This window comes from Staurois parvus, unplaced genomic scaffold (assembly GCF_062004578.1).
Source record: "Staurois parvus isolate SC_StPar_1 unplaced genomic scaffold, SC_StPar_1.0 ptg000980l, whole genome shotgun sequence".
NCBI lineage: Eukaryota > Metazoa > Chordata > Amphibia > Anura > Ranidae > Staurois > Staurois parvus.
The window spans coordinates 1,138,884-1,283,062 of NW_028318776.1; the positions used below are offsets into that span (position 1 = coordinate 1,138,884).

Sequence of the window (144,179 nt, forward strand, 5' to 3'; positions counted from 1 at the left end):
CTCTGTTCAGAGGAGCTTTAGGAGCTGTGCTGATAGGCTTTGACCTTGTACTGATGGCATCAGTTTGACATCATTTTTGGAATCCTCTGAGATCATGCAGAATTCTATGACAGGTGCCTTTGACTGGCAGATGACCACTTTCTGAACTGCATTTCCATGGAATTGTAAAGGAACGCAATACCTGCTTATTATGGGCAGCACAGTGGCTAAATGGTTAGTACTTCCACCTGGCAGTACTAGGGTTGTTGGTTCAAATCCCAGCCACGGCACCTCCTGCCTGGAGTTTGCATGTTCTCCCTGTGCCTGCATGGGTTTCCTCCGGGTACTCCAGTTTCCTCCCACAATCCAAAGACATGCTGGTAGGTTAATTGGATCCTGACTAAATTGGCCCTTGTATATGAATGTGAGTTGGGGACCTTAGATTGTACACCCCTTGAGGGTTAGGGACTGATGTGAATGTTCAATATGTAAAGTGCTGCGTAAATTGATGGCGCTATATACAGTGGGGCAAAAAAGTATTTAGTCAGCCACCAATTGTGCAAGTTCTCCCACTTAAAAAGATGAGAGAGGCCTGTAATTGGCATCATAGGTAGACCTCAACTATAAGAGACAAAATGAGAAAAAAAATCCAGACAATCCCATTGGCTGATTTGGAAAGAATTTATTTGCAAATTATGGTGGAAAATAAGTATTTGGTCAATATCAAAAGTTCATCTCAATACTTTGTTATATATCCTTTGTTGGCAATGACAGAGGTCAAACGTTTCCTGTAAGTCTTCACAAGGTTGGCACACACTGTTGCTGGTATGTTGGCCCATTCCTCCATGCAGATCTCCTCTAGAGCAGTGATGTTTTGGGGCTGTGGCTGAGCAACACGGACTTTCAACTCCCTCCAATGGTTTTCTATGGGGTTGAGATTTGGAGACTGGGTAGGCCACTCCAGGACCTTGAAATGCTTCTTACAATATATATGTAGAGCGCTGCGTAAATTGACGGCGCTATATAAGTACCTGAAATAAATGTATCAGTTCACACTATTACGGTGCGGGAAACCGCATGTAATTAGGACAGGAATCACACCACATTCCTGTTCAAGTCACATGTGATTCTTTGCAGTGCAATTTAAGCCATTAATTTTGCATGGTTCAAATTGCATTGCTTTTTTTTTTTGCACTGGAATCGGTTCACATGGGAGTTCGCACCCATGCGATCCAATCGACTCAATCACACTGTGAACCTTTTTGGGGTGTCGTTAACTTAACATAGACACCCACGGCGGTTCACATGAACACAGTGTGATTCTGATGTGGTGCAGGAAACGCACAGAATTCCTTGTGAATCCCGCACAACATCAGTGTGAACTGTCACTTAAGAGAGCAAAAATCCCTTTAACACAGGCCATTAAAAGGGTATTAAATTCCAAAACAAAATTGTAATATATTTCAGCTTACCAATCATTTGATGTGGTGGCTGCATTAGTTTTCTTTTTTTAGGCTTTATCCTTTATTTCACCCAGTGATCCAACCAGTAACACACTTCCTGTCTTATGCCCCCTACGCACTATAAGAAAATCGTATGAACATTTTTTTAATATTCTTTGTAGTCTACCCATAGATGCAAATCACTTAATAAAATGGCTTCATCTGTTGCAAGGAGAAACAACATCTTTTCAAACATAAGATGCAAATGTTTTTAGGTCAACTAACTCATGAATGAAGTAGCACGACAAAAGCAAGCAAAAGTACAGGCACAGAAATATTTTTTTAAAACAGTGGATTGGTGAGTCACAAGAAAATCAATAAAGTTCCATGAAAGTTTGTTGAGAAAACACAGTGAATTATTTATATAGAGAAAGTTTGTCAGGTTGGGACTTGCCAGCTATCTGTCTTCTAGCTTGCTCCACAATAAATTAATAAAATACAAACACATGAAAGTAATGAAAGGAAGTCTGATTGAAAGAGCATGTGTTATTGGCAACAATGGCAAATAATTAATTGAAGACGCTTCACAGAGTTTGCTGAACATTTTCAGCTGTGTTATTAATTGCTTGTCAACATGTCATTTATTCTATTAGAAAAAAGTAAGATCTAGATTGACAAAATCTCAAACTGCAACCACAAAAACCGCTTGTAATCGCTTGTAATCCTTTGTTGTATTCAGTTCCCTGCCAGATTAACCCAAGCACTCCAATGAACATTTCAAAGTTGGTCTCCAGTAAGAAAAAAACAATTCAGCTATGTATTCATTCAAAATCACAAAGGCCTCATTCAGATCTTATTTAGCACAGTAATGTGTGTTGCATTAAGGCAATCCATTAAGTTGAATGGGTTGCCAATGTACCACGATGGACCAGAAAACATGCACTATTTCCTGACGCAGCACATTATAACACAAATTAGTCTGTTACCATGTACTGCGCTGAAATACAGGTTCACTCCTTAAAGTGGTTGTAAAGGCTCAAGGTTTTTTACCATTATGCATTCTATGTATGAAGGGTGAAAACCTTCTGTATGCAGCAGCCCCCCTAATACTTACCTGAACCCCGCAGTGTGCATAAAAGTCTCAATTCTCCAGGGATTCTCCCTTCTCATTGACTAAGAGACAACAGGAGCCATTGGCTCCCGCTGCTGTCAATCATAGCCAGGGAACCAATGAGGAGAGAGAGGGGGCAAGGCCAAGCCACAGCTCTGTCTGTGAATGGACACAGGAGCAAGCCTTCTTATGTGCCCCCTCAGCAAGCTGCCTGCTCTGAGGGCACTCAGTAGGAGGGAGGGTCCATGGGCACCAGAAGGGGACCCAAGAAGAGGAGGATAGGTATAACATATTTGTTATGTTTTAATTGCCTTTAATTTCACTCTAAGGGCATTGAGATGCTATTCAAAATGAAGGGTGCTAGAAAGCATGCATGGTGTGTTACGGTAATGTTTTTTACAATGAAGCCAACTTAAAGGCCTGGAGCATAAATTGTAGGTATTTGGTAAGCATTTGGAAATAATTTCCAATGCTTCCCGAATTCTTTGTATAAAAGCCCAACTCTATGCAGTTTTTTTTCCATTGTGATATGGCTTCCCAGCTAATTAATATGCACCTTAAATCTGGAGCTGTTGTCAGGAATGGACTCAGCACTGGTGGTGGGACTCACCTGCCGTGTGGGCTGCAGTACCAGAGCTGACCAGCGGGTGCTCTCAGCAGCCAGAAGCTCACACGTGCAATCAGCCAAACCTGGGGCTGATTGCAGAAAGGTGTATTTAAGGCATGACCAGGCCTGTGCTCTGGGCCTTGGTGTATGTTTTCCCATGAGCCTCTGTACCTGGTATCCTGTGTTCCTGCTTCGTTGCTGACCCGGCTTGATCCTGACCTCTGCTGACCGTCTCCTGTTGAACCCCTGGCTTGCCTGACCATCCTTCTGCCTGATCCCCTGTACCGCGCTGCCCGTGAGTTACTGAACCTGGCTTGTGACCTTGACCATTATCTTCCTGCTCCTTTGGTACCTTGCTGCCCGCACGTTGCTGACTTGGCCCGTCTGACCACGCTAACTACTCTGCCATCCATCCATCCTGCACGGATCCAGCCGTACCTGCACATACCTCTGGCGGATCCCTCTACCACTAGCAGGTGTACTCAGGGGCCGCGACCTGGTTCCTGTCTGCTCCAAGTCCATCCCCACCATCAGGGGCCCTGGTGAATAAGCAGACTGGGACGTAGACTACCCTGGTCACATTAGGTGCGACTTGGCATGCGATTTTTTTAATTTTAAAATACTGTATTTGAAGCCCATCCTCTCACTTACTCCCCATTACTGGTCAATGCATTAAAAAAAATTCTAAATGCCCTTTCACTTACAAAAGCCATGGAACCTGATCTTCAAGAACTACGTCCTCCTCCTCTTTGATTACTTCCTGTTAAGGTTCTTCTTCCAGATGTCAATGATACTGTGGACTATCTTTCATGTGGACTATTCTTTTTGACTATCCAGCACAGGGGTTCTCTCCAGATCCAGAAGATGACTAATGTCATCCAGAAGGGAATGAAAGGCACTGGCTTTTTTTTTTGCACTGCTGGAGTAGTAGCCACTGCATGTGGAAACATCATCAGTACGTGACCTGGTTGGGGGGATTGGGTGAATATAATTTGCTTCTCAAATGAGAAAAAAAGAAACATCTTGTGAGATGGATTAGAGTGGGGTTTCTGCTCGGAATTTGGCTTCAAATTGCAGCAACCCAAAAGCTTTTGCAGAGAATACATTGATAAAAACTGTATAAATGAACACAGGGTGTTTCCCACTTTCTGAATGACCACACTCTGGATTGTGTCACATCTCACTTACTCCTCCATTTTCAAGCCTCGTACACAGGGGCCGAATATTGGATGAAATCAGACATTACAGTCTCCCAGTCCCTCTCATACTCTCCCGTGAGCCTCCCTTCCTTTCGCTGTGCCGGACTCTCCCAGTCCTTCTCACTCTCTCCCCTGAGCCTCCCTTCCTTTTTGCTGTACTAGACTCTCCCAGTCCCTCTCACTCTCTCCCCTGAGCCTCCCTTCCTTTTTGCTGTACTAGACTCTCCCAGTCCCTCTCACTCTCTCCTCTGAGCCTCCCTTCCTTTTTGCTGTACTAGACTCTCCCAGTCCCTCTCACTCTCTCCCCTGAGCCTTCCTTCCTTCCTGTTCTGCCACCCTCTCCCAGTCCTTCTCACATGTGGCTGGTAAAATTAGGGCAAGGCTCTGCTAGGGGTTGATCATTTGTGGCCCCCTCCCTGCTAGTCCTGCAGCAAAGAGGTGCCTAGGGTGGTGGTTCTGCCTTTGTATTTTGGTGCCACTGAGCAGAACGTCCTGTACAGCTGCTAAGCCTGTCACACAAGTGCTGTGCTCAGTGACATTGAACCTGCATGTTAATTGAAAGAATGACATTCTACTTGAAGCACTGCAGAAGGAAGGTTAGCTGAGAAGCCTTCAGCTTGCCCTTGTTTAACTGAGACCTGACCTACTGAGTTTCCCTCGCTGTGTATTGCTTGCCTTCTAGACTCTACCACCACCTTCTTCCTTGTATCCTGTTTTCCCAGATTTTACTGACCACAACTTGTTTCCTGGACTCTTTCTTTGCCTGCTGATCCAGTACCATGTTGTGCCTGGGCCTGGTTCTTGCTCGGTGATCTTCAGCTCCCAGTTCTACACATCTGATTGCAACACAAATCCGACTCAGCCTGCATGTTGGGCAGAAAATGCAAGAGGAGCCCCTTCATCAGCTTAGTCTCTACCAGATACATGATACAAAAGTTGGTTGCAACAATTCTGGTTACAGGGCTTGAATCTCCTGCACTTTGGCTGAATAATATGAATGACATTACCATCACTTTCTGAAGTCACAACAGGTGCCAAGATACTATGCAGAATTGCACAGTGGTTCTGGGATGCTATGCATACCAGCACTGGGTACTACCATTAGAATGCCACCCGAGATGCACAACATTGACCCTCTGGCTGGTGGGAAGGGGATATTTACTAATAGGTAGTAGCGCTATAAAAAAAGAAAACAGAAACAAAACCAGGTATTAAAGACAAACTTAATATATTGTCACTCAATATGGTTGGTACCTAGGTAAGAATAAAATGGATTAACAATGGTTTTAATTCAATTTAGCATATAAACTGACTAACAATAAGGATTCAACATATGATGACATTTGGCGTTTAGATCAACATAAACAGCAGCAAATCCACCTCAAGTGCAGCAATGAGTAGTAGTAAAGTTTAATCTACTGAGTGCTGGAATTGTACTGTCAGAGCTCATTTATGGTGGTGATGCTAGTCCTAGACAGACTGGGTTTGCACTGTCCAAAAGAAAAGTAGGATGGTAGTGGAGGGGGCAAAGGAACAAAGGGGCTTGCAGAATAATTATTACAGGAGAGGTTGTCCTTTGAGATGTTCTTCTGCCAGCTATTGTTGGGGCCCTTTATTGGTGCGACATTCCCAATTAGCCTGGATGAAGTATAGGTGTAATATAATCTTGGCATAGGAGCAAGGTAGACGTGCTTAGGATGTGGTAATGGTATAATGTGGTATAAGGTTGAAATAGGTTGAACCTAGGTTTGGAATAAGTGCAGTACAACATGCAGTATGGATGCAGTATGAACTGGGTACACTTGATGTCCTGCTCTGTGGCTTAGTCCCTCCTATCCCTCTCACCAGTCCCGGGGATGCTGCAGTGATCCCTCGCTGTAGGTCACCCCAAAATGATTGTAAAGATTCTGAATGTTTTCCTTTTTTTAAAAATAAACACGTTATACTTACCTATTCTGTGCAATTGTTTTGCACAGAGCAGCCCTGATCCTCCTCTTTTGGGGGTTCCCCACCAGCACCTATGGCCTCAACCCCTTGCTGAGTGCCCCCATAGCAGGTGGCTTGCTTTGGGGTTACTTGTGTGGGCTCACTCCTTAGCAGGCTCTGTGTGTTCATTGACACACAGAGCACTACTCAGCCCTGCCCCTTCCCCTCCCCGCTCTCTCCTCACTGGCCATTGCAGAGATTTCTCTTCACTTCCTGCCCCATAGCCAAACAGGAAGTGAGAGGAAATCCCTGCAAATAAGAGGAATTCCTTGGGGACCCCCAGGTCACCTGAACTAGTGTCCCCATTGAAAGATTTCCCCTCTATTATTTTTCAAGGGAGAGCCCAAAATGTGGGATACTCTTTTACTTTCACTTTCAGTGATAATGATAAACAGGACAAATAAAGAGGGAGAATTTCACTAACGGGGGCCAGACAGCAATAAAAACTGGGAGGCTCTAACCCCTCTCTACTCTGTCCAAAACTTAAGAAAAAAAAGTTTGCCTTTATTTCAGGTACTTATATAGCACTGTCAATGCTCACATATATATTGTACATTCACATCAGTCCCTAACCCTCAAGGGGCATACAATCTAAAGTCCCTAACACATATTCATACATGGGACAATTTTAGACAGGAGCCAGTTAACCTACCAGCATGTCTTTGGAGTGTAGGAGGAAACCAGAGTATACAGAAGAAACCACGCAGTCACAGGGAGAACATGCAAACTCCAGGCAGGTGGTGCCATGGCTGGGATTTGAACCAACAGCCCAAGTATTGCTAGGTGGAAATGCTAACCATTTAGCCATTGTGCTGCCCTTTAGTTATACTTCATGCTTGCTATGTTACATCTTTGCAACATTTCCTGTATCTTTTTTGTTATAACATTTACCTGTACAAAAAAATAAAAATAAATAGTTTGGAAAAAAATAATAATATAATTATTAGTGTTACAAATATACTTGATGTTGTTTTGTTTTTTTCATAACATTCCTGTAGCATGAGGCTGCAGTTACAGATGTCACCGCACGATGGCGACATATGACAACGCTTGCCTATATTGTAGCCATCACTTCCGCCAACCACTGTACAACCAAGTGACGTCGGACGTGGTGCTGACGTCAGAGCACGCTGAGCGTAGAGTGACAGGCAGAGCTGGGAAAGGGGAGGTCATGTGACAGCTGTCAGGTGACCCGGTGGCGAAGAGTGTGCAGGTATTGGGGGAGCTGAGCCGGGTGCCCTGTGTGGGTCTGTCTGTGTGATGTTAGTTCCCGGTGGAGATGCCTCTTGTCTGGGTGGGGGAGGGCAATTTGTACACACAGGGAGCACACTGAGAGCTCTGCTATTCCAATGAGGGGTGAGGAGAGATGTGGGTTCAGTGAATGGGGCCCCCAGGTGAGGATGGTGGTGGAAAGTCCAGGCCTGGAGAGCACACCTTGTTCCCTTTAGTAGTGCTGGGACCTCCAATGTATGGTTGGGCGGGGGATGGCATCCAGAGGGACCCAGAACCCTCGTCGTGGGGAAAGCACCCCCCGGCTGAGTCTGTGATGTGGATGGAAGGCGGAGGATGATCTTGACAGGGAACGGCTCAGCAGAGTCTGGGTGTGTAGCCCTCATCTCAGGGTTCCGGTCCATTTACACCCCAGTCACACCAGGAATCAGTGCGGATCCGACCAAGTCGGAACTACACCGATATGACCACTCAAATCGCATGCCAAGTCGCACCCTATTGAAGTGAATAGGGCCACGCCACAATGGTGTTCATTTTACATGGTCTCAATGCTGTGATACAGGCTTTCAGGGTTAAAATTGGCAGTGGGGAGGTTACATTTAGCCTACCAAGCCACCGCACAACACCCCCTGGAAAATGTTCCACTGCAGATTGACTCGCAGAGGGGCAGCAAGTGCTACCGCATGTGTAAATGAATCCCCTAGGGTCACCATACATGTTACAATCTCACCAGACAATCTTTGTACAGTACAATCAAAGTCAGCTTCACCAAAACCGTATATTATAAGCAACTACCTACATCCCTGGTGCTTAACCTGTGGCCCTTTGGTATGGGATGTGCAGACCTCAGCAGGTTGTAGTGGTAACATTGATTAGGGTAATAGTATTGAATTCCTTTTTTTTTTTTTTCTTTATGGTTGACTTTTGTTTTTTTTCAGCCAGACTAACTATGTAAATGTAGCATGTTCCTAGTTTCATATTGTCCCAGCCAAAGGTGTATCCTTCTGTCCACACTCTCTGACCCTCATTTCCTCTATGAGGTCTGCAGTTTCTGACAGTTCTCAGGAGGAGTACGTATACTGAACATTATGTGTATCCTTTGGTGATGTCAGGGGCTGCATTGGAGGCTAATAAGTTGACAACCAATGACCTACAGTATCCAAAGCACTACATAGTTGTTGGTAGATCTAGTAGATTGCACAGCAAGATGGTAACCTGTGTGGTGCTCTTAACCAGTTGCAGGCTCTGGGTGTGTTAAACATGCCCAAAAAACACTCTGTAAGTAGGCTCCTATTGACAAGCTCTGCAATTGAAGATATTAGACTGTTGTGGTTGGGTTTATTTGTTTTGTTTGTTTGTTTTGTTTTCCTTAACCACCTCCCGCCCGCAATATAGTAATATCATGGACGCAAAGTGGTTCTCTCGTTCTGGGAGGACGTCCTATGACGTCCTCCCATTCTCACCGCGCATGCGCGGCTCAGGGAGTGCGCGGCAATCGACGGTGCAGATCACCGATCACGGAAAGAGCCACGGAAAGATCACATGTAAACAGGGAAATGCCAGTTATCAGCATTTCTCTCCTCTCCAGCTGTCACGCTGACAGCTCGAGAGGAGAGCTGGTAATCGGCTTTCTGCGGAGGGACCATGTATACTGATGATCAGTGTGTCCCGATGATCAGTGTAGCCCCAGCAGTGCCACCTGTCGGTGTCCCATCAGTGCCTTGTGTCAGTGTCCCATCAGTGCCTTGTGTCAGTGCTCATCAGTGCCTCGTGCCAGTGCCTACCAGTGAGCATCAATGCCACATAGTGCCCATCTGAGCTGCCTTTCAGTGCCGTCTATCAGTGCCATGTATCAGTGCTGCCTATCAGTGATGCCTGTCAATGCCCATCAGTGCCACCTATCAGTGTCCATCAGTGCAGCCTATCAGTGCCCATCACTGCAGTCTCAGCGCACATCAGTGAAGGAGAAAAATCACTTATTTACAAAATTTTATAACAAAAACTAAGAAAAAACATTTTTTTTCAAAATATTCAGTGTTTTTTGGTTTAAGAAAAAGTAAAAAACCCAGAGGTAATTAAATACCACCAAAATAAAGCTCTATCTGTCACAAACAAATTATAACAATTTCATATGGGTACAGTGTTGCATGATTGCGCAATTGTCACTCAAAGTGTGATAGCGCTGAAAGCTGGAAATTGGCCTGGGCAGGAAGGGGGTATAAGTGCCCTGTAGGTAAGTGGTTAAAGTGGTTGTAAAGGTTGAATGTTTTTTACCTTCATGTATTCTATGCATCAGGGTAAAAAACCTTGTGTGCAGCTCCCCTCCACAGACCCCCTCAATACTTGCCTGAGCCTGATCTCAATCCAGCGCTGTGCACAAGAGCATTGACTCTCCCGGGTCTCTCTCTCTCCTCATTGGCTGAGACACAGCAGCAGGAGCCACTGCTGCTGCCAATCACAGCTAGTGAGGGGGGAAGGGTGGGACCGAGCCACATCCTGTGTGTCTCGGCCAGGGGCACTAGTGGGGGACCCGAGGAGAAGAGGATCAGGACTGCTCTGTGCAAGACCATTACACAATGCAGGTAAGTATGATGTGTTTATTATTTTATATATAAAAAAAATTTACTTTTAGAATCATATTAGGCAAGCATTAAAAAAAGGTGCATCTCTGTCCACAGAAGACAGAACCAAATGGAGCTGATATATGAAAATGAGGCTGACAGTGCAGCTGTTGCTTATAGCCAGCAGTCGGGTATCATCTTTGTAATTATAACAAAGAATTTGGTTGCTCCGGTTCTTAAGAAAAGAACAGCTCCAGTGTATTTTCCCAAAAAAATGGAATTTGTCTATCTAGCAAGCAATTCTGTATACAAAAGTAGAAAAGTGCAGCGCTGAGTTAAATGATAAATGATTCCAATTAATAATAGAACAGATACTCGCATGCATATAAACATATAAACAGTGCGATTGATCACACGTAAGGTAATTATTATATATTAATAAAATAGATATCCACATATGTGATTAAAAAGGATAAACTAGGATTAAAGTAAGAAACAATCCCACAGCTTCGAGCCGGTGCCAGTGCTTCGTAATAATAGTAGAAATGCGCACTCACCGGATGTGCACAATAATAGTGCATAATACAGGATATCCTGGTATTAATGAGTAGTCATCAGGGCCACAGGATGGAACAAGCTCCCTCTCAGGATGGATGGAATCCAAGGGACTTTAGTGTAGATATCCAGGGGTGTCCAGAGTTCCCCTTTAGGGATGGATGGGTGCAGCTCTCACAAAATAGGCAGGAGGCTCCCTCTCTGGTTACACAGGGTACTGGGCGTCTATGGAAAATAATACTCCCCGCACGGGGTCAGAACAGAAAGATGCCCATAGTGTAGTAGTCCTAGGAGGAGGAGCCTACACACGCCATGATGTCACGCTGTCGGAGCATCGTGGAGCTCCGGTGCCCATTTCTCTATAGGGACGGTTAGTCCTTTATCTACTGTACTTGCACTTTGTTTGCACTGTGCTTTTACACCTCTTGGATGCATCCTGTTTTTATACCATTAAATTTATTCTACTCTACTACACTATGGGCATCTTTCTGTTCTGACCCCGTGCGGGGAGTATTATTTTCCATAGACGCCCAGTACCCTGTGTAACCAGAGAGGGTGCCTCCTGCCTATTTTGTGAGAGCTGCACCCATCCATCCCTAAAGGGGAACTCTGGACACCCCTGGATATCTACACTAAAGTCCCTTGGATTCCATCCATCCTGAGAGGGAGCTTGTTCCATCCTGTGGCCCTGATGACTACTCATTAATACCAGGATATCCTGTATTATGCACTATTATTGTGCACGTCCGGTGAGTGCGCATTTCTACTATTATTACGAAGCACTGGCACCGGCTTGAAGCTGTGGGACTATTTTTCTTACTTTAATCCTAGTTTATCCTTTTTAATCACATATGTGGATATCTATTTTATTAATATATATTAATTACCTTACGTGTGATCAATCGCACTGTTTATATGCATGTGAGTATCTGTTCTGTTATTTAATTGGAATCATTTATCATTTAACTCAGCGCTGCACCTTTCTACTTTTATATGAATAAGGACTTTTTATTGGTTACCTTGAGTGTACAGCTGCTTATGGGAAAAGCACTCACTTTTTATCCGTTTATATAATTCTGTATACAAATTCCCTTGTTTATAGCTTTTTTCTGATTGCAGATTGGGAGCTGTATGCTGTGGAGACAGAGCTACTTTTCACAAACATGAGACTAGTAATTCTTGATGACTATTCCCTGGCGAGCGAGTGGGCAGCGAAGTACATATGTAATCGTATCATCCAGTTCAATCCGGGACCAGATAAATATTTCACTCTCGGATTACCCACAGGTTATACTCTGTCAGTTTAATTTGTTGTTTTTTTGTTTTGTTTTTTTTTTAAATTTTGTTCTGATTTGCCGTTTTCACAGATTTACTGTTTAGGTTCGTTCTCACGTGCAGCAGCCCATGCTGTCCCTCTGTCTGCAGTGGATCACTTTTCAGAGAGTGTTCGACAGGCAGTGAAGGGGCAATGTCATTTATCCCTAAAAAGGCTAAAACACCGAGCTACCACTAAATGTGATACGAAGTTTAATTTTTGCCATTGCTGTGAAGCAAAGCATTGTGTGTGGCCAAGGCATGTGTACACTGAGTGGCTGCATGCCCTACTTTAGGTGGGCGGTCAGGAAGGGCAGGGCAGTAAAACTGTAGCCCATTTGTCTGCTTTTACTGCCCCTGGCTGCTTGTGTGAAAAATCTTCTCTAGAATTTAAAATCACTTTAATGATATATTTTTTTTTTTTTTTTGGAAGTACAAAGGGTATTTACCTTCATGCATTCTTTGCATTTAGGTAAAAAAACCTTCCAATGTCTGTTTCCCCTTCTTCCCTTCAACACTTACCTAACTTTTCTATCAATCCAGCGCTGTACCAGCTGCAGGTCCTCTCTTCTGTCTTCCTGCTCTCATAGACTTTGCTGAGAGCAGTGGGGGCCATTAGTTCCTGCACCTCTCATAGGCTTGGCTGACAGCAGCAGGAGCCATTGGTTCCTGCTGCTGTGTCAAATTGTGTGAAGTAGGGCAGCACAGTAGCTAAATGGTTGGCACTTCCGCCTGGCAGTACTAGGGTCGTGGGTTCAAATCCCAACCACGGCACCACCTGTCTGAAGTTTGCATGTTCTCTCTGTGCCTGCATGGGTTTCCTCCAGATACTCCAGTTTCCTCTCGCACTCCAAAGACATGCTGGAAGGTTAATTGGCTGCTGTCTAAATTGGCCCTAGTATGTGTATGTATGAATGTGAGTTAGGGACCTTAGATTGTACTTGAAGGTTAGCGACTGATGTGAATGTACAATATATATGTAAAGGCTACGTAAATAAATGGCGCTATTTAAGTACCTATATACAAGCCCAGCTGCTTGTGCACCCCCCCAAAACCAAAAATAAATACATTTGTTTTACAAACGGTAGAAAGTATTAAATCAACAAAACCTGAAACTGCTAAATTTCTTTTCATTTGCAGAAATAAGTGCCATAAGATGCCACCAGCACCACTATTAAAGACAAAATATATATTAAACAAATATAAACTAACTGTATTAATCAGACAGAGGAACAAAAACTCCACAGTGATCAGCAGCTGCCAGCCGGCTTGCATTAAGGGACTGAGTCTGAGAGGAACACTGGAAGGAGCTGCAGATCAGCAGCTACACTGACCCCAGACACCCGGCATCTTCCTCTGTCCTTTCTTCCTCCCCACTGCAGCCCCTCTCCTCTGTAGGATCATTCATGACGTGGTGGCCTCCCACACAATCAATCAGCATCCGCTCCCTTCACCCCAACCATTGTCCGCCCCCCTCCTCCTCCTGTCACCTCCATGACCATCTTCCTCCTAGGTGCAGCTCGGGGACCTGGGCTAATGTCATCGCTTCCCATCCTAAGTGAAGCCAACACTTCACTGCTACATGGAATACTGTCATGCATTCAGACTTGGAAAACAAAAACACTGTGCCTCATTTCCTTTACCCACTTGCCCTCCAGAGGATTTACATCCAACCTCCCCCTTCCTGATTCCTTACCAGGCCATTTTTTGTGATATGGCGCTGCGTTACTTTGACAATTGCGCGGTCATGCAACGCTATACATAAAAAATTAAATGTATGTCCTTTTTTCCCCACAAATAGAGCTTTCTTTCAGTCGTATTTGATCGCCTGTGCATTTTTTTTTTTTTTGCACTATTAAAAAAAAAGTGACAATTTTTAACAAAAAACAATATGTTTAACTTTTTGTTATAAAACCTATCCAGTAAGAAAATCTAATTCCATCATAAATTTAGGCCAAAATGTATTTTGCTACATGTCTTAAAAAAAAAAAAATCCCAATTCATATAAGTTAATTGGTTTATGTGAAAGTTATAGTGTCTACAAATGGCTGTATATATACTGGAATTTTTTTTTAATCTTATTTATATTAGCGCGGCTTGATAGCGGGACTGCGGCGGGCATTCTGACATTGGGGGGGGGGGGGGACTAACTGCGACTGACATCCCAGTGACTCTAATACAGTGATCAGTGCTAATAAAAAAAACACTGACACTGGGCAGGAAGGGGTTAACATCTGGGCTGATCAAAGGGTTAACTGCGTGCTGTTTTACGGTGTGTGTTTTACTAGGGAAACATGCTGCTGTGTATTACTCTGCTGAAATACACAGCAGCATGTTACTGCTGGCAGGTTTTTCCCTGTCGGTGATACTTGGCGATCACTCGGTGCTGGTGGGGAATCTCCAGCCAGGACTCGGTGATCAACATCTCTAGCCACCAATGGCGGCGCGGGTAGGGCGGCTCATATATATATATATATATATATATATATATATATATATATATATATATATATATATATATATATATATATATATATATATATATATATATATATATTAATTAGTGTGTGTGTGTGTGTGATTTTTTTTTTTTTTTTTTTTTGTAGTTCTGCCACCCTGTAGCAGTACTTTTGCTGTAGGGCGGTCAGGAAGCTGATAAGTTCACCTTTTAGGACCATGTTTCATGTTCCAGTTTTTACCTGCAAACAAATGCGCATTTATTATTTTTGTCCAAAAGGTGAACTTATCCTTTAAAGATAGTTTATTATCTTTATCGATGATATATAGTGCATTCATAAAGTATTCAGACCCCCTTCGCTTTTTTCAATTTTTGTTTTATGCAGCCTTATACTACATTTGTTTGTTTTTTCCTCCTACATCTACACTCAGTACCCCATAGTAACAATGTGAAAACAGAATTTTAGAAATGCTTCCAAATGTATGAAAAGGGAAAAACTGAAATATCACATTGTCATAAGTATTCAAACCGTTTCCAACAATACTTGAGATTCAGCTCAGGTGCATCCAATTTCTCTTGATCATTGCTGAATTGTTTCTAAACCTTGCTTGGAGTCCACCTGTGGTAAACTAAATTGATTGAACATGTTTTGCAAAGGCACGCTCATCTCTTTAAAAGGCCTTACAGCTGAAAATGCATACTGTATCAGAGAAAAAGCCATGAGGTCAAGGGAACTGCCTGCAAAGCTCAGAGACAGAATTATTGCAAGGCACAGATTTGGGGAAGGCTACAAAAAAATTCTGCTGCACTAAAAGTTCCCAAGAGCACAGTGGCCTCCATAATTCTCAAATGGAAGAAGTTTGGCACAACAATAAATTGTCTGAGAGATGGTCGCCTGGCCAAACTGAGCAATCTGGGGAGAAAGAAGGGCCTTAGTAAGAAAGGTGACCAAGAATCCGATAGTCACTCTGACTGAGTTCCAGAGATCTTGTGTAGAGATGGGACAAAGTTCCAGAAGGGCAACCATCACTGCAGCCCTCCACCGATTTGGGCTTTATGGCAGAAGCCTTCCCTCAATGCAAAACACATGACCGTTCACTTGGACTTTGCAAAAAAAGCACCTGAAGGACTGTCAGACTGTGAGGAACAAGATTCTCTTGTCTGATCAAACCAAAATTGAACTGTTTAGCCTCAATTCTAAACTTTGTCTGAAGGAAACCAGGCACCACTCATCACCTGCTCAATACTATCCCAACAGTGAAGTATGGTGGTGGCAACATTATGCTGTTGGGGTGTTTTCCAGCAGCAGGGACTGGGAGACTGGTCAGAGTTGAAGGAAAGCTGAATAGAGCAAAGTACAGAGATATGAAAATATGCTCCACAGAACTCAGAACCAGACTGGGCCGAAGGTTCAGCTTCCAACATAACAATCCTAAGCACACAGCCAAGACAACACAGAAGTGGCTTAGGGACAACTCTGTGAATGTCCTAGAGTGGCCCAGCCAGAGTCCTGACTTGAGCCCTGTTGAAAATCTCTGGATAGACCTGAAAATGGCTTCCCACCAACGGTCCCCATCTAACCTGACTAGGCTTGAGAAGACTTGCAAAGAAGAATGGCAGAAAATCCCCCAATCCCAGGTATGCAATCTTGTCGTATTATACCAAAACAACTTGAGGCTGTAACTGCTGCCAAATGTGCTTCAACAAAGTATTGAGTGAAGGGTTTGAATACTTACGGTAAGTACATGTGATATTAGTTTTTAATTTTTAATAAATTCAGACATTTGTAAAATTCTGTATCACTTTGTCATTATGGGGTACTGAGAAAAAAAATTAATTTTAAATGTCTGTAGTATAAGGATGCAACATAAAATTGAAAAATGTGAAGGTGGTCTGAATACTTCAAATACGCACTTAATGTAAAAGAGATCAGTGACATCGATATGGGGGTGCAGGTAGTGTGAACTGTAACCAGTCCCGCCATTTACGAGCTGCCACTGTCATTCTCTGAGAGTCATCTGTGGGTGTTAGGACAGCTCTGGATAGAGGACTATAGGCATGAAGCTGGAGACCTTTATAGTAGCTTTTAAAGGGAGGGGCTATTCACATCTTACCTTAAGAGATGCTAAAAAGAAGGCCAGTGCTCAGGAAAGACATAACTTGATAAAATCTAGGGAGGCCTCTAAGAGTAAAGCTACTACTGACAGCCCAGTAAGAATTACTGTATTGCCCAGTTTGGGACACAGTGGAATGATGTACGAGAGATTCTTGACAGACATTGGCACATACTGACACGTTCACAAAATCTGCAGGCTATTGTAGGCCCCAGACCTGCTATGGTTACCAAGACGACTAAAAATCTAAATGATATCCTTCTACAATCGGAGTTCATTAGAACCACTGGTCGAACCTGGTTGACAGATCTTCCGGAGTTGAAGAGAATGTTTCCATGTGGGCATTGCAATATCTGCAGATTTGTAGACAGAACAGAGATGTTTACTGACTCTGAAAGGAAAAGACGTTCTCAGATAAGATAGTTTATAAACTGTGCTACCATTAAAGTTCTCTAGATTACTGAATGCCCCTCTAAAAAATACTTTGTAGGTAAAACTAAATGCCAACTTTGGATCAGGGTGGATGAACATCTAAAAAGTATAAGGCTGAATGAAGATACACCATTGGCTTAACACTTTGTTGAAATCCATGGAGGTCAAACAGGTCTGAGAGTAAAGGGTTTCTATGCTCTTAAATTATCCCTTGGAGAGGTGACTTTAACACTGTGCTACCAAAGAAAGAAAAGAGTTGGATTTTTAAACTTAAGACTTTGGTGCCCTTGGGGCTCAATAATGAAATGAGCTTAAAAGTGTTCCTTGAACCATGATATTCACCATACTGCTCAGCTCCTCCCTTGTCTTTTCCCTTCAATTCTTTCTAATTTCCCTTCTCCCTTACTGCTTTATTTCTTTGCTCCTACTCTCCTTTGTAGTTAACACTACATCTAATATCCATTGAGCCACATGAGTACCATGATTAATCACCCTTGTGAATGCCATTGGTCAACATGTCCAGATAATGCTATATAGAATGGATTGTGTCTCTGGTTTGTGTATTGAATTTATGAACATTAATAGCGCTACCATTGAATTCTGAATCCGCCTGTCTTTGATTGATTGTACCTTTTCCTATCTTTTAAATGTAACGATTGATTTGTGCAATCAATATGCTGTCCTTTTAACTATGGGACTGCCCCTGGCCATTGTCATTGGTTGAGTCGGACATCCGTCCCTTCAAAATGCCGGGGGTACGCATGTCCCGATGTCCTGACGAAGCTCACGGTCACGTGGGTGAAATGCGTTGACGTAGGCAGCATTAGCTAGTCCCGGGCCACGCCCACACTGGTGGTGATGCTTGTACTCGCCTAATGCTGGATCATGAATGCGACAACTTCAACACAACCTTAGCTCAACTACCTAAGACTGCCGCCTTGCACATCCTTAACCAGAGGAATATTCACATGACCTGGCTGGGCATCGTAGACTGAAATTGGACGAGATCCAAGATATTTCACTCTACTCTGCAATTTTAAGTGGAGATTGTAATATCACCAAGGAGATCCTCCATATTGTATGGAGTGGTGAGAGCCTGCAGGCAGTCTATGCAGTGGTTGCCGCTCCTTGTGCAACAAGTCTTTTGTGCCTTTACTTATGGCCATCAGCCTCACCTTTTATGAAACTAATGTGAGCTGGCAGTGCCTGGTCATATTCAAGCTAATCAGCAGAAAGTAGTATTCAATATGCTCAAGCTGTGAGCCTTCTGAACCTGCCTGCACCAGTGCACCAATGCTTTAGTTATGGAGATGTGTTTTTTGCAGTGGTTATAGACCTGGACTTGAACCGCCGCTATAAACCCGTACAGGGTACCTACGTAGCCTCCCTTGACTTGTGTATACATATATAATGATTTTTATCACTGTGCCGGCTACTGGGTATATGCAGTGAGTCTGATCCCCAGAGCCCCGTTATTGCCTACTTGGCTGACAGCGGGTCTACCCGTTATATGAGGCTCTGGATATTACTGACTCATTTACCGTGCTCAATTAAGATGGATGGTAGTTGGAAAGCGCTTTTGTATGATTATGTGTGTGGCCCAGGCTTGACTTTAAGGCGATAACATAATCTAACCTCATTTTAAAGTGAATGGAGGATTTTTGGCCTACTGGCCTTATTACCTATTTGGAATCTTATTTACTCCGCTGTTGGTTATTTTTTAAACTTCTTATCTGAGGGGGTCCCATTGATCTCCGAACTGTTTTTTAAAGGGTGGGGCTGTCAGAGTTAACAGCAGGCGATTGGTTGTTAGGGTGGTCCTAACACCTAATCACCAGCTTACAGCTCCCGCCCTCTGTCCAGATCCGCTGTGTCTCCAGCCCTCTGCACTGTCTGTGTAAGGTAAGACTGGAGGAGGGGCGATGTGGAGCGAAGTTGAGGACTGTAATGGGGCGCTGTTGTGGTGGGGGGGGGTGACTGAGGACAGTCATGGGGTTCTGTGGGGGAATGAGGATAGTAATGGAGTGCTGTGGGGGGAGGGACTGAGGACAGGAATTGGCTCACCGAGGACACTAACGGGGGCGGAGCCACACCGTTGTGCTAGCCTGCTCAGTTCCCTACTGCCTGTCCTGCTGGAAAAGGGGGAGGGGGCTTTTGACACCATGTTTTACTGTACCAGGTGATACCAACCCTAGTGATCCCACTGAAAGGGTTTCATTTGTTTAAATGATTGTATTGTATCAATGTTTTAAAAATCAACTTTGAGTATAATATGAATTATATGTTTGGGGCAGCCATATTTGCTCATTACATATGTATGTGTTTGCTCCTTCATATAAGGCAAGGCTAAGTGATTGAAGACAATGACCTTTCTGATTGATACTTATTAGATAAAGTATATATAAAATCCACACCAAAACGTAACATGTGTTAGCTTACCAGTCCTAAGATGTAGTGGCTGCATTAGTTTTTTTTTCCAGGCCTTTTTTTCTCCTTTATTTTCACCTGGTATACCAGTAAATCACTCCCCTCCAGTCCCTGGGTGGCTGTTTATTCCTACAGTGAATCTATAGAAGGACCCAGGAGTGCCACTTAGCCTGAACCTCAAACATGTCTATATTTGTTCTTCTCTAATACATAAAAATTTATTTGATTAGTAATTTACAGAAGAAGACAAATTACATCAACAGATATTATCTGTACGTGAGATAAATGAGTGCAACCACCACATCCTAGGACTGGTAAGCTGCAGTATGTGCCTTTTTAAAAGGAAGGCAGATTGATTGTAAATTGTTTGCTTCCTCTACTGGCTAATCTACAAATCTCTGGAAAGACCAATCTTGTCAAAATGTGAAATTCACATTAACCGCTTCCCAACCGCCCTATTGCAGAAATACTGCTACAGAATGGCAAGGGTGCGCAAAATCACGTATATATGTGATTTTGCATTTCCAGACGGGGCGTGCGCCCTACCCGTGCTGTTATTCGCGCCCACAGCTGTCAATCACCGAGTCCCGGCTGGTGATTACGTGCCGGCGCTTGGTGACTATCGAGCATCTCTGACAGGGAGCAGGACTGTTTTGTTTTCTAACAGTTCTCCTCCCTGTCAGCTCGGGCACACTGCTTTGGATGGCTGTGCACAGCACAGCCATCCAATCAGTGTGCTTACAGTGAAGCACACTGGCACGGCCCCCTAGTAAAAAAACTCCTTGAACACAGTTAACCCTTTGCTCGCCCCTCATGTTAACCCCTTCCTGCCCTGTGCCATTAGTAAAGTGTCAGTGCTTTTTTTTTTGCGCTGATCACTGTATTGGTATCATTGGGGATGTCAGTGACAACAAGTCAGTTTCTCCCAGTGTCAGAATGTCCGTCGCAGTCCCGCTATAAGTCGCTGATCACCGCCATTACTAGTAAAAAAAAACAATAACACTTCAGTATCTGTACCACCATTTGTAAACACTATAACTTTCACGTAAACCAATTAATTTACATGTATTGGGATTTTTTTTAGCAGGCATTTATGATGAAATTTGATTTTTAAATTTTTTTACTGGACATGTTTAATAGCAAAAAGTCAAAAATATAGTTTTTTTTTTTTTTTCCTCAAAATTGTCGGTCTTTTTTTTTTTTTATAGCACAAAAAAATTAAAAACACACAGGCAATCAAATGCCACTGAAGGAAACTCAATTCATGGGAAAAAAAGGGCGTACATTTCATTTGGGTGCAGCGTTGCATGACTGCGCAATTGTTAAAGTAACGCAGCGCTGTAATGTAAAAAATGGCCTGGTCGGGAATCCTCAGAAGGGCAAGTGGTTAAATACTGAAATAATGTGTTCACTAAAAAATGATACTGTCGCTTTAAAAGGCATGGTGTCTTGCTTTTTTTTGTTTTTCAATTTGTGGAAGTGCTTCGTACTAAATAATGAGCACTTCACGATGTTTTGTTTCATGTTATTCCGGTAACAATAAAGAAAACATTAAAAATGATTTTTAGTTATAAAATTCAGCTTCGCTGAAACTGTTTCTCTTTTTGCAACAGAGTAGGGAATGGCTAGTGCTTCTTCTTTTTTTTTTTTTTTTTTTTTTTTTTTTTTCTTTTTTTTTTTTTGATGTCTGTGTCCCTATTGGTGAGATTTCCCCCATAATCCCTGCTTTTGTGACTGGTGATTGGATGGACAGGAAGGGATGGGAGCATTTATTTTAGTAGAATGGAGAAAGTTCAGAACCCTTGTTAGATTATTATTATTATTGATCGGTGTACAGCATTTTTGTGTACGTATAACTTTATACTTACTGCTGTCTCCCACATCACTGGGCGTAAAATGTCATTATCTTTTCAGGAAGACTGCTGCGTGATGTAGAGCAGACAAAATTTCATAAGACGTTACGCCAGTCTATTACGAAAGTGTCTTCTCACAAGATTTCACTTGCTCTGAATTCCCTAGGATTTAGCTGAAAGCAGTACAATATTATCCTTGCCTAGGCGCCGTGGTAGAAAATGGAGTGAAGTGTAAACTCAATCTTTTTCTTTATAGATACAATTATATTTACTAATAGGTTATTTGTAATGGGGTAGGAGCCCACAAAAAGTAAGGTAGAAAAGTGGACTCTGGTTCCCTTCAGGTAGACTTTGCTCCATGTTCTGTATTTCATTGTTATGGAAGACTATTTGTCCATGCCAATGTAAAAACATACATGATATGCTACATCACACTGTTACTGCATCCTAGATCTGCCATGTGTTGATAGGCAATGTTTGTGAAATAAGGTTATCATGTATTAGAATTTATTGCGGTATGTGGGTCTATGAAAAATTCTAAGTTTTATTCAAGATTTCAAATACTAGGTGCATGTTTTAAAATTGTTTTATATGTGGATTAATTTTATAGACTGTGTATTTTTCTACAGGTAGCACACCATTGGGATGTTACAAAAAACTTATTGAATACCACAAAAGTGGGGACTTATCCTTTAAATATGTGAAGACTTTTAATATGGATGAATATGTAGGTGAGTTGATTAAATGAACAGTAGAAATATATTTTTTTACTTGGTGGTTTGATATCTGCCCTTCTTTGCAGTGAAATTACTGCATCTGGATACATGTGACTACTGACCGTATGCAAGGGAGAGGGTCAGAAAATATTCCCAAAATATAATTCATTATTGAGTAATGTGCCATGGTAGTGATCTATTATGATTTTAAATTGCAAATAACAAGGAACAGCATTATGGATTACTGTAGATTTTGAATAGTTCTGTTTTTTTTTAAAGGTGTTGATAGAAGAACAGAATACAAATGCTGCCTTGAGTACATGTACTACAGTATTTACAAAATAAAAAGTTTCTTTTTTAGAGCGAAGTTAGTACGAAGTAAGTTAGTACAAAACATTGTGTGTTTTTTACATGCATCTGGCATATGTACCTGAGTCTGGCTTGTTTCAGGTTCCTGTTAACTCCATAAGCAGGGAGAGTGAAAGCCAGCGGTGTAAGCCAATCTAGACTTTGTACAGTGCCTTGCAGTCTAAAGCAGATAACATGCTTCTAGGAAGGGAGAGCAAAGGGAAAACCTAAACCTTGTGCTGCCATGCCCTTCATTGTCCAATCATGCGCTGGGTGGATGAGAATTGACTAAAGAAGCAGAAATGTAACAGCCATTTTCCAAGTCATCTTCCGGGACAGCTTACATGAGAGAGAGGCTCCTCTTCCCACCAGGAAACACCTGATCCACTTTTTCCTTTAATATATAGCCTCTCCACCCCTTGGTCCTCAGTATTGGTGTTTCCTCCAGCCAGGACAGACACTACCTGTCTTTGCAGGCTGTCTGGCAGGGTACATAGGCCCCCTGGACACGGCTGCCTTGTGGGCAGACTACATCCAGGGAATTCCCTAGGGACTCTTTCCTTGGCAAGACTGGGGGGGCGGGCGGCACCCTTCTCTTGCATAGAACCAGGCAGGCACACCAGGGGTGTTGAAGGCCTGTGCACTGAACCTTGGGGGCCTCAACCCTGTGGGTGCACCTTACCTGCTGGTGAAGCAGGACGCCGACATGTCTTGTTCGGCATGGTCATGGGCAATTAAGTCACTATTGAGTGCCGGGATGGACATCACTTCCGGGTCGTCTGCCTACATGTGACGTCACTTCTGGGCACGCCCGAGCCCCGGCAACAGGAAGCGGCTGCCACCATCTTGGTAATGGTGAGGCGGAAAGAACGCTTGCCCCAAACCACAGCCACTCAGGATCCACGGCAGCTGTGAGGGGAGGTCGGCGCCACTGGACCAGGAAAGAGGGTGGGGCCCCACTACCCCATATGAAAAGTCGCCGCTGAGGGCGGTGGTCAACTGCAATGGAGTCAGATCTGTCGAAGTAGGGGAGGCTAGCAATAAGATATGAGCCATACGACTGGTTAAATCCTCTTCCGCTGGTACAGCATGCTTTTTCTCCTCCATGTTGTCTCACGCTACAACAGTCGCACCTTAAGGTGGCATTCCTGGGTGGCAAACGCAAGAGTACCCCGGTTAACTAGGAGATGCTATCCCTTTATCTCTCTCTGTTTGGTGGCCTCTCGGGAGGAAGAAATGAAGGGAAAAGAGGCCCCAACGGGGAATGATGTGGAAACGGGTCAATCCCTTGAAGATCACAACAGATGCAAGCACCTGGGGCTGGGGAGCTCATACAGATGAGTATCTGGCCCAAGGCAAATGGGATCCAGAGACAGCAAGAAACTCCTCAAACTTCAGAGATCTGATGGCGGTCTTCAAACTGCTCAAGTTTGTCAAGGGAAAGGTAAAGGGGAAGGAAGTGCAAGTCCTGTCAGACAACATAACAGTCACTTATCTAAACCGGCAAGGAGGCACAAGATCACCAAAGCTGATGCTGCCAGCCAGAACTTTTTTTTTTAGTTTGGACGGAAGAAAAGTATGTCAATTATGGCGGTTCATCTGAGAGGCATTTAAACTTGCTGGCAGGCAAGCTATGTCGAGAAGAAATCAACCAGAGTGGTGCCTCAGCCAGCCTTCAGGCTGCTACCAAGAGTCTTACAGAAAATACAGTTGTCTCACACCAAGGTCATCCTAACAGCCCCCTTCTGGCCGAAGAGGTCATGGTTTTCCCTCTTGAAGAAACAAAGTCTGACGAATCCCTGGATAATACCACCTAAGGCAGACCTCCTTGTACAGGGGTAGGTATTCCACCTGCACCCAGAGAAACTAGCACTGGCAGCGTGGCTTTTGAGTGGCAAATACTAGCCAGGAAAGGTGTATCAGAAAAGGTAATCACCACTATCCTAAGTGGGAGGGAAAAGTCCACTAGCACCATTTATGACAAAATCTGGAAAAGATTTGCCTTCTGGAAGTTGGAATACAGCCTATCCTGAATACAGTGCTGGAATTCCTTCAAGCGGGAGCAGAAAAGAACCTCTCAGTTAGCGCACTGAAAGTTCAGTGGCGGCTTTATCCAACTTTCTGGAACAAAAATTAGCAGATGATCCCCTGGTGATCAGATTTCTAAGAGCTATCTCCAAACTGAGGAACCCTTTGAAGCCCAGATCCCCCTCTTGGGACCTCTTGAGCCTCTAGAAGAATGTACCCTCAAGTATTTAATTTAATTCTGAAAACCATTTTTTTTTTTAGTAGCAGTAGTTTTGGCATGCAGAATTGGCAAATTACATGCACTATCAGTATTGGAACCCTATTGCACAATCCTTTTGGGTAAGATTATCCTAAATCCTGACCCGGCGTTCCTGCCTAAAGTGGCCTTACACTTTCAAAGGACAGAAGACGGCTGTTTATATACAACGGCTGGACGGGAGGTGGTTAAAGGTTCAAAAAGGGATCCCAAGCCTCTAAAAATACCATCGTAAGATGGCTAAAGGAAGCTATCTAAAAAGGTTATAAAGTTGCAGGCCTAACCCCACCATCTTAAGTTACACTCAACGAGACCCACGGCAGCCTCATGGGCAGAAAAACCTGGAGCCTCCCCTGGACAGATCTGCAAGGCCGCAACATGGTCCAGCTTCAGCATGTTTGCCAGGCATTACCGATAGACCTAACCGCCAATAAAGAACAAGTATTCAGTAGGAAAGTCTTGCAAGCAGCAGTGCCACACTAATGTACGTATTTCTATTTGATCCTCTCATGTAAGCTGTCCTGGAAGATGTATTCAGTTTATATAAACTTCCAGGTGGGTATGTCGCTTTATCAGGCGCACAAATGAGAAGTGATAGTGTACAGTCTGAGTAAGAAGTGTTCAGAAGTGGTGCAGGCTTGACTTGGTCAGGTCAGCAATAAAGTGCTTAACTTTCAATTTCATAGGTGCTTCCCATAAAGAAATCCGTGCAGCAATATATAAAATGCGCATTCACCAGATGCACATAGATTATGTGCATTAAACCAATATGACTCTCTGCAGGGGCCCCTTTAAATGGAACAGTCAGCCCTGGAGCAACCCCTTTTGAGACCGTGCTCTTGCACGAAACACGTCGAGAAGGCCTAATGTCGTGACGTCAGGCCGCTGAAGCTGAAGGAGGCCCGGCGGCCATTTTGGAAATTGGCTGACACGTGTTTTACCTATCGCTATTTCTACAAATTTTAACTTTTTGGAATGCTTTTTACTGGATGATGATCATTACTTACATAAATGACTTAATTTTAAAAATACTACACTATACAGTTTTTATATATCATTTTGGCTCTAAGCTAATTGCTTACAGAGACCCCCAGAGGAAGCGTGGCTGCACGTGAAGCTGTTGTCCAGATGAGGCTGCTCCAGGCTGGCTGGCTGTTCCATTTAAAGGGGCCCCTACATAGTCATATTGGTTTAATGCACATAATCTATCTGCATCTGGTGAGTGTGCATTTTATATATTGCTGCACAGATTCTTATCACAAGGATTTCTTTATGGGAAGCACCTATGAAGTTGAAAGTTAAGCACTTTATCGCTGACCTGACCAAGTCAAGCATGCACCACTTCTGAACACTTCTTACTCATTAGACTGCAATATCACTTCTCATTTGTGCGACATACCCACCTGGAAGTTTATATATACTGAATATTGTTTTATACCATTTTATTAATATATCAAGTTACTTTGCATATATTAGCGCTGCACGTTTTTATATTTATGAATTTTTACTAGGTTTTAGGATTCCTATGTCAGTGCAATTGCAGCTGGTTATATAATTATTGTATTTACATATTTTTACATCTATTATTGAGCGCTTGCTGTTCAAATTTTATTCTGTCCTGGAAGATGACTTGGGAAAACGCAGTTGTTACCTGTTAACTGTATTGCCAGAAATCTTCCAGGACAGCATAGTTCCTGCCCGATTGATGAAGGGTTATGAGTGGTCATGCTGTCATGTGAAGGACTTTTTATATATACATACATACAGATAGATACTGTTATGCTTATGATCACTCCTAGACCTTCAATTATATTCCTATACTGAGGACTCAGGGGTGGAGAGGCTATTTATTAAGGAAAAAGTAGATCAGGTGTTTCTTGGTGGGAGAAGGAGCCTATCTCTCATGTAAGCTGTCCTGGAAATAGTTAACAGGCAATAACTGCATTATCTTCTATAAACAGATGCTTACATGGAAGAGAGGGTGTTGAATTGTGCACACAGGGGATGCTACAAGTTAAAACATTTAACGTGAACCTAATCTTTAATGTGAATCTACCTCTAAACCCCCTCTTAACAACAAGAAAACTGATCCAAACTTTCTCCTGAGTCCCAGCCTGTAAAGTGTATGTTTGAGAGTAGCAGATTGTGAGCTGCCATTGCTCTTTGCGGAGAGTTGGCTTCTTTCTATGTCCTCATTATCACTAGGAAGTGAAAGGAAATACAAACATTCAAGTTCCTGATCTATAAATCTAATGAAATCTAAATTGGGGATGTGTTATAGGACTTCCCAGGAACCACCCAGAGAGCTACCATTCCTACATGTGGAACAACTTCTTCAAACACATTGATATTGATCCTAACAATGCACACATCCTGGATGGGAATGCAGAGGATTTGCAGGCCGAATGTGATGAGCTTGAGAGGAAGATCAAAGAAGCTGGTGGCATTGAGCTGTTTGTTGGAGGTATTTCATGAACCAGTGTCATCATTGTTGTCTTTACACATACTTTTTGTCAGGATTTTTATTTTTTGCACTGGAGGGCTGCATGTTTTTGCAACCTAATTACATAGGCTTTGCTTACTGCTTTTAAGATGAACTATATTGCCAAAAGTATTGGGACGTCTACCTTTACATGCACATGAACTTTAGTGGCATCCCGGTCTTAGTCCGTAGGGTTCAATATTGACTTGGCCCATCCATTGCAGCTATAACAGGTTCAATTTTTCTGGGAAGGCTGTCCACAAGGTTCAGGAATGTGTCTATGGGAATGTTTGACCATTCTTCCAGAAGAGCATTTGTGAGGTCAGGCACTGATGTCAGATGCAAAGGCCTGGCTCACAATCTCTGCTCTAATTCATCCCAAAGGCGTTCTATCGGGTTGAAGTCAGGACTCTGTGCAGGCCAGTTAAGTTCCTCTACCCCAAACTCGCTCATCCATGTCTTTATGGACCTTGCTTTGTGCACTGGTGTGCAGTCATGTTGGAACAGGAAGAGGCTATCTCCAAACTGTTCCCACAAAGTTGGGAGCATGAAATTGTCCAAAATGTCTTGGTATTCTGATGCCTTAAGAATTCCTTTCACTGGAACTAAGGGGCCAAGCCCAACCTCTATAAAACAACCCCACACAATAATCCCCCCCCCCGCAAACTTTACACTTGACACAATGCAGTCAGGCATGTACTGTTCTCCTGGCAACCGCCAAACCCAGACATGTCAATTGGATTGCCAGACAGAGAAGCATGATTTGTCACTCCAGCGAACATGTTTCCCACTGTTCTAGAATCCAGTGGCAGCGTGCTTTGCACCACTGCATCCAAAGCTTTGCACAGCACTTAGTGGTGTAAAGCTTGGATGTAGCTGCTTGGCCATGGAACCCCTTTCCATCAAGCTCTCTACACACTGTTGTTGTGCTAATCCTGAAAGCCACATGAAGTTTGGAGGTCTTTAGCTATTGACTCTGCAGACAGTTGTCGACTTCTCTGCACTTCAGCATGCGCTAATCCCGCTCTGTCATTTTACGTGACCTACCACTTCATGGCTGAGTTGCTGCTGTTCCTAGTTGTTTCTACTTTTGTTATAATATCACTAACAGTTGACCGTGGAATATTTAGTAGCACAGAAATTTCATGGATGGATTTATTGCACAGGTGGCAACCTAGCATGGTACCACGCTTGAATTCACTGAGCTCTGCATGCCTAGGTGCTTGATTTTATACACTTATGGCCATGGAGGTGATTGGAACACCTGAATCCAATGATTTGGAGGGGTGTCCCAATACTCTTGGCAATATATTGTAGCATATACTGTATTTTAAAATGATATTTCCTACTGCTTGTATCTGCAGGGTTTTTTTGTTTAACATTGATGTAGTTTGTAGAACAAAGGCATGAAATCTACCCTGCAACTACTGGGTTTCCTTTGTTGCTGTACACCCTTACTTCCCACCACCCCCATCCTTTTTAAGAGCCATAAAACACCTACCTAAATGGCTCTTTTTAACTTGCGTTAAACCATAGTCATGTGACACCGAAGGCCCGATCCTGTTCTATTCCCGTCTTGGAAGAGTGCTTCTTCAGGTGTTCATGTTAGTGCTTGTATGATGTGGATAAAGCACATGTATGCCCAGTGGTGAAAAATACTTTTAATAAACAGCCACTCACCATTCCCAGAATCCAGCATCTTCCTCACCCGACCAGTTTCTTTACTGGTCTTCGTCCATGGCGTCGGTATCTTAACTATGGCCAGCTAGCTGTGACCACTTGAAGCATTACAACCGGGAGCCCACAGTGTTTGCTGCCTTGTAAATGGTCCTGCAGCCTTCTGGGACCTGTGATGTGTCCTAGAGGACTGCGGGGAGGGGGGAAGGAAGGAGGTAATCAACCAACGCTCCCCCCCAAAAGAAAAAATAAATGCCAAATATGGCACAGCAAGCAAGAGGAGGAGAAACAGTGAAACTTTTTGGGTGGAGTTCCCCTATAATGCAGCAGAGAATACTCCATGATTGTAGAAGAGGCCGGTTCCATGACTTTGACAGGTCTTATGACTGATCTTTCCTGGCTTTGGAATCCTGAGGCCATAAAAGCGCTAAGCACATTTTTTTTTCTCTCTCTAAAGCAGTATGGCCATATAAACTAGATAATCATTGACATGACCCTTAAAGGAACCCTTCAGCAGTTTTCTCATATATATTGTGAGTTTTATGTTAAGTTTTCACTTAGTGATGCACCGATATATCGGCTGAAAATAGAGTTAGCAGCGTTTTGCCGATAGAAAAAAAGTGCAGAAAATGATAATTGACTTCAATGCAAAAACGCCCCCTGTTGACTTTTTTTTTTATATATATATATATATATATATATATTTCATTTTATTTTCTTCCCAATTTTTGTGTTACTTTCAATAAAATTTATTTTACTGAATTGTATTATTTAAATTCATGATATTAATGAAAAAGGCAAATATAATACAATTGTATATAAAAATATATATATTTTTAAAAACTGTCTGTTTCGGTCCAGAATTTTCATTTCGGTCCACCACTACTTTCACTACCAAATTTTTGTCTTACCACCCTAGGTATTGGGCCGGATGGCCATATTGCCTTTAATGAGCCTGGGTCCAGTCTACTATCTAGGACAAGATTAAAGACATTGGCAATGGACACTATTTTGGCAAATGCTAAATATTTTGATGGAGATCTTTCTAAGGTTCCGACGATGGCCTTGACAGTTGGTGTGGGTACAGTGATGGATTCCAGAGAGGTATTTGTGTTTATTATGTTATTTTTAAATGCATTATATTGTACTGTAATATTGTGGAAATGGTGTTTCAGTTTGGTGGAATATTTATTTTTAAATGAAAAGTCTTAGCCCACATTTTATCACAAGGCTTTTCAGCATTTTTTTTCTATTTGTAAATTCTACTAGGGAACTAAGTGCACCATTTTGTAATCTGCTTATATCGTGCATTGTCTTGCTCAAATTTCACCAGCGAACCATCTGCATTAAATTTGCATGTCATTCCTTTAGGTCTCCAGCTTCAACCACCTTACACCTTACTTACCATGCATCTATAGGCATGTCAAGATTCTCATCAATGTGAACCAGGGCTTAAAGAGAACATGGTTGATTTAAGTTAAGTTTTGCCCTTAAAAAGAAACATACATTTCACATTAATAATTATGCTACCAAAATTAGTGTGTGCTGTAAATTGCCTCCAGCATTGTTACTGTTAATTAGTGCTGGAAGGTGCCATTTTGCTGAAGCCCAGAGGCCATGGACAGCAGGAAATCTTTTTTTTTTTTTTTTTTTTTTTTTTTTCTGGTGGCCATAATTATGAAGAGAGAAAATTATGGGAAATCCAAAATTGTACATGTTTCACTGGCACAGTGGGAGATTTTCTGTTCTGGAGACAAACCTCTGAGATAATTTCTTGTCACTTGCTGTTTTTTTTTTTTCTCTCTGAGACAGTAAGAGAAGGGACATTTCTCTAATGTATTATAGACAGCAAAAAAAAAAAAAGTTTAGAAGTACATAGACTAGGATTATGGCATTCTAACAGTTTAGGGGATATCACTATCCTTTTCAAACTTTACTGTGAAAAGCACAGCATCAAGGTACAATTCAGTGCTGGGTGGCCCCAAATAAAAATAGCAAAATCAGTATTTTCTGAATTTTTCATTTTGGTTGGTATAAGACATCTTTTGTTTTCTATTGGCAGGTGATGATCCTTATTACAGGTGCACATAAAGCTTTTGCCTTGTATAAGGCTATAGAAGAAGGTGTAAATCACATGTGGACAGTATCCGCTTTCCAGCAGCATCCTCGCACTATATTTGTTTGTGATGAAGATGCTACGTTAGAACTTAGAGTTAAAACAGTTAAATATTTTAAAGGTATGTATGGCCTAAATGAGGTTTCCTTTATATCCCAGCTGCATATACCCTTGGCTATTGAATTTCATTAAAAACACCCAGAGGTGCTGGATAAAAGAGAACGTACTTAAGGGTATAAGAGAACACAGCACTCCTGAGTGGCTATTTGTCAGCTATCTGTACTGTCATGTAAACCTTATAGTGCAGACTGTGTACTAAAATGTAGAAGTATGTCAGATGTGTATTTCCAGCATATAAGATACTCTGTGAGGTATAGTTGTAGCAAGTTGGGGAAACTTAAAGTCTGTGCCAATGTAGATTTCTTAATTGTACAGTACAGAACCAGACACAGGTGCTTTTTATCAGGACATCTTTCTGCTTTCTTTGTATTACTCCGAAGCACTCCACATCTCTACATGGTGTAGATGCAGTACAGGTTTATCTCTCATTGCTGCCATTGGCACTTCAGATCTCTGTTTTATCCTGTCTGCACGCTCTCACATTGGCTGTTCTAAATCTCCTTCACAATCTCTAGGTGGATTAGGCAGGTTATCACTAAGGCTTATGCCTAGTGAAGGATATAAATCTTCCTCTAAGACTCGTTTAGTTTGTGCCTCTTGGGCTTGGTCCCCTGTTCACACATTTGTAAAGCCTTTTTTCCAGGTGGATTTAAAGGCTTCTACTGAGAGTCAGCTGAGAGGTGCTTTAAGCCAGTTTTTAAGTTAGGAACTGGGGATTCCCTTGTTTTGGTTCTGTTGGCTTTGTCATGATGCTCACCCCTTAGTTGTATTTGCTTGGGGATGTCTGAAGGTCAAGACATAAGGGAGCCCGTGTCCTGTATTGTACAGAAATGAGGATTTTTATTTTTACTTAATTGTAAAAGACTTTGTTTGCCAGTATGCTCATCTGAAGGTGGTAGTATATAACCCTGAGCCTTGTTCTGTGACTCTTATGGACACACAAAGCAGGGCTCAGGAGCAAGCAAGCATGAGTTCCCCCAGAGCAAGCAGTTTAAATAAATTGGATCCACCAATCTTTCACTGTAAGCATAAACAGTGGAATTCCGTATCTATGCATCCACATCCTGTCAGTGCAGCCACAATCCCAGAAGCATTTACTTTTAGCTCCTAGTCAAAGACCAAAAGTCCTTCAGCTGTAATTATTGCAAGTGGAATCAAAGCACAAATAAGCTATAGAAACTAAATTTAAAAATATTCACATTGTGTTTACCACTAAAAACATCACATCTATATCCTGACTAATTTTTTGTTTGGGGGGCGCTTCTTCCGGGCATGATCCCTATTCCTTTTTCATACTCAAGGTTGATATTGTAGAATCCTAGAGTACCACAATGACAAAGTGACTGTCTGTGCAAAATAGGTAATACTTGTTACAAACAGATCTGAGGAAGAGAGTGCAATGTGCTTTATATTTTTTTTTAGTTTGGCTTTACTCTTTACACCTGCTGTTAGTAACATTGTGTTGCTCCATACATATTAAGGATTAAACTATATTTGGTATCTTGAATTGTGCATGCCAATGGCATCAATTTAAAATGGTTCTCTCTTCTCTTCCAAGGTTTAATGCATGTACATAATAAACTAGTGGAGCCACTGCTTAGCATGAAGAAGAACTGACACATCCTAGATGGGAGTGGAGCTATGGAAATGCAGCTCTCGGACAAGTGGCTATGCAATCTGGTCTCCAAAAGTGAAAAAGTACTGTATTGCAAAGGTCCAGTCTCTGCTTTAGTCATTCCATATTACATGAAATATTTTGGGTGTAAGGCTGCACACATGTGCTTGTTTACTCTATACAATAATTGACCTTCCATCAGAATTGGTGTTAAAGGTCATCAAATGTTGCCTTTTATTATATAATGTAAATATATTGCTGCCTCCTAGTATACCAGTTAAAAGCTGCTATACAAAATACTTTTACATAGAGCTTTTGCCTCTACAGACATATGAGCTTTTTATAGAATGTCTGTGCTTAGCTGTAGCTAACCACATTGCTATACATCTTAAGCAAGTTCTGCACACTTCCTGAGCAGTCTTGCTTGCTGCCATGGTTTTTCCTTTTGTTGATGACTGAAGAAGCGGTTACCATTTTTGTTAAAATATATTATGTTTTACAGACAGGTTAAAATTTCCAGAATACTGTTGTTCTAAGAATATGATCTGAAATGGTCTTAATAAACAGGTTGACTAATAAAATGTTTGTGTCGTGTAAGGTTATTGCCAGACCTAATCCACAAGATCTATTATTCAAAAAGTGAAACATTTAAATAGGTGAATATATGTATGTTTGCTGTGTACCTGCCAGACAGGTGATCTGTACTGAAGTTCCTGATTAAATCATTCTATTTCATATGTTACCTCTCCTCAATGAGTTGGCATTATCAACTCTGTCCAGTGAATTGGGACCTAGAAAGCAATTTTGCTAAATCAGGAGGTAGAAGGGTGATCTTAGGGCCCTTTCACACAGGCAATCCGATCAGGTCTGCTTATGTGTTTTTCAGGTGGAACCTATCGGATGGTCCATGCATTTCTATGGATTGGCAGGTGTAAACGGACTTGTGTCCATTTACACCCAACTACCTCTGGGTCTGATCAGGCATGCTAAAACAAATGGAGGAAGACTGCATCCTTTTCCGTTTGGGCAGACCAGATTAGAGGTAGCTGGGTGTCAATGGCCACCCATAGAGCAGGGTGCAGTCTGTTGTGTCTGCTTTGCATAAACAGAGCAGACACAGACCTGTCATATTGCCCCTCTTTGCTCAGATCAGCAGGGGATCTATGAGTGGATCCACTGTTGATCGGAACGCAAACCACCTGTGCAAAAGGGGCCTTACTGACCAGCAAAGGTCTGTATCACAAGAATGGTTGGCCAGGGTGAAAATCCTTTGGCAGGAAATGTAATAAAGGATAAATGTATTTCAACTGTGTATTTAAAGTTGAACTCCAAACAACACTGCTAATCTAAATCATGGAAACAGTATCAGATATTGATTAAAAAAATGAGGTAAGGGATTGCTTAACAAAGGTTATCGTTGCTTAGATTAAAGAAATGTCACGGCGAGATGCTGAATTAATTTTCTAACACAGACAGCTAGTTTTCTTGCCTGATAGCATACTGGTGGAACCCCATGGTCCGTATGGTCAAATGGGGGAAAAAAGGCTGCTTGCAGGTATAAAGCGCAGGTACCCAGTAGTCTTAAAGCTGCGAAATCTAATTCTGTAAACATGCCATGTGACATCCAAACCCTCCTGTAGACTTTTTTTTTTTTTTTTAACCCAAATAGCATATACATACCGTATTTAGAGTGTCAGGCTGCCTCCATCTATCAAACACTGCAGTTATTCCTCCCTTGGCCTTCACTGTAAATTTATACACTCCTCTTCCAGCCCCAGTTGCTTTTTTTTTTTTTTTTTTTTCCTTTTATGGTGTTTTGACTAAACCATACCAAGACACAGATACAGACATCAGGCTTGAGTATGGAAAAACAACCCTCTTAAATGAGAGTTCCTAAGTTTTATTTGTACAAAATCTTCAAGAAAATACAGCTCATAAAACATACCCACTTGGGGCCATTCACTGTTGTCTGTTCCCACAACATATGACTATGTGCAGTGTGATGTAGTGGTATTTGTTGTGAACAGCACCCCAAGAACTGTAACACACTAGAAGGACCACCATAGTGTTAACTGGCCCTATTATTCTTTCATTTCAAATATGAGTTATAAAGCTGATAAACACTGAAGGAACCATGAACTGATTCTTTCTAGACTGTTAGAAATATAGACAATTCATTGTGTCATTTGTCCGAGTGTCTTTTTAACACATTGATAAATACATCCTTTGGTACTTCCACATTACCAATTTTCCTCATTTTCTTCTTTCCTTCAGCTTGCTTCTTAAGGAGCTTCATTTTTCTTGAGATATCACCCCCATACTGTCAAGAGATATAAAACAATTCAGTTACTGCTATAATCCTAAGTAATTTGACAATTTCTGAAACTCCCTATGTTTTCATTGGCCCTGGTGGGGTTTCTCTGCATTTTTCTGGCTGCATGCTTTAGTGAACTAACTCCTTCCTCTCAGCTTTCCAGGAAGAGCTCCTGCATACCTTGAATGGTTATCAACCTCCTTCCAATCTATGACCATTGGCAACCCCAAAAAAAGTTACACTGGCAGTGTTAAAACAAACAAACAAACTAACCACACTGAATTGGTACCTATTATGTTACACAATTTCTGAATTATACAATTTGGAAGGTGTGTGAATACAGAACTCCTGAGAAAACTTGACTCTGTAAGCTGAGCGGTCACCAGTATTACTTGTAGTCTCCTTGCAGCTGATAATACTGACCTACCATGCCTTGTTCTGCACATGGTCTGTGTGGAAGCAACTATCTTTATAGTGGCAGGCCTTTTCTTCCACATGTCAGAACCTCCAACAATGAAAATAGTGAGAAGCACATTAGTAACAATAAATCTCAGTCAGGGGCAGCATTGCCTTAGATTTCACACTGCTGATATACAGCTACGGGGCTGTAGGCACCTTCAAATACCATATAAGTGCACTGTTCTTTTTCAGGAGGAATTTCAGACAAAAGGTACCTTGGTTCAGGATACTGCTACAATTAATATTTCTAGATGTTCCTTAAAACATAGCAAATCCTAACTTTTTTTTTTTTTAGGTTTGGTCAAACCAGCCCTGATATGTTAATGTGTGTTGGATTCCAGAGTTAAAGCGGTAATAAACCCAAAACCAAACATGTCAAATATTGCTCCTTACTAGTCAATAGATGTTGTGGTTGCATTAGTTTTCTTTTTTCCCCTCTGTTTTCACCTGCTAATCTGGCCAGTAACACGTCTTCTGTATTAGAGTGCTGCCACTCTGGATGAGGGGGCACATTTGGATAGCAGCAATGTCAGTCTATGGGAGGAGAACATTAGATGTACTAGTAGATTTAAACAGACTAACAAATTGAAGGCAAAATCCAACTCACACTTTATAAGCAGTTACAGCATTTTTTTTCTTTTACATTTGGAACAAACGTTTTACATAAATGCTGATTGTTGCAAGCATCCCTGCCAGTGCTAAATAGTTTGTCTCATCCCTGTAACTGCTACATCTGCAAGAGATTGTTCTTTTGAAAAACAGACTTGTTGGATCACTAGGTAAAAGAGGAAGGAAAACCAATGCAGCCACAACATCTAACAAATGGTAAGCTGCAATATAATGAGGGATTCTATTGGGTTTAATACATCTGAAGGTTTCTTGTATTTTTTTTAATTTGATAAAAAAGCAATTCAATAAAATACAAGAGGAAGATCTGGCACATACAAAAATAGGCAGGGGACAGAGGAATTATTGTGAGAAGATCTTGCTTTTGGAATTTCGGACTAAATCTGGCACATACAAAAATGGGCAGGGGACAGAGGAATTATGGTGAGAAGATCTTGTTTTTGGAATTTCGGACTAAGGCATAAAAGAGACAGTAGATGATCTTCAGACCAAATATCACTTTTGGGTGAAATTACTAATCGTACGACTATGGGGTAAATTTACTAGAGGCAAATAGATTGTGCAGTTGCTCCAAAGCTTAGTAAATGAGTTAAAGCTTCAAGTGGTTCTAAAGCCTAAACATTTTTATCTTAATGCATTTCTTGCATTTAAGGTAAAGACTGTTTAGGCATCCATTTTGGCTCCCCACCCCCCATATTTACTTACCTGAGCCCCCATTCGATACAGCACTGTGCACAACTGCAGCTCTTCTCTCCCCTCACTGGCTTTGCTGGGGCACCGGGAACCATTGGCTCCCACTGCTGTCGATCAAAGCCAGTGATGGGGGCGGGGTGATGTTCCGCTGTCTGTGTCAATGGACACAGAAGCAGCGCTCGGGAGCAAGTGTGCTCAAGTGCCCCCATGGGGAACCATTGGCTCCCACTGCTGTCGATCAAAGCCAGTGATGGGGGCGGGGTGATGTTCTGCTGTCTGTGTCAATGGACACAGAAGCAGCGCTCGGGAGCAAGCGTGCTCAAGTGCCCCCATGGGGAAGCCACTTTTCATGGGAGCACTGGACAGAAAGCAGGACACTAGCACCGCAGGGGGACCTGAGAAGAGGAGGTGGTTCAGGGTTGCTCTGTGTAATTCCCCTCATTTACTAAGCTCTGGAGCAACTGCACAATCTAGTTGCCTTTAGTAAATCAACCCCCTTGGGAAGAAGACAGCTCAACCAATAACAAGATGGCCTAGGTACTGTATATATTGTAGTTCAGATTGTTTGTTTTATGTGATACAATTTCTACCCAATGCCACTGCCAAAAAGTTACTAGTGCTACATTCTTATTGGTTTGGTTTTTATTTAATGAAAAACTAAAGTTTTGTTTGTTTTTTCTTTTTTTTTTTAAACTTTTGTTGGCGTGTGTTGGTTAGTGCTAAAATTGTGTTTTTTGTTAGTTACATCAAAGCCCAAGAGGTGTGAATGGAAAATGTTGAAGGTTTGTTAAAATCTAGAAACCTTTCTGCAACTGAGCCATGTTTTGTAACATGCAGTGCTTTAATATTTAATGGGCTCAGAGACACTTATTGAAGAAAAGCGTCAAGCTTCTCACAAACTTCTGAGAGAGTGTTAAACAGATGCCAACTAGATTCCCAAACTGTAATTCCAAACTACCAAAACAATGAAAGAAACACTTGAAACACTTTGATCACTGTAAGAACAGGAATACATTAGTTTAAAAATCTGAAATCTTTATTCTGAATATACAGATAGGGTATGTGTTCTTTGTGTATCAACAAATCTTACAGAGAAAGCTTTGCGGTTGATTTACTAAAGGAAAATACACTGTGCACTTTGCAGGAGCAGTTGCTCCAGAGCTTCGTAAATGAGCAGAATATCTGCTGCCTTTCCACCATCCAATTATGTGCAAGAAAAAAAAAAGCAGGTTTTTTTTTTTTTTATCGTCCTTGCACATGATTGGGTACTCTTTGCAGTGAAGCCTTACCTCATTTACTGAGCTCTGGAGCAACTGCACTTTCCCCATTCTCTTTGACTTATGGGATACAGGGAGCACAGTGCAGAAAACAAGAGCAGCTGAAGTTGAAATCTGCATACAGTATAGCAAGGGTCTGAGTTTGATGCCCCTGTGGAGCACATAAATGGTTTTGTAATAAAAGAAAAATGTACCCTTGAAAAAAAAAACACTAGATTTTAATATATGCGGTGATAGATGGTTATTGCAAATTCTTGAACCTTTTTGGTTAAATTGATATTAAAGGCAATTTAAAAAAAAAGTCATACTTGTCTGCTCTGAGCAGTGGGTTTTTCAGCCCCGATCCTCCTCTTCTTGGGAACCTCACTGGTGCTCCAGGCCCCTCCCTGAAGAGCAAGCAGCTTGCTATGGGGGCACCCAAGCAGGCTCACTCCCAAGCTGTTGCTGCTCTGCATGTCCATTCACACACAGCCACGGCTCTGCTCTGACCCCTCTCTCTTCTTATTGGCTCACTGACTGTAATTGACAGCACAGGGAGCCAATGGCTACCACTGCTATCTCAGCCAATAAGGAGGGAGAGTCACCAGAGAGCTGAGGCTCTCTTGCACATTGCTGGATTGTGATGGGGCTCAGGTATTAGGGGGGCTGGAGGGACTGTTGCACACAGAAGAGTTTTTTACCTTCATGCATAGAAAAAAACTTGAGCCTTTACAACCACTTTAATTATGTAGACATACCAAAATTACAGAGAAAACTAATTTTAAATGTCTAATAGTTCTGTTTAATAAAATAACATTTCAGATTTGCTTTCTATGTGGAAGCAGTGGTCTCTAAGCACAGATCGTTATTTTCTTTTAATTTTTGGTGTAATTAAAGAAGCCTAACAGATCCTTCCGCTCTAAGCAGTCTGGATGAACGAATCTCCAGTGCTGGCTCTTGCACGGGCAAGGCCATGACTGTCACAACACTCTAACAGTGACTGGCTGAAGGCACTGTTTGTCTAACAAGTTTCAGGCTGCTCCTTTAAGTTTGGCGAGCCAGGTGGTGCCAGCAGGACCACCCCAAAGAATTGAATTTCAAACGATTCAGCATGAAAACTGTCTAGGGGAATTGAGTAGTATCCCTTGTTCAGGTCATGGGGCTGCATGGGAGAGATCTTGAAGTGGTTCTAAAGGCTGATGGTTTTTTACCTTCAGTGTGCAGCTACCCTAATTGGAGGGTTTCTCCCTTTTTGGCTAAGACACAGCAGTGGGAGCTGTTGGTTTCTGCTGCTGTCAGTCACAGCCAGTGAGAAGGGGTGGGACCAAGCCATGCTCTGTATATCTCATATATAGGGCCAGCTTGGGAGCAAGCAGCTTGCTCTGGGGGCACTGGGGAGGGGCCAGGAGTGCCAGCAGGAAACTCAAGAAGAGGACGATCGGGGTTGCTCTGTACTGTATGACATGCTTGTTATTTTAATTTAAAAAAAAATAAAAAATTTACAGTCACTTTACCATGTATGATGAGCTTAACATGCAACAAAACATATGTGCTGTTAATGCAATCCACAAAAACAAAAAAAATGCATAAATGTTGCTGTATTCTGTAAAATGTCAGGAATATGTTCATACAGAATTGTTGAAAAGCTCTACTTTAGTTTTCCAAACATGTTACAGAGTCTTGTGATATATCACTGAACATGTTGGTGCTATCTAGATAACGATTGCGGAAAACATAGAAGAAACAAGAATTACCAATAGGCAGTTCAACAAAAATATAGGCTCATTATTAAATTCTCTACAATAACCAACTAAATATTACTTACACATTTTGCCAAAACATTCTTTCTGTAGGCTTTAATTCTGCAAAATTAAGTTTATTTTTGTAAATATATCAGATGCTTGTAATGACATCATAAAATAAACTACATCAAAAGAAAGATCAATATACAAGGGCCTAACCTACAGTGGGGATCGAAAGTTTGGGCACCCCAGCTAACAATTTGTATTAATGTGCATAAAGAAGCCAAGGAAAGATGGAAAAATCTCCAAAAGGCATCAAATTACAGATTAGACATTCTTATAATATGTCAACAAAAGTTAGATTTTATTTCCATCATTTACACTTTCAAAATAACAGAAAACAAAAAAATGGGGTCTGCAAAAGTTTGGGCACCCTGCAGAATTTATAGCATGCACTGCCCCCTTTGCCAAGCTGAGACCTGCCAGTGTCATGGATTGTTCTCAATCATCGTCTGGGAAGACCAGGTTATGTCAATCTCAAAGATTTTAAATGCCCGGACTCATCTGACCTTGCCCCAACAATCAGCACCATGGGTTCTTCTAAGCAGTTGTCTAGAAAACTGAAACTGAAAATAGTTGACGCTCACAAAGCTGGAGAAGGCTATAAGAAGATAGCAAAGCGTTTTCAGATGTCAATATCCTCTGTTCGGAATGTAATTAAGAAATGGCAGTCATCAGGAACAGTGGAAGTTAAAGCAAGATCTGGAAGACCAAGAAAAATATCAGACAGAACAGCTCGCAGGATTGTGAGAAAAACAATTCAAAACCCACGTTTGACTGCACGATCCCTCCAGAAAGATCTGGCAGACACTGGAGTTGTGGTACACTATTCCACTATAAAGAGATACTTGTACAAATATGGTCTTCATGGAAGAGTCATCAGAAGAAAACCTCTTCTACATCCTCACCACAATAATCATCGTTTGAACTTTGCAAATGAACATATAGACAAGCCTGATGCATTTTGGAAACAAGTTCTGTGGACCGATGAGGTTAAAATTGAACTTTTTGGCCGGAATGAGCAAAGGTACGTTTGGAGAAGAAGGGGCACAGAATTTAATGAAAAGAACCTCTGTCCAACTGTTAAGCATGGGGTTGGGTCAATCATGCTTTGGGGTTGTGTTGCAGCCAGTGGCACAGGGAACATCTCACGAGTAGAAGGAAAAATGGATTCAATAAAATGTCAGCAAATTTTGGATGGTAACTTGATGCCATCTGTGAAAAAGCTGAAGTTAAAGAGAGGATGGCTTCTACAAATGGATAATGATCCTAAACACACCTCGAAATCCACGGGGGATTACATCAAGAGGCGTAAACTGAAGGTTTTGCCATGGCCTTCCCAATCTCCTGACCTCAACATAATTGAAAATCTATGGATAGACCTTAAAAGAGCAGTGCGTGACAGACAGCCCAGAAATCTCAAAGAACTGGAAGACTTTTGAAAGGAAGAATGGGCAAAGATACCTCAAACAAGAATTGAAAGACTCTTGGCTGGCTACAAAAAGCGTTTACAAGCTGTGATACTTGCCAAAGGGGGCAGTGCATGCTATAAATTCTGCAGGGTGCCCAAACTTTTGCAGACGCCATTTTTTTGTTTTCTGTTATTTTGAAAGTGTAAATGATGGAAATAAAATCTAACTTTTGTTGACATATTATAAGAATGTCTAATCTGTAATTTGATGCCTTTTGGAGATTTTTCCATCTTTCCTTGGCTTCTTTATGCACATTAATACAAATTTTTAGCTGGGGTGCCCAAACTTTCGATCCCCACTGTAGCTCCAGCCCTATAGAAAGCATTTATCTCCTTGAAGTTTACAATGAAAAAATATAAAAACTTTTTGCAGAAGTCTACACCCCCTTGAAGTTAGTATTTAGTAGATGCATTTTGTCAAATTATAGCTTTTAGTCAGTGTGGATAGATATCCATCCTCTTTGTATATCTGGACATGCATCAAGTCTTTTTCATGATTTTCCACTAATTCTCTATTGGACTGAAATCAGAACTTAAAATGGCCTTTCCAGGACATTAATATTATTGATTTTCAGCAATAATTGTGCAGCTTTTTAAGCCAGTTTTGTATTTTATTTTAAATACAATGACAAATCACATTTCAAATGAACCTGAATCTAAAAACAGGAAACAAATCAAGTACAAACCTTAGGTTCCTGACATGCTTCCTGTGAGTATTTAGTACTCTGTGTGGTCCTGTGTCCCAAAATTGGCTTTTGATTTTTAAGGCAATCAAAAGGTAGGGAGGAACCAGAAAAAGGTGGAGTTGACAGAGGGACTGGAAAGAGGATAGTGGGGCTGGCAGTAAAAGGTTGCCAGACTTGCTACACAGTGTAAAATCCACCTGCTGTTGTGGTGCCCTCATTTTATGACACAGCATCCACCACTGGTACTGGGCCTTTCACTACTATTTGTATATCATGTATGCAAAGAAGTAAAAAAAAGGGATATTGGAGATGTCCAGATGATGAACATACATGATGTGCAAACAGTAGTAAAGGTCCAGCAACAGTGGTGGATGCGGTCTCTTGATGAGGGCGCCACCATAGCAGGTGAATTTACTCTGTGTGGCTGTGTATATTAGCCCTTAAACTGAAGAATCAGACACTGTAGTATGTAAGACTAAACCTGCACAGTTATAATACTTTAAGGGAGGGGTGCTCAACCAGTGGCCTCCAAGCCCTCTGATGTGGCCATTGACCTGGAGTGCAAACTGAATGCAGGAGTTTTGATGACTTTCAAAAAGTGAACCACACCCAAAAGATATCATAGATGTCTATTGCAAAGTGCAGCTAACCCACAGGAAAGTCACAGATGCACTGCACTGAACTTGTAGGAAAACCACAGCACATCAGTTTATAAGCAGACTTAAAGGGGGCTCGGAACAGTAAGGGCTTGTTTACATTTGTGGTTTAGGGGGCAGGTGGTTTTTACCAGATACCCCCAAACCAATGGTGTAGTGTCAGGGGTCCCACCCCATGCTCCAGGGGGCCCGTGTGGCCTCCCTGTCACATTCTGTTTTACACTTGGACAGCAGGGGAGGCATATACAGGAACCAATCCTCTCCATTTTCCTCCTACAACTTTTGAACTTCTGCTCCTCTTCCTCCCACTGGAAGTCAGCGGCTGCAGGAGGAAAGTGTTCATTATGCTATTCGGAATGAAAAAATGTGAAATTATGAACCCTTTCATTTCATTGTGGCCCACGACAGGTTACCAAATCACTTAAGTGGTCTTCACTCTTCAAAAGGTTGAGCACCCTTGCTTTAAGGCCTAATTTATGATTCTTAAAGTGTTTCTCTAGCTAATTTTTTAAACTTTGGATAGGGTAGGGAACAATGAACTATTGTGTATAGTTTATTTTCCCATTTGTGTCCACTTTCAGGTATTTTAGCCTTGCTTCCTATCTTGGTCACAACACTGTCACCAGGGCAATAAAACACATTGGTAGTCTGGGGGAAGGTCAGGACCTCCATTACCTTGTTACTGCTGTATGTGTCCCCAGTGAAGATTTCTTCTTCCTTCCTGTCACAGTGAGAACTATGTCAGCGGAACAGGATGTAAGAGGACATCCTCTGATGGAGGTTCTAGCCCCCTTGCTTCCTCTCTGTGTTTATAACAGTTTCCTATTCTATCCAAAATAATGGAAAAAGGAAAAAATATCGTTCTGACTAGAGACACAATTTAAGCTCAGTTATGACTTTTGTTTTTTTACACATATGTTGTAATTGCTGACAGACTGAATATGGGGACATAAAGTAGAGAATATCCGTTTTACTCTCTACTGACTTACGTTTCTCTTGCGAGGATCTTACTTCCAATAGCTGCTTGTACTGCAATTTCAAACAGTTGTCTGGGAATAGCTTCTTGTAACTTTTCACAGATTGCTTTACCAGCTGAATAGGCCTTTTGCCTAAATGACAGAAGATACATATTTCTTATACTCATTTTTCATCATATCCAGTAGCAATAAAAATGTGCTCATACAGAAATCAGTTACCTGACAACCCAGTAACTGTTGTTCTAACAGAATAAACCTAACATCACACTAGCCTGCATGGTAAAAAAAAAAAAACACAGTTTTTTTTTACCATGTAGGCTAGTGTTCATGTCAGTTGTTAGTAGGGAGTGGTGTGATGACCATTGAGCACATAGCTTTGTTTTTTCCCTTTTTTGTTTTACTGTATTTGAGTCTCACATAGTGACATTTCATTCATGTCACTACACAGCAGCAGTATGCATTGCGCTGTTGTGTGATGATATGCAGTGCCATCCAGTGCGCTGAACTGCACACCAGCACCATGCAAATGGAGCACATAGAAATAAATTGTTTTCTATGTGCCCTAGCAGAAAAACACAGATCACCACACACAGTGTTCACACCAGGGCTGTTGAGTGGCAATGATCTGCATGGATCAACGCAGGCTCAACACAAGGGCACAGAAAATAATTGTTTTCTATGTGTCATGTTGAACCATACCTGTGTGGTTCTGTGCGATGCATAAAAATGCAGAATATAGGCATCTTACGCAATGTAAAACACATCACCCCAGTGTGCTGCAACACTCTACAGTGCATAGAGTTTAATGAAATGCCATTTTGTGACATTTCAACAGAATTTAAATGAAAAGTAAACAGCGTGTAGTAAGATTCATAATGATTGCAGACTGGTGTGAACTGGCTAATAACAGTGGAACAACATTGGAAGACTATTCTCTTTAGCTCAACTTTTGCACCCGCAGAGTGGTAGACATTTCACCCAGCTAACTCCAGAACAAAGTTTTTAAGCAACTGTTCCTAGATCTGGTAAAGTTAACTTCCACATAGTGTAACAGATCTAGGAACAGTTGCTTAATAATTATATATTTGTGCAGACAGGGTCATTAAGTAAGCAACCAGACTAAATTACACACGAAAGTGTAATGATTAGTTGGAGGAATATACAGTGCTCAGCAGAAAAGAGTATACTCCTTTTGAAAAGTAAGATTTTAATCAATATTTCAATGAACACAAGAACAATTTCTAAAATTCTGACAAAACTGCATTTTATAGAACATTTGTTTAGCTCATTACATGAAAGTAAGACTAATAATACAACTTAAATAACAAAACCTTCCGTTTTACACACAACAAAAACTACTCCTTCTTGTATTTTGTATGACCTGCATGATTTGTAAGGACAGCAATAAGTGTTCTAGGCATAGAATGAACAATTTGGCAAAATATTGCAACATCTATCTTTTTTCATTCTTCAAGAACGACCTCTTTTAGAACCTGGATGGAGAGTGATGCTCAACTTGTCTGTTCAGAATTCCCCAAAGGTGTTCAACTGGGTTCAGATCATACTCTCCACTGAATCACTTTCACCCTGTTCTTCTTCCAAAATGCAACAGTGGACTTATGTGTGTTTTGGATCATTGTCATGTTGGAAAAGTGCATGACGACCAAGGGCATGGAGTGATGGTAGTATCTTCTCCTTCAATATAGAGCAGTACTGTGAATTCATGATACTATCAATGAAATGCAGCTCCCCCACACCAGCAGCACTAATACAGCCCCACAGAAGGACACTGCCACCACCATGTTTCACTCTAGGCACCATGCATTTTTCTTTGTACTCCTCACCTTTGCCATGCCATACAGTTTTGAAGTCATCAGTTCCAAAAACATGTATCTTGGTCTAATCACTCCAGAGTACAGAGTCTTCTTTTTCAGCATGGGCTCTGGAAAAATTCTAGGCGGGCTTTTTTGTGCATGAGCTTTAAGAGAGGCTTCCTTTGTGGATGACACCCATGCATACCATTCCTCTGCAGTGTATGCCATATTGTGTCATGGGAAACAGTCAGCCCAGTTTGGCTAATTTTTTTAGCTAACTGCTGTGAACTTGCATGGCGATTTTCTTAAACCCTTATCAGAAGATTCTCCTGCCGATTTGTTAACTTCTGTAGATAGCCTGGACATCTCTTTAAAATGGTTGCAGTTCCATCTTTGTTCATTTTTTTTTTATCACTTTTACTACAGTATTCTGACTGATAAATAAAGCTTTGCTGATCTTCTTGTAGCCTTCACCTTTCTTGTGTAAAGAAATTATTTTCTTTCTCATGCCTTGTTACATTTCTCTTCCATGTAGTGCCATTGCTGACAGCATGAAATGGGAATGGGTTTTCTTTGTTAAGTAACGCCCTGTTATAAGCAACTGTCTGCTAGACACCTGTTTAATGAATAATTAAGACTCACCTGGAGGTGGATTCTTGTTACTTAGGATTTTGTTGTCTAAAATTTAGCTTTGCTGCCAAGGCTTTCATTGGGGTGTGTTCATTTTTTCAACATGGTCTTGAAATAATTTGTTGGGAAAAATACTTTTTTGTGTGTGCAAATTAACACATCTTATTTGCAATCAATGGTTGGCATTTGTGGGAGTATTCTGTAGTATAGTGTCCCATAGAAAATGTTGATTCTGAAAGGACAGTAAAGGTTTTCTGACAAACCTGTTGGGGTGTACTTATTTATGTTGAGCACTGTATATTTTTCATGCATTTTTCAATTAATACAAAATTAGGCCCTACATGGCCAAAGCCGACCAATACCTGGACAGTGTTTGGGGGCCTTAATAGAAACAAGACAGTGCTGGAAATACAGCATATTTGAATTTACACAGCATACATGCCTTAGTCTGTTCTGGTGCCATTCAACAAACAGTGTGGAGTCTGCAATACTGCATTATAAATGGGTCCCTTAATGTCTGTTTATACTGTTGTACTAGTACACTTCTTACCTATGTACTATAGTTACCAGTTCTTCCACAGGACGCCCATTCAATAAAATATCCATTTTGACCAGGTCAGATGCTTGGTAACCAGCATCCTCATAATCAAAACTGAAAGGACAGAAAAAATGCACAGAGTGGAATCATCAGTGTCAAGGTAAAATTTTACACGCCCTACTTGGTGAACATCGTTACTGCAATCCAACATTTCACACACACACACAAAAAAATTATAAACCTAGCGCAGATTGCAAAATCAAAATTGTGTATTTTATGTAAATCGCTGCAATTTCTGTTACTTTATCCCAAAATACAATACACAGTGTGTATCCACATATTACTGAATAATTTGTCCCGTGAAACCATAATTTCAGTGAATAATTCCTTTGGTAAAAAACAAAGCCAATGCACAAATTGCTTACTCTTCAGCTTGCAAAAGTCTAAAAAATTCTTTATACTCCTGGAAACCTAAAAGCATATCTAAAGCCAAAACTTTTTATTTTCACTTTGGATGGAGCAAAGAAGAGTTAAATCCCTTTAGGTTTTTTTTTTTTTGGTCATCCGTATGCCAATCAAAAAATTTTCCCTAAACTTCTGTCCGGTAGACTAAACAGGAAGTGTAAAGAATGCTCTCCAAAGTAATAAAGTCCCCTCTTAGCTGTCGTGAGAACACGTGTTCCCATTTTAAGTACACCAATGTAGTGCAGACATACTTTCTAAGTCGAACCAATTTGAACAGGTGCCATTGAAACGAATGGGCTGCAACCTCTCATGTGACATTGATGTCCAAAGTCGCATGACAAGTCGCACAAGTGTGAATGGAGTCTTAGGGAGATTCACCCTCTATATTAGTCGTCTGGACACCTGATGTTCAATACATCTCACTGGGTAGTGAAAGAAGCTTAACAATGACAGTTCTGCAACATGTTCCTTCAAAAACAAATCTGCAATGGCAGCTCCCATATTTCTGTATTTTCGGGTTTCTTTTAAAGTGTAAATTTTTATAACAACACCCCTTTCACCCAACCCCCAATCCTAAGATAAACATACATTATACATCTGATTATACAATCACCTCTCGATAACTATGTAGTGTGGGGGATTGCCTGACTAGATACAATTTGAATAGATTGTTTAGGTTTGGGCTCATATTACATAGTTTTGGTCATTCTAAAAGGAGATTGTACAATCAGACTATATTGTGTACTGTCAGCTGTATACTCACCCTAGAAATCCAAAGCAATGAATAGGGAGTGCAGAATACATATGCATGCCTGGCCATGAAGATTTTTGACAAGCGACTATGTGATCTAGGCATTGATGTGGTGTGAACACATGCCTGGTAGGGGGACTAGGAACAGAAAGTTCCCTCATATAAATAGAATTCACCTATTTCTATGCTAACAGATTCCCTATAGGGTCCTTGCACATGATACTGATGTATGAACGCTCTTCCTGGTAGAAAGTTCCTGCACAAAAAAAAAAATATGGACCATATAGTACACGCTTAAAATTCAACTAACAATAAAATAATCTACTATTTAAGGTGGAGGTGTGATATAACAGTGTACTTGCATACCTGTGCATATGTGCACATATTCACATGTACAACATTGACCAGTAATGCAAACAATTGTTTTGTTTTTTCAGTGATCTGAACTCAACGCTAGTTTACTGATATTTACTCACTTGTGTGTACAAGTTCATTGAAAGCAATGAAAAAAAAAGCCTGTAAAAGAATAGCAGTAGTTGTGGATGAGGATTGCCACCATCCCTGTGCAACTGCACAGTATCTACCAAAACTCTCTTTAGGAATTTTAAGGGCAACCCAAACCAAAGTTATATACAGTATATAAAATATAAATTTTTATTAGGTAATATAAAAATACTTAAAAGAGCATCTAAACCTGGGGGAGCTGGATGATGAAATGTGGGAGGAGGTGTTGTCCTTGACTAAGATGGTTTCCCCGAGGTTGTCAGACCGTCTTACTCAGCTATATATTATACATAGAACCTACTTGACACCAATTTGATTGTCTAAATACCAGCCGCAATATAGTCCACTTTGCCCTAAATGCGGAGACCCTGATAGTACTTTCATTTATTATGGTCCTGCCCCCTCATACAGGGCTACTGGTCCCAGGTGGTCCAGTTCCTTCATGACAAGATGAGTTCTCCCCTTACCCTGTGCCCTAAACAGTGTCTGCTTGGACTTCTTCCTTGCTCAGAAACTGACAAATTTCAGACTCTTTTTTTTTTACATGAGACGCTATTTGTGGCTAGACTTCTACTTGCCCGTATGTGGTTGCAGGCGCTGACGCCTACGTTTTCACAATGGATAGCTGTGGTAAATAGTACTTTACCATATAAGAAGGTAATTTATACGCATAGAGGATGCCCTGCTAAGTATCACAAAGTTTGGGATAGATGGCTTGCCACTACATATACTTGTGACGAGGAGGAGGTGGAATAATTACTTTTTTTAAATTCATTATGTTGGTTGTTCCTATGCTGGTCCTCCTTTCCTTGCCTGCGGTTAAAGGTTCTAAAATTTGTATAATGCTTTACTTATTTGTGTACTTGTCCTATGGTTTTTTGTTGTTGAATGTGAAATGTGGTTGCATATCTGTTCCTCTCACTGAAAGTTTGCTTGATTAAAAAAAAGAGCATCTGAACCATCATGGTCTCCACATCTCCACAAACATAAAGATGTTTCTGTGATCAATGACAAGTACTGCATTTCTATGCAAATCCTAGTTGTTGAGCTGTCATGATGACCATCAGATTTCAATCGGCCGAGCAAGAATGCACACAAGAACCTCTGACTTTCCTGAATTTCATACTGTTTTTGGGTCAGTGACTCTGAAAGAATTGTAGGAAAACCTTGTGCCTACTGTTTTCTTCTAATAATATTTTACTATATGTGTGCAGTATGATTATTATGACTCTCTTCATAGGCCTACAAAAAGATCTGTTTGAGGAGCACTGGCTAGGTAAGATGCTTGAGGGTAGTAAAATCATGGCGAAACACCTGAGTGCCCACTAATATCTGACCCACGTTGCACTGGTTAAATCCATATACATATATTCAAGGTGGACATTTTTTTTTTCTCTACAGATATTGGAGAATGTATATCTCAAGCAATAGTCACTCCTTCTTTTGTGTTTCCCTTCAGAGTTTTAGACAAAATCAGCATTTCATGAAAATATGTTGACACTGGAAAAGTAAGGGACTTCCAAGAATTGGCCTCTACGATATATAGAATGAGATAATGTCTGTAGGACTTGCCTTGCATATCCAGATGACAGAGACTTTAGATTATCATAAAAATCCACCACAACTTCATTTAAAGGAAACAGATACTTCAGCATGATCCTGTGCTCATCAATGTACATAAAACTTTTGTGTTCAGCACGTCGGGTCTGGAAACACAAATATATTTTAATTCAAATATCTCTTTTATTAAAAAGTTTCAGTATATAAAAGTGATATATAGGATAGTGACACTTAGCATCTGGAGGTGCTACCAACCTTCCACAGCATTTTTTACTGACAAAACATGGAAAATTTACTGACAGAGCATATTTTTAACTGACAACCTAAAAAATGACATTAAAAACTAAGACAATCAATATTTAAACAGTATAAACACAATATGGAATCTCTGACAATACCGATAATAAGTAATTTCACTGGTTTATACTTACAAAAGTCAAACACAGCATGAAAAATTATCAGCCCCTGACATTTACAGACAGTTGTAAAAATTGCTGATTTTTCTAAACTGTCTGGAAATTTACTGATGTTTGGCAACCCTCACATCTGGTAACATCATATGTACAGAACAGTTGTGGAAAAACTTAAGGGAGAAAACAGGGAAAGGGAGGATAGAAGGTAAATGGAAAAAAAGAGGATGGGAAACAGGTACAGGGAGAGGAAGTGAAAGTAGACATTGAAAGACAAGTAGACAAGAAAGTGAGTCTTTCCAAGGATATTTTGGCTAAAAAATAAGAAGGAAACCCTAAACTGGGTATGTGATTAAAGACCTGAGAAACCTTTACAGAAGCAATGGACTCATTACACACAATATAGTACAATCTATCAATAAAGTTCAGTTAGTATGAGGGTAGTTAGGCGATTTATTGTAGGGATAGGGCATTGACGCTATCAGAGTCTCTGAACTCACCAACATAAGTCCCTGTTCACACCTGAGTGATGCTGCAGCGTCTCATTTTTGTGGCGGCAACATTCATTTTGAATGGGCCTCCCTCTGCTCCAAAAACGTGCCAAATAAGCTCATGTACCAAATTTTGGCATTGGACCAGGTGCATTTGGTGTTGCCTGTTTTGCCGTGATTTTCATGCATTTTGTTGCACGCCAATTTAAGCAAAATTGCACCACGTTTGGGGTGCCGTTAGGAAATAAAGCCAATAAACTGCGCCGCACATTTTGCTGCAGTTCTGGAATTACAGGCAGAATCATTCAATTCTCCCCGTGCCCGTGATTCCAGTGCACTCAGGTGTGAACAGGACCCTAAATGCGGGACTTTTCACAATTCAATTTTAAAATGTTAATTCTAGTATGTGTACCCATAATTAAAGTAGAACTATAGGCAAAACCTTTTTTTTTTCAATTTGGATAGGGTGAGGGAGGTTTATAACCCGTCATTTTATTTTTTGCAATCTGTGTCCCATTGGGGAGATTTACATTCACTTACTGTCTTATAGCTAAAACAGAAAATGAGAGGAAATCCCTGCAAATTAAGGGAATTCCTTGGGGACCCCCAGGTCACCAGAACCAATGTCCCCCATTGGAAGATTTCACCTCTTTTTCTGGGACAACCCAAAATTTGGGTTTTCTTTTACGTTCGATGATAATGATAAACAGGACAAAAGGAGAGGATGAATCTCCCTAACGGGCACAGACTACAATAACAACTGACAGGTGTTAACCCCTTGGTAGAGTTTATTATATAAGAGAATTGTGCCAATACCTGCAGTATTCAGAATTTTTTTTTATTATCACTCTTCCAAAATGACCTTTTGTTTATGTATCTTAGGTTTCCTGTGCTCCATTGCTCATTCTGTCTCCCAACAGCTTGTACAAGTAAACATGCTTATCAGTGTTTTATCAATCAGAGAATTAGAACTAATTGCTGTGATATGTAAGAGGTTTTCATTTTTAATTTAGATTATGTCATGCTGCTGATTGCAGGACAAGTGGGACAGATCAGGAAAGTTGCAAATCAGGGTTAATCTCAAGAGTGATTACAATAAACATGATCACCTGGTGGGCACTCCCCCTGTGTTCCATAGCATTCTTCCTTCTAATCTATGTTTTCTGTCTAGCTGACTTAGATGTTTTGAATCTTGGCCAGTTCAGCAGGGACGGTTGAGATTCAAACCATCTATGGGCAGGCTGATTGTACCCAATTGAATTGTTGTATGTCTTGGGTACAACCGGCATGTCGGATTTTTTATGCGATTATTGCCAGCGGCTATAGCCACTAGCAATAATCAGAGAAAAGACAGCTCCCCCCCATGCCAGGAGAACACAATAGCTCCATGGAGGGATTTCCCAATTAGCACTGAAATTTTCTTTCCTGCAACCTTTGGTTGCAGGAATTGTATCATTTATGGCTGGCTTTAGAGTGGAATGCCACAAAGAGTGAAGGTCCAAAAAGGGACAATGAAGTCCAACTCTCATCTGAGAGTCAGCCCAGCTGTATGGAGCATAGTAGCAATGAAGTAGCTATAGAATATAATGGCAAATGTCACAACTTCCATCATACTGAATGATACTTATTTCAATAATTACAGATCCTTTTTTAGCATGGAAAATAAAAAGTACTGACCTGGCAAAGTGACATTATCTTTCCAAGGTACTCATCCGGAGAAATGATTGTGCCCAGTATCATAGGTTCAAGGTATTCGGATGCTACAGTTTTATCAGGAAATTCACAGGGGTTTACAATAGTAATTTCTTCTGCTCCATAGTCCTAAACAGTCACAGATCAGAATGAGAAATTATAGTATATAAACAACTTACAGAAAGAATGATGACAACATATAAAACAATAGAGTGCTCAGGAGTGCTGTAAGGTAGCTTGCATTGGGCGAGTGGAAATAAGGTGGGGGTGAGCAACACCTGGACTAGGGTTGTGTGGGAGGGGTGGGCGATGGGGGCGGTGACAAGCAGTGATTTGTATGGTTTTGAATAAAGCAGTTGAAAGCCACAGGATGGAGAGGAGGAGAAGCATCTTCCAGCTACTTCATTGAATACATGAGATCACTGCTTGTCACCGCTGCACAGATCATACCCAATCATTCCGTTTCATTTCTGGCCCCTCCAGCCCCTCCCTCTATCCACCGCACCAATAGGAGACTGGGCACTGAGGATCACACAGTGGGGGTGGAGGGGGCCAGGAAAGAAACGGAACGATCAGGTATGATCTGTGCAGCGGTGACCAGCAGCAATCTCCAGTATTGCTTTCAATGAAGCAGCTGGAAGCCACTTCTCCTCCTCTCCCTCCTGCAGCTTTTAGCTGCTTCATTGAAGGAGAAGGAGAGATAGGCTGGATCTGCTCGGCCTCCCCCTGTGCCCAAAATCAAACACAGAGTAGCCGACAGCTCTGATGCTTCTGAATGAACATGCGAGTCCAACCTACCTTCCTTCCACCCACCCCTTCCTTTCTTCCACCCACCCCTTCCTTTCTTCCACCAACCCCTTCTTTCCTCCCTTCCTTCCACCAACCCCTTCCTTCCTTCCTTCCACCCACCCTTCCTTCCTTCCACTAACCGTTCCTTCCACCCACCCCTTCCTTCCTTCCACCCACCCACCCTTCCACCAACCCCTTCCTTCCCTCCAATCCTTCCTTCCACCCTCCCTTCCTTCCACCCCTCCCTCCATACCATTTCCTTTCTTCCTTCCTTCATTCTGCATAAAACATTTAACAGTGCCATTTCATGAGATAATTTATGAGGGCATGTTTAGGGGCAGAATTAGGGGTGGTGCAGGTTATGGGTTGGGTGGGGCAACTGGTGACGAGTAACTCTCAAGTCCTGGCTAGTAGCGCACGACTTGAAATTTTGAGCCCTTCTGTAAAGTAACAAGAAGCAATAGAACTCCCCCCAAGTATTTGGATGGAGTGGGGCAGAGTTACAGCAAACCATAATACCAGGTGAGGTCAAGTTACTTAGAAATATGAAGCATTTTCCTTTCACCCGCTCTCTATTATATTCACTCTGGCCAATGACACAAGAACCTTGTATCTTAGTTTAGAAACGTCTGTCAGGACCATGCTGGAGGCAGGAGAAACTGACAGAGAAGGACCTTTAAGCTGCTGGCAAAAGCTCTGGAAAATGTCAGTGGATAGATATTGAGATGATGGCTGACCTATAAAAAACCAGGCTGAATAGAATAAGGGGCAGAGGAGAAACTTAAAGTGTGTGATGAGAATATGGTGTATGGCAATGTAGACAATGCTTTTCAGAGGACAAGCTGATTTTCTTTGTGGGGGACAAGCCAACCTAAATCAATCATTTTATGTGAGAAGACTAGACATGTTTATTCAATTATATATAGGTAATAGTCCCTACACAGATAGCTAATAAACTGTGCAACTGTTCATGCTTACTGGTATGGGATTTATAGGGTATTAATAGGATATACTTGTAAAGAAAGCAAGATGTACTATTTTACAGGCAAATGTATCTATGCGGAACAGAAAGGTACGTTAGATGATACTATTATTATAGAGTGAAAACCTATTATTCAAGCATGTCTATTAGATTGTAAGCTCTTATGAGCAGGGCCCTCTTAATCCTTGTACGCCTTGGGTACAACCGCTATGTCGAATTTCTTATGCGATTATTGCCAGCGGCTATAGCGGCTAGCAATAATTAGTGTGTATTGTAATTATACTGTCTCCCTTTATATTGTAAAGCGCTGTGCTTTCACTTCCTAGATTAGAACCTTTGTCCATGCCCTGTGATTAGTTGTTGGAAAAACTGGTCTTTCACACACATATAAGGAATATAAATATTTTACCCTGCCTGTTTATAAAGCACTCATTTAAATATAGCTTTGGTTTTGAAAGGCAACCTGTACTTTTCCAATTTAGGGGAAAGTAATAGCTCACTTGAGAGTTCCCCCAGCTGTTCCCTGCCCTCCCCTGTTGCTGGAGATGAGAAATTCCTAGTTCCTCCAGGTATGGGTGAGTCTTTGCAGCAAAATCCGTGAAAAGAGATTCACAAGAAAGCGGTTACATAGAGGACAAATGCGATACTCAAATAGTAATCAAAGATATGCTTTATTGGCAAAGTTGCACATAGAGAACCATTGAGTCAAGACTGCAAATAGCCATCACCTCAATAGTGGACAATACACAAGACAACCTTAAAATAAAAAATAAAAAAAGAGAGACGACATGGTAGGCCATAGGTGGTACTATGCTATTGAGGCAATGACTCACAGGTCTTTTGCATCAATAGCAAAGGCACATCGGGGTACACCACCACGGTGGGGAGATATTTATAAGATGAAAGCATATGAAACAGACTATGCATCAATAGTAGAGATATGTAAAACTCCAAAATAGCTGGAAATAGGGGCCCATAAGACAATACTTTGGGGATGGAATAGACCAACTTGGATGTACAGTACATCATACATGCAGTGTGATATCAAAAAATTACCATAGGGACATATATATGTATCTGGTACTGGTAAACCATAAATCAAACATCATAGTTAGAAGACACAGTCCTCAAGGTGGATGATAGGCCATAAATAGAACGTGGTGATCCTTGATGAGATATAAATCAACATCCATAGGCAGATAGTAATGAGCAGATTATATATATATATATATATATATATATATATATATATATATATATATATATATATATATATATATATGTATTATCTTGAGTTGTAGGGTATCCATAAGGCAACCACCATCTGGAATATAAATGGCAGAGCCCTGCCAGCATGTAAAAAAAGCTATCCGCCAGATCTGAGTTATTATGTCACTTTAAGTAACTGGATCAGGTGAAAATGATGAATAGATCTTTGATGGACTATGCAGATAAGATGCTGTGCACGTCGGCCCGGCGCATCCGCACCATACACTAAGTCCCGATGGGGACACGGAACATCACGCTTATGCAAGGCATCTATCGATCACTTTGTGAACTACTCAGGAAGCGGGGCCTGATTACTGGGGCTCTTGGAGTTGGCGGCTGCCTCCGATACTTGGAGCATGGAATCCAGCAAATGGAGGAACAACGTGTGGCTATCTTTTGACCGAGCAGGTGGATGGAGATACAATGTTATATCTCACAGTTGGTGCACAGCATCTTATCTGTATAGTCCATCAAAGATCTATTCATCATTTCCACCTGATCCAGTTAAAGTGACTTATAACTCACATCTGGCGGATAGCTATTTCTACATGCTGGCAGGGCTCTGCCATTTATATTCCAGACAGCGGTTGAATAATGGATACCCTACAACTCAAGATAATACATCTATATATATAGCTCTCTGCTCATTACTATCTGCCTATGGATGTTGATTTATATCTCATCAAGGATCACCACGTTCTATTTATGGCCTATCATAGGCCTATCATCCACCTTGAGGACTGTGTCTTCTAATTATGATATTTGATTCATGGTTTACCAGTACCAGATACATATATATGTCCCTATGGTAATGTTTTGATATCACACTGCATGTATGATGTACATCCAAGTTGGTCTATTCCAGCCCCAAAGTATTGTCTTATGGGCCCTATTTCCAGCTATTTTGGAGTTTTACATGTCTCTACTGTTGATGCATAGTCTATTTGATATGCTTTCATCTTATAAATATCTCCCCACCATGGTGGTGTACCCCGATGTGCCTTTGCTATTGATGCAAAAGACCTGTGAGTCGTTGCCTCAATAGCATAGTACCACCTATGGTCTGCCATGATGTTTCTCTTTATTTTTTATTTTAAGGTTGTCTTGTGTATTGTCCACAACTGAGGTGATGTCTATTTGCAGTCTTGACTCAATGGTTCTCTATGTGCAACTTTGCCAATAAAGCATATCTTTGAATACTATTTGAGTATTGCATGTGTCCTCTATGTAACCGCTTTCTTTATGAATCTCTTTTCATGGTTTTTGCTGCAGGTTTTTTGGTTACTGGGCAAATTATGTACGTCAGGCAATACCTATTATTCTTTAGGCCTCTATTTTCTATGGTTCGTTAGTATGGGTGAGTATTTGACTTCCCTCCTACTCCTCCTATGATGCCATGCTGGATACCACACAGGAAAATGATTAGGCTTGAGCACAGTCATGTGGTGATGGTGGGGTCAGGGTGTTCCTTAGGTTTTTGGAAGCTCCAAGTCAGCCTCATCTGAGCTTAAACCATGCTCAGTGAATCTATTTAGTAAATCTATTACTTTGTCTTAAATGCGATATAAGGTTCATTTTAAAGCCTTAGAGGCTTATTTACTAAAGATGTTGAGAATCTTTGCATAATAAATTGTGTGAATATTCACTTCAATTATCCAGTCATTCCTGTTAAATATATTTAATCTGTACATGACTGGATAATACAGTAAATATTCACACAATTTATGTGAAGATTCTCACTTCCTTTTAAGTTAAAATTAAGGTTTTTAGTTTTTTTTTTTAATAAGCGCAAGGGACAGTACTTACTATCAATGCTAAGTATCCCTTGTGCTGATGGCTGCTATTTTAGTTGAAATCTGAAGTCCTCTAAACTCTACCCTTATCCCTGAAGCAGTGTTCTTCTGAATGAAAAGCAGTCTGAATGGAGGATGGGCAGATGAATGAAAGTTGGCCTTCTCATTCATAGATAGTTTTTAGTTTTTGAAAGCTGTAGTACAACTTCTAAGAATGGAGGAAGGTGGGAAGAGCAGGCATTGTTAGCACTCTTGAGGGGTGCCTGTCACAGGTGCCTTAGGTCTATTAACCCTCACACCACCGGTAGATTACCACTGTGGGGGATGGGGGGGGGGTTCAGAGGACATCAGATTCCAACTAAAGAACAAGAGAAACATTGTCTTAAGTATGTCCCTTTTACTGATTAAAATAAATAAATAAAGGCTTACTGATTTATTTGTATTACTACACTACATAAAATTAGATTGTAAGCATATTGAGGGCAGGGACTGATGTGAATATGGAAAATGCTGCAAAATATTTCTGCCAATATATAAATACTTGTAATAAATAAGGAGTAAATGTATCTCTGCAGACATCTTACCTTTATAAGTTTTGGCGAAGAGAGCACAGCTTTGTATGGGACTGTTGGTGATGTCATTATCACAGATGCATTATATTCTTGCTCCAGCCTTTGGTTAAAAACCTCCATATGTAGAAGCCCAAGAAAACCCAACCTGTGCAGGTATATAGTTATTGACATACATCATTTGTGTAGCTACGTGTTCAAAAGAGTGGCAATGAAAAACATAATAAGATAGGCAACGCAAATACAAAGTAAAGTATTATTTTCCATTTAATGCTTAAAAAAAAAAAACAAGAAAAAAGAATGTATTTGATGCTAGCTTTTTTTTTGCTTTATAAAACAAAAATGAGTTCTATTATCTTAAAAAAAAAAGCGGACACATAAATGTGTTTGTTAATATTTTTGGAAGGATCTACTCCCATAAAAAAGCTAAAGCTTGAATACATGTCCTATTGATCTGGTTGAATTAATTCAACTAAAAAAGCAAAACAACAACTGTCAAGCTCTCACATTTTCAGAAAATGGCAATAGCATGGAAAACATACCAGACATAATGAGGTTAAAGATGATTTCAGGTACGGATATTTTATACATAGCTACATTAGTTTAGCTTGGACCAGTGTAAATATTTATATACCATACTGGTGTGATCCTCCTAGAAACTGGAAATCACTGTAGTAGACACCGCTAGACCAATATAACTGTGTAAAAATAGCCATACCTGGAATTAATTTTTAAAATGCATATGCATTGAAAAGTTTGTCTTTTTTTGTCCAAAAATTTTTATTGTACAAAAAAAATCAAAGTACACAAAGTCGAAAGGTGCTGCAACATGTTCATATACAATAACACGAGATCAACGTATAGATACAGCAAACTAGTCAACCAGAAGGCATTCGCAAAGAGCCAACAGAGGGCAGTACTGTATCCATAAATCTTTGCATAATGCACAACATGATAGTTTGCATTAGTTACTGCATAGAAGACGAAGAGAAAAAAACAGAGACAATATGAGAAATGGATAAGGAGGTGAAGGGAGGAGAGGAGCACCTTGGAACTTGTGAAATAGTTAATAGAAAGCAAAATGTAGGCCCTCCTGAGGTCCATCAGACGTCAATCAAAATCTGATGGCATAAAGTGGGAAACCCATGGGTCACACGCTTTATGGATAATTTGCATCTGTGAATTTTTCAATCAGTTTTTCGTTATGTCCAATATATTTTATTTCTCACAGCTGCTAAGGAAAGGGATTCTGAAAGACAATCTTTTGCACTGACTTGCCGGGTTGCAGTAGAAATATGTGCTTTAGATTTTGTGAGCCGGTCTGGCATAAGATTGAGTTTCATTTTATAAGAAGGATTAGTTGAGTAGTAATACAAAAGTTATCGTAACCCTCCACCCACTGATATCTAGGAATTACAGTGTCCTTGTTGCCACACAAGCATGCAGCCACTGTGAAGCCAACATGCAGACATTACACCTATAGAAAAATATTTTTACTACTTCTCACAGATGAGGTATGTAGCAAAACAATTCACAGCAATATTACAGGCAAAATTGTCTGGTTTTATTGCCTTATTTTATGGTCTGGTTTTATTGCCATCTCTGTGGCTGACAACAGGACAGAAAATGAGGAATCTCCCGATGGGGTAAAATTGATGACAAAAAGGCAGGATTTTTGTTCACTTTTAGGAGACCTCGTTCACATTCTGTTGTATCTCTGGCAGACAGAAAACAAACCCTGACAGAGGTTCTACCCATCCCTTGCTCTTTACAAAACTAACGGGTTCACTTTAAAGATGAATTCTATTGGTCCTGCTTCTATACCTGGCAATTCCCTGTGGAAGCCAATCACAGTCTTCTGGGTCCCAATGCCGAGCAGCTGCCCTGCCACATAGTAATTTGGCACAGGAGTCATTCAGAAAACACCATGTATTTTTCTCAATGGATAGAAGGCGTTCTTTGATTGGACAAGGTGGTGATTTTAACATTATTGCCCTGCCTCTTCACCTTGATTAATCAGGGAAGGAAATGCATTTGATGAGAAAAATGCAAGGTGTTCTCTTAATAGCACCAATGCCAAACAAGTGGCCCATTGTATTCACTTAAAACCATAGGTACATATTTTAAGAATTAAGGCCTCTAGAGTGTAGGGTCTCTCATTCATTTCATTTGTGAAGATTCTCAAGGTTAATGCATCTTTTCTAATGGCATAGATTGGTACATTGCTACATTTACAGTGCAATATTAAACCCTTCACTATTTTTTAACAGAAAAAAAATGCAAAAAATAAGTTGTATAAAAAGTATTTAATAAGTTTTCCAAACCTGTGCAAATAGTTTATGAATAATATAAAATTATTTTCAGCCATATCACTTTTCATACTAAGCTAGTCATACATGACTCCATAACCATCAGTGGTGTAATCCAATTCAACAAGACAAGCAGCCTGAATGTCTCCATTGGTGGTTGTAGTGGCGTCGCATCCACTGATGGTTAATTAACTGCCTATGGTCTCTATCATGCTAATGCTTACAGGATTTGTTGACATATATTGTATAGAGCAATTCCTCGGTATTAGTGGTCTGAATTACATACTCTCATATTAGATGCCTGTTGGATTATGACACTATCATCTTTAGATGGCCCTTGCTTCTGCCATATGTATGCTCATACTTACTGCAATCTATACTTAGAATATTGATGCTTCCCACCCTTTATTATCCACCTGGATGGTCTTGGCACTTGCCAGTAGATATATAATGGCAGTAATTTCCAGTACTTTAGCACCCTTACAAATACAGTATTACACTGTATATCGCATCTGTACTCCTGAAGAAGGTAGTCTCACCCCCAGTTTGATATGTCACATATTCTCAAATTTCTTATATGTATTGGTCGTTATATAAAAAATTGCTTTATACAATTATATTTACTGCAGGTGGGACATCCGTTTGCATGAGTTGAACATACTTATGATATTGAATATAAATGTGCTGTAATTTTAGGTCATGTTTTAATTGTATAAATAAAATATATTTTTTATTTTAAACAGTTAACTGTTTAGGTGCCTTGCAAGTCTGCTGGGTGCAGTTTACTCCAGCTTTACTGTCACTTTAATTAGTTCTTTGGGCCAAGCTGACCCAAACAAACTATTTATTACACACCGGCTGGACACGGTATATAACGTAGGTGTAGCTTCAGTTACAGTATAGCACTGTGTTCTAGCTGTAGGATGCAAACTTCCCTTCCCACTCTGGGAACAAAACTGTGTTGGACTGAGCACTTCCCAGCCATTCATAGGCAGCTTTGTACTCTCTGAATAGAAAGATTCCAATGGTTGTAGCTCATATTCATGCATCTCATCATTTTCCCTTGTGGTCTACTGCATATTTGTTAGACTCCCATCCGATACCACTCTCTTTTTTACCGTGGCTTCCTTTTTCTCATCGTCCATCAACCCTTAGCCCGATGCTGACGCTTTCGCTTCATCTTTGGGATTCCATTAAATATTCCGCTGGTCTTATTTCTGCCCATCTACCGTTGTTACGTCTGTTACATAACCCATTGTTCCCTCCAGGCCGGGACAATCCTAGGCAATTTGCCTGGTGGCAAACACATGGTTTTTATAATGTACATTCGTTGCTTTTCCCTACTCGAATACTTACCTTTGAAACTTTGTGCTCTTCCTATAACATCCCTTTGCGGGAACACTTTGGTTACCTTCAACTCCCTCACTTTATTAATACACTCATACGAACGCACTCGGGACCTTACCGTCTGCCGCCCTTTGAAAGCCAGTGCAGACATAGACCCCATGCTCCGGGTCTGATCTCTTTGGTTTACTCTTCCATTATTTCTTACAGAACTCCTCCAGTCTGTTCCTATCACCAACGTTGGCAGTCGGAACTTGGGGGGACTTTGGATCAACAGGATTGGTGGACCATGACCCAAGCATTATCTATATGTTCCAGGAATGTAATCATTCTCGAAAATGCCTACAAAATTCTTTATCGGTGGTATTATACACCTGCTCGTCTAGCTAATTTTATTCCTACATATTCTCCGGCTTGTTTTCGGGGGTGCCAAAAATTGGGTACTATGGTTCACATCTGGTGGACTTGCCCTAAGGTTAGCAGATTGTGGATTAGGGTTTATGCCCTTCTCTGCACTATGTTTCATTCAGACATTAAGCATAACCCGTACGAAGCGCTCCTGATTAAACCACTGGAGGGCCTTCTCCACCCTGAACGTCAGCTGGCATAACATTTATTTATGGCTACTAAATTGACAATTGCGAGGGCTTGGAAGACTCCTCTCCTCAGCTTTGAGGCTGTCAAAAACCGGATGAACTTCATAATGGTTAATGAAAAACTGACCGCTATACTGTTGGATACCCATACAAAATTCCTGCAGATATAGCGTCCCTGGCTGGATACAGCCCAACCTTCGAGATTTGACCAGTCCCTTCTTTCGATAAGAGGATTGATTCTGTTGCAGTTGCCCTGGAGCCCTTTTGTGATCGTTTTTGTCTTAGTTTTTTTTTTTTTTTATGTTTTGCTTTTGTCCTCGTCTTCCCATCGACTGTCTTTCTCTATCCTTCTGTCCAATCTGTTCTTATGCCAATTGTAATGATTGTGTTCTTTGCTCTGAGTGCTACATCAGCAATACTACCTAGGCAACCTGGACTCCTTTGTGAGCCCAATGTCTGGAATGTATATTAACCTCTGGGGAGGCTTCACCTTATGCCTCTCCTGTTTTCTGGGCGCTGCTATAGCAAAAAAAAATTCTCTTAAGAGTTTGCATTGTCATTGCCCTCCAAATATTTGCTCGCCGTTTCCCTCTTACTCCCCTTTTTCTTTTTTTTCTCCCTTCCCTGTCTTCTCTTCCATGGCACTTAAATATTCAGTTTATGCTTATGCTTCTACCAGTACATGCTCTGAAATATTTCTCAAACGCCCTGTATGTCTCATATTTGTTGGTCAATGTATATGTTTCTTGAATGTTGGTTTATCTCTGCTTATTCTATAATAAAACCCTTTGTAAAAGAAAGATTCCAATGGTTGGCTAAGGCAGAGAGGTGGGTTGATGAAGTCATAATCTCCACCTCAGCCAAACCAGAGGAAGCTTTGTTTTTAGAGAATATAAAGCTGCCTATGAATGGCTGAGCAGCATTCAGCCCACACTAATTTTGTTCCAGGTGTGAAATGGGAAGTATGCATCTCACAGCTGGAACACAGTGCTGTATACTATGTGTAGCTGAGGTTAAACTGCATGATCAGCGGGCACACCTGTTAGTGTAGGAAATAGTTTGTTTGGGCCAGCTTGACAGTAAACCTGCAAATCAGCTTTAAATTGACATTTGTTGAACCGGGTGGTGCTTGCAGGAGCACCCACTGCTTGAATTTTGACTATTTCAGCAGAAATCTGAAATTTAAGCCATCTATGGGCAGCCCTACACCAACCTTCATTATCTTTCAGTTTTCAATATCATTCACCTTCCTTGATCATGCTCAAAGAATTATCCGTTTAGATTTCTGTTTAATACAAATATATAATTTAGCTGATCAGTATTTTAATATACTTCTTTTCATTCTTTGTAGAGGTACTTATTCATCTATACAGTAACAGAACACACTGACCTCCATCCGGCTCCAAGTGCTGCACTGCTGTCCCGGGTAACAGACACGCTAGAATCATTTAAAGCCAGCTTCTCCAAGGCGCTTTTCAAATTGTTATACTCTGATTGGTCCACTGGAAACATGCCTTTCACAACAGGAGACATGTGAAATGAGCTGCTAATTGTTTATCTCCAACTTTATCATGCAAATACATTATCTTAGTCCATCATTCAGCCTAGAGAAAAACAAACTTCAAAGACGACCTGAAGAGAGATGCTGCATGCATTATTTATCACCATTGCGTATCAATCCGCAGTGCACCAACAATTCCTGACAATGGCAAAATCCTGGCAGTATCTGAGGTCCTAGCGCCTGCTAATTTTTTTTTTTTAGTTTTTAGATATTTAGAAGAATTACATGTTCCTGCTACATGCATCTGAAGGAAAAGGCTGGGCAGTTCTTTATGTTTAAAAACTGTTCAGTAAGCTAATTTTCTCTGTATGGGACCAACTGCCTTGCTAGGATATTATATATAAGATTGTATGCAGATATCTCCTTAGGTGAGTGTCAATAAATCTCATTTATAAGATTAACTAGTTCAATTTTAAACAGAAATGGACCTTGGGGAAAAAATAATGTGTGTGTGTTTTTAACAATTATTTGAGCGGTAATATACCCTTACATATACCCAGTGAAGTTACTGGCATCCAGTAACACACAGAGTTAAAACAGATCCTCCTACAAAAGTTATACCTGTTTATCTACAGTCTTCTCTTCTGTAAATCTATTCAAAATCCTGAATTTCTAAAGTTTGTCTGAACTGTCAGAAAACAGGGTGTGGAGAGTGGACATTAAACTCTGCAGAGCTCAGTGAGGAGAGCTCTGAGAGCTGATTGAAGGGAAGAGACACACCCCCCTTCACAAATCTCACAGGGGCAGAGTTGAGGCTGTCAATCAGATGGAGATCCCTCCCCTGTCACCATTTTTTTCTCTTGGCGTGAGGAAAACTTGTCAAAAGTGCTTTATGCTGATAGCAGAGGAGCAAAGCAGGAGACAGAAAAAACACTTCATGCTTTGTTCATGGTCTACAACCACTTTAAGGTGACACTTTTCTTAAAGCCTATCTCTAGGTAAAACCTATTTTTCAAATTTTGGATGAAGTGGGGAAATAGGGTACATTCGCTAAAGGGGAATTCTCCTTACTTTGGAAGATTTCCACTAACGTCTTGTTGTGCCCCTGGGAGAAGAAATAAGATAAATGTCCCCAGTGGTACACAGACGGAAAAAAAATTGATGGGAGTTTTACCCATTTCTCTACTCTATACAACACAAACAAAAAATATTTGGCTGTCTATTTTAGACTAGGTGCACACCTGTGCATTTTGTAGTTAAGTGTAGGAACGCACAACAGTCGGTTTAACATGGTTTCCTATGGGTCCTGTTCTGTTCACATCTATGCAGTTTCCTGAACCTCGTTTTTGGAAGAGGTGCAGGGACTTTTTTCATGCAGGAAGGTGTATTTTTGGGGCCATAGACTTCAAGGGTAGTGAATCAAAAATGCATGTACATGCGTAGTAGGGTTTTGTGTTTAACAACCAGTCTCTTCCTACATAAAAAATGCATGGAACATGAAAACGCATCAAAATGCTCTGCAAATACACACCGGAAACAGATGAAAAGCACACGTACAAGTGTAAACCTAGCCTTAATGAGGAACTGCAGGAATTAATATTTATAGCTAAACTCTAAGAAATGCTCTGCTATTTCAGAAAAAAAAAAAAGCTCTCACTGTTTCAAGACACTGTTTCTTCTATGCTGAAAATTCAAGTATGCAGCTTTCTGGTGCAGATCCCCATTCTCTGCATGCAACTGCAAGTAGCTGACACAAAAGTAGATAAAACCCTGCATCCCTTGGTTCCTGGAAAAAAAAAAGGAACTGCCTTTTGAACCATTGGAGCAGGGTTCCTCCAGTGGTTGCTAGGGATTCCTTGAGTAATGAGTAATTTCTGCCTCCCAGATGAGTAGCCGTTGACACCACTGATATTTTTAGTTATCTAACGGGGAAGGTGATGGTGGTGGTGGTGGGGGGTTTGAATTCTTTGAAATTACCTCAACTGTAAGGAGCATTCTTCCCACTGACCATTACACTAATGTACTGTGAGCTGTAAATATAATAATTATTAGTAGGGTTTCCCTTAAGCCAAAAGGTTATTTTAAGGGTTAAAAAGGTTGAGAAAGGCTGCATTAGATGGTGTTCTCTGTACAGCAAGTATATTGTGTAGTTCACAGTACCAACAAAAATATGACATTCTAGATAAGCTGAAAATTATTTTCCACAAAGCACCTATAACTCACACGCTGACAACTAATTATTGTGGTTGTCAGGAAAGCTCATTTGCATATGGATGACTTATTACAATATATTTACAACATGGTGATGTGTATTATATCATATCTTAAGGCTGAATCTGGAGTTCTACTTAACTATGTCCATACCATATAGAATTTATCTATGTCCATTCTGAATGGATAGTTTGGTGTATGAACATTTAAGCTGAACAGAATGCTGAATGCAACACCACAAGTATGGAAGAAAACATGGCATGGCTGGCATTCTTAACAGCATACATATGGATACAGAACAATCCAAGTTATCAATACGTTGGTGCTCAATTCTTTATTACCTAGCCTAAAATTCAAAAATTTCTAATAGAGGATGGCAGACATATGAAAGAGCACAATGTAATCACTACATTCCAATGGACCCTTCTCCAGCTATCCCATAATAGAATGAATGAAATCCAGCCTAACTGCTACTGAATAAAAAGATATAACCCAACAGAGGATATTGAAGGGAAGACTGAAGCAGACAGAATCTGGAGCAGCTGTGCATGGCAACCAATCAGCTTCTAGCTCTGATTTTCAAAGCTTAAAATGGAACTAAACCCATATATTTAACCATTTCCCAAAACTGTTACAGTCAAGGTATGCTGTCACAGTTGCCTGTGATCTCAACCGTACTGTCAAGCCATCAAATGGGTGGTGATAACTGATCACAAGTGCAGCACCGTGGCAACTGCAGATCCAACAGAGGCTAAGATGGCAGTTTCCTTGGCTGTAAAGGATAGTAAGGTTTAGCTCCGCTTTAACTGAACATACTGATGGGTTACTATGCACAGATTTGTCAGACTCTGCCTGCTCCTTTTTTAGTAAATTCCCACATTATCTTTAGCGTTATGTTCACATGGCTACTGCATAATCAGGAGTATTCAATACCATGTATTTGAAGTTGTGATCCAGGAACAATATAATGACCAAATGTTTTGTCCATTGCAAAGCTACAGTAGCCCACCATGTACATGTGTGTTTTCTATCAGACCTGTCACTTGAGATGCACTTTGAAGGGATCAGAAATGAGTGCCTTCTTTGAATGTCTGTGTAAACTTGGCCCAATGGTTTATTGACATGAAAACGGTTATAACGCAACTCATATGAATTCATCTCACCTGCGAATACCATTGGCTTTGCAGCTTTAAAACCAGGCAGTGGCTCCACTGGCTGATTGTATAGATACAGCGTGTCTCCTATTTGTGCTTCCTGCACTTCTTTCAATCCAGCTACTAGGTACCCCACCTGACCAGCATACCTACAAAATAAAAGATCACTGAATAAATTCATACATATACCAATAAAATAGAAACTATTCCCAAATAAAACATTGTAATATATAAACTGTTATTCTAAATAAATACTGGCACAAATACTGTAACAGATATATATATATATATATAAATATATATATATATATATATATATACATACATACATACATACATACACACACACTGTTCAGCATAAATGAGTACACCCCAACAGATTTGTCAGAAAACCTTTACTTTCCTTTCAGAATCAATATTTTCTATGGGACGCAATACTACAAAATACTCCCACAAATGCCAGCCATTGATAGCAAAGAAGATTTTTTAATTTGCACACACAAAAAAGTATTTTTCCCAAAATAATTCTTTCAAGACCATGTTGCAAAAATGAATACACCCCAATGAAAGCCTTAAGAAAAAAGCTACATTTTAGACAACAAAATCCTAATTAACAAGAATACAACTACAGGAGAGTCTAATTATTCATTAAACAGGTGTCCAACAGACAGTTGATTATAAAAGGGCGTTACTTAACAAAGAAAACCCCTTCCCATTTCATGCTGTCAGCAATGGCACCACATAGAAGAGAAATGTCCCAAGGCCAAAGAGAATCATTTCTTTTCACAAGAAAGGTGAAGGCTACAAGAAGATCAGCAAAGCTTTACTCATCAGACAAAATACTGTAGCAAAAGTGATCCAAAAATTTAACGACAATGGATCTGCAACCATTTCACACAGACGTCAAGGCTACCCATGGAAGTTACACCTCAACAGGAGGGTCTTCTGATGAGAGAGTTGGAGAAAATCCCCATGCAAGTTCACTGCAGTTAGCTAAAGTAGAAAGCCAAACTGGGGTGATTGCTTACCATGACGCAATATGGCATACGCTGCAGAGGAATGGCATGCATGAATGTCATCCGCAAAAGAAGGCTCTCCTAAAGCCCATGGACAAAAAAGTACGCCTAGAATTTGGCAGGGCCCATGCTGAAAGAAGAAGACTACTGGGACTCTGTACTCTGGAGCAGTGTTTCTCAACCTTTTTTCAGTCAAGGCACCCTTTAAAATTTATTGATAATCTCAAGGCACCCTTTAAAATTCTCCACAACCTCAAGGCACCCCAATCTAAAATGTAAAAAACTATACTACACACATCCAGTACACCCATTGTTAGAGGTGATCCATTCTTCCAAAGCAAATACACCTTTGCACACTGGTACCGACTAGTATTCCAGTGTGTCTCTCTCATTTTTTCTCCCTCACTCTGCTAATGTGACCCCAGTGCTGACGGAGAGGGGCAGGGCCAAACAAGGATGATGTGCATGCAACCGACGTCCTCCTTATCAACTGATGATGTCATTAGTTGTTAGGATGCTGGCAGCTAGAAGGTCATAAAAGTGCACAATGAAAAGCTGTGGCTTTGTGTACTAAAAGGCAGGATTGATCCACTTGCTGGCTTGTATACAATTTTGGGCATTTTACCAAGGCACCCCTGAAAAAGCCTGAAGGCATATATATACACACACGCACACACTATATTGCCAAAAGTATTGGGACGCCTGCCTTTACACACACATGAACTTTAATGGCATCCCAGTCTTAGTGCGTAGGGTTCAATATTGAGTTGGCCCACCCTTTGCAGTTCAGCTTCAACTCTTCTAGGAAGTGTGTCTATGGGAATATTTGACCATTCTTCCAGAAGGGCATTTTTGAGGTCAGGCACTGATGTCTCCTAGATTGTAAGCTCGTAAGAGTAGGGCCCTCTTACCCCTCGTACGTTGTTTGTTGTTGTTGTACTGTCCCATGTATTGTCCCCCCTATTGTACAGCGCTGAGCAAACCCTTTGGCGCTATATAAACTCGTAGTAATAATAATAATAATGTCGGACGAGGAGGCCTGATTCTCAGTCTCCGCTTTAATTCATCCCAAAGGTGTTCTATTGGGTTCAGGTCAGGATTCTATGCAGTACAGTCAAGTTCCTCCTCCCCAAACTCACTCATCCATGTCTTTATGGACCTTGCTTTGTGCACTGGTGCACAGTCATATTGGAAAAGGAAGGGGCCATCTCCAAACTGTTCCCACAAAGGTGGGAGCATGAAATTGTCCAAAATATCTTGGTATGCTGATACCTTAAGCGTTGCCTTCACTAAAACAAAGGGGCCAAGCTCAACTCCTGAAAAATAATCCCACACCATAACAGGGGTGGACTGACAACTCATGGGGCCCCCCGGGCAATAGGGGATCATGGGGCCCCTGTGTCTTTGCCAAAACTCAAAAAAGCCTATGGAAAAGGTACCAGGAGCATCTCGTGGGGCCCCCTACTGACCCTGGGCCCTCGGGCAGTGCCCGAGTTTCCAAATGGTCAGTCCGCCCCTGCACCATAATCCCCTCTCCGCCAAACTTTACACTTGGCACAACGCAGTCAGGCTAATACGGTTCCCCAAGAAACCGCCAAGCCCAGACATGTCCATTGGATTGCCACAGAAGCGTGATTCGTCACTCCAGAGAATACGTCTCCACTGCTCTAGAGTCCAGTGGCAGCGTGCCTTACAGCACTGCATCCGATGCTTTGCGTTACACTTGGTGATGTAAGGCTTGGATGCAGCTGTTTGGTCATGGAAACCCATTCCATGAATCTCTCTACGCTCTGTTGTTGTGTTAATCTGAGGCCACACAAAGTTTTGAGGTCTTTAGCTAATGAGTCTGCAGGCAGTTGGTGACTTCTGCACACTGTGCGCTTCAGCATGCGATGACTCCGCTTTGTCATTTTACATGGCCTACCACTTGTTTCTACTTTATTATAACACCACTAACAGTTGACCGTGAAATATTTAGTAGAAAGGAAATTTCACAGATGGACTTCTTGCACAGGTGGCAACCTATCACGGTACCATGCTTGAATTCACTGAGCTCCTGAGAGCGACCCATTCTTTCACAAATGTTTGTAGAAACAGACTGTATGCCTAGGTGCTTGATTTTATACACCTGTGGCAATGGAGGTGATTGGAACACCCAAATCCAATTATTTGGAGGGGTGTCCCAATACTTTTGGCAATATATTGCGTGTGTGTTTAGTGTGTATATCTATCTATCTCACACATACATACACATACATATACACATACATGCGCACACCACACATACATGCGCACACACACGAGGTATGTCCAAAAAGTAATGAGAATCAAATTTTAAAAATTACTGAAAAATGTTACAATTGAAAATTGTCTCCTTCAAAGTATGCACTTTGTGAGTATACCTAATACTCCCAGCGATTTTTCCATTCTTCATATCATTCCTGGAAGTCTTCAAGTGGGATGATGTTCAGAGCCTGCGTAGTGTCTCTCTGGTTGTCGTCCACACTGCCAAATGGTGTCCTTTCAAACCCTTCTTCATCTTTGGGAATATGAAAAAGTCGCAAGTAGCCAAGCTGGGGTAGTAGGGTGGATGGGAAAGACTGCGAAGTGTTTTTCAGACACTGTGACACTGACAGTGCACTGTCGTGATGAAGAATCCAAGTTGAGCCGATCTCAGGACACCCGTGAAAAACCTTGTCTCGAGCGACCAAGAAATTCCAGGTAAAATCTTTGATTCACAGTTTGATTAGTACGTACAACAATTACCATTGATTTAACTTTTGATTTGCTCATTCGAACTTTCTTGGTGACGTGGGTGTGTGCCATTCTGAGCATTGCTTCTTTATCTCCCATGATCCCTCAACTCAAAAAAAATCAATCTCTCTTTCCAACCAGGCCAATAGGTCTTGGCAAACAAGTTGATGGTGTTACACCTGATCAGGTGACAAGTTTTACATACCTTTCTCATGTTCAAATCCTGAGTCATGATTTCACGAACAACTAACTTGGTAATTTCCATTTCCTCTGCAATCATTCTGATAGTGAGTCATCGGTCATGGTTGAGAACAGATTTCACTGCATCCACATTCTGTTCATTTTTGATGAAGAGGTGGTCACTTGTGCAAATGAGAGCTTTCTTCACCATTTCCAAAGTTTCTGACGCACTTTTACCCAATTTCATACAAAATTTTATCGCGTAGTGCTGTTCCATACTTGCATTTTTCTTAATACGAGGCACTTAAACAGGGTGTCAAAAAAAAAGAATGTCTTGACTCTGACAGGAATGCACTGCAACTCATCAATGTTCTGACGTATACCTGGCACCCCACCCCAAGGGACCTTGGCCAGCTTCTCCCTTCACAGAACCCTTCTTAAGCGTACGAACTTCATTCTCATTATATTCTGGACACACCTCTTTTATATATATATATATATATATCACTTCAACTTGGGACTGCAAAGGTGATGATCTTCTAACAATATAAACAACTTACAATTTATCAGCTGGCAGTTCCTCAGGAGTCAATATGCCAACCTCATTCACTTCATAGATCTTTCCAGAGTGGGTAGCTACAATTTTGTTGCCTTTGCTCACCTCCCCACCAAACAGAGCAATATTGGCCACCACTCCTCTATAATGATCAAAGGTGGAGTCAAAGAGCAGAGCTTTAAGGGGGATGTTCTCCTCAATTCTTGGCCTGAAACAGAAGAAATCAACGTAACCTCTAATAATTGCCACTAAAACATTATCTATTAACAAAGATCTAGCAACATTAAAGCAAAACTCCAGACAACCAGCAAAATACAAGTTTAGAGTATATCCATGTGTACTGTAACACCTTCAAAAGTAATACTTTTCCACCACTTTGATTTTTGTGATTTCGGTGTCTCTACCACACAAACCTACCCTACATGTGAAACCACAATTAGCTTTGCTTCTTCCTGGCACTTACTAGTGTGTGTGCGTGCGTGCGTGCGTAAATTCTTTGACAAGTAATAGCAACAATGTAATATATTGCTGCTGATCAATTCTACGAATGTGGCACTGCATTAGTTTTCTCTTTATTTTTACCTGGTGATCCAGACATTAAGCCTGTTCATTTTCAACCTCCTTTAACAGGAGAAGCTAGCCAGCAAAAGTGGCAGGTAGAAGGTTGAGACAAATCATTTAACACATTTAACAGGGGTCCCATTACATTTGGAAAGGGAAACACCCTCTGTTATCAGGAAGAACGTTATTCCGTACAAAAAAGTCTGGGGGGCTTAGCCCTCCCTAAATTCAAAATGTACTTCCATGCAATAGGCTTGAGCAGACTATCAGATTAGAAATACACCAGAAGATCCAAGCTTTGGGTGCACTTAGAATCGACGTTATGTGGAGCAGACTTATCCATTGTCCGGTGGATCCTGAGTTCCTCCAGGGCTTTGGCATCTTCTATCTCGCCCTTAACTACAGGTGCAAGAAAAAGTATGTGAACCCCTTGGGATTACGTGGAGTTTTGCATGAATTGGGCATAAAATGTGCTCTGAACATCATCCAAGTCACAACAATAGAAGAACACAGTCTGCGGAACATAATACTACACAAACATTAGATGTTGCCATGGTTTAATTGCACATAACATGTAAACATTCACAGTGCAGGGAGGAAAAAGTATGTGAGGCCCTAGCTTAATGACTTCTCCCAGAGCTAATTGGAGCCAGGAGTGAGCCAACCTTGACTCCAATCAGTGTGATGATATTGGATGTGTTGCTGACAGCTGTCCTGCCCTTAAAAAACACACACCTGTTTTGAGTTTACTGGTTTCAAGAAGCACTGTCTGATGTGAACCATGCCTCGCAGAAAAGAGCTCTCAGAAGACCTACGATCAAGAATTGTTGACTTGCATGAAGCTGGAAACGGTTACAAAAGTATCTCCAAAAGCCTTGATGTTCATGTGTCCATGGTAAGACAGACTGTCTACAAATGGAGAAAGTTTAGCACTGTTGCTACTCTCCCTAGGCGTGGTCGTCCTGTAAAAATGACTGCAAGAGCACAGCGCAGAATGCTGCATGAGGTAAAGAAGAATCCCAGAGTGTCAGCTAAAGACCTACAGAAATCTCTGGCACATGCTAACATTTTTGTTGACACATTTACAATAAGGAAAACAGTAAACAAGAATGGAGTACATGGGAGGACACCACGGAGGAAGCCATTGCTGTCCAAAAAGAATATTGCAGCACGTTTGAAGTTTGCAAAAGAGCACCTGGATGTTCCACAGCACTACTGGCAAAATATACTGTGGACAGATGAAAGCAAGATTGAGTTGTTTGGGAAGAACACACAACACTATGTGTGGAGAAAAAAAGGCACAGCACACCCACATAAAACCTCATCCCCACTGTAAAACATGGCGGAGGGAGCATCATGGTTTGGGGCTGCTTTGCTGCCTCAGGGCCTGGACGGATTGTTGTCATTGATGGGAAAATGAATTCCAGAGTTTATCAAGACATTTTGCAGGAAAACGTACGACCATCTGTCCGCCAACTGAAGCTCCGCAGAGGATGGGTGATGCAACAGGACAATGACCCAAAGCATACAAGTATTTCAACAAAACAATGGCTGCAACAGCACAGAATACACCTTCTGGAGTGGCCCAGTCAGAGTCCTGACCTCAACCCGATTGAAATGCTGTGGCATGACCTTAAGAGAGCGATTCACACCAGACATCCCAAGAATATTGCTACACTGAAACAGTTTTGTGAAGAGGAGTGGTCCAAAATTACTCCAGATCGTTGTGCAGGTCTGATCTGCAACTACAGGAAACGTTTGGTTGAGGTTATTGCTGCGAAAGGAGGGTCAACCAGTTATTAAGTCCAAAGGTTCACATACTTTTTCCTCCCTGCACTGTGAATATTTACATGTTATGTGCAATTAAACCATGGCAACATCAAATGTTTGTATAGTATTATGTTCAGCAGACTGTGTTCTTCTATTGTTGTGACTTAGATGACGTTCAGAGCACATTTTATGCCCAATTCATGCAAAACTCCACGTAATCCCAAGGGGTTCACATACTTTTTCTTGCAACTGTACTTCCACGCTGGCAATATGGGATATGCTCCATAAACGTCATTCATAGTCATATAACTCACCTTTCATGTCATTACTGAATCACCACTTTTTTTTGCACATTTTTGAATATGTTGGCATTATACACCTATGAAACTCCATGCTATGTTTCCTTCCTATTTATCCCTATGTTTGAGAGAATGTGGACACTACTACTCATGCTTATATATGGTGGGATTGTCCACTTATATGACCATATTGGCAAGGAGTGTCTCATTTAATGAATATAAATTTGGGTTTCAATATCCCCTGTGACCCCTGATCTATTCTGTTTCATTGTACCTCTGAACCAGTCAGCCGATATAGGATAAGTGAAAGTCCAGCACCAACACAGTATAAGGTAAAATTGCAATTCTTTATTCATGATCCATCGAGGCATAAAAATAATCCATTCTGTGAAATGATTGATGCGTTTCAGCCCCATTTCAGCCCCACAAACTCTGAGTCTTTGTCATAATTCAATATAAAAGGCTGTTATAAGAAATCTTTTACACCCCATCTCTTAAATCTGGCTAAATCTTTAATCCACACTTTGCGGGGTCAAACCTTAGTTTTGACTTTAGTTCAATGGCTATGCAAAATTGATGACATTTGCTTCCTAGAAGAATTAACTAATTTGCCAAGGGAAAAGTTAGCCAACACTCCAAAATATGGGCCAGCTGGTTCGAGTTCAAAACTTCCACTACATATATGGATATAATCTCTGACTTCACATCTTGAATACTTAATGTTCATATACCACCTGTGATTTTGTGATTCTATGTGTTTTATTGCAGAATGAGAGTATATAGCACCTGGTCTCGGTTTCTCTTCCACTCCCCTTCTCTTTTTACCTTTTCTTCTCTCCTCTTTCCCACTTTCTCTCTATATTACCTTTTTACATACGTTGTGCTATGATTTTCATTATAGCCTTTACCAGCATTCTCGTAGACGTACTTAATATCATGGTTGTTATACCTGTTGAGTTATCCCGGGATCAGGCCATTGATGGAAATTCCCTCCTGGCTTATTCAATTCAATAGCATCTGAAATCCACGGGTGATTTTTCGCGTAAATGTTACTCCTAGTATATTTCCATGCATGATGTCATTTATACTGTTACAACTGGAAAACTGTTTTGGATGTTGTGTATTAAACAACAACAAAATGATCAGCTTTGCATTGCCTTAGGGTTCCTACACACACACACAATTGCTCCACTGTGTTCAGCAGGAGATTCAGGAGCAGAGATCCCCTGATGAAATGGTCCAGATTGGGATGGAAGTCCATATTGTGACACCCGTGTCTATTTAGTTTTTGTCCACATTTTGACAGCAGACTATGGTTTACCCACGATGTCTCTATGTGCATCCAGATGTAAGTGGTCTGGTGTCCACAAAAGGCTACCTCTGACCTTAAATAGAAAATGACGCATTACTTTTGTTTTTTGGACCTGGACAGACTCTACCTGCTCACAGACCAGCATGGAGCTTCCAATCAGGTCCACCTAAAAAAAACTGCCAGATGGACCTGATTGGAAAGCCCGTGTGAAAGGGGCCTAAGTGTATTCTGGTGCTGTTTAAATTGAATGGCACCACAACATGTCAAGGCCTATAACATGCTTTGCTGCAAAACACAGTTGTAAATTGGTCTGTGGTGCCCTCTAGTTTAGGTAGGATTTTTGTGGTTAGTTAGAGGATTGCTATAAGCCTGGGTATGAGTCAGCATGGGAGTAAGTCAGTGTGGTCACATCAGGTTAGGCTGGGAGGCTTTACAAGTCAGGGCTTCTGGAGCCCTCCCACCCTTCTAGAAACCTCTGGCACTTTATAGAAGAGGGGCGTAGGAGGGGAGGAGGCTTACATTTGCATGTTTGAGAGAATCTGGCCAATCTCCAGGCAGGAGGCCTGGCATGGTGGCTAGGACAACCCTTAAATACAGCCTGGTCAGCAGGGGAGTTAGGTGGAAGATGGAGTGAGGAAGGGCTGCTGGCATGGAGCCTGAGAAGGAACCCCAGAGGAGGGGAGTCTGTAAACAGGCTGAAGCTGGATGGAAGGATCTCCACTGTTGCACAGTCTACCTAGGAAACACAGCCTGTCAGCAGCAAGGAGCCAGCCCAGCGTAAGGCCTGAAAGAAGCTTCAACCGTTAAGCTACATGAACAGGACAGTGTGAGTACTTCTATACCCCCCAGGCCATAGAAAAGAAAGGGAGGTCAGGTGCAATACCCAACTAGTTCTCCCTGGGACTACTTCATTTTCATGTCTTGGAATCCCTTGCTCAAAGACACTCTCAAGGTAGCCAGGTGGATGAGATTTTCATCTAGCATCTGTGGAGGTTCAATAAAGTGGACCAAATGCTCCTTACAAAGGCCATGTGCTGATTTTTGTCCATTTTGTCTAAGACGTTTGTCCTCCAAGTTGTGCAGTTCCATTGGGCATCCCATATACCACTAGACCCCATCCAAGTTGTTAACCCCTAATAAGAAAAAAAAGAAAAAAAAAACCAAACAAACAATCTCATGGACTGTTTACTGAGTTTTTTTATGAAAGTGGAAAATGTATGTTGCCTGACTGTGCAAAGCTTAAGGGGACCCAAAAACTCATTGGCCCTCAAAAGAGTAGTGCTACATGCTCTAAACTTTTTCATTCTCCAAGCATGTAAACATAGTGCCACAGTCATAATCTGCTCCATAAACTGTACTATACACATTCTTCCCATTTCTAAAAGTGCTGGCTAAGATGACTAATAAGGTTGTTACAAATGTTGCCTTTTTATGTAACTATGTATTTTTGTCAGTACAGATTCCTTTACAGGGATCCTGTTAGGGCAGGTGATACTAATTACAGCTGATGCCGCATTCCATAATTCTAGGCTTCTAGTGCCTGACTCCAGGAAGCAGTACTAGATCTGAGACATGGGAGATCTCTGCAGCATCACTCACAGGGACCTTCTTGTCCTGAAACTGCTTCCAGGAATTGAGCAATGACAGCTTCCAGTGCTTGATAGGAGCCTCTGCTGTCCCAGTAACAGCTGTATGACAAATTTAATTTAAATAATAAAAAAGAGAACAGGAAATAATTAGAGCTGAGCAGACAACACAGTGCATCCGTTCAGACATCTATACTCACGGTGGAAGTCTTTTAATAACTTCTTGAAGAACGTTCTCCACATTTGTTCCATACTTTGCAGAGATCTAAACATACCAGGAATAAAGGAGACATTTTCTTTCATGTCAAATAATGTCATGTATAGTCTGTCATGTTTTTATTCAACAAAAAATACAAAATAAAAGAAAATACATACTTTGCTTGTATTTAAAGGCGACTAGATATACCGTAGTATAACCATCTATCATAGCCGATTTTTGTACTTTCAGCCAAGTCTAGCTTGTGTGGAAGAGCTCCATAGATGATATGTATATAAAACAGATTGATAGGGCCCCTGATGGGCTTCACCAAAAGCTTAGTTCTGCCCTGAAATGAACATTCTCCCTTAATTCAGCTTCCCTAAGACTCACTAGAACGTAAAATGATTGTAAAGTTATAATTCTTTTTAAAATGGGATCCCCCGTTGGTGTTCTTTGCTCCTCCTCCCTTCTAAGTGCCCCCATAGGAAACTGCTTGCTATGGGAGCACTTGTGAGGGCTTGATTCCGAGTTGGGCTGTGTGCGTCTATTGACACACGTAGTGCACCTCGCCTCCAGCTTCCTCTCTCCAATGGATCCCGCTGCTACCTCCATGTCCTCCATGAGCTTTTAAAGTATGACTATAGGCAAACCTTTTTCTTGTAGTTTTGGATAGAGTGGAGATGGATTAGAACCCATCAGGTTTCTATTGCTGTCTGTGCCCTCATTAGGAAGATTCAACCTCTGTATTTGTATTTGCCCTGTTTACCATTCCCATTGATAATGGAACTAAAAGAAACACCAAATTTTGGGATTTCCCCAGAAAAGTAATAAAGTGGGAATTTTCCAATGGGAGCAGTAGTTCTGGTGACCTGGGGGTCCCCAAGGAATTAGCTTAATTTTTTCTTATTTCCTGTTTTGACTAGGGGACATGAAGTGAAGGTAAATCCCCCAATGGAACACAGATGGCAAAAAATAAAATGAAAGGGGTTAAAACTCTCCCTTACGCTATGCAAAATAAATAAAAAATTTTTACCCATAGTTCTACTTTAAGTCTTTACAACCACTTTAATGGCTGCAGGAAGGCGAAGCTCAAGAGTAAGAAACCATGGATTGCCAATTGCAACCTTCAGCCATCCCCCATGACTTCCTCCATTCCTCTGTGCAAACTTGTAATAGGGGTGCATAAGACCTGCATCTGCACAATACTATCTCCTTACTACAACTATCACTTTGAGGTCAAAAGAACTCTGACACATAACAAAATCTGCATGTAAGGAGACACGTAGGACTAGATCTGACCACAAGACATCAAAGTCCATTTTAAAAACTTGTTTGGAGCTCTTCCTCTTTACTCTTTTGGGATGTGTTCCTCAAACCATTCTTGAACCATTTTTGCAATGTGGCAGGGTGCATTATCTGCTGAAACAGGCCTCTGCCATGAGGGAATACTATTTCCATGAAGGTATTTACTTGGTCACCAACAATGTTTAGCTAGGTACGTGTCAAAGTAACATCCACATGAATGGCAGGACCCAAGGTTTCCCAGCAAAACATTGCCAAAAGCATCAAATTGCCTCTGCCGGCTTGCTTCCTTCTCATACTGCATCCTGGTGCCATCTCTTCCCCAGGTAAGTGATGCACACGCACCCAGCCATCCACATGATGTAAAAGAAAAAGTGATTAATCAGACCAGGCCACCTTCTTCCATTGCTCTGTGGTCCAGATCTGATGCTCATGTGCCCATTGTAGGCACTTTTGGCTGTGCACACAGGTCAGCATGGGCACCCTGATCGGTCTGTGGCTACATAGTCCCATACACAACAAACTGTGATGCTTTCAACACATCAACCTCATGGACAACATATTTTCTAGCTGCCTAATATACCCCACTGACTTTCAGATGCCATTGTAACAAGATAATTAATGTAATTAACTTAACCTGTCAGTGGTAATAAAGTGATAGCTGATCAGTGTATACCTGTACAGACACACACACGTTATGGTTTGAAGGTCATTCAATAAAAATGCAAATTACACTAATGAAGTACATACTCACCCTAATGCAATCACTGGCTGGAATGTCAAACATTTTTTCTATTTGTTTCTCCACTCTCTCTGGATTTGCATTTTTCAAGTCGATCTTAAAAACAGAGCAAAGTATTTTACAAATCTCTATAGTTGCAAACTGTAACTTACTGAAATGATGTATTCTACTATTAAGAGAGCAATCTCTAGCTAAATGAGCAAAGCCTCAATCCTATTTTCTATTCATCCCTGGATATAAGACAACACCGACCAAGACCTACTGTACTGTAGGTAAGCAATGAGGCAGGCCCTTGTTTCATCACTTTTTCAGAATTGCATTTTTTCATAAGTCTTTGGGTTAAAAAATGTCAGGAAAATAATATTTCAGTACAAGTAGTATGCAATGATTTTATGTATGCAGAACTGTGCATGCAGGTGGTAAGATGGTAAGACATTACAAGAGGAGAACATCATTAATGTCTAGGTCTGGTCCTGTTGTGGAAGTCCATCCTTGTTGAAATAAGAGTACGAATGGCTCACAAGGGGAGGGCGTGAGCATGGCGCTCCACAGCGGCATGTGTCAGGAGCTCCCATGCTGCTGAGTGAACAGCACAAATCCGACCCCACGCCTACTTGAGTTGCTGTCCAGAAGTCTGGTGCGGGAGAGTCTGGTGCAGATGGTGGACAGGAATGGGTGAGTTGCCGCAGGAGGCAGTAAATCCCCAAAGATGAATAATTGCTTACCTGTATGCTACAGCAGAGGCTGGGGGCACCAAGGACATAACACTAGTGTTTGGGGGTCCCAGAAGAAGTGGATGGGACACTGAACTCAGGACTTAAGCTGAAAAGGGAACCTGTATTTAGCAGTAAAACCTCCTGTTCACTTTGTGTATTATGAAGAGCAGATCCGTTAAGGGAGGGGAGTGAAAACCCCTCATGTGAATTTAAATACAAGTATGAAAAAAAAGTACATGCCCTTAAAGGAGAAAAGCCCAGAGGAACTAACCCAAGAAAAATACGGAGAGAAAAATTATACTGAACGTCAGGGGAGATTGAACGTCAGGGGAGATTGTCTTTCGAGGTATTGGACAGAAATCAGCTGAAAGAAATCTCAAAACCTGAAAGTTAAAGCGGGAAGAAAAATATGGAGATGCAAGAAGTAAGGTCACAAATGCCCACAAAAGCAGAAATCACAGATATGTTTATAAAATTAGAAAACTCCATAAAAAGTGAAATGACGGTTTTACACTGAGAAATGGGACTAAGTTCTATCACGGGTAGAGGAAACAGAAGGGAAACTGGAAAAACAAGCACAAGTAATTAATAAATTAGAAGAGAAAGTAGAGGCAATGAAAAAAAAAGAACAGAGACTGTTATCCTATAAATTAGAAGACCAGGAAAACTGAGACAGAAGGAATAACTTAAGGATCAGAGGTTTACCAGAAATAGCTCAAGGAGAAGATCTAAAGGATACTATGAAAAGATTGTTTAACCCAATAATGGGAAAGAAAGAGACAGAACATCTGAAAATAGAAAGAGTGCATAGGATAAGAAGATCCCAAAAAAATACATCAGACATTCCCAGGGATGTGATAGTAAGGTTCAGCCACTATGAAGATAGAGAAACCATCTGGAAAAAGCTATGAGGGATCCCAGTTATAATGTATGGAGACATAGCACAGGAGACACTTACTAGAAGAAGATCCTTGAGACCATTGCTAGATCAGATGAAGGGTAAAAATATTCATTATAATTGGGTTTCCCGGCATGCCTGACTGGGTGCAAGGATGCGAGATCGGCAAAGTTGACATTCCCAGAAGATCTAAATGATGTTAGATATTGAGGGGTGGTCTGTAGGAAGGAAAGATAAAAATGTATCAGATGAGGAGAACTGGCAAAGAGTTTCTAGAAAGAGGGTGGCCGGGGGAGATGAGAGAGAGGATTTTCCTTCTTTTTTTTTTTCTTTCTTTCTTTCTCTCCCCCGATCTCTCCCATGCCCCTGCCATCCCATCCCACACACCCGTCTGATAATGTCTCAGGAATAAATCTCTTTCCTTGAAAGATGGGCCAAAGGGGGCCTTTGGACTAAGGTAATTTGGCTTTAGACAGGACAGAGAATTATAACCAAAAAGACTGGGCAGGTGGAGGTAAAGTAAAGGATGGGGTAAAGGATGGAGTATCACGGCGGATAGTAGGGAGACCAAACATGCTGCCAACGTCAGACCAAATTATGAGGGATCAAAGTCTGAAGGGGTGTGCATGCTTAGAGTTTTCCCCAGAAGAAGGAATCAACTGGGACTGTGGGCCACAGTTGATTAAAGGTCCAAAAAAAAGTATTGGGGGAGGGAGGGGGGAGACGGAGGGAATGGGGTAGAAAAGAAGGGAAAAAAGGGTAGGCATTCTTGTTCTAAAAATGAGTCTACTTTTACCCCTATAAAGGATGTATAGAGGAAAGAAGCCAAACAGAATACGAAATCTCCTAGATTGTAAACTCGAAAGAGCAGGGCCCTCAAACCCCTCGTATACTGTTTTGTTACTGTATTGTCTCATGTACTGTCCCCCACTACTCTGTACAGCGCTGAGCAAACTTTCTGGCGCTATATAAATACTGTATAATAATAATACACATTCCAGAGGTACTATAGCAGTTTATATGGAGCAGAAGGGAAGAACCAGAAGGAATCCGAGAAAGAGAGGAGGAAGAAAAAGCAGATTTAGCTGAATGAAGCCGGCTCACCTAGATTGGATACAACTAGACTAGCAGCTTTAGATAACCCAATATTAATAGAAGATGTCAGTTTAGCATTAAAGAGTACAGAGTACAGCTGTAGGAAGGAGACCTGGACCTGATGGGTTTACCGTAAGATATTATAAGAAGTTCAAAGAACATATAGTCCCTAAACTGCGTTCATATATAGGAGAGGAGACAAAGATGAGGGAGGAATTGTTACAGGCAGATATCACAGTAATACCCAAGGAGGGGAAAGATTGGTCTCAGTGTCCCAGCTATAGATCCATATCTTTGTTGAATACTGATACAAAAGTCTATGCGAAGGTGCTAGCTACCAGGATGAAAGAGTTGATGTCTGACTGGATACACTTAGACCAAGTGGGAATTATTCTGGGCAGAGAGAGAACGGACAAAAGTTTAAGAACATTGCTTATCCTGCAAAAGAATGAAAGAGGAGAGGAACCAGGAATTATTCTGTCAGTTGATGCTGAAAAAGTTTTTGATAGAGTAGATTGGTGATTTATGTTCGATATGCTGAAAACATTAGGAATAGGATCTAGAATGATACAGTGGATAAAAGAGTTATATAGGTGCCCCTCAGCTGCAGTGAAGGTGAACAGTTCATTATCAACATTTTTTAGGATGTATAAATGGTACAAGACAGGGATGTCCCCTGTGTCCGTTGCTGTTTGTTATCTCCATGGAACAGCTATTAGTAACTGTTAGAAATAGTATAAATGTCAGGGGAATGTAGACAGGGGACACTGAACATAAAGTGGCAGCATATGCAGATGATATGCTGTTTTATATTTAAAACCCCAGATTAACACAATCAAACCTAATAAGAAAATTGAAAGAATATGGAGAGCTATCCAACTTGAACATTAATCCCTCGAAAAGTGAAATATTAAACAAACGTTTCAAAGGCTGAGAAACAAATTCTACAAAAAGAGTTCCCCTTTAAATGGAGAGAAAAATAATTAAAGTATTTGGGAATAAAAAGAACATCACATGTAAAAAATCTGTATCAGGCAAACTATATCCCACTAATAAATGAGATAATAGATGAACTGAGGAAAGCTTATGTGGGAAAGCTGTCTTGGATAGGTCGGATAAATATAATTAAGGTGATTATAGTACCAAAAGTGTTATATAAATAAATATGCTTCCAATACATCTTCTGGGGTCTTTCTTCAGGTTTCTCAAAAAAATGATACTTAGAGATGTGTGTACTAACAAAAAAAAACAAGAGTCAAGTATGAAGTTCTGTGCAGCAATAAAAAAAAAGGGAGGATTAAATATGCCAGAGTTTAGGAGATATTATAATCCAGTGCGATTATCATGAATTGTAGACTGGATATACAATATGAACGGGAGAAGTTGGGTAAGAATGGAAAGTGCACCATTAAAAAAGTTCATTTGGATACAACAGGAATGTCGCACTTGGGACGAAGACACAAGCACTTTGACACAGAATGTGTTTAGGATTTGGGATGAAATACATAAGCAGAATGATTAGAAATTTAATTCACTGTCAATTCTGCTGGCGGGAACTAGGTTTTTCTTGCCTGGGAATGACAATATTTCAGGGAAATGGACTATGGATAAAAATGCACGTTTAAAAGATATTGTGGATAGAGGAGTTTTATGTTCTGGATGAGTGGCGGTATTGACAAATAAAATATTTTGTTGCAAAGCTCCCACAACCACTAAGGAATGAGGATGAAATGTATCCATTAGAGCAACTGCTGAGTATAAATAAAATACAAAAACATATTACCTCAAGGAAATATAGAATATTTACTGAAATGAGGAACTAGCATCCCAAAAATTTTTTGAGAAGTGGGAAATAGAGCTTGGAACAAAATTGAATGCGCAACAAAAATAAATGGTTTAGTTTAACACATGAGGCGGTGAATATGAATATAGTTGAAATTAATTATAAGTGCCTAGTAAGATGGTATATTACACCCAATTTGATGCATAAATTAAGGCCAGAAGTTTCATCCCAGTGTTGGAGGGGATGCGGGAGTAAGGGCACAATTGCACAAATCTGGTGGGATTGTCCCAAAATACAGGAGTTCTGGAGGGAGATAACTCAATATATACTAACGCAATATATACTAACGCAATATATACTAACGCAATATATACAAGAGATCCAGAAGATTAGTATATCGCTAGACCAGTGAACTTGCTTATTTTATAAATCAGAGCTTTCAGTGAAGCAATATAAAAATACTATTTTGTTCCATCTTTTAAATGCAGCCAAAAGCCTTATCCCTAAATATTGGCAAACATCAGAATCCCCAAAAATAAAAGATTGGATGGATAGGGTGGAGTGTGTATGTATCTATCTATCTATCTATCTATCTATCTATATATATATATATATATATATATATATATAGATAAATATATATATATATAGAATATATAGATGAGGATAAAACAGGAAAATTTAAAAAGTTCTGGGAGGGATGGTATAATTTGACTGACAGGGTGGGGGCTGACCAGACATAAAGGGGAAGGGAGTTTCAGAGGATGGGAGAGGTTCTGGAGAAGTCCTGGAGGAAAGCATGGGAGGAGGTGACAAGGGAGCTAGAGAGCAAGGTGTCTTGGGGGGAGTGGAGTGGATGATTTGGATGATATCTGTAGATGAGGTTGGTGATGTAGATAGAGGCAGTGTTGTGGATGGATTTGTACATTGTGGTTAGTATTTTGCATTCTATACGATGGGGTAGGGGAAGCCAGTGATGAGATTTGCAGAGAGGGGCAGCAGTCACTGATCGGTTGGTAAGGTATAAAAGTCTAGCAGCAGCATTCATAATAGACTGAAGGGGGCATAGCCTGTGTAACGGTAGGCCAATGAGGAGGGAATTGTAGCAGTCAAGGCGGGATATAACCAATGCCTGGAGAAGTTGTTTTGTGGTGTCGTTAGTCAGGAAGGAATGCATTCTAGAAATTTTGCAGAGGTGGAGGTGGCAGGATTTAGCCAATGATTGGATGTGGGGTCTGAAGGAAAGGGCAGAGTCTAGGGTTACATCCAGCACCCTGACATGTGGGGAGGGACTAATCATTGTGCTGTTGATCTTAACGGTAAAGTCATGAGTGACAGATCGGAGAGGAGGAAATATTACAAGCTCCAAGCCTATTCTAAGTACCTTGTATAGGAAAGAGGTTTTTACTTACCTATGCTGACAGTGCTCCAGTTTGGTCACATGAACTATCCAGTGGCCAACTTCAGTGAAGAGGAAAGATTGCCAACAATGGCTGCAGAGCCTATGCGGTGACGTCATCCATAAGCTTGCTATGGGCATCCATTCTTGGCTGTCCCCGCTCTACACTGAAGCTGGCACTGGAAGCCAAACATGTGACAAGACCAGAGCACCCACAGCATAGGCAAGTATAGACATCTTTCCTTTACAAGGTAGGCATAAGCTTAGAATAAGGGTAGGAGCAGGTTTTAGTATATTTAGTGTTTGGCTGGACAAATAATAAAAAACAAAGGGAGCAAACACTTAGTGCATTATCTCCAGCACTTTATTGAAATATAAAATATACTGTATAAATTATACTCACAAAATCATTGTGAATGACAGCGTTGTATAACACTCAGGAACCAAAAGCAAGCCCATCAATAGAACTCCATCAGGTTCAATGGGATTTTACCACCAACTGACGCGTTTCAGGATACAAGCCCTCTACTTCAGAGCAGCAGCACCATGGTCAGCTTCACTGAGAGTTCTTAGCACTATGTTGTCAAGTTTTCACGTCTTAAAGTCAAGTTATTTGACTGGGCATCAATTTTAATGTACAGGTCACATACAATAGAAGGATAGCGGTGAGGAGGCTAGTGTACAGAGGTGAAGAATAGGAGAGGTGAAGGGTCAAAATACAGGTCACAATCAGAGACAGGATAGAGATAATATGTGTAGGAGAGGAGGAAGGGGTGGAAGTGTTAATAAAAAAATGATCCGTGTCATTGAAACAGAATGAATGGATCTGCAGCTGCTACTGCTGTTGACCCATTGTTTCTTTCCCTATTCAGAAATGACCATTCGCAGTGATCACATGGTACCCAGCATCGCAGATCAATTCAGCACAGTGTGTCTGTGTCTCAAGCTATTTAATGATGGCTCAGTACTCCGTTATTAGCAGCTAGAACAGCTGCCCAATGGATATTTATCCAGTTCTATATAAACTGTGCTGGGGTACAAAGAAAAAAAAAATAGGCCGCCATCTAATATGGGGGTGAAGGAAAAAAAAGTCAGGGGGCATAATGTTAATAGTGTGACAAAGATACATAGAACCACTATTTCCCATTCACTCAGAATGCTTCTGTACCACAGAGTCATAACCCAGAAGTAATGTCTAACAGGGAGTGCAGCGGCAGTGCAGGAGTGAACAGAGATCGCTAATTTGTATTCGGTTGTCATTAAATTAGAATGATTGAATAGAAACTATGCCCTCTTATATCAGGAATCTCAAGGATTCGTGGATGCACTCTCAGAGATTGGGGGGGGGGGGGCACAACTAAAATCTGGGGGGGCATAGCCCAAACCAGCACTCCCCTAGATCCAGGCCTACTTATTACCCCCATAACTAAGCTTACAAATAAAGTCTAGGGACTGACAGGTACCTACAGATACTGTACCAATGCCTTCAGAATCTTGCTGCAAGGTGCTTAGGGAGTTCCCAAACCTTGACTTTTGGAAATTCAGCACTGAGATATACCCCCAATACATCTCACAACACAATGTGGGGCCTTCAGATTTTGTGATGCAACGTGGAGGTTTGAATTAGGGAGTATACCTCAGAAGCAATATTTCTTAAATCAGTTACCTAGGTGGTGTTAGTTTTTAAGGGAGTTTTGGGCTTTATATAGCTCCCAAGGATTAAGGGAGTCCCCTCCAACTATCCTAGACCTGTTATTGTGCCAAATTGGCCTATGCTATTGTAACAAACCTGGCACAATTTGGCATATATTAAGATTGCCTACTCTCCGCCTCCTCTCTTGGGCCACTAATGAGTTAACTCCTGCATATGTACACAGAGGTTATATTGTTCCAGGAACCTGGCTCTTAGAGGCCAATTTATAAATGGAAAGCGGATATTTCAGGATTTCTAAATACCACAGCCTGCATTCTACAGCCCATTCATAAAGTTCAGGCTGCACTACTGAGTGTGCAGTAGTCCAAAGCATTCTCACATGACTGGTACTCTTCTATTTGTTTTTTAACAACCCTAGTTATTTTTATTGGCTCTGCTGGCTTCAGGCTATTGTTTTATAAATGAGTATTTTGGGTTTTTTTAATGGCCATACCACTGTTTCTTTCTGTATTCCCAAGTGTACCCTGCTCTAGGCATGTGCCACAGTCAGTGTATAATTGAGAAAAAAAAAAATAGAAGAAAGAATTTGTTTAGCAGAAAAGACATAGAAAGTCTTTCCTGCCATAAAATCCTATGACTGGGTGCAAATTCTTGCTCTGGAGTAACGCAGGCATTATGTGGGCATGACTGCAATGTGTTTTGTGTGCCATATATTCTTGTTGTCACCTCAACACGCTTTGCCAACAGACGTGCACTACAAACCATGATAGCACACTGTTGTGGTGTACCGCGGTACAAAAAAAAAAAAGAAAATGACGTGCACCTTTTTTGTTGTATTTAGTGCATTAAACAGTCCATTCAAATGAATAGGCTGCCTTAAAGTGATTATAAAGTCAATTTTTTTATTTAAAATAAAAAAAGATGTTATACTTACTTGCTCTGTGCAATGATATTGCACATAGCTCACGGTTACCTGCTCTTCTGAGGTCCTCCACTGGTGCTGTCTGCTACTCGACTTCTGCGTTGTGCCCCCATAACCAGCTGTATGCTATTGGGGCACATGTGCAGGTGCACTTCTAAGCTGAGCTGTGTGCGTCCATAGACACACACAGAGAGGCTTGGCCCTGCCCCCCTCTCCCTCCTCAGATTTGACGGATAGCAGCAGGAGCCAATGGCTTCTTCCACTCTCAATGTAGCCTGTGAGAGCAGAAAGAGGGGAGAGAAGTGCCACAGCCAGGCTCAATTCTAAATCATTAAAGGAAGTGGTTAGAACCACTTTAACACAACGCATGCCAATGCACATGCGTTAAGGCACTGCAACTGTGTGAGTCTTGACTTGCTAACAAATTAAAAATGTTCAGATTAATATCAGCCTTAGGGTCAGTAAGTTTAGATTTTTTATGGGACTTATTTTGACCATATCTGAATGAGAGAAAAACAAAAACTGCATTGTATGAACGCTACTCAGCCTAACGGCTTCATTTACAAGTCTGCCAGCAAACTGCGCTCTCCTCCTTCCAAACAGCAGAAATCTAGACAGTGTTTACTGTCTCATCCGCTCCCAGACTGAAGGGTCGGTTTGATGGCGGGTACGGCTTTGTAAGCTCCTTACCTTGTTTATGACAGGAATAATTGAAAGCTGTGCTTCAAAAGCCAGATAGAAGTTTGCCACAGTCTGTGCTTGAATCCCCTGAAGGTAGACAAAATAAGATACACCAATATTGAAACATCTAAATGCTTTTCTGCAATAAGCCTAGTAAACTGATAAATGATTTGCCTTCTGGTGCTGTACATCGCTGCAGCTTTGTAATAAATAAATAGAAGTTCTACATTTTATCCCATTGTCACCTTGAAATGTGTTTTTTTTCCATTTTATTAGTTGATCTAAATTCTGCAAAAGATGCAAAAGTGTTTTTCTTCAATTTCTCTTTACTATACAATAAAGCAGAATTTGTCAGGGAAGCCCCAGAGTGGGAACAGTTTCTCTGCATGGTAGATTAAAAGCGTTATGGCCTGTAAATGCGTGACTTGTATATGATCACCTGCTGAACGGTTTATTGTCAAAACCCTACAGAATTAGCTGGCAGACCCAGGATTTGTTGTCTCTGTGTGGTGAACTGCTCTGCTTTCATTACACACAGAATCATGACAGCCGTGGGTCTCAGAAATCTGGGCTAGGCTAGGCCAGAAGTAACTTCCCAAATTTGCATTCGGCATAATGCTAATTTATTAGTGGAACTAAACTCAAAAAGTTTTTCTGTGCTATAGGAAACATTTAGAAATGTTAATTGTTCCCCGTTGCAAACAATAGTGTATATCCTGGTATGTTAGGTAGGCACTCCCCCGGTGCTGTATATCTATAGTATAAAGCAATGTTAGTGCAGCGACCTCCTCCACTGAACTATTGTGTCCTGACAGGGGGACTACTCCCCCCGCCAGGACACACTGATCAGCGATGGCAGCCATTGGCTGATCAGATGCTGGTTTTCCAGCATGCTCATTTGACAGAAGCCAGTTGTGAGGCCAAAGGAGTACAAGGAGCTGTACACATGGGCCGAAAAGTCATTCAGTTCCTGCCAATTCGACAGTTTCAGATACTTTTTCACCCATGTGTACCCAAGCCTAAAGCTCTGCTGCCTCTGACTGCTAGTCTCAGGAGATTTGGAGTGAGATCAGGTGATGTTACTCCCGTTCTGTTCACTGTTATCCTTGCTGGAGGCTCTGACATGAGGAAGCAAACCTCTGCCTATACCAAGATGGCTGCCTCCACACAGAAAAACAGAGCAGAGCAAGGTATAGCAAATCAAAAATAGGTATTTTAACCAGTTCCCTTCGACCCTTTAGCAGATGTACTGCTACAGGGCGGCCACTCTGTGCAAAATGCCTTGTGTATATATACAAGATTTTTGCACCTCCTGGTTTAGGGGAGGGTGCTGCACCTTCACCCCTTGATACTACCACTACGGTTTCATTACTCCAGATAGTAATGGCTGCAATGGATGACGGTTGTAGAATTTATAACCAACCAGATGTGAAATGTGAATAAACAAGAAATACCTCATTTGCGTCAACCACAAGTAAGACACCTTGACAAGCAGACAAAGACCTAGAGACTTCATAGCTGAAATCAACATGGCCCTAAAAGTAAAAAGAAATGAAAGCATTTATCAATCTAGTTGAATAATTCATTGTAAACTACTTTTAAAGTGTAAGAGATGACAATAAGGCCATTAAATGCATATAAAGCACACAACATATTTACTCAGGGTTCACCATTTCAACATATTTACTCAGGGTTCATCATTTCAACATATTTACTCAGGGTTCACCATTTCAACATATTTGCTCAGGGTTCACCATTTCAACATATTTACTCAGGGTTCACCATTTCAACATATTTACTCAGGGTTCACCATTTCAACATATTTACTCAGGGTTCACTATTTCAACATATTTACTCAGGGTTCACTATTTCAACATATTTACTCAGGGTTCACTATGTCATACAGATATAGTGCATGCGTCCACCTTTCTCACTTTTATCAGCAATCTGGTGATCTGAGAACCCCTTTTTCCAATACAGGAAAGCTATACTCAAATACATCTACTGTTCTGTCCCCACATGAAGGCATAACTGATAATGGCTGTGTAACTTCCTACCTTCGTATCCAAGCAGTGGAGCAGACCGGACCGGCAGATGCTTAGGTTAGACGGATCCAAACGTATACACAGGAATGAAATCTGCGTGGGTTTATTTGGTCCAAATACAGCGACAAACAGTGATACAATACTGTAATGTAGTAGAGGTATTGATGCTGTCCTGTAATATCTTTCCTGAGGCTAACTGCTGGTCAAAAACTGATGCCTTCACAAGCCCAGGGTATTGAATGTCCTGTCATACAGCTATAAAGCACATAAAAATGGCTGCAGGAAGTGACCAGAACCAAGGCTTGCCTAAAACCACGCCCAGCAGAGAAAAAACTTACTAGCTATAACAGGGGCATGCAGCATGCAAATTCTGGCCAGCAGATGGCAGCAACAGATCAAGACATAGAAACAAACATGGTGAAATAAGAATTGGTGATACAATGCACAGTTAAATAACAAATATGAGGGGAACAGCACATCTACTATAGGATCCTTGCTGCTCTTAACATACAGAAAGTCAGATACATTAACCGCTTCCCTGCCACCCTATAGCAGAAATACTGCTACAGGGCGGCAAGGATGCGTGAAATCATGTATATATACATGATTTTGTATTTCCGGATAGGGGATCTATTGTAACTGGTGGAGGTCTAGTATTGTGTTTGGTGCTCTGTTGTTGCTGGGAAGGTCTTCTGTTGCTGAAAGGATATGTATTGCTGCTGAGGTGGGAGGGGGTTCAATTGTTGCTGGAAGAGATCTACCATTGAGGGAGGGGTCTATCGTTGCTGCATGCTGGGAGATCTGTTGTTACTGCTGGGGTAAATTGATGTTGGGGTGGTATTTTGTTGTGGAGGTCCATTGTTGCTGGGGGAGGGGGTTTCTATTGCTGTTGGCTGCAGGGGATAAGTTTTACCACTTTTCTTGTTATCATTAACAAATTCCATGCAAATTACTTAGCAACACAAAATTATACTTGGCTCTGTATTCTCTAAAAGGAGCAGCACTATTAAGGTGGGTAAGGGGTGGAGCCAAGGGACGGTGCTCGGAGATGGGTGGGGGGGGGGGGATGAGATAAGACGTGACTCACAAGGGGGGAGTTCCTGCGCCTATTCTCTGAGACACAAAAAAGCCCTGCTGGTAACACATGAGCAAAATGAGGTTACACAGCAGACTCATCCATTCCACATGTTTACAGCTCTCTGGAATCAGTCTTCCGCAAATTTTGTGGAACTCAGATTAAGCTAAATTTAATGGATGGTCTAACTATAATGCGTCTGCAGTTGGTAACACCTAAATACATAAAAGTGCAGCTTTTAAAGTGACAAGTAATCATAGGAAAACAGTGAACAATGTGTCAAAAAATAGTCCATCCAATATTAAAGGAAATGTCCCAGAGGCTGTGATGAAACAAAAGAAATCCAAGGACAGTTGCTGTGTCACCAACCACTACTACAGAAGGCTTACCAGAAAGGCATGACCACCGTTAAGAGTGGTCAATCGCGCTTTGTTAAACAACCCAGAAAGCCAGTCACTTGAATCCTCCTCCAGATCACCAAAAGAGCAGATAAAGATCTTCCAAACAATGGACGTTAATTAGGGTAGCTAAACCACTCAGGATAAGGTTTGGACTCATAGTGGCTCTGAAGACATTATCTGTGACGAAACGCGTAGGGCAGAGCCACGTACACACACTACCGCGCATGCGCAAACGGCGGTGGCCATTTTGGAAACTGGCAAGTTTGGATTTTTTTGCCAATCAATGCTTAATGATGTTTGCTTACATGTGAGTGCAATCGTACTTTAATTAAATGCTGTGATTATGGTTTTTCACTATGTGGAGCGCTCTTTCTTTGCATGTTTCCCACTACAAGTCCAAGCCTAATCCAGAGTGGTTTAGCTACCCTAATTAAGGTCCATTCTTTGGAAGATCTGTATCTGCTCTTTTGGTGATCTGGAGGAGGATTCAAGTGACCGCCTCTGCGACTTTTCCTTTAATTTTGGATGGACTATTTTTTGACACATTTTTCACTGTTTTCCTATGATTATTTGTCACTTTAAGAACTGCACTTTTATGTATTTGTTTATTGCCTAGTATCAGGGTTTTTGTGTTCAGCTGCTATATATTATACACTTTATTATTATTGATTATTTATTTTAGTGCAGGTTTATGTATATATATTTTTTTGAGTCTGTAACACCTGCTTATACCCCTGCAGGATCCCAATACCAAGATTTCTCATTTGCACTTAACAGCTCCACCTATACCTACTTTTAAACAAATACCACCTCTCCATGCACCAATCTTCTGTGCTATGGCTGCACACACACTGGCGAATTAGCTGTGGCCTGTTTGTGACATATAACTGCTAAGATGGCTGATTACATGCGAACAGCAATGGCAAAGGCCATAGGTTTGTACACAGTAGAAACCTAACAGCTGCCAATGACAGCTGTAGCTGCTCACACAGTGTTTGCAGGCAGCATTTAGAACAACTAATGAGAATCTACTGACTCTTGCTGTGGCCACCTTTCGCTGCTTTGGCCCATATATATATATATATATATATATATATATATATATATATATATATATATATATCTTATTCCCCAACAAAAACACTGCTACTAATACTGTTCAGCTCTACAGACAATTATTAGGTGTGAGGTCTGCTTAAGGCTAGCCATACACACATATATGTCTCATCATTCAGTCTCTAAACTTAGATGGAGGCACCTCCTCTGCCAGCTATTGTATGTAGATATCCATGACAGCCTTGACTGTCAGAATACCTGAAACGTGATTGCATCTGATAGAATGCAATCAATATTCACCCGATAGTTTTCCACATGACCCTATTTTTAAATCATTTGTTGAGCTTGGGTAATGCTGACAAGGTCAATCATGGCTTGAATTTCAGCCAATGCAGTAGGAATCAGCTAACATTTGAGCTAGATCGAATCCAATGTAATGCATGATGGAAACTCTTAATATATATGTTTATATTGGATTATAAGAAGTGGATGTAGACAGCTTTGTAAGCCTATGTACCCAGGGTCACTGTTTGCTGTTACAATAAAAACAGCCTAGGAAAAAAAAATTAAAAACTAAAGTCCTTGAAATAATATAAAGAAGTCCATGGAAAAACTAATGAGATGGGTAGGATTATTACTGGGAAATTCACATTAACAGTGTCTGCAATCACAGAAAAAAGACCTTAGGTAGATCCCACAGACCAAACATATAAACAAACAATAAACAGATAGAGAGCAGTTGACATGTTTCAGAGCTGGTATGGCCCTTTCTCAAACCCTTGGGCTAAAGAAAGGGGTGTACCCACCCTGAGATGTGTTGCTATGCACCCTCACCATGTCTGCTGCATGTGTCATCCCCCTCTTAGCCCTATGCTTGCATGATGTCCCACTGCGAGGAACAGTCTTCACCTACCAACTACTACTTACTATTCATCCATCACTTAGTGCTGATTTACACAAGCGCAGTGCAGATTGAAGCTCAGGTTTACAGCTAATTGACACAGCTTTTCAACAGTTCAGGTCAGGTTTAGGACAGGATCAGCTCAGGATTTTATCCTGTTCACACATCAGGTTTAGAAATGGTTCCCATAGGAGTCAATAGCCTGTAATTCACACCTTAACAGGACCGCACTGCTCAGAAATTGTACATGACTCTTTTTTTAAACTGCACTGAATCCACACTGAATCTGCTCCGGCAGTGTTAGGGACATATGTGAACAGGCACCATAGGAAGCAATGTTATTTCACATATCATGCGGATACGGTTCAAACAGCATCCAATCTGCATATATGTGAATGGGCACTTAAAGTGTTACCCACAACAGTAAAATCAGTCTGTCTATGCAGTAAAGCATGCTTGTTATACTCACTGTGGAACCTAATGGATTGGATCCTGTCTTCTCTGACCCCTAGCTTTTTCTACTGTCCCCAATCTATCTGATAGAAAAGAACCTTGGGGGGCAAGCTGCACATGCTCAGTTTAGTGTGTATTGCTAGAGAGTATTTTTTTCCTTGGGAGAGTGCATGTAATCAGCACTTTCCAGACAAAGGGTCATGGGTCTTGCCGCCTCATTGGGTAATCAGGGAGAAATTAAAACTCTTCCTACAGGCTTTGACCAGTGCTCTGCTGGCCACTGATAGAAGGCACAAGACTGCTCTAACTGCTGATGAGAAAAGGGATTTAGCAATTTATTAGTGTAGGGTATTAGAAAAAAGGTAGCGCTCTAATCAAATAATCAATAATCAAAAAAAACCATCATCACAACATAAAAAGAAAACATATATTAATTCAAACAAGAAGAAAAAAGTGAAAAAAAAAGTGTATCAAAATCCAAAAATATGATCTTCATTGCAAATAAAATATCATAAATGTATTTAAACAAATGAATTATCCAATAATAGTGTCCTTAAATATAAAACAATATACGTGAAAAAAACTTTTTGCATCAAATTCCAATGTGCAATTTTAAAAAGAAAAAAAAAAAAAAAAAGTGTCTGAAACTTCAGTGCTCCAAACTGTTAATTCTTGAAATAAACACAAAACACCGTGAAAAATCCACCACCATATGAATTAAATAAACTCACCAGAGCAACATGCTGGTCAAATTATAAACCAGCACACATGCTTTTGCTCTGGGAGCAACGATCTGCAGATTGATAGCCAGCAATTGGGAGATGATTCAATGAACAGCTGACACCGAAGCAGGCTTTTTGAATTTGTGCTGCATAGGCTGTTCAAGCTAGTGTCAGCTTTGACACTACGGAATGTGAGTGTAATTTTTGGAATGTTTTTATGAATAAATTTGTTGTACAATTTTACACTATCAGTTCCCTCTCTCTTCCTTTATGAGTGTGTTTGATGTCAAGAAGATATTTATGTTCATTGATTTACCAGTTTGGAGCACTGAAACTTTAAGACAAAAAAAAATTATTTTTTTTATTAAATTGCACATTGGAATTTGATTGATGCAAAAAGTTTTTTTCACGTATATTTTTTATATTTAAGGACACTATTATTGGACATTTTTTTATGTTTGATATTGATTTTTTAGAGTATATATTTTTCTCATTATGATACTGGATAATTCATTTGTTTAAATAAGTTTATGATATTTTATTTGCAATGAAGATCATATTTTTGGATTTGATTCAATTTTTTCTTCTTTTATCAAATAATATATATTTTCTTTTTATGTTCTGATGATGGTTTTTTTAGATTATCGATTTGGTTAGAGTGCTACCTTTTTTCAATCTTTGTCACATTTAGCAGTTTATATTATTATTATACAGTATTTATAAAGCGCCAATAGTTCGCTCAGCGCTGTACATTACAAAGGGGGACAGAACATGTGACAGAACAGTACCAATACAATGCAAAACATGAGGGAATTGAGGGCGCTGCTCTTTCGAGCTTACAATCTTACTAAAATAATTGCATTTCCATGTTCTATATACTGTGGGAGACTACATATAGTAAATGCAGGGTTCTGGGTTTAGTAACACTTTAAGGGTGGAGGAAGATAAAGGCTGATTGACATGCTGTTTATATCTTGCATTATGCGAGTGCAATACTGGCTGCTGTTTTTTTAATTGATTCAGCTTCTTTCAGCAAATACACGTAGACAAATCTGAAATTGTATTCTGGTTAGTAAATCTACTCCTGCTTGTGAGCTTTCACTTGAGCTGTGCCACCATGATTACATGATGTAGTATAAGGGGGCAGGAACAGACACAGTCTATTGGACCTATTCAGTTAAAAGGTGTTGAGGAGGAATAGGAACATTGGGACAAATATTAAAATTTGAGAATATGTTTTGAGCAGTAGCAACATCACATATAGCAGGTATTTTGTCACAGAAAACATTTCTACATTTTCTGTAATTACACTGGTGTTATGTAATGTTACCATCCGAATAATGACATTTTACTTCACCGTATTTAGCAATGCAGTCAGGTACAAAGACCTTCTAAAAAAAGCAAGGGTTGGTCTCCAAGTTTTAGAGGAGTTTAATGGAAAATAGTAATTACATGAAATGGCGTCAAACATTTTGCAGAGATAGAAGAGAACAACTCACAGGTGTGTCGATTAAATTTAAGAGGTATTTTTTTCCTTCATAAGTGTAAAAAAGCGATGCAGTCTGAGCCTTCACTGTAATGCCTCTTTCTCTTTCCACCTGAAGCTTATCAAGTACTTGCTTATTGGAGGAGGCTTTAGGGATACACCCTGGCATGAAGAAAAAGAACTTTTGCTTAATATGGTTAATGCAGATCAAAAGAATAATTACAGTGGCAATTCCTTAAAGCATAACTAAACCCAAGAAAAAAAAATATTATACACTCAACGACCACTTTATTATGTACACCTGATCAATTGCTTGGTAACACAAATTTCTAATCAGCCAATCACATGGCAGCAACTCAATGCATTTAGGTATGTAGACGTGGTGAAGATGACTTGCTGAAGTAATAAAGTAACTAATAAAGTGGCCAGTGAGTGTATATTGCAGCTTACTAGTCCTTCGATGATGTGGCTGCATTACTTTTCACTTATCAAGGTAGGGACATTATTATTGTTGTTAGGCAGAGTTTATAAAGCACCAACAGTTTATGCAGCACTTAAGAAAATACAGGAAGACTGTAATTTGATACAAGGGGATTAGAACACTGCTTGTGGGAGCTTACAATCTAAAAGGAAGGGTCAAGTGGTACAAATGGTAATAATTGAAGGATGAGCTGATTGAGAAGGTAGGCGTACAGTTTATTGGTGAAAATAAGATTTTACCTAAAGAGGCGAATTTTCAGGGATTGCCTAAAGGCAGAGTAGGATATAGCCAGAGAGATTGGTGAGGGGAGATCCAGAGGATGTGAGAGGCTCTGAAGAAGTCCTGGGAACATGCATGGGAGGAGATAATGAGGCAGCTTTTGGGAGAAGGGGAGTGATATTTTGAGATTGGTAATGTAACTTGGGGCAGAGTTGTGGCTAACTTTGTATGGTGTTAGAATTTTTAATTTTACATACTGGGCTAGTGGAAACCAGTGGTGGTGTGGTAGGGGCAGTGGCCACTGACAGTTACAGATAATACCAGTTGATCCAGCCAGGAATGCAGTGTCCTTGTCACTTCCTGTTAGCAGAAACATAATACAGATGTACTTTGGTTTATGAATGCCTCTGTTTACGCAATTTTTGGTTTATGAATGAAAATCCATTGAAAATAAGAGATGAAAAAACATGATTAAAGTGCAGCCTGGGTGCCAACCATGGTTCTCTCCATAGATATAGTGGAAGAGCGAGCATAGCCAAAGTAAAAATAAAGGAAACAAAGAAACCAAAGAAAGAAAGCTATAGCAGCCACCACATCTAAGGTTTTGCAAGCTGCAATGTATTAAATGTGTGTCTTTGGTTTTAGCTGCACTAAGGGCTCATTCACACTTGGCTGTTTTACCAACGCTTGCCAAACGCCCATATAGCGTTTGGCAAGCGTTGGTCCGGCGTTTGCAGAGCGTTTTTTAACGCTCAGCAAACCCCGCATGCACGGTTTAGCGGAGGTTGCTAGCCGTTTACCGAGCGTTAATAACGCCCCACAAGCGCCTATAATGCAGTTTGGGTGGTGTTACTGCTCCGCAAACGCCCCGCAACCGCGTCGCAACCGCACCGCAAACGCCGGTCGGGCGTTTGCGGAGCGGCACCATAGACGAGAATAGGAGGCTTCAACGCCTCCTGACTCGACCAGAGGCGTCCGTTTTGCTGCGACGCGACGCAAACGCTCCCATTGCTGTAATGTGCATAATTGGCAGAGGCGTTTGGGAAGCGGTAAAAACGCTTCCCAAACGCCTCCCTGCCGCCTGCACACAACGCTAGTGTGAACGTAGCCTAAGTGTGAGATTTGTTTTATGGCTGATGACACTCAGCAGAGCTTCTTGGTATCTGTAAGCATTACCGCATGTATGAGTTCATACATGAGCGCATGTTGGGTCATATGTTCACAATAGTGTCAGCCGTTAGGTAGCACCAATTTGAAACCATAAACACAAGTGTCCCCAACTGTAGGCCTCAAGGCCATTTCAGAGAGAGCAATACCTTCTTTAGCTGCCCTCTCCCTGTAGACAGGTGACTATGGCTTGGCAATGTACCCCTGAGTAGAGACACCGCAAGATTTATACTGTGGTAATAGCAGATATAGCTGCAAGGAATTGTTACATTGCAGGTAGGAAATACTTGCAGCCCAGAAACACTGAGCTCCAAATTATAACTTGAATGACTATAAACCTTGGTTCACACTATGAATTGCATGTGAATCGCACAGGAACTGCACCACATTCCTGTGCATTTCACATGCGATTCAGTGCAGTGCGATTTGAGCCCAGTTATTTTGAATGGACTCAAATTGAACTGCATCACACCAAAGACATGCATGCACCTTTTTGGAGCAGCACAGCAACCGGATCGCATGGTTATTTTGTACCACGCAATCTGGTGTGATCCAGTGCAGGCAAACGCACTGCATTTGTGACCTGCATTTGGGGTGTTGTGAACTTTGTATTGACAGCTGCAGCAGATCACAAGGGCGGCTCAATTGGAATGTGGAGCAGGAAACACGCAGAAATCATGGTATTTTGATAGCAAACTGCATTAAAAGTTGAAACCAGTTGTGTAACTATTACATACTATTATAGCCTTTAGAATCTGCATTACGATCTACTGAGAAGTGAAAGTATTAGGCTGTGTTATATTTAAAGGACAGCTTCCCTTTTAGAGAATTTGTTGTTTAAATGTTTCCCCTCGTCCCCTTCTAGTTTAGCTAAAATATCAAAATAATTCCCCCCGTCCCTGCTCCTGAGTTTATCACTTTGTGGCCCCGCCATACAGCCTTTGCAGAAAAGACCCATCCTCATCTATTCATTTTTATGACTGGAGCCATTCTCCTTTGGATAACTGAAGGCTGCTACTAGTGAAGACCAGCCATAGGAATGAATGAGGCAAAAGAAGCACATGAACAGTAGAAGCTGGATGCAGCCAGGACTTTTTACTGTAAAGGTTGTGCAGTGCACGGGCAGGACATGCACAGTAAAGAATTCAGGAGTGCTGCTGAAGCCAAGCATTTCAGTATAGAGGCAGCACTAAGGCCCCTCTCACACGGGCATTTCGTATGTCCATTTTTCATCTGTCCGTTTACGAATGACACCCATGTATTTTTATGGACTAGCGAATGTAAATGGATGATCATCTGTTTACATTCCTTAATTTCTGCATCCGTTAACACCCATTTTTTAAACGGAAGAAACCCCTATTTTTCTTCCATTAAAAAAATGGAACGGATGAGAAACTGATGTAAACGGACAAAAACCGGATGTAAACTGACCCATTTTTTCTTGGAAAAACATGATTTAACTGATGAAAAAAAAAAACAGAACGTCCATGTGAAAGGGGCCTAAGGGGTAAGAAAATTCAAGGACTACTTCACTAAGGCCTCTTTCACATGAGCGTTCCATATCTCCATTTTTCATCTGTCCGTTTACGGATGAAAAACGTACACCCATGTATTTCTATGGACTAGCAGATGTAAACAGATGATCTTCCGGATGAAAAATGGATGTTCGGACATCGTTGATTTTACAAGGGGTGTTATTTAGGAAAAGATATCCCTTTATGTGGATGACACACTGTTATATTTGGGCGATACTTCCACATCCTTAGATGCTGTTATGTCCCTTATTGAACGCTTTGGTGGATTTTCCGGCTTTAAAATTAATTGGCATAAATCAGTGCTGATGACCGTGGATCCTGTAGAACTGCCCCTCCCAGCCTGTGCACAACACATCTAAGTAGTGTCTACATTTAAGTATTTGTGGTAGTTTCTCCTGATCCTAAGAAATATATTTCTCTTAACCTTTCACCTCCACTCCATCAGCAGAAATTGAAGTGTAACAGTTAGTAGAAACTCCCTTTGTCGGTGGTGGGTTGGGTCAATTTAATTAAACGTATTTGGGCCCGCAACTTCTTTATATTTTTCATAATTCTCCCATATGGATTCCTAAGAAATGGTTTAAATCACATAGAGACCCAGTTTAGGAGGCTTATTTGGGAAAAAAACAAGTGGCTAGAATAAAATTGTCCACGTTGCAACATGGCAAGGAGTCGAGGGGATTGGTGGTTCCTGAGCCCAGACTTTATTTTCTGGTGGCCCAATTGCAGCAACTGGTTGGCTGGGACTTGCCGGATAATACTGATCCCATTATTAGTTTGATTTCCCTTCCTGATCCCACCATTTTGTCTCTTTCTTATCTTGACATGGCTCTACCGGTCCTTACATCCACGGTTCCAACTGCGGACTTCTTGAGGTGCGTTTGGAGTACAGTAAAAGCGTCCTTTCATATTACCGGTTTTCTTTCCTGTACTCCCTTGTGGAATAATCCGCAATATGTAGAACTGGCTAAACTGGAGGTTTTTCATGACTGGAGGGATCGAGGCCTGAAATTTGTATCTCAGCTGTATTCGGGGGCAATCCTAAAGTCCTTTTCTCAACTGCAAATGAAATTTACATTTACACAAAAGCATTCCCCAGCCTGTGCCCTCTCCCCTGACTTCACCATCAAGATCAATAACACAATCATCAGTCCCTCCCCTCATGCAGGGTACTAGGTGTAATCCTAGACTCCCATCTGTCCTTTCAGTCCCAAATCCATTCACTGTCCAAATCTTGTAGACTTCACCTCCGCAACATCTCCAAGATACACCTGTTCCTAACCTCGGAAAATACTAAGCAACTTATTCACTCCCTTGTTATATCTCACCTTGACTATTGTAACTCCCTCCTCATTGGCCTACCGAATCGCAGGCTATCCCCTCTTCAGTCTATCATGAATGCTGCTGCCAGACTCATCCACCCTACTAACCGTTCTGTATCTGCCACCCCTCTCTGCCAATCCCTCCACTGGCTTCCCATTGCCCAACGGATTAATTCAAAACATTAGCAATAACATATAAAGCCATTTATAACTCTGCCCCAAATTACATCACTGATCTTGTCTCTAAACATCACCCAAACCGTACTCTCCGCTCCTCGCAAGACCTCCTGCTCTCTAGCTCCCTTGTCTCCTCCTCCCATGCTCATCTCCAGGATTTCTCCAGAGCTTCCCCCATCCTCTGCAACTCTCTACTCCAATTTATCAGACCTATTCTGCTCACTTTTAGGCGATCACTGAAAACATATCTCTTCAGGGAAGCCTTTCCTGCCCTCAGCTAATAATGGAATCTTCTACTCTTCCAACCAGTCCATCCCCCACAGTTACTACCTTTTGTACCACTAGCCCCTCCCTCCTAGACTGTAAGCTCCAAGGAGCAGGGCCCTCCTATCCCTCTTGTATTGAACTGGATTGTTGCTGTACTGTCTCCCGTTATATTGTAAAGCGCTGAGCAAACTGTTGGCGCTATATAATTCCTGTAGAATAATAATTTTTATCGTTATCTTCAGCTACGCTATGCGATACAGGCTCAGTCTTCACTCTCTAATCTCACATTGACAGACTCAGGTTTTCTTGAGGATGTCACTCAGGCAACCCATAAGAAGGGCATGATTTCTCAGGTATACTCCCAGCTATTGTCCACAGTACAGGATCAAGCTAGTCTCCGGAGCAGGGCACAGTGGTCCCAGGATATTGGAGAGTTTGCTGGAGAAGTCTGAGATGCTGCCAGGGAATCTGTCTTTCTCCCTCTCATAAATTGTCTCAATTGTTTATTCTCCATGGAGCGTAAAGTACCCCTGTGCAACTATATCGGTGGGGCAGGCGTGATTCACCTGATTGTCCGAGGTGTAGGGTCCAACAGGTTGATTTCATTCATATGCTCTGGCGTTGCCCCAAGTTACATAGATATTGGAGTGAGGTTCTCCAATTTATTTCTCTAGTATTGCAATATGCTGTTCCCCAGGATCCCTTGCATTGTCTGTTGGGGGCATTGGACCAAGAACTGTTCCAACCAGGAGGATATATTATGGTATCTAGACTTTTATATGTGGCTAGGAAGTTGATAGCAAGGTATTGGTTATCGTCGACTCCTCTGACAAGTAAGTAATGGATAGATTGTTAATTCTTTACTCCCAGGGGAGAAACTCATGTACCAACATCGCAATGCTTATGGTAAGTTCCAGCAGGTATGGCAGGGTTGGCTGGATACACCTGGGCTCGCCCCTTCTCAATTGATAGTGGACCGACTTTTGCAGGTGTGATATTTTAGATCAGGTGCATGGCTCCACTTCTCCCCCTGGGGGACTTCATGTGCATCTCCCATTCTTTTTGATGAGATGTCTTGGGTGAAGCAGAGGTTGTTGTTCATGTGTGTTTTTTTTTTTTATTGTTTGATGGCATGTTTTGGGCTTTGTTCCTTTCCCCCCCATTTCTGTTTACATCTGGCCGGGAAGGAAAAAAAGATGTAAAAAGGAAAAAGCAAGATATTGCCAAGAAAGTTTTGGATCTCTGTGGTTTCTGTTTTGTTTGATTACCATTTCTGTTATTCTGTTTACTACGGGATCTGCGTATCCACGTTGTTTTATTTATGTGTAATACTGCTGTTGCAGTAATGTCATTGTGGATTCTGTAAGTACTGTTCCATTTTCTCTATTATCTTGACAATAAAAGTTGTTTGGAAAAAAAAAAAAAAAAAAAAAAAAAAGAACAGACCTGCTAGAAACCAGACAAAGTAATGATGTGACCATAGGCTACAACATTTTATATGCAGTACAACTGGATTGTAACCTAACATCAGCCAATTTGTGGTCAGCTTCAGTTCAATGTGATAATTCCTCACATTTACAACTCTCTTTGAGCTTAAAGAAAAACAAATATATATATATAAGAAATGTCATACCAGTTATTTCCAGCAGTCTGTCAGCAAGTGTACTTTTACCGTGGTCCACATGGGCTATTATACTAAAATTTCTAATGTATTCAGTGCTATATTCGGACATATCAATTCTTTCCTGAAAGAAATTGCACAGAAATAGAACAGATTGTATATGGTGATGCAACAGAAATAATAACTGTAAATTATATAGATTAAGACAGCATCCAAAAGATGGGCTTTTAGCTGAAGAATGCAAGCTAACCAACCTTGACCATGAAGAATGTATGCATCATGGACGATCAGTTAAAGTTAAAATATTACTAAACCCACAAACAGTAAAATCAATCTGTATATGCAGTAAAGCATGCTAGTTATACTCACTGTGGTACCTAAGGGGTTAATCCTCTGCATTGTGTAAAAAGGGTGTCTGATCCTGTCTGCACTGATCCTCCCCTTCTTCCACAGCCCCCAATCCATCTGCTGACTAAATAGAGCCTTGGGGGCAAGCTGCACATGCTCAGTTTGGTGTGTATTGCTAATGAGTTTTTTTTCTTTTCTTGGGAGAGTGCATGTGATCAGTACAGGATGAATCAACACTGTCCAGACAGAGGGATAGGGGTCTTACAACCTAATAGGACAATCAGGGGAGAATGAAAACTCCTCCTAAAAGCTTTAACCACTGCTCTGCTGGACACTGATAGAAGTCACAAGACTGTTGTAACTGCTGATAAGAAAAGGTATTTAACAATTTTTTTGAAACTGCACTGAATCCACACTGAATGTGCTCCGGCAGTGTACCGGACATATGTGAACAAGCACCATAGGCAGCAATGTTATTTCACGTCATGCGGATTGTATGCGGTTCAAACCACATCCATTCTGCATATATGTGAACGGGCAATTAAAGTGTTACTAAACCCACAACAGTAAAATCAGTCTGTATATGCAGTAAAGCATGCTTGTTATACTCACTGTGGAACCTAAGGGGTTAATCCTCTGCATTGTGTAGAAAGGATGTTGGATCCTATCTTCTCTGACCCCCAGCTTTTCTACTGTCCCTAATCCATCTGCTGATAGAAAAGATCCTTGGAGGACAAGCTGCACATGCTCAGTTTAATGTGTAGTGCTAGAGTTTTTTTTTTCGTTGGGAGAATGCATGTGATCAGCACAGGGCCAATCAGCGCTGTCCAGACAAAGGATCAGGGGTCTTGCCGCCTCATTGGACAATCAGGGAAAAATGAAAACTCCTCCTACAAGCTTTAACCAGTGCTCTGCTGGACACTGACAGAAGTCACAAGACTGCTCTATACTGCTGAGAAAAGGTATTTAGCAGTTTATAGTTACTAAAATAATTGCATTTCTATGTTGTGTGTACTGTGGGAGACCAGATATAGAGAATGCAAGGTCCTGGGTTTAGTAACACTTTAACCTCATAATTTTTTTTTTTAACCCTAATGCATTAGCTGCAATAATGTGGTTCTAAAGTCAAGACTTTTTTTTACATTAATGTATTCCCTGCATTAAGGTAAAATATATCCCAGTATCAGTATTGCTCCCTCACACCTTGTATACTTTGAATTAGAATTTTATGTCAATCTAATGCTGTGCCCATCTGCAGCAGCTCTGGTCTGTGTTCCTCTCCCCACAGGAAACTGAAGCAGCAGTGGGAGTCATTGGCTTCTGCTGCTGTCAATAGAATCCTGTGGGAAGAGAGTGTGGGAGAGTAGAGGTCTACGAACACACACAGTCCAGCTTGGGAGTGAGCCTGCACATGTGCCACTATAGCAAGCAGCTTGCTATGAGGACACACAGAAGAGGATGAGCCAAGCGCGCCGGCAAGGAACCCCAGAAAAGAAGGTTTTGGGGCCGCTCTGTGCAATACCATTGCACAGAGCAGGTAAGTATAACATGTTTATTATTTTAATAAAACAATTTCAATACCCCAAAATGTAGCTTTTATCTTGAATCTTCCTGAAAAAACAGCAGTGCTGGTTAGTGAGGGTGCTTAGTCACTCCTGTGCCTTCAGCCTCATAGCTGTATATCTTCACTGTAAATCTATGGCTCTGCCGCCCTGCTAGTCTCAAGAGATGGAGTGAGGTTAAGGGATGTCACTACTGTGCTGCTCACTGTTCTCTTTGCTGGAGGCTTGACATGAGGAAGCAAAGCCCTGCCTCTACTAAAATGGCCACATCCACGTTATGCAGACAGTGTAGAATAAGGCATGGTGAGTCAGTAATGGGAGACTGTTGAGCAGCAGGTAGACCACAGGCAATACTAGTAATTATTTCCTTGCCCCATGCCTGCCTTTTTTTTTGAGGGAGGGGGGGGGGGGGTAACGACACTCTCCAGAGTTCAGTTTCTTGTGAAAATATACAAATGGAAAACCTTGGTGTCACAGGCAAGATTTTGAGGTTATAGGTGAAAATACAGGTCAGTGACTTTATGCCAAACAAGCCACCCAAAAACACAGACACCATTATGTAGCTATCATTATAATGTATGTGTCCTATTGGCAGGGCTGCTATTAGAAACCACGGGGCCTCATACAGCCAACCTGACAGGCCCGCCTACCCCCCCCCCCCCAAAAAAAAAACCCAGTTTACTATGCTTCAGTTATGAATAAACACAGTGGGTGGTCAGTACTGATCACTGATTGCGTTCATTCAGGAAAGGAAGCGACTGGTAACATTTACCGGACCATTCCCCCACTCTCCATCCTGAAGAATCCTACTGTGTGCTTGCAGCTGCTATTGGGAAGCAGAAGATGGAATCTGGCAGCACTTCAGAGGTGGGGGCACACATGGGGGCCTGGGCAGAAGGGGGTAAAATATGGTACACAGTAAGAGTGTTGGTTGTGGCAGGGGGTCCACGGGGTGGGGGCACACATGGGGGCCTGGGCAGAAGGGGGAAACATATGGTGCACAGGGAGGGTGATGGGTGTGGCAGGGGGGCCAGGGGGAGACATAGGGTGCACAGGGAGGGTGATGGGTGTGGCAGGGGGCAATTACTGGAACTGATCCTCTGCAGCAGCTGAAAAAGGGAGGAAGAGAAGAAGCCAGCTTTCAGCTGTTGCAGGGAGAGGGCCATACATGGGATTGGTTCCAGTAATTGCCAATCCGTTGTGCTGATCACCCTCCCTGCCCACATCCAGTCCACTCAGTTTCCTTGGCCCCCTGCTGGCCTGGGCCCCGTTCAGGTGGACTGGTGGTACCCCCTTATCCAAGGCCATGCCGATTGGGCAGACAACAGACATCACAGAGATGGCCCCCAGATACATCAACAGACAGGAACAGGTAAAAAAGGATTTTAAAGATAGCAGCAACATTGTTTAGAGTAGTTATATTTCATGCTTTATCATTGTCACCTTTTTAGTACTAAAGGGCACAGCCTGATGTGTAGATTGGACTGTTTGTAATACACCATGGCTTCCATAGAGCGTGCCAACCAATCCTTTCTGAGCAGACAGATGTGTGTAAAACATACGGATTTTGTACTTCCATAGAAGCAGGCATCTTCCAGTACAATGTGGGCTGAAAGCATTCATCTTTCCGAATACCGCCTATGATCAGCTCTGTATCATCCCGCATAGACCTCGCTGAATTCCAGCATTTAAGTGTAAGGAGGTTGCTGTTCATGTCTTTCACATCCTCACTACAAAGATATTTCTGGAGGAGATTGTAAGGTCCTGCAATAAATAAAAAAGTGCACAATAAAACCTGGGCTTGAAGATCATTCAATGTCTAGGCTAAACAGAATGCAAGGCAGGATTTGAAAATGGTTATTAAAATCATATCTGAAGACAAAATATAATATCATCCCTTTAAAGCAGTGGTCTCAAAACCTCAGACCAGATATGGTCCTTTGCTTGACTTAATCCAGCCCTTGGGTCACTTTTCCTTTCACTGGCACCAATAACGGAGCACTATTCCTCCCACTGACACACCCAACGGGGCACTATTCCTCCCACTGACACACCCAACGGGGCACTATTCCTCCCACTGACACCAACAATGGGACACTATTTCTCCCACTGATACCAACAATGGGGCACTATTCCTCTTTCTGACACCAACAATAGGGCACTACTTCTCCCACTGACACCAACAATGGGGCACTATTCCTCCCACTGACACCAATAATGGGGTACTATTCCTCCCACTGACACCAACAATGGAGCACTATTCCTCCCACTGACACCAACAATGGGGCACTATTCCTCCCACTGACACCAACAATGGGGCACTATTCCCCCCATCAACACCAAAGATGAGGCACTACACCAACAATAGGGCACTATTCTTCCCACTGACATCAAGGATGGGGCAGCATTCCTCCCACTGACACCAACAATGAGACACTCCCACAAATCGCAGTGATGGTTCACTATTCCACCTCCTATTGATCACAGGCACTATGTATTTTTTTACTCCCACTGACCACCAAGCCTGAGGCAATGTTTAATCTCATTAATGCTGGGACATTTTCTATTTCCACTGGCCACAGTCTGGTCCCTCTAAAGTCTGAAGGGCAGTATGTTGGCCCTTTGTTTAGACAGTTTTAAGACCCCTGCTTTAAAGCATAAGAAAGGGCAAACTGGATGGATCATGGATAGGGTGGAGAGGATTAGAATGCCTGCTAGGCCTTTATTGCTCTCTGTGCCCCCGATAAGGAGATTCACCCTCTCTGATTGTCCTGATCACTGTTATCATCAAGAGTGAAAAAAAATCCTATGTTTTGAGTTGTCACTGGAAGAGGAATATAGGGGAAATTTCCCAATACAGACACTAGCTCTGATGACCTGGCTGAAAGCTAGGAGTTTCCCTAATTTTGGAAAGATGTCTTCCTGTTGTGGCTATGAGACAGGAAGAAAAAAGAAATGTCCCCATGTGACACAGATGACAAATTAACAATGTGGCCTCCTGAGGATTTACCCCCTTCCTGACAAGGCCATTTTTTGCGTTAGGGCGCTGTGTTACTTTAACTGACAATTGCGCGGTCATGCAACGCTGCACCCAAATGAAATTTACGTCCTTTTTTTCTCATGAATTGAACTTTCTTTTGGTGGTATTTGATTGCCTCTGTGTTTTTTATTTTTTGCGCTATAAAAAAAAAATCCCAACAATTTTGAGCAAAAAACTATAATTTTGACTTTTTGCTGTTAAAAATGTCCAGTAAAAAAAATTAAAAAAATCTAATTTTGTCATAAATTTAGGCCAAAATGTATTCTGCTACATGTCTTTGCTAAAACAAAAATCCCAATACGTGTAAATTAAATGGTTTGCGTTAAAATTTACAAATGGCGGTATAGATACTGGAATATTTTTTACAATAATTATTATTTTTTACTAGTAAATGCGGGGATCAGCGACTTATAGCAGGAGTGCGGTGGGCATTCTGGCACTGGGGGGGAACTGACTTGGTGTCACTGAATCCCCAATGACACCAATACAGTGATCAGTGCTAAAAAAAAAAAGCACTGACACTGTACTAATGGCACTGGGCAGGAAGGGGTTAACATGAGGGGCGATCAAAGGGTTAACTGTGTGCTCGGAGTGTTTTACTGAGGGGCTGTGTCAGTGTGCTTCACTGTAAGTACACTGCTTTGCATGGCTGTGCTGTGCCATCCAAAGCAGTGTGCACGAACTGACAGGGAGGAGAACTGTTAGTAAACAAAACAGTTCTCCTCCCCGTTGGAGATCGTTGGACATTACCAGGCGCCGGCAAGTAATCACCAGCCGAGACCCGGTGATTGACAGCCGCGGCCGTGAGTGGCGGCGTGGGAGGGCTCATGCGTGCCCCCTACCCGAAAATGCTAAAATTACACACACACACATATATATATATACACACGTGATTTTGCGCACCCGTACTGCCCTGTAGCAGTATTTCTGCTATAGGGCGCACGGGAAGCGGTTAAAAAAATAACAAACAAACTGATAGGGGTTATATGTAATCCTCCCTTACTCTACTTAAAAATATTTTTTCCTTAGTTATACTTTAAGCATGCTGCAAGTGCTGAAAAGCTGTTGATGAGTTCCTATCTTTCTCTTTGACATGACAACACAACTCTGAATTCCAAAGTACACAATATTGTAAAACAAACAATATCAGGTATTGCAGGCAGAGCTAGAGTCTATAATATTCCACTCACATATTATAGGTGCAACAGAGAAGCTTCCTGAAGACATGCTACACGCAAAATCCATCGAGGCTCATGCTGCATGTGTCACTTCTGGGTATTGGAACGCACGCCGACCACAGGATGAGCGGTGGTGTGGGGGGAGAGATCACCCTAGTGAGCTGTTTGGGTTGGTGCTCTCTGTGGCACCTATAATATGTGAGTGGTATACATTTTTTATATATTTCTGAATAACAAAGTTTCTGCACTGTGACTATCTTGGCCTCTTTCTGAGATACGGAGAATGGAGAAGGTGGTTTAATGTCATTGGATTGGAGGAGGTTGAAGGATTCTGTAGGATTGTGTATCACACCCAAGACATACAGGATCTGTGTTTACCAGCTTGCTGGCTACTTTGTTGGTCTGGTGAGTTCCCATTTCAGCCATACACGGTGGTGGAACACAATTTGGAGTTGCAAGGACTAGTCAGTAGTTGGGCTGTCACATTAGGACTTTTTTCAGATATTTTGGATTTCAATTTTTTTGGGACACAATATTATATTTGTTGATCCATAGATAATTTGTATGATTATCATGATTGCACTAGTTTGGGGAGTGCCTACCTTTTTTAATTGCACTTTTAGGTTATTTATAGATATATAGAAAATTTCCGTGAGCTACTGATTGTATTGTATACCGTTCTTTGATCAAATAAGTGCCAAGACAGATATCCACATATACTGTACATCTATGAATAGCTGTAGATTAACTGTATAGCTCACATACAAAAATGGTAAGGTTTTTTGTTTTTTTTTATGCAGCCACTCGATGTGGATGGATGTATTCTCCCCACTGTGATATTGTATTCTGACTGCGGGGCTCCTCTGCTGTCAGAATACACTGATCAGTGCTACAGCTGCTGATCAAACAAAAGATTTCCAACAATCCTGTTTGACTTCTGTTAAGCAGAAAGGCCATAGATGAATTGAAACTTGACCAATCCCTGCTGAACCGGCTGAACTTCGATCCATCTAAGGCCAGCTTAAACACCCCTAAAGCTGCTGTCTCTGTTTTGGCTGTACACAAGCAGTTTGAAGCACACTTCTCTGAAAATGTCAGATACACTATATTGCCAAAAGTATTGGGACACCCCTCCAAATCATTGGATTCAGATGTTCCAATCCCCTCCATGGCCACAGGTGTATAAAATCAAGCACCTAGGCATGCAGACTGCTTCTACAGACATTTGTGAAAGAATGGGTCACTCTCAGGAGCTCAGTGAATTCAAGCGTGGTACCGTGATAGGTTGCCAAACACAAATACTCCAGCGCTTAGGGTTGAACTTAAAGTCTACAGTTCCGTCCTGGCTATCCTGGATGGTGCACGCCTTGCTGCCCTCAAGGACTGGGGAAGTCCAAAGACACTGGATGCAAAAGAAAAAAAACAAGGTGATAAGTATTATACTCACAAAGGACAAGTACATCAAGAGCTCATCACAAAAAGGAACAGCAATGTCCAGTCCACATTGCATAGCTTCACACAATAGGAACTCTGGACCTCCAACAAGTTAACGCATTTCGAGGTCTTGCCTCTCCCACGGAGCCAATAGCTATTGGCTATGTACTGTGGACTGGACATTGCTGTTCCTTTTTGTGATGAGCTCTTGATGTACTTGTCCTTTGTGAGTATAATACTTATCAACTTTTTTTAATAAAATGTATTTTAGGTAATGCACTAGGTTAGTGTGCCCTCTGTTTGTTTTCTATTGCATCCTGTGATAGGTTGCCACCTGTGCAATAAGTCCATCCGTGAAATTTCCTTGCTACTAAATATTCCAAAGTCAACTGTTAGGGGTATTATAACAAAGTGGAAGCAACTGGGAACAACAGCAACTCAGCAACGAAGTGGTAGGCCATGTAAAATGACAGAGGGGGGGTCAGTGCATGCTGAAGTGCACAGAAGTCGCCAACTGTCTGCAGAGTCAACAGCTAAAGATCTCCAAACTGTGTGTGGCTTTCAGATTAGCACAATAATGTGTAGAGAGCTTCATGGAATGAGCAGCTGCATCCAAGACTCGCATACCGAAGTGCAATGCAAAGTGTCGGATGCAGTGGTGTAAAGCACATTGCCACATCTAGAGCAGTAGAGACATGTTCTCTGGAGTGACCAATCACACTTCTCTGTCTGGCAATCCGATGGACATGTCTGGGTTTGGTGGTTTCCAGGAGAACGGTACTTGCCTGATTGCATTGTGCGAAGTGTAAAGTTTGGTGGAGGGAGGATTATGGTGTGGGGTTGTTTTTCAGGGGTTGGGCTTTGCCCCTTAGTTCCAGTGAAGGGAACTCTTAAGGCGTCAGCATACCAAGACATTTTGGACAATTTCATGCTCCCAACTTTGTGAGAACAGGTTGGGGATGGCCCCTTTCTGTTCCAACATGACTGTGTTCCAGAGCATAAAGCAAGGTCCATAAAGACATGGATGAGCGAGTTTTGGGTTAAGGAACTTGACTGGCCTGCACAGAGTCCTGACCTCAACCCGAAAGAACACCTTTGGCATGAATTAGAGCGGAGAATGCGAGCCAGGCCTTCTCATCCAACATCAGTGCCTGACCTCACAAATGCACTTCTGGAAGAATGGTCAAACATTCCCATAGACACACTCCTAAACCTTGTGGCCAGCCTTCCCAGAAGAGTTGAAGCTGCTATAGCTGCAAAGGGCGGGCCAACCCAATATTGAACCCTATGGACTAAGACTGGGATGCCATTAAAGTTCATGTGTGTGGAAAGGCAGGCTTTTGGCAATATAGTGTACCTTTAAAGTGTTACTAAACCCACAAAAGTAAAATGAGTTGGTATAATCAGTAAAGGTTGCTTGTTATACTCACTGTGGAACCTAAAGAGTTAATTCTCCACATTGCATGAAAAGGCTGTTTGATCCTGTCTTCTCTGATCCTCCCCTTCTTCTAATGTCCCCAATCCATCTGCTGATAGTACAGACCTCTAGGAGGCACTCTGCATATGTTTAGTTTAGTGAGTATGGCTAGACAGTTTTTTTTCTTTAGGAGAGTGCATATGATCAGCACAGGGCCAATCAGCACTGTCCAGACAGAAGGTCAGGGGTCCTGCAGCCTCATAGGACAGTCAGAGCAAAATGAAAACTCCTCCTACATTAACCAGTGCTTAGTTGGATACTGATAGAAGTCATAGGACTGTTCTAACTGCTGACCAGAAAAGGTATTTAGCAGTTTATTAAAATAATTGCATTTCCATGTTGTGTGTACTGTGGGAGACCAGATATAGTGAATGCAGGGTCCTGGGTTTAGTAACACTTTCACCCCCTTCTTGCCCAGGCCAATTTTCAGACTTCAGCGCTGTTGCACTTTGAATGACAATTGCGTGGTCATGCAACATTGCACCCATATGAAATTTTTATCATTTGTTTCACACAAATAGAGCTTTCTTTTGGTGATATTTTATCACCACTGGGTTTTTATTTGTTACACTATAAACAAAAAAAAGAGCAAAACATTTTTAACAAAAAGTTTTTCTTTCCTTCTATGATAACATTTTACAAAAAGGAAAATTTTTCTCCTTCATTGATTTGCGTTGATGAGGTGGCACAGATAGGCAGCACCGATGGGCACTGATGATTTTGCACTGATATGCAACAATGATGGGCGGCACTGATGGGGGCAACTGCAGGGCAGCAATAATGGGTGCAACTGCTGGGTACTGATGATCAGTGCAGATCTACTCTGTGACATTTGCCAGCTATCAGCAGTACTTTTCTCATGCTGTGACAGTGTGAGGAAAGTGCTGCTGACAACTGGCAACTGTATTTACTTTGTGATCTGCTGTGTCATTGGACACAGCTGATCTCGTGATAAAAGGCCACTGTGAGTGGCCTTTTACCTAGTCATGTGATCAGCGCCGCTGGGGGCGTGTGTTCTAGAAAGACCTCTCACCTTCCTGATCTGCATACTTGTCCTGGGTTAGTGACTCAGTAACAGCACAGTTGCTTAGCAGTTAGCACATCTGCCTTGCAGCACTGGGGTCTTCGGTTTAAATCCCAGTCAGGGCACTATCTGCATGGAGTTTGCATGTTTGCTCTGCACTTGCATAGGTTTCCTACCACACTCCAAAGACATGCTGGTAGGTTAACTGTTTCCTGTCTTAATTTGCCCTGTGTATGTAGAGTAGGGTTGTTTTTCGTTGTAAGCTTCTCAAGATGCAAATGTACAGTATGTACAGCACTGTGTAAACGGTCAGTACTTTATAAATGCCTAGAATTAAGAAAATTTGGGTATTAATTTACAAAGGAGGTCAGCAATAGCAACCCCAATTCATCTTACTAACCGCTCTATATCTGCCACCCCCCTCTGCCAATCCCTCCACTGGCTTCCAATTGCCCAACGGATAAAATACAAAACACTAACACAGACGTATAAAGCCATTCATAACACTCCCCAATTACATCACCGACCTTGTCTCTAAATACCACCCAAACTGTACTTTCCGCTCCTCGCAAGACCTCCTACTCTCTAGCTCCCTTGTCTCTTCCTCCCATGCTCGTCTCCAGGATTTCTCAAGGGCTTCACCCATACTCTGGAACTCCCTACCCCAATCTGTCAGACCATCTCTTCAGGGAAGCCTACCCCGTCCCCAGCTAATACTGGAATCCAATACTCCTCCTACCACTCCATCCCCCCCAGCTAATTACCTCTTGTACCACTATCCCCTCCCTCCTAGATTGTAAGTTCCAAGGAACAGGGCCCTCTAATCCCTCTTGTATTGAACTGTATTGTTACTGTACTGTCTTCCTCCATAATATAAAGCGCTGAGCAAACAGTTGGCGCTATATAAGTCCTGTATTGTATAATAATAATCTCTCATGACAGGTTTAGTTCAGCAGGAGGAGTGAGACTTTATAATCAAGGGTCAAGACATGAAGAAAAGCTAATTAAACCTACAAGTGTGTATCTGAATATTAATGTCTGTGACGTTGCCTGTGCTGGTCTGGGTCACACTGGAGTGTTCAGATCTATTGACAAACACATCTGTATATAATCTTGTATTTGTTTTTCTTCTTTGATCGCACAGAGCCTCTTGTCTACAAACAGGAAACAATGTTCAGAACAGACAGAGTCAGAACAATGTGGTTACAAGTCACATACTTCCAGCATAGAGCTCGATCCCAGCACACTGCATGGACTGGCCAGGAGTCTGGCAGGCAAGTGATCAGAATATACATTCCTATACTTAGAAGAGGAAATCATCTAATAAAGTAACCTTGGTGTCGGTGTCAGTACAGAGCAGTGTGATCACTGACAGTACACAGTACAGACCCAACAGTGTCATCTCACCTTCCCACATATGTCCTATGCAGCCAGCACTCCATGTGAGCCTCTCTCCCAGAATGCACTGCTACTCTTAAAGTGGCAATGTCAAAGCTAAAGCTTTAAAAGGGCAATGATACTTTGTAGCACTATTGTAGACCTTGGCTTAGCATTCTGTAACCATGTAGCCAGAATACACCATCAACAGCATGGGCGTGCTGCAACAGTAAAGAACACAACTTTCTGGTCACGTTCACACCTATGGAGTTTCTTGCAATGCGTTTTTTTTTTTTTAAAGATGCATGGACTTTTTTTTATCCTTGGCTCACACTTTTAGTGCATTTTGCAGAAACATACTACAGTCCATTTAACATAGTTTCCTATACATCTAGTTCACATCTGTGTTTTGAGCTGGTGCATTTTTTGGAAAGGTTCAGGGACTTTTTTTCTCGCAGCAGATTGCATTTTGCATGTAATAGACTTCAATGGACCTGCACCAAAAATGTGTTGCATGACTGATGCATTTTTTTTATATGTTTTGCATTTTTTTTGGGCTAATAGGTAAGTATGACAGTTTTGTTCATGTGGTACAATTTTGATGCAACTTTAATGCGACTTTACACTCTCTGGCATTCAAGTAGCATCAAAGTACCACAGGAACCTTCATGTGTCCAAAGTCACATGCTACCCTAGGTTCACACCTAAACGTTTTCCGCAGCATTTTGCAGAAACGCACTACAGTCCATTTAACATGATTTCCTATCAAACATGTTCACATCTCTGCGTTTTCACCCAGTGTGTTTTTTGGAAAGGGTCAGGGACTTTTTTGGACACAAAGTTGCATTTTTGGTTCTATAGACTTCAATGGAAGAGCTGTAGAAAAGCATGTAGTGCATTTTTGCTGCGTTTGTGCCGCGTTCTGCATTTTAAATCTGCCTAGCAACAAGAAAAAATGCAAAACGCAGCAAAAACACAACACAAAATGCAATGCAGAAACAGGTCAAATGCAAACTGCATAGGTGTGAACCTAGCCTTGGGGTTAGCAGTAATTGTTAGGTTTACCTGTAATTGTTAGAACGCTAACCCTAACAATTACCACTAACCCTATCCCTTAATCCTACCCACATGGAAGAAAAATATATTTGAAAAATATTCTTCCCAAATAAATTGCGATATATTTGAAATGCTACAATTTTGGCCATATTATATATATATATATATATACTGCATGTTGAAATGCATTTTTATATATTAAAAAGTATATGAAAAATATTAAAATATATATATATTTTTCAAATATATTCTTCAGATTTTTTTTAACATATAAAAAAGTGATTTTAACATATATTTTTACATATATTTGTAAATGCATCCCAAAAATGTAGATTTGTATTTTATTTTTAAAGACATACAGTATATTTGAAATGTATTTTTAAAAATATATTTTGTAATAAAAACACATTTCAACATGCAGTATATATATATATTTATTGAAATATATTCAATATGGCCAAAATTGGACCATTTCAAATATATGTCAATATATTTGGGAAGAATATTTTTAAAATATATTTCAAATTTATTTTCCTTCCATGTGGGATAGCCCTAACATCTGACTTTGGACAGATAGATGTTCCTGCACTACTTTGATGCGACTACTATGAAGCTACTTGAGTCCCAGAGAGTGTAAAGTCGCATCATCGCACTATATGAACACAACTGGCTTACTTTCCTATTAGGCCCCCCCCCCCCGAAAAAAGAAAAACGCATCACAAATGTGTCAAAAAAGCATGTTCAAAAATGCAAAATGTGCCAGAAAAAAGCAATAACTGCAACCTGCAACACAGCACAGTGTGTTTTTGGCTCCATAGACTGCAATGGAATTGCATAAAAAATGCATATACGTGCATTTTTCGGGTGTTTTTTTTATATGTTCTTGTAGCATTTTCCTGCATGACATACATTTTATCCTAGCAAAAAAAACACATAGCTTGCCATTGGCCAAAACAAAACAAAAAAAGCAAAATGAATGGTTCACACAATGCATTTTTCCTGTGTATTTTGTGGTGAGGTTTGCGGTTTTCATGCGCATTGGATTAGAGGTAGGTGGGTGTAAAAACAGAGTTGGATTAGAGGTAGGTGAGTGTAAAAACAGAGTTGGATTAGAGGTAGTTGAGTGTAAAAACAGAGTTGGATTAGTGGTAGGCGGGTGTAAAAACCAAGTTGGATTAGAGGTAGGCTGTGTAAAAACCGAGTTGGATTAGAGGTAGGTGGGTGTAAAAACCGAGTTGGATTAGAGGTAGGCGGGTGTAAAAACCAAGTTGGATTAGTGGTAGGCGGGTGTAAAAACCGAGTTGGATTAGTGGTAGGCGGGTGTAAAAACCGAGTTGGATTAGAGGTAAACTTTGTAAAAACCGAGTTGAATTAGAGGTAGGTGGGTGTAAAAACCGAATTGGATTAGAGGTAGGCAGGTGTATAAACCAAGCTGGATTAGAGGTAGGCGGGTGTAAAACTGAGTTGGATTAGAGGTAGACGGGTGTAAAAACCGAGTTGGATTAGAGGTAGGCGGGTGTAAAAACCCGAGTTGGATTAGAGCTAGGTGGGTGTAAAAACCGAGTTGGATTAGAGCTAGGTGGGTGTAAAAACCGAGTTGGATTAGAGCTAGGCGGGTGTAAAACCCAAATTGGATTAGAGCTAGGTGGGTGTAAAACCGAGTTGGATTAGAGGTAGGTGGGTGTAAAACCAAGTTGGATTAGAGCTAGGTGGGTGTAAACAGAAGCAAGTCCATTTACACCTGCCCATCCATAGGGATACATGGACCATCCAGTCAAGTCTGCCTGAAAACTGACAAGTGGATCTGATCAGATTGCACAGGTGACAGGGACCTTTGGCCTGTTGTCCCTGCAGCCAAACTGCCTGTCATTTGTCAGATTTTACCAAACCATAGCTGGTGGCTGTAGCACTCCTGTAATATAATGATAGAACTCGGGGAAATGGTGATAGGGGGATGGGGGTGTTTTTTTTGTGCAAAACAAGTGTTGCTGCTAAGACTGCCTAACAAATCCGTTTTTAATGGACATGAAACAAATAATAGTAGATTGGGTTTCTTTGCTGTCTGTAAGTGACACTAATCAAGAAAAAATTCATTTAATTCCACAGCCAGAAATCACAAGCTCTACCTGTGATTTCTGGCTGGGAGTTTGATCTCTTCCCCCTGCCTCTAGAAGAAGCTTCCAGAGCTAACCCCAGGTTCAAACATAAGCGTTTTCTGCAGCGTTTTGCAGAAACACAGTACAGTCCATTTAACATGGTATCCTATGGGACATGTTCACATCTCCATGTTTTCACCCGGAGTTTTTTGGAAAGGATCAGGGACTTTTTTTTAATACAAAAAGTTGTGTTTTTGGCTCTATAGACTTCAATGAAAATGCTGCAGAAAAGCATGTATTGCATTTTTGCTGTGTTTTGTATGCATTTTTATGTGTTTTTGATGCATTTTAAATCTACCTAGCAACAAGAAAAATGAACCCCCCCCCCGCAAAACGCATCACAAATGTGTAAGAAATTCAGGTGCAAAAATGCAAAACACACTGTAAAATGCAATGCAGAAACAGGTCAAATGCAACCTGCATAGGTGTGAGCCTAGCCTTAGGGTGGGGATTAAAAATTCCCAGCCTGAATATATATTGGGTTATGGCCAATCCCTGAAGAGGAAGTTTCCAGAAGGGGGCCAGAGTGTGGATAAATACTTTAAAACACCGTTGAGCAAGGTTCCTTCTCTCCAGTTCCGGAGGTGCAGCTTTTGCTGCCAGGCAGGCCACAGACATAAAGTGGAATTTTAGGCTGGGAATAAAAATGGACAGACAGACAGGATTTTTAATGCAGAAGAGACATGCTTGGTCTCTTCTGCATTAAAGCTACATACCTGCCTGTCCACCCTTGTACAGTGAGCCACACAGGCGCAGCTCACTGTACATATTTGTAATGCCGAATTTAACATCCCTCCCACGCATGAGCAGGAGTGATGTCACCCACGCTTGCCATGACAATGGCTGGCATTGAGGACTTAGAAGCCAGCTGCCCAAAGATGTCAGCATCCAGACGGGGAGCTCTGGGTAAGCACATCGCGGCATGGGAGGTGAGTATAGTTCCACTTTAGTAACTGCTCAAGGAGGCTTCAAAGGCACCAGGATCAAAGGCTCCAAGAGTTTGCTCAGAGCTGGGGGCAGAACCACACCACCAGGGATCCAGTCCTAAGATGTGCCATCTCACTAACTGGGTTGTGTCCAAAGCTGGAAGGAGATAACTGTCCTGAGGACTTGTGAGTAGTGACTTTAATTGTTCTCTGAGGCTGGATACTGCACTGGGTATTGAATGTTGCCTACTGATGCAGGGTAACCAGATGGCCATATTCTTGCCCAAGAGTCCACAGCTGTGGGGCCTTAGACTGTTTACTGTTGACCATTACCACTACTCCTAGAAGACCATCCTCTAAATACTGGCTACTGTTGAGTGTTTTTGAAGTATCCCATGCCCCAACCCCTCTCCAGTTGCAAGTTGTTCTAGCAAGAAACTACAAAAATTCCAACAGGACACTACAAAAACACAACCCCTAGACTGTTTATTGGAGTAGGAGTTTATGGATTGCTGCCTGGCTGGATGGTGGTATTGTACTGTTTAGGGGAGAACCAGTTAAAGGTCAGTGGCTCCTATTAGAGTAGCACTACACATGCCAGCTTAAAGCAGTATTAAACCTAAAAATAAACATGGAATACAGTACATTGCATCTTAACAGACAGGAAGTGAGTTACTGGTAGGATCAGCAGGTAAAATAAAGAGAAAAAAAGGAGAGAAATACCAATGCAGTCGTCACATCTAAGAATTGTGAACTGCATTTTATTAAATTTTTTGTATTTGTGTTTAATATGTAGCACCCTTCAAGCATAGGATGCTAGGCAAATTTATTTTTTGTCTCCTTCAGTAGTCAAGGGACCAGTGATTTTATACTCTGGTCTGTTCAGGGTTTCACAGTCTGGCAGTTTGATTGCTTCCCCCGGCCTCTGGACATAGGGAGGGCCATTCAACATAGGGAGGGCCATTCAAATTACCAGTCTGAATATTTATCATGCTCTGGACAATCCCTAGTGAAGAGTGTCCAGCAGGTGGCTGGGAAGGTGATAAATAGTCTGAAAAACTGGAAAGATTTCTTCTCCCCAGGAGGGCTCCAAGTCTGGAGGGTGTATTATTTGGGAAGAACAAGCCATTACCAGCGTCCCCTGCAGGGGTAGAGCTACACTTACATTTCACTGCATTTTGTGATCCAGGGAGACAGACCAAGTAGAAAAAAATTTACCAGTACCAACTAAAGGTTACTGATACATTAAAGGCTATTTTTGCAGGTGGCCAGGGGTGGATAGTTTGTTCCTATCAGTGGCAGCTAAACAGTGCCCCTGGATGCAGCAACACTCTCTCCTATAGCCGCATACAAACTGGCTGTTATCTATAGGAACACATCTACTGTGTTTAATGGTAAACCCAGCTAAAATAAAAAATAAACAAATCTTGGACCAAGAGGTGGCAAACAATGGCTGTCCAGCATTTTTTTGGTTTTAAAACACCATGACATTTCTAAAAATGAATCATTTACTTAGACTATCAATCAATTAACCTGAAAACAGCTATGACTTTAGCCCCCACAATTACGTATCAAAAATGATCAAAAATAAGCAACTGTTCCCTGTCTTTAAAATAGAGAGATATAATAAGCACTTAATAGGTACATAGAGTACTGCTCCAATCCAATATGTTCTATTGGTGCAGTACTACCCTAGAGCAACAAAGATCGAATTTATGACTTAAGCTGCTATCTCACAGTAAACCTGTCTCATAAAACATATCATTGCTCATGTTTTGCATTTCCTTGCTGTCCAGCAAAGTCAGCCAGTTTCTGCCACTGATTCATCAGTTCAGTGCTTCAGATATCAATTTTTTTCTGGCTGTGTTGAAGCAGAGAAAAGAAGAACTGATGTATACAGAGGGGCATAACCTAGGAACTGAAAAAGACCAAACTCCATCAAGTTCTGTCATCAAGGTTTGCCTATTCTAATATTGTTCTATTTTTTCAAGTATTGTTCTAGTTTTTTCAGAATAAAGCACAGGAAAACCTCAGAATAGCCTTGGTGGCCTAAATCAATCACTTCATTAATGAAACGTATCTAATTACAGCTGAAGATTCTGTTAGTAGTAAACATCTATTCAATATTTTATTTAAAGGCAACCTTAGATTGTATGCCCCTTGAGGGTTAAGGACTGATGTGAATGTACAATCTGTATGTAAAGCACTATGTAAATTGACAGCGCTATATAAGTACCTGAAATAAATAACCTTCCTCCAACAGTTTAGGTCTCAATATAAGCTGTAGGTGGTAATTGCTGGTAGTTCCTTATATTGATATCTTTTACCGTATAGTCAGGGCTGCAGTTGTATCAATGTAGTCTGTAGGCACACAATCCTCTGCAAAGATCATCTAGTTCACATAGGGCATTTCCCTGTTTTCTTGGGCCTAACCTGGCTTAACATTTTTTGAAATGTATAAATAACCTCAGAAGAGATGATCAGTTGATAATGGAAAAAAACTTGGGCAATAATTACTCAGAAAAAAGTGACTCTTTGTCCCTGATGCCTATAGGCATATGCCTACTGTTCCTAATAGTAAATCCAGCCTTGAATTTAAGTTAAACTCCAGGCAAATCTTTGGAGTGAGTAGGGAAAAGTCATATGATTTTCTTTTATCGCAATCTGTTGGGATGTGTAGGAGTATGAGTCAGGCTTAAGCTCCTAGTTTGTTCCCTGGGCCTGTCCTGTATCTCTGTTGCTGGGTGAGAAATGGTGCCCCCTCTTACCTATTGGCAATTGGCAGCCGCTATCTCCAGCTGGCATCTCGATGGGCACTGCACCCTCTCCACAGCTACCCAGTTACGGGGCAATGCTGCCACACTGGCTGCTTCTGCTCCTGTAGCTTGATTAGCTGTAGCATTGTGGTGCTTTATTTGAACATTACAAACACAGAGCTCTGGGCTTGTGGTAGCTTCTATGCCTAGTTCCCTATCTTGTTGTGTCTTGCTTGACTTTGCCTGTTTACCCTGTCTTTGGATTCTTTGTTGCTGACAAATTTATGTATGAGCGCATGGGAGGAGAAGGTCCTCTTCATCCAACACAACCCCTTCAAACAGCATATACTGTGGTATGGTCGTTATATCGATCACCTGCTACTTGTGTGGCATGAAGATTAAACAGTTATTCTACAGTTTTCTTACATGTTGAAATTCAATGAATTCAATTTAATTTCACATGTGAGTCCGATAAGAGGACAATCAACTTTTGGACATTACTGTGGAAGGGGATTGTGAATGCCTTTGTGTGAGTATTAGGACTTTTTTCAAGGAATGTTCGGGTAACAACCCTTCTGGCAAATAGTTTTCACCCATACCATACTTTGATGACCATTCCAGTGGGGGAGTTTCTCATAGCCAGGTGCAATCTTTTCAGGGTGAATGTTCCAACATTAATAACAGATTGAGGGAACACCTGTACCCTGATGTCCTTATATCTAGAGGCCTCAGAATAATGTCAGTATGCTCTGGTGACTCTCTTTTAGTGGATAACCCATCAAGTTCATGTAAAATAGGAAACATTGTAAACCACATAGACAGGGTGCTACCTTTGTTACATCTTGTTCTTTGGAATATAAGGAGATAGTTAGTTAGAATCATCAAGAAAAATGTACTTATTCTTTTATGGATATGCCTATTCGAGAGTTTTTGAAACAAGAATGTTAATTTTCATGCCATAGAGCAGGGGTCTCCAAACTGCGGCCCATGGGCCGGATGTGCCCATTTCCTTGCCTTTATCCGGCCCTTGGGGCACTATTCCTTCCACTAATAGGAGGTACTAGCCCTTTCCACCAATGATGGGGCACTATTCTTTCTACTGACACCAATGATGGGGGCACCAGTCCTCTCACCGACACCAATGATGTGGCACCAGTCCTCTCACTGACACTAATGATGGGGCACCATTCCTCACACCAATGATGGGGCACCATTCCTCTCACTGATGCCAGTGATGGGGCATCATTCCTTTCACGGACACCAATGATGGGGCACCATTCCTCTCATTGACACCAATGATGGGGCACCATTCCTCCCACAGAGACCAAAGATGGGGCACTATTCCTGCAACTGAAACTAGTGATGGAGCACCATTCCTCTCACTGACACCAATTATGTAATATTTTTTGCTTCCATCGACCACCAAGCCTATGGCATTGTTTACTCTCACCAATGCCAGGGAACATTCTACTCCTGCTGGTCACACTCTGGCCCCCTAATATTTGAAGAGCAGAAAACTGGCCCTTTGTTTTGAAAGTTTGGAGACCCCTGTCATAGAGCATCTAGCTTATTGGGTTCATTACTATCACAGAGTTTGTTCCATTCTCCAGGTTAAGATGGTGGAACTTGGTTATCATATAAAGGCTCTTACAAGTGTGGCTCTAACACAAATATTGCAAAGTGCATGTAAAAAGAACAGAAATACAATCTTTGGTGACAGGAGAGGTTTATACAAGCTCTCTTGCAGATGTATCAGTTACAGGCATGAGACAAGCCATTTATCACTGACGGGATCTTACAATGATCTTCTTTTATTTACAGTATTTATGTAAATCTTTTATCCCAGAAGGAATAAAATGTTTGCTGTAACTATTTTTAAAGTATTAGCTGGGGTTAAGCTTCAATTTCTTAGTGTATTTCAATCTGCTAGTACAACTAACACTACCTCCCCCCAATTCTGCTGTCCTCATGTGCCCCCTGTGCTCCTTCATCCAGAGTGGAGGTACAGTAATACAGGAGGAGTGTTAGTGACCAGATCACCAGGTGAAAACAGAGGGGGAAAATCCTAAGAAAAGAAAACTAATGCAGCCACCACATCTGATGATTGGTACGTTGCAATATATTACATTTTTGGTTTTGGGTTTAATACTGTTTTAAGTAATTCACTGCATTCATCATCACCAGGGGCGGACTGACCATTTGGAAACTCGGGCACTGCCCGAGGGCCCGGGGTCAGTAGGGGGCCCCATGAGATGCCCCTGGTAACTCATAGGCTTTTTTGAGTTTGGGCAAGGACACAGGGGCCCCATGATCCCCTATTGCCCAGGGGCCCCATGAGTTGTCAGACCGCCCCTGATCATCACTTAGACAAAACGAACATATGGAGTGTATGGAGGGCACTCACTGCATGGCTATATTCTACACCAGCCCAAAGTTCATCTTTAACAATCCAACAGAAGATAAAACCTTTTCTCATTTTGTACAAAACATAAAGGAAAGCTTAGATAGGAAGCTGCTGCCCCATTTGAAATTTCCAGCTCCCTGGATTTATATTATTGTTAAAGGTACTTATATCACACTGTCAATTTATGCATCAGTTTACATATTTTATTATACATTCACATCAGTCCCTGCTCTCAAGGAGCATACAATCTAAGGACCCTAACTCACATTCATGCATACACATATTAGCGCCAATTTAGACAGGAGCCAATTAACCTACCAGCATGTGTTTGGAGTGTGGAAGGAAACCCACACAGGCACAGGGAGAACATGCAAACTCCAGGCAGAGTGCTGCCGTGGTTGGGCTTTGAATTGACAACCCTAGTACTGGTAGGCAGAAGTGCTAACCACTTATCCGCCCACATGCTGATCATGCTGATGGTAGAGGAATAAATAACTCAGAAGCATTAATGTAAAATTAGTGCTGCATTGCCCAGTTCACACAATCAACTAAATAATATAATGTGTTAAAAAAAATTATAATGAATTAAAAATCAGTAAACACCCACCAGAGAGTCTAACACAAATAAGTGAACAAATGTGAAATAATCAATGTATAACTTGTGAAAATCACTTTAAATAAGCATACAAATGTGACTATAAATCAGCAAAGGAATAATAAATAAATGCACTGTGTAAACACCTGCCAGCCCCTCTAGCATACACATAAGTGAATAAAGTAATAAGTGAGCGATAAATGTAGCATATAAATAAATTATAACTAGAGATGAGCGAAGAAATGAAAAATTCGATTCGGCTGATTCGGCGAATTCCAGTGTGAAATTCGATTCGATGCGAATTTCTCCGCTACGAAGATGACTTATTTAAAGGGTTTCTAGGCTTCAGAGAGCCTTTAAATTAGTGCAGAACACTGTACCTTTAATTTAAATGCCCTTGGAGATGAGGAAGGAGAAGGAGAAGGAGAAGGATGAGAAGAAGGAGAAGGAGAAGGATGAGAAGAAGGAGAAGGAGAAGGGTGAGAAGAAGGAGAAGGATGAGAAGAAGGAGAAGGATGAGAAGAAGGAGAAGGAGAAGGATGAGAAGAAGGAGAAGGAGAAGGAGAAGGATGAGAAGAAGGAGAAGGAGAAGGATGAGAAGAAGGAGAAGGATGAGAAGAAGGAGAAGGATGAGAAGGAGAAGGATGAGAAGGAGAAGGATGAGAAGAAGAAGGCTGAGAATAAGGAGAAGGATGAGAAGAAGGAGAAGGAGAAGGATGAGAAGAAGGAGAAGGATGAGAAGAAGGAGAAGGAGAAGGATGAGAAGAAAGAGAAGGATGAGAAGGAGAAGGATGAGAAGAAGAAGGATGAGAAGAAGAAGGATGAGAAGAAGGAAAAGGATGAGAAGAAGAAGGATGAGAAGAAGGAGAAGGATGAGAAGAAGGAGAATGATGAGAAGAAGGAGAAGGATGATAAGAAGGACAAGGAAGAGAAGAAGGAGAAGGAGAAGGATGAGAAGAAGGAGAAGGATGAGAAGAAGGAGAAGGATGAGAAGAAGGAGAAGGATGAGAAGAAGGAGAAGGATGAGAAGAAGGAGAAGGAGAAGGATGAGAAGAAGGAGAAGGATGAGAAGAAGAAGGATGAGAAGAAGGATGAGAAGAAGGAGGAGAAGGATGAGAAGAAGAAGGATGAGAAGAAGGAGAAGGATGAGAAGAAGGAGAAGGAAGAGAAGAAGGAGAAGGAGAAGGATGAGAAGGAGAAGGATGAGAAGAAGGAGAAGGATGAGAAGAAGGAGAAGGAGAAGGATGAGAAGAAGGAGAAGGATGAGAAGAAGAAGGATGAGAAGAAGGATGAGAAGGATGAGAAGAAGGAGAAGGATGAGAAGAAGGAGAATGATGAGAAGAAGGAGAAGAAGGAGAAGGATGAGAAGAAGGAGAAGGATGAGAAGAAGGAGAAGGATGAGAAGAAGGAGAAGGATGAGAAGAAGGAGAAGGAGAAGGATGAGAAGAAAAAGGATGAGGAGAAGGAGAAGGATGAGAAGAAGGAGAAGGAGAAGGATGAGAAGAAGGAGAAGGATGAGAAGAAGGAGAAGGATGAGAAGAAGGAGAAGGAGAAGGATGAGAAGAAGGAGAAGGAGAAGGATGAGAAGAAGGAGAAGGAGAAGGATGAGAAGAAGGAGAAGGATGAGAAGAAGGAGAAGGATGAGAAGGAGAAGGATGAGAAGGAGAAGGATGAGAAGAAGAAGGCTGAGAATAAGGAGAAGGATGAGAAGAAGGAGAAGGATGAGAAGAAGGAGAAGGATGAGAAGAAGGAGAAGGAGAAGGATGAGAAGAAAGAGAAGGATGAGAAGGAGAAGGATGAGAAGAAGAAGGATGAGAAGAAGAAGGATGAGAAGAAGGAAAAGGATGAGAAGAAGAAGGATGAGAAGAAGAAGAAGGATGAGAAGAAGGAGAATGATGAGAAGAAGGAGAAGGATGATAAGAAGGAGAAGGAAGAGAAGAAGGAGAAGGAGAAGGATGAGAAGAAGGAGAAGGATGAGAAGAAGGAGAAGGATGAGAAGAAGGAGAAGGATGAGAAGAAGGAGAAGGATGAGAAGAAGGAGAAGGAGAAGGATGAGAAGAAAAAGGATGAGGAGAAGGAGAAGGATGAGAAGAAGGAGAAGGAGAAGGATGAGAAGAAGGAGAAGGATGAGAAGAAGGAGAAGGATGAGAAGAAGGAGAAGGAGAAGGATGAGAAGAAGGAGAAGGAGAAGGATGAGAAGAAGGAGAAGGAGAAGGATGAGAAGAAGGAGAAGGATGAGAAGAAGGAGAAGGATGAGAAGGAGAAGGCTGAGAAGGAGAAGGATGAGAAGAAGAAGGCTGAGAATAAGGAGAAGGATGAGAAGAAGGAGAAGGAGAAGGATGAGAAGAAGGAGAAGGATGAGAAGAAGGAGAAGGAGAAGGATGAGAAGAAAGAGAAGGATGAGAAGGAGAAGGATGAGAAGAAGAAGGATGAGAAGAAGAAGGATGAGAAGAAGGAAAAGGATGAGAAGAAGAAGGATGAGAAGAAGGAGAAGGATGAGAAGAAGGAGAATGATGAGAAGAAGGAGAAGGATGATAAGAAGGAGAAGGAAGAGAAGAAGGAGAAGGAGAAGGATGAGAAGAAGGAGAAGGATGAGAAGAAGGAGAAGGATGAGAAGAAGGAGAAGGATGAGAAGAAGGAGAAGGATGAGAAGAAGGAGAAGGAGAAGGATGAGAAGAAGGAGAAGGATGAGAAGAAGAAGGATGAGAAGAAGGATGAGAAGAAGGAGGAGAAGGATGAGAAGAAGAAGGATGAGAAGAAGGAGAAGGATGAGAAGAAGGAGAAGGAAGAGAAGAAGGAGAAGGAGAAGGATGAGAAGGAGAAGGATGAGAAGAAGGAGAAGGATGAGAAGAAGGAGAAGGATGAGAAGAAGGAGAAGGAGAAGGATGAGAAGAAGGAGAAGGATGAGAAGAAGAAGGATGAGAAGAAGGATGAGAAGGATGAGAAGAAGGAGAAGGATGAGAAGAAGGAGAATGATGAGAAGAAGGAGAAGAAGGAGAAGGATGAGAAGAAGGAGAAGGATGAGAAGAAGGAGAAGGATGAGAAGAAGGAGAAGGATGAGAAGAAGGAGAAGGAGAAGGATGAGAAGAAAAAGGATGAGGAGAAGGAGAAGGATGAGAAGAAGGAGAAGGATGAGAAGGAGAAGGAGAAGGATGAGAAGAAGGAGAAGGAGAAGGATGAGAAGAAGGAGAAGGATGAGAAGAAGGAGAAGGATGAGAAGGAGAAGGAGAAGGATGAGAAGGAGAAGGATGAGAAGAAGGAGAAGGAGAAGGATGAGAAGAAGGAGAAGGAGAAGGATGAGAAGAAGGAGAAGGATGAGAAGAAGGATGAGCAGAAGGAGAAGGATGAGAAGAAGGAGAAGGATGAGAAGAAGGAGAAGGATGAGAAGAAGGATGAGAAGAAGGATGAGAAGAAGGAGAAGGATGAGAAGAAGGACAGTTCTGTGACAGTTTCTGTCTATTTCTGACAGTTCTGGGACATTCACTCCATACAGCGGTTTCAACCGCTGTATGGAGGGAATGTCATAGAACTGTCAGAAATAGACTATTAATGACAGTTCTGGGACTGTCCTTCCATGCAGCGGTTGAAACATTGTATGTATTTGTTTCCATAAATGGATCCATTTATGGAAACAAATACATACAATGTTTCAACCGCTGCATGGAAGGACAGTCCCAGAACTGTCATTAATAGTCTATTTCTGACAGTTCCATGACATTCCCTCCATACAGCGGTTAAAACAGCTGTATGCAGTGAATGTCCCAGAACTGTCATAAATAGTCTATTTCTGATAGATCTGGGACATTCACTCCATACAGCTGTTTTAACCGCTGTATGGAGGGAATGTCATGGAACTGTCAGAAATAGACTATTAATGACAGTTCTGGGACTGTCCTTCCATGCAGCGGTTGAAACATTGTATGTATTTGTTTCCATAAATGGATCCATTTATGGAAACAAATACATACAATGTTTCAACCGCTGCATGGAAGGACAGTCCCAGAACTGTCATTAATAGTCTATTTCTGACAGTTCCATGACATTCCCTCCATACAGCGGTTAAAACAGCTGTATGCAGTGAATGTCCCAGAACTGTCATAAATAGTCTATTTCTGATAGATCTGGGACATTCACTCCATACAGCTGTTTTAACCGCTGTATGGAGGGAATGTCATGGAACTGTCAGAAATAGACTATTAATGACAGTTCTGGGACTGTCCTTCCATGCAGCGGTTGAAACATTGTATGTATTTGTTTCCATAAATGGATCCATTTATGGAAACAAATACATACAATGTTTCAACCGCTGCATTGAAGGACAGTCCCAGAACTGTCATTAATAGTCTATTTCTGACAGTTCCATGACATTCCCTCCATACAGCGGTTAAAACAGCTGTATGCAGTGAATGTCCCAGAACTGTCATAAATAGTCTATTTCTGATAGATCTGGGACATTCACTCCATACAGCTGTTTTAACCGCTGTATGGAGGGAATGTCATGGAACTGTCAGAAATAGACTATTAATGACAGTTGTGGGACTGTCCTTCCATACAGCGGTTGAAACATTGTATGTATTTGTTTCCATAAATGGATCCATTTATGGAAACAAATACATACAATGTTTCAACCGCTGCATTGAAGGACAGTCCCAGAACTGTCATTAATAGTCTATTTCTGACAGTTCCATGACATTCCCTCCATACAGCGGTTAAAACAGCTGTATGCAGTGAATGTCCCAGAACTGTCATAAATAGTCTATTTCTGATAGATCTGGGACATTCACTGCATACAGCTGTTTTAACCGCTGTATGGAGGGAATGTCATGGAACTGTCAGAAATAGACTATTAATGACAGTTCTGGGACTGTCCTTCCATGCAGCGGTTGAAACATTGTATGTATTTGTTTCCATAAATGGATCCATTTATGGAAACAAATACATACAATGTTTCAACCGCTGCATTGAAGGACAGTCCCAGAACTGTCATTAATAGTCTATTTCTGACAGTTCCATGACATTCCCTCCATACAGCGGTTAAAACAGCTGTATGCAGTGAATGTCCCAGAACTGTCATAAATAGTCTATTTCTGATAGATCTGGGACATTCACTCCATACAGCTGTTTTAACCGCTGTATGGAGGGAATGTCATGGAACTGTCAGAAATAGACTATTAATGACAGTTCTGGGACTGTCCTTCCATGCAGCGGTTGAAACATTGTATGTATTTGTTTCCATAAATGGATCCATTTATGGAAACAAATACATACAATGTTTCAACCGCTGCATTGAAGGACAGTCCCAGAACTGTCATTAATAGTCTATTTCTGACAGTTCCATGACATTCCCTCCATACAGCGGTTAAAACAGCTGTATGCAGTGAATGTCCCAGAACTGTCATAAATAGTCTATTTCTGATAGATCTGGGACATTCACTCCATACAGCTGTTTTAACCGCTGTATGGAGGGAATGTCATGGAACTGTCAGAAATAGACTATTAATGACAGTTCTGGGACTGTCCTTCCATGCAGCGGTTGAAACATTGTATGTATTTGTTTCCATAAATGGATCCATTTATGGAAACAAATACATACAATGTTTCAACCGCTGCATTGAAGGACAGTCCCAGAACTGTCATTAATAGTCTATTTCTGACAGTTCCATGACATTCCCTCCATACAGCGGTTAAAACAGCTGTATGCAGTGAATGTCCCAGAACTGTCATAAATAGTCTATTTCTGATAGATCTGGGACATTCACTCCATACAGCTGTTTTAACCGCTGTATGGAGGGAATGTCATGGAACTGTCAGAAATAGACTATTAATGACAGTTCTGGGACTGTCCTTCCATGCAGCGGTTGAAACATTGTATGTATTTGTTTCCATAAATGGATCCATTTATGGAAACAAATACATACAATGTTTCAACCGCTGCATTGAAGGACAGTCCCAGAACTGTCATTAATAGTCTATTTCTGACAGTTCCATGACATTCCCTCCATACAGCGGTTAAAACAGCTGTATGCAGTGAATGTCCCAGAACTGTCATAAATAGTCTATTTCTGATAGATCTGGGACATTCACTCCATACAGCTGTTTTAACCGCTGTATGGAGGGAATGTCATGGAACTGTCAGAAATAGACTATTAATGACAGTTGTGGGACTGTCCTTCCATACAGCGGTTGAAACATTGTATGTATTTGTTTCCATAAATGGATCCATTTATGGAAACAAATACATACAATGTTTCAACCGCTGCATGGAAGGACAGTCCCAGAACTGTCATTAATAGTCTATTTCTGACAGTTCCATGACATTCCCTCCATACAGCGGTTAAAACAGCTGTATGCAGTGAATGTCCCAGAACTGTCATAAATAGTCTATTTCTGATAGATCTGGGACATTCACTCCATACAGCTGTTTTAACCGCTGTATGGAGGGAATGTCATGGAACTGTCAGAAATAGACTATTAATGACAGTTCTGGGACTGTCCTTCCATGCAGCGGTTGAAACATTGTATGTATTTGTTTCCATAAATGGATCCATTTATGGAAACAAATACATACAATGTTTCAACCGCTGCATGGAAGGACAGTCCCACAACTGTCATTAATAGTCTATTTCTGACAGTTCCATGACATTCCCTCCATACAGCGGTTAAAACAGCTGTATGCAGTGAATGTCCCAGAACTGTCATAAATAGTCTATTTCTGATAGATCTGGGACATTCACTCCATACAGCTGTTTTAACCGCTGTATGGAGGGAATGTCATGGAACTGTCAGAAATAGACTATTAATGACAGTTCTGGGACTGTCCTTCCATGCAGCGGTTGAAACATTGTATGTATTTGTTTCCATAAATGGATCCATTTATGGAAACAAATACATACAATGTTTCAACCGCTGCATTGAAGGACAGTCCCAGAACTGTCATTAATAGTCTATTTCTGACAGTTCCATGACATTCCCTCCATACAGCGGTTAAAACAGCTGTATGCAGTGAATGTCCCAGAACTGTCATAAATAGTCTATTTCTGATAGATCTGGGACATTCACTCCATACAGCTGTTTTAACCGCTGTATGGAGGGAATGTCATGGAACTGTCAGAAATAGACTATTAATGACAGTTGTGGGACTGTCCTTCCATACAGCGGTTGAAACATTGTATGTATTTGTTTCCATAAATGGATCCATTTATGGAAACAAATACATACAATGTTTCAACCGCTGCATGGAAGGACAGTCCCAGAACTGTCATTAATAGTCTATTTCTGACAGTTCCATGACATTCCCTCCATACAGCGGTTAAAACAGCTGTATGCAGTGAATGTCCCAGAACTGTCATAAATAGTCTATTTCTGATAGATCTGGGACATTCACTCCATACAGCTGTTTTAACCGCTGTATGGAGGGAATGTCATGGAACTGTCAGAAATAGACTATTAATGACAGTTCTGGGACTGTCCTTCCATGCAGCGGTTGAAACATTGTATGTATTTGTTTCCATAAATGGATCCATTTATGGAAACAAATACATACAATGTTTCAACCGCTGCATGGAAGGACAGTCCCAGAACTGTCATTAATAGTCTATTTCTGACAGTTCCATGACATTCCCTCCATACAGCGGTTAAAACAGCTGTATGCAGTGAATGTCCCAGAACTGTCATAAATAGTCTATTTCTGATAGATCTGGGACATTCACTCCATACAGCTGTTTTAACCGCTGTATGGAGGGAATGTCATGGAACTGTCAGAAATAGACTATTAATGACAGTTCTGGGACTGTCCTTCCATGCAGCGGTTGAAACATTGTATGTATTTGTTTCCATAAATGGATCCATTTATGGAAACAAATACATACAATGTTTCAACCGCTGCATTGAAGGACAGTCCCAGAACTGTCATTAATAGTCTATTTCTGACAGTTCCATGACATTCCCTCCATACAGCGGTTAAAACAGCTGTATGCAGTGAATGTCCCAGAACTGTCATAAATAGTCTATTTCTGACAGTTCTGGGACATTCACTCCATACAGCGGTTTCCGGCAAAAAGTGTATGTGCAGAGTTCCTCTATTCTGCAGATACACTTAGAGGAGCTCTGCAGATACACTTAGAGGAGCTCTGCACATACACTTTTTTCCGGTTTGGAATTATTCTTATTTTCATCCTACTTCTTCTTCTTCTTCTTCATCCTCATCCTCATCCTCTTCTTCTTCTGAGGATGAGGATGAAGAAGAAGAAGAAGAAGAAGAAGAAGTAGGATGAAAATAAGATTAATTCCAAGCCGGCAAAAAGTGTATGTGCAGAGCTCCTCTAAGTGTATCTGCAGAGCTCCTCTAAGTGTATCTGCAGAATAGAGGAACTCTGCACATACACTTTTTGCCGGCTTGGAATTATTCTTCTTTTCATCCTACTTCTTCTTCTTCTTCTTCTTCATCCTCATCCTCAGAAGAAGAGGATGAGGATGAGGATGAGGATGAGGAAGAAGAAGAAGAATGAAAAGAAGAATAATTCCAAGCCGGCAAAAAGTGTATGTGCAGAGTTCCTCTATTTCTGACAGTTCTCTCACAGCTTCTTCACATGTACAGCGGTTGAAATATCTGTATCCTAAATGGAAACTAATAGATACAAATTGTATCTATTAGTTTCCATTTAGGATACAGATGTTTCAACCGCTGTACATGTGAAGAAGCTGTGAGAGAACTGTCAGAAATAGAGGAACTCTGCACATACACTTTTTGCCGGCTTGGAATTATTCTTCTTTTCATCCTACTTCTTCTTCTTCTTCTTCTTCTTCTTCTTCTTCTTCATCCTCATCCTCATCCTCTTCTTCTGAGGATGAAGAAGAAGAAGAAGTAGGATGAAAAGAAGAATAATTCCAAGCCGGCAAAAAGTGTATGTGCAGAGTTCCTCTATTTCTGACAGTTCTCTCACAACTTCTTCACATGTACAGTGGTTGAAACATCTGTATCCTAAATGTAAACTAATAGATACAATGTTTCAACCGCTAAACATGTGTTCCTTCTGTCAGAGAACTGTCAGAAATAGCGGAGCTCACTGCAGGGACACTTTTGCCGGCTGATCGGGAAATGTTCGATTCGCGCACCCGAAGTAGGCAAAATTTCGGTTTCGACACGAATCGAATATTTCCTGAAATTCGACTCGAATTCCGGTTCGCCTAGTTCGATTCGCTCATCTCTAATTATAACAATGAGAAGCTTCAATATAAGAATAAACTCATGTGATATATATAGCAAGTGTTTACACAGTGCTGTTGATTAACTAAAACTGTATATTGCAAAATCTGATGCATCACTGTATAGAAACCAATCAGCTTCCAGGTTTTATTGTCAACGCTTAACTGAACAAGATGAAGTTAGAAGCTGATTGGTTAGCATGCAGAGCTGCACCAGATTCTGAGTGCTACAGTTTTAGTATATCTCCCCCAGTGTATTCCTTCTTTATTATTCCTTTGCTGATTTATAGTCACATTTTTTTTGCTTATTTAATCTAATTTTCACGAGTTATACGTTGATTATTTCACATTTATTATCATATGTGTATCAGACCCTCTGGTGGGTGCTTATTGATTTATGATTTGTTATATTTTTTTAATCGCATTACATTATTTAGTTGATTGTGTGAACTGAGCTGCAGGGCACTAATTTTGCATTACAGTTTGTTTTGTGTGGGAACAAAAAAATTAAACTGTTTTGGCACAAAATTCAAATCACCAATGCTGTTTTCAGCAGCTTTGGTGGTTTGAATTTTGTGGCAGCTCATAAGAAACTTCTCTTTCTGAATGCAGACGCATTAGGGACTCTGGCTGCTTATTTTGTTGTGCCAGAGACAGCCAGGGAACTTGTATTTTCAGAAGGTTAATGGTTAGTGGTTAATGATTCATACTCTGAATGGTCTAGGGTTGTCAGTGGTGTACCCCAAGGTTCAGTGTTGGGACCCTTACTTTTTAATATATTTATAAATAATATAGGGTCTGGGATTAAAAATCCCATTTCAGTCTTTGCAGATGACACCAAGCTGTGCAGTGGAATAACGTCCTTACAGGATGTCTCCAACTTACAAGCCGACCTCAATGCACTGTTTAATTGGGCAATTATGTGGCAAATAAGGTTTAATGTTGATAAATGTAAGGTTATGCACTTGGGGGCTAAGAATATGCATGCACCATACATACTGGGGGGGGGGGTACAACTGGGGGAATCAATGGTGGAGAAGGATCTGGGAGTTCTGGTAGATCACAAGCTTAATAATGGCATGCAATGCCAAGCTGAGGTTTCTAAAGCGAGCAAAATCCTCTCTTGTATTAAAAGAGGTATAGACTCCAGAGAGAGAGATATCATATTACCTCTGTACAAATCATTAGTAACACCTCATCTGGAATATGCAGTTCAGTTTTGGGCACCAATTCACAAAAAGAACATTGGGGAACTGGAGAAAGTACAGGGAAGGGCAACCAAACTGGTAAGAGGCATGGAGGAGATCAGCTATGAGGAAAGATTAGAGGAACTGAATTTATTCTCTCTTGAGAAGAAGAGATTAAGGGGGGATATGATCAACATGTATAAATACATCAGTGGTTCATATAGTGAACTCGGTGTAGAGCTATTCACCCTGAGGTCATCACAGAGGACAAGGGAACACTCTTTACGTCTGGAGGAAAAGACATTTAATCTCCAAACATGGAAAGTTTCTTCACAGTAAGAGCTGTAAAAATGTGGAATAGACTCCCTCAAGAGTTAGTTCTGGCCAGCGCAGTGGATTGCTTTAAAAAAGGCCTGGATTCTTTCTTGGATACACAGAATATAAGTAGATACTAACATTTATAGGTAAGTTGATTAAGGGAATATCCAATTGCCTCTTGGGGATCAGGAAGGAATGTTTTCCTTTGCAGGAGAAAATTGGATCGTGCTTTGCTGGGTTTTTTTTGCCTTCCTCTTGATCAACTGTGGGTGTAGGATTATAACTTTTTTTTTTTTGGTTGAACTGAATGGACTTTTTTTCAGCCAGACTAACTATGTAATGACAGCCTCTGAATTCCATAGAAAACTTTATTTATTAGAACTTTTCCATGATTCCCAAATGTGCACCTAGAACTGTAGGCTGTGTTCTAATTGTACTCACCTGGTAGAAAGACTTGTTTCTATTCCTGTTCTCACAAAGCCCAGCATTTTATAAGTCTCTACAGCACCTGCAATGCCTCTGAGCTTGTTTTTACATTCCACTTTTACTTGTAATATAAAATAAAGCTCTTCTAAACTTATACATTTGTATTGGCAACTTCAAACTCAGAAAACCCGCAGTTTGCACGGTTGCTGCAGTTTAAATGAAAGATAGACGGTTTGATACTGCAAATCAATACTTTCTTTCCTGGAACAAGCCCAGTGGGATATAGTTCATGGTCTAACTAACACCTTTGTTCCTAAATATTGCTGTTATTTAAAAAAATAGGCTGAAATGTCAATTATTTCCCATTGGGTTTCCAATACTATTTTTCACAGCTACTGTTCTGCAAAATCCCCAGGGTGAAAGAATTTACTAGTAGCTTATTCTGAGCTTAGTCTGAGCCGTTTGGCCCATTCGCTGAACAGCTCAGCAGATCATCTTAATGCAGTCACAATATTAGCACAGTTCGCTAAAAAACTTCATTTAGATTTGTGAAAAATATGTAATTTCATCAAAAGTAAAGATTAGTGGCGTGGTACGCAAACATATCCTTTATACTTACATGCTAATGGAACTCGCTGTTATGTCTGTTCAGTATGTAGCTATTTGAATTATTATTATAGCGTTGACCTGACACCAATTGCACAAAAGATAAATCAGGCTTGGAAGGAATCAGCTGGAAGGTAACAATTATTATAATTGACAAAGCTCAATTATGTCTACAATGCCAGTTATTGACACTATAGGCAGGTAGTAGATATATCTTCACCGCAGCTCTTTCACACTGGTTGTAATGCTTACTGCCCTCTGAAGAGCGATCGGTTCAATACCTAATCACATGCAAGGGAAACAACAAAAAAAACAGAATTATTACATATGATTGGATTGTTGCAGTGAGCTTCATCATAATACCGAAAACATTCACTTTACTAATTGAACTCCATCCCTTTAGTAAATCAACCCAATTGAATTGTTAGAAATACTGTATATGGCCCTACAGAACAGACAGTGCGCAGTCCACATATGCTTTTCTGCTGTTTCACTGTAAACAGGAAAAAGGGAATGTATTCAGAGAAAAGACATAAAGTATATCATAGGATAAATACAGCTACAAACTTATAAACACTGCCATCTACTGGGTGAAGATCTACTAAAATACGGATGTAGTTGTTGCACAAAATAGGTGAATACTGTATTCCAACATGAATGACTCAATGAAAAATAATACACTCACATGGCTGATCTTATGTCATTAGTGGGTAGCAAACCCAGTCTCTACTATTTATATAATAGAAAATATTGAAAAGATAGAATTTAAATTGTGAAAGTATCAGAAATTACTGCACGGTGAGCAATGAAATAATATCTTTAAATATCTGCCCATTTAAATAAACTATGCATTGCATAAAATCATAATATGAGGTTTTTAGAATGCTTCTGCGGTGATGGCTCTCAGCAGACAAGATGTTGATGGACATATGGTTGAGCCCTTATTACTTTATAGGAGAACAGGAAAACAGAGACAGTTAATTACATCATAGTCATGTTGTTCCATGATAAAGAACATTACATTCAGCAAGCGTAAACACTCCTTCTCCAGACGCTGTTACCCCCTTCATGACCAGGGCAATTTCTGCTATTCAGCACTGCTCTACTTGAACAGGCAATCAGTCAGTCATGCAACACTGTCAATGCCAGGACAGTACGAGCACACCCCAAATGATTCTTTTTTAGTAGTAGACAGTCCAAGTTATTTAGTAAGAGGCATGGCAAGTTTTTTTAAATTGTAATTGTTTGTCACAATTGTTCGGAAAATCGAGAAATTAAATATATTTTCATACATACTGTCACCAGTGCTGTACAGTGGCATATTATGAAAGGTGTGGTGGTAATCAGGGATACTGACTGGAGGAAAATAAAACATTTTTGTTCATGATAGGCAAGCTATCATGAATGAAAGCCATTGTTGACAGTTAAAAAGTAATCACAGTGTAAAAAAAAAAAATCTTCAACCTTCAACTATCGTTTGGCCATTGCTGGACGGCTGTGGACCTTTTTCTTACTTTGTGGCTATATATATTCTGCACTTCGGCTGGCTGATATTCCGGGTTAAATACCTCATCTGGCTGCTGCTGCTGTCTGTGGATTTCCTACCCCTGCCTGTCCTGTAAGATATGACACCTAGTGGCAAGTTTGGAGATGACAACTACCCATCCAGTGATCTACTTCCAGAGTACCGGGAGTAGGTCTTAATTACTCCATGCTCCATTTGCATATATATCCGGTTAGTGCAATCTACTCTCAGTGTATTATCACAAGAGTCACGAACATTACAGTCTTCCAGACGTTGATATTTCACAGAAGTCACGTTAATGCGTTATGTTTAACCTAGAAGCTTCATGATCTATTGGACTTTTAGTAATGGTGATTTGACTTATCTATCTTTAGCGCTGCATATTTTTATCATTGATTTACTATTTGAGGTTTTAGAGGTTTACTTCCTATGTCAGCTGCTAGCCATCCCTTCCTTCACAGACACCTAGCGCTTGGTTTATTTATCTTTCATACTTATATAGCGCCGTCAATTTATGCAGCGCTTATATATATATATATATATATATATTGTACATTCACATCAGTCCCTAACCCACAAGGGGTGTACAATCTAAGGTCACAGATAAGAAACTACGCAAAGGACACCAAGAGACAAATAAAAATACACATAGCTCTTTTTATTTAGACAATGGGGGTATTTACTAAAACTGGAGAGTGCAACATCTGGTGCAGCTCTGCATAGAAACCAATCAGCTTCCAGGTTTTATTGTCGAAGCTTAATTGCATACCTCCCAATTTTGCCCTGAAATTTACTTTAGTGTGTATTTTGCTAAAATGTTGCACTTCCTACACCTTTGCGGTAATATTGTGTAACATAAAAAACTGGAACTATCACTATTTTATTCTCTGGGGGTATCTGGTTTTAGATAATATATAATATGTGAGGGTTTAATGAAATCTTTAGGCCTAAAATGATTTTTGAAATGTGTACAAAAAAAAACACAATCAAGAAACGTTTCTGGCAGCAAAAGGGTTAAAGAAAAAAATGTGACAGACATGCATCTCCGAAGCAGAAATATGCCATGAGCGTATTGGGAAATGCAGGCAAAAGGCTTTGGGATTGAAGTGGTTAAAAAGGACACATAAGGGGAAAAAGGGGCACTTTGATTGTAGACATGGAAAGTGAACTCTGGAAAATTGGGGGAGAATACATATTTTCATATCAACCACAAGATGTCACTCTTGATCCACTCATTTTCTTGGTACATTTGTTCCTATTGTAAAGCTGTTTTATTTCTGAGCGAATCACAAGACTCATGTTGAGAAATCCTGAAAAATATACATACTTGTGGCCTTAAGGAAGGATCATGTTCAAAGTTCACATTTGTTGTATACAAATTGGAATCTGTGAAATGCTTTGTTTTAAAACGTTACTGAGCGGTGTGATGGCGTTGTATGTCGCATGTGCTGTTCCGAAAAAAAAAACATTTTTGAGATGATTTGATCTCCTATTTGTAATCCCATCACTCCACAGCTTATCTGACAACATTTCTTCAGGTCGTGTAGCACCGCTGAAAACTCAATAAGGTAAGGCCACACACATCTTCCTTCATTGTTTCAAAAAGCTTATTGAACAAGTGGCAGAGATACCCCAATCTGCTATAGAGATGATCCTCCTGTGCTACCTACCTACCCCACGTGACCCCAAAAAATAAATACATTGAAAACCAAATATAGTGGCCGCTGGCACCTAACTATTTTCCACAATAGTGAAAAATCAATAAGCGTGACAGGGTGCTGCGTGACTTAACCCCCCTGGCGGTATTCCCGAGTGTAGCTCGGGGTTAATTTTCAGTACCAGAAGCAGTAATCGCGAGCTACACTTGGGATTATCCTGCAGCATTGCTCTGGGATCCCTCCAGCACTTACCTTGTCCTGCACTCCCGCGATGTCCCCCCTGCTGCGTCCCGGCCATGTTCTCCGGCCGATGCCAGCATCCGTCTTCCAGGTTCCGGTCCCTGCGAGCGTCAGGACGTAAAAATTTTACATTCAGTCAATACACTAAAATCTGATAGCATTACATTACTGTATCAAACCATTTCACATACATTTTGTCCCGAGTGCTTTGTCCTGTACCCTGTCTGCATATTTACTGTTCTTTCTGCTTGGAAACTGAGAAACGTCCATGGCGTCCAAAAAGCGTCCCTTTAGGTCAAAAACGGTTTTACACCAGCTAGAAAACAGCGATAGTAAATTAGAACCACTTGCAGAATTGAGTAATAATGATTCGTGGGGAAATTCGTCATCAGACGATTTTGCGACTGAGCTCAGCGATGTGCGAACTTGGCGCTATATTTCAAATTTCAGTGTTTTTGGTTTGATTACATTACTGAATTAAATGTATTATTATTATTATATTATTATTTTTTATGATTATTTATTATATTATAATTTATGATTTTGTGTTTAAAATTTTATCCTACCCGGGATGTTTACTAGACTCTTGTTCGGACAGATTTCAGCGAGTTATTCCTAAGCATTACAGGCCTACAATAATAAAAACAATATATTTCCATTGAAAACAATGTACCACTTTCAGCACAGAAATACTGACATAATCAGACCGCTAGGGAGGTTAAAGAATAATAAGTGAAAAAAAAATGAATAGCATAGATTCCACATAAATGTGTCCCTCATCTTTATTCACTTGTGTCACTAGCACTTTATAACCGTTTGCTGCCATTACTGTCACTTGATTTTTTGCACTAATCATTTGTATTTATACGCTATGTTCACATTTGGATGAGGGACACATTTATGTGGAGTCTATGCTTTTCATTTTTTTTTTTTCACTTATTATTCTTTAAGTAGTACAGCACCCTGTCAAGCTTATTACCCCAGTCTGCTCTTTCCTTTTGATGCATTTTACCCTGTTCTTGGGCTTAAAGTCCAACTCAAGGAAACTTTTAAAACTATCCCTTGCAGTGGGGCTGCGCCCGCACTGCAAGGGTGGACTGCTGCTTCAGTCTAGCCATTTGCTGACCGCCCCATAGAAGAAATACTGCTACAGGACAGCCGCACTGTGCAGATTCACCTATATAAACAAGATTCTGCACTTCCTGGTCGCGGGTGTGCATGTGCGCCACTGGCACTTCGCTTCTGCCGTGAATGGTCACAGCAGAAGCCAATAAGAGGGTGCTGACACTCATCCATTGGCTGGCACCCGCTTATCGGCTTCTGCTGTGATCAATTGCAGCAGAAACGGCGTGCCGGTGGCGCACACACACACCCGTGACCAGGAAGTGCAGAGTCATGGTTATATGCCAATCACAGCAGAAGCTGATAAGCGGGTGCCAACGCTCATCCAATGGCTGGCACCCACTTATCGGCTTCTGTTTTGACCAAACACAGCAGAAATGGCATGCCGACGGTGCGCATGAGGACCCGTGTCCAGGAAGTGCAGAATCACTGTTATATACCAATCACAGCAGAAGCCAATAAGCGGGTGCCGATGCTCATCCATTGGCTGGCACCCACTTATCGGCTTCTGCTGTGACCAATCACAGCAGAAGTGGCGTTATAGCGTGGCGCATGCACACCCGTGACCAGGAAGTGCAGAATCACTGTTATATACCAAACATAGCAGAAGCCGATAAGCGGGTGCCGATACTCATCCATTGGCTGGCACCCGCTTATCGGCTTCTGCTGTGACCAATCACAGCAGAAACGGTGTGCCGACGGTGCGCATGCAGACCCCTGACCAGGAACTGCAGAAACACGGTTATATACCAATCACAGCAGAAGCCAATAAGCGGGTGCCAATGCTCGTCCGTTGGCTGGCACCCGCTTACTGGCTTCTGTTGTGACTAATCTCAGCAGAAGCAGCGTGGCGGCAGTGCGCACGCGCACCTGTGACCAGGAAGTGCAGAATCACAGTTATATACCAATCACAGCAGAATCCGATAAGTGGGTGTCGAAGCTCATCCATTGGCTAGCACCCGCTTACTGGCTTCTGTTGTGACCAATCACAGCAGAAGCGGCGTGCCGGCGGTGCGCACGCGCTCCCGTGACCAGGAAGTGCAGAATCACAGTTATATACCAATCACAGCAGAAACCGATAAGCGGGTGCCAACGCTCATCCATTGGATGGCATCCGCTTATCGGCTTCTGCTGTGACCAATCACAGCAACACGCACATGCACCCGTGACCAAGAGATGCAGAATCACGGTTGATTTTGCACTGCAAATCTGCTATGAAGTGGTCAGCAAATGGCTAGACTAAACCAGCAGTCAACCCCTGCAGTGTGGGCGCAGACCTACCGCAAGGGATAGTTAAAGGTTTCCTTGAGTTTCCGATCGTCTAGGAAACTGACAACACAGCTCTGCTTATAAGCAGAACTGTGTCCTGTCAGCAGCAATGTGCTGGATTCTCTTTCCCTGAGAGAGAGAATCCAGCACATTACCTAGTAAAAACAGCACACACAGTAAACATTACACATAGCTAGGCACACAGTTAACCCCTTGATCACCCTAGATGTTTAACCCCTTCCCAGCCAGTGTCATTAGTACAGTGTAAGTGCATATTTTTAGCACTGATCACTGTATTAGTATCACTGGTTCCCACAAAGTGTCCAATTGTCTGCCGCAATAACGCAGTCCCACTATAAGTCACTGATTGCTGACATTACTAATATAAAAAAATAAAATAACATTTCTAGTATATATATCATAATTTGTAGACACTATAACGTTTGTGCAAGCCATTCAATATACGGATATTCAGATTTTTTAACCAAAAATATGTAGCAGAATACATATTGGCCTACATTTATGAAGCAATTCAATTTGTAAATTTTTTTTGATTGGATATGTTTTATAGCAGAAAGTAAAAAATTATTGTTTTTCAATCTTTTTTTGGCCCAAATTTATGAAGAAAAATTACTTATTTGCTAAATTTTATAACAGAAATGAAGAAAAATGTGTTTTTTTTTCAAATTTTTAGGTCTTTTTTAATTTATAGCGCACAAAATAAAAACTGCCCAGGTGATCAAATACCATCAAAAGAAAGCTCTATTTGTGAGGAAAAAAATGACATACATTTGATTTATGTACAGTGTTGACTGCACAACTGTCAGTTAAAATAATGCAGTGCCGCATCACAAAAAATGGCCTGGTCATGAAGGGGGTAAATATTCCAGAGCTCAAGTGGCTAGAGGAGAGAAGTGCTTTTACTGATTTATTGATTCTCCACACCCTCACCAGATGGTGCTCTTCTATTCTCCAGAAGTGGACTGTCCCATGGCGTCATCATGTCCAGTGCAGGGCTAAAGACCCTGCATTGGTCTTGATGAAGTCAGTACCTTGAATTGCTGTAGCATGGGAAGAAGACTTTGTGGGGACCAGTGTAGCAGCAAGGAAGAGCAGAAGATTGAAGAACTGGGTAAGTAAATCTTTTTATCTGTGTCCCCTAGATCTAAACAGCAATTGCAGGCACAGCCGTACTGCAAAGGATAATTTTAAAGGGAGCAAAACACATAAATGGGTAAGAAGAGTTTGAAGTGTCTCTCTTGCTTGTTCTGTAAACGCTTTTTGAAACTTTACTGAAATTGCAGCAAGTGAAAAAAGTGATAAAAGTCGAAGTTTGGCTGGCATCGCAGATGGAGTGTGAAGCCATGTAGATACTTTAGTGCTAACTGGATGTTTATGCAACACCTTGCTTATCCAGGCCCTCATTTTTGAATAGGAACACTTTTAGAAAAAAATTGTAACATGCAAGGTATTTTGCAATTTAAAATAAACATTTCTTGTTACTGACCCCTCCTCTTACTCAGGATGGTGGCCACCATAAGGTGCCAGAAAGTACCTTTAAGTACCAATTCCCCCCCCCCCCTCCCCCGTGCTGCTACAGTCTGCAAGAGTTCCAATGCAAATTTTGACAAACACAAACTCAGTATTTGCGCATCATCTGTTGTAGACTTAGGCACACCAAACCCTTTCTCAAAGCAGAATTCCAGTCTCCTAGCCAGCATTGCACTAATACCATTACAGAGATCGGTTTAATTCATCATATACCAAATGAATATTGCTGGCCATATACACATTGTAACTACTTATAAACTGCTACCTTCTCTTTTGTCCCTCTTGATCCCAGCTGTGGCCATGCAGAATGTGGGCAGCTGAAGCCATCCTGGCTTCATTTCATGCAGCTGACTACCCAGCATGCACCTCCAGATCTCACGCCTGCATGGTGATGTCACTGCGAAGCACGCTTTGTTGTTATAAGGATGACCGAAGACTCCTGAGATCG

The 144,179-nt window shown here is 41.2% G+C and overlaps 2 protein-coding genes across 5 annotated transcripts; one reads left to right on the forward strand and one right to left on the reverse strand.

Annotated features, from left to right (window-relative positions):
• The first annotated feature begins 7,426 nt into the window (after positions 1–7,426).
• GNPDA2 (glucosamine-6-phosphate deaminase 2) lies at positions 7,427–33,207 on the forward strand. Of its 2 annotated transcripts, none has more exons than XM_089657296.1 (7): positions 7,427–7,537; positions 11,790–11,967; positions 21,898–21,999; positions 26,898–27,080; positions 29,695–29,879; positions 30,838–31,012; positions 32,570–33,207. In XM_089657296.1, the coding sequence occupies exons 2-7, from the start codon at positions 11,853–11,855 to the stop codon at positions 32,626–32,628; spliced, it is 819 nt and encodes a 272-aa protein (XP_089513422.1). In that variant the 5' UTR covers positions 7,427–7,537; positions 11,790–11,852; the 3' UTR covers positions 32,629–33,207. The 2 variants fall into 2 exon arrangements, with proteins under 2 accessions (XP_089513422.1, XP_089513421.1); XM_089657295.1 differs by having other exon boundaries at positions 11,790–11,957.
• A 1,280-nt stretch (positions 33,208–34,487) lies between these two features.
• On the reverse strand, positions 34,488–114,821 carry GUF1 (GTP binding elongation factor GUF1). 3 transcript variants are annotated; one of them, XM_089657292.1, is made up of 18 exons: positions 114,763–114,821; positions 106,646–106,966; positions 103,305–103,416; positions 96,517–96,665; positions 89,819–89,899; positions 88,374–88,451; positions 79,229–79,312; positions 77,174–77,238; positions 71,450–71,653; positions 66,949–67,088; positions 63,464–63,587; positions 57,840–57,972; positions 52,408–52,551; positions 49,842–49,975; positions 46,562–46,663; positions 43,580–43,699; positions 39,801–39,837; positions 34,488–34,946 (listed from the first exon to the last, which is right to left on the reverse strand). In XM_089657292.1, exons 2-18 carry the CDS (start codon positions 106,823–106,825, stop codon positions 34,809–34,811), a joined length of 2,025 nt encoding a protein of 674 aa, XP_089513418.1. In that variant the 5' UTR covers positions 106,826–106,966; positions 114,763–114,821; the 3' UTR covers positions 34,488–34,808. The 3 variants fall into 3 exon arrangements, with proteins under 3 accessions (XP_089513418.1, XP_089513419.1, XP_089513420.1); XM_089657293.1 differs by lacking the exon at positions 114,763–114,821 and adding an exon at positions 110,697–110,719; XM_089657294.1 differs by lacking the exons at positions 96,517–96,665; positions 103,305–103,416.
• Positions 114,822–144,179: the final 29,358 nt, after the last annotated feature.

What these genes read in the sequence shown, in the direction of transcription:
- GNPDA2 (XM_089657295.1), top strand. Translation starts at nt 11,834, where the DNA reads ATGAGACTAGTAATTCTTGATGACTATTCCCTGGCGAGCGAGTGGGCA. An exon ending in TAATATGGATGAATATGTAG is followed by an intron (nt 22,000 to 26,897) that starts GTGAGTTGATTA and finishes GATGTGTTATAG; the next exon opens with GACTTCCCAGGAACCACCCA. An exon ending in CAGTGATGGATTCCAGAGAG is followed by an intron (nt 29,880 to 30,837) that starts GTATTTGTGTTT and finishes TTCTATTGGCAG; the next exon opens with GTGATGATCCTTATTACAGG.
- GUF1 (XM_089657292.1), bottom strand. Translation starts at nt 106,825, where the DNA reads ATGAATGCTTTCAGCCCACATTGTACTGGAAGATGCCTGCTTCTATGG. An exon ending in CAGCCAGTGATTGCATTAGG is followed by an intron (nt 77,239 to 79,228) that starts GTGAGTATGTAC and finishes TGGTATGTTTAG; the next exon opens with ATCTCTGCAAAGTATGGAAC. An exon ending in AAGATCCTCGCAAGAGAAAC is followed by an intron (nt 39,838 to 43,579) that starts GTAAGTCAGTAG and finishes TTAATTTTGCAG; the next exon opens with AATTAAAGCCTACAGAAAGA.